We start from the raw sequence: 144,179 nt of genomic DNA, 5'->3' as shown, positions 1-144,179 counted from the left end.
ATGCTCGTGCAAATGTATATTTTAAAATTGATTCATGACTTTCGTAATCCTTTAGGCAAGATTTCTGAGTTGACCCGATTGCTGTAAAGGAGGGTTTGCCAAGTTCTTATCATTGTAGCTTACCAAAACATTTTAGAAAGAAAGATAGGTCATGGCCTTCTTATAAATAGAAGTCATTCATACAATGATTACAAAACAGGGCGTTATACATTGTTACCCTTTAAAAGGCGTTTCCCCTATTAGCTAAGTCCCCAATAAAACATGTGATGGCTGCCATGTATTCCCGATACTTTGAAGCATCATTTCCAACTTGGGTAGCTTGTCGTTGCAACCTTTCCGCATAACGGGCTACTTGCTCGACCTGCTTCGTTATATGCCTTATCTTATCATGGAACACAGTGTTATCTGCAATTATCACTTCGTTGCTGGCTCCTAGGGCTTCATTACTTCTTTCCAACACTCGAACCATATCATCTGACCGGGCCAACTTATCCCTTACCCTCTGCAGTTCTTCCTTTTCGATATCCAGTTCGGCTATTTTGGAGTTAATTTGGACTGTAAAGCTGTCCATGTAGCCTTGACATTCTTGACGCTCTTGCTTAGCCTTACTAAGCTCCTCCTCCATCTCGAAGTAATGGCTTCTCAACTCCCTCAACTCTTCTACTTGTATCTCGATCTCAGATTGTAAAGTCATCATTCTTCCTTTCGAAGACTCAGCTCTTTTCTGGTAATCTCTCATATCAGACTCGGCGGCCTTTCTTGCACTTCTCTCTTCCTCAAGCTGCACCATATATTGAGCTCTAATCCTTCTTTCCTCTTCTATGTCGAGCTGGGCTAGCCGATTCTTCTCCTTTTCAACTTCTATTTTCTTTGAAAGAATGCTCTTTCCCTTCTTCAAGGAATCCATCACTTCTTTGTCAACATTCATCTTGCCTTTTGTTGATCTTTTAACCTTTGCCAACTCTTTTTCTGCGAGCACATTCTTCTTAACCAGCTCATCATATTCGGTCATTCGTTTCTTTAGCTCAGCCTGGACCCCTTTTGCTATTTCTTCCGCTACCTTGGCCCTTTTCTGCCATTCCTTTAAAGATGTCAATTGTTTATCCTGTTTTTCCAACTGCTGATTCAAGTAAACCCTCATCGTGTTTTCTTCCTCTAATTGATTTTCTAACAGTCGCAACTGCCCTTTGCTCTTGCTAAGATCAATTCTACATTGTTCTAGCTGCTTTCTCAGCTCTTCCTCAATATCAGTCCTTTTCCTTTTTGGTTGCTCTATTGCGGATTCTGGATGTTTTGGTATGGAGAAACCCCTTTCTTCAGCAAGCTCTTCATTCCTCCAAACTGCATAATTCTGGCTGAATGATGTTTCAAATGTGCTCCCTTCTTCCCTTTTTACCATCAGGGGTCTTTCCCAATCTTGTCGGATAAGCTCCATTTCTTCGAGGAAGGGTTGGTGCTTGAATAAACCGATGAAATCAGCTAAACCCAGAGTTCTTGGCGCGTACTGCATTCCACCCAACTGTCTTGTTACTAGGGCGGGCGCGTAACTGATGTACCCGGTTATACCAATCAAAGGAACCCATATCTTATTTCCACAGCTCATTGTGCAGATGGCATTGTTCATCCATGGTGCTTTCCATTTGAAGTTGCTCCTTGGCAATGCTGCATATTTATCTATCCATGCTTTCTCATCCCAATTCTTCCAAGTCTCATCCATGGTAACCTTTAACGGTCGTAGGTCAAACCACCAAAAGTTGTTAAAAATGTCCCTTGGTGTTTCGATATGACTGATAATCCATAAATACAACATAGGGGTGCAACATCTCATGGCTCCTTTTCCATGCATTCTGCAGTGATTGAGTGATAACATGGTTTCTCCCAAAATAGCTGATGAAGGATTGATCTGGTCACGCTCGTATTCTATGAAGACACTTGCTGCTTCCAAACTGATGACTCCGATTTCGGAAGGGAACAATACTAGCCCAAAAATGGCGAAGGCCACCAACCTGTATCGTTCCTCTCCTAACTTCCCTTCTTCAGCATTTTTCTTCATTCGGGCCTCAATGACTTTCCATTTGAAACCCCCATCGGCGACTCTACATTGACTGATTTTTCCCAAGCCTAATAAATTGATTACCTCCGAAGCTGTATCTTCAAATCTTCGCCTTAGGTAGATCCTGTGGCTGTCGTTTGGAAAATCTAGAATCCTTTCATATTCCTCCAAAGTCGGTGTCATATCAATGTTCCCAAAGGTAAAACTCCGATAACTAGGATCCCAAAAATTCAGTAGGGCTTTGATTGCTGCTGCTTGTACGGGTAACCTCATTAGTTGTGCAATTCTCCCATATCGCCTTTCAAAAATAGTCTCATCAATGTATTCCATAATAGACACTAACTTCCCCAAGTCATTTACCATGTGATTTATCTTAGTAATGCAAGGCAACCTACTAGCATCGATTCTTGGGCATTTTCCTTCAGCTACTTGAGTCAACTCAGATTCTTGCCCAAACTCTTGGAAAGATAGGTACTTAGTCATGATTTGGTTCAAAACCTGGATTGATGAATTTAACATTGTTAATCATGATGCAAATGAACATAAGATAGATATCCTAAGGACAAGTTCTAATTATTAGGTGAGAATGGGTAGGTTTTCTATCTGGTCTTTAAAAGGGTCTCATATCTGCCCAGTGACGTTCTTCGTAAAGACAGTATGGGGGCGTTGCAAGGAACAGTTAAGGTAAGTATACCCACCATTACCAAGCAGGCACTCAGATATGAGTTGGGTGTTTCACGCATCTGAACCCTGACCGATAGTCATAGGGCAAATCGCTAATCCCCCACCTAACTTAAAGCTTGTGTGTGCTTCTCAAAATCAAAGTATGTGATGCATGTGACAGTTCTATAAGATGCATGAGACAGTTCTATACAAATGCATGAAAAATATGCGTAAAAATATTTAAAGCATATAAGCAGATAACAAAAGGAAAGTATATTAAAAAACACACGAAAACAAAAACAATTCAGACAAAAACAAAGCTTAGTCCACAAGGTCCCCAGTGGAGTCGCCATTCTGTCGCGGGTGCGCGGCGTTGCGGCGAAAATTCCACTTTTTAGAATCTAGGAAGTGTGTATGGTATCTATCTGGCAAATGTGGGGAGACAAGAAAATAGTCTTTTGTTGGTAGGAAAATGGAATGGGAGTCGCCACCTAGTATTTCGGTCACTAGGAACCCTAACTGGTCTCAGAGATTAGGTACGGGGACTGGTTGCGTAAAGGGAAGGTATTAGCACCCCAAATACGCCCTACCTAAGGTAAGCTGCATTGTTTATTTGTCTGATAAAATTCAAGGTCTTGTTGTGTTTCCTAGTTGTTGGTCCGTCTATGGTTCAAGAAAAGTCCTCCTCAATAAGGAGGTCCTTATCTTATCGGGTAAAACCTAATCCTTCTAATGTATATGTATGTTGGTCCGTCTATGGTCCAAGAAAAGTTCTCCTCAATAAGGAGGTCCTTATCTTAAGGGGTAAAACCTAATCCTTCTAACTGTCTATGTATGTTGGTCCGTCTATGGTTCAAGAAAAGTCCTCCTCAATAAGGAGGTCCTTATCTTATCGGGTAAAACCTAACTATTCTAACGTCTATGAAAAACCATATTTTTTATATCAGGAATACGTCTTACGTATAAATTCGTAATCCCAAATACTAAAAGAGGACAAAAAGATTTTTTTAGAATTTTTGAAATATTGGCCTAGTTCTCATGGCTTGAATAAACTGGTTATTAAAGCCAAAATGCATGCTAATACATATATTGTTTTGAAATTTTCTTTGTTGTGTGAAAAATATGATGTTATAATATTTATATATATATATTGGAGAGACTAGGCCGTATGCATGAAAACAAAACATTTATTTTGTAATTATGTATTTTTTATGTTTTGACGAAAACCGGGTATTTTAATACCGGATTTGTATCTTTACAGTATAAAAATACAAACCGATATTGATCAAAATACAGTAATAAAATTACAATAAACTCACATATTTTTGAAATAATTTTCGAGGAAATTAATTAATTTTTCTATATATATATCAGATATAAATAATACAACCACAATATAATATACATAACATTTAATATATAATTGGGCCGGGCTGGGCCGATCTCGGGCCAAAGGATATTGGGTCAATCTCGGCCCCAAACAAAGTCTGTTTTATCATGGGCCGGAACCAGCCCAGCCAGTAGGGCTGGGCTGGTATCAGTCCGGCCCACAGGAGGAAACCACATTGCTGGGCCAGAACCAATCTGGCCCAGCCTAATTAAAAAACAAACGGGGGGAATTATTTTCCCCCCTTCCTGCATGCAGAACGCTGCTCGTTCTGCATGCAGAACGCTGCTCGTTCTGCATGCAGGAGATGAAACCAAACAATGTGCGAAGAGGGGGGAGAAGAGCACCTGGCGTGGAGGCGGCGGTGCGTCGCTGGTATGTCGGCGGTGCTGCGGTGGAGGCTGGTGGTTTCACTGGCGTGCACTGGTCCCGGCTAGAAGATGAAGGAGCCGATTCCTGCAGAGGAGAAGGAAAGCTCTCGGCTGGAGCTGTCGGTGTAACTGAGGAAGGAGCTGCTACTCCGGTTGCTGCTGGGCGTCGCTGGAGGAAGGAAGACTGCTGTTGGCCGGCGAAGAAGCTGGAAGGCGGAGGCTTGCTCCTGTGGAGGCTGTCACTGCTGAGGAGGCCGCGGGAGGCGTTGCTGGGGCTGTTGAAGCTGCGGTGAAGGAGAAGCTGAGGTGAAGCTCTGTTGCTGGCGTTGTGTTGATGGGAGGGAGAGGGGACAGTGTTTCTTTGTGACTGCTGGAAGAGAATGAGAGGAAATGGAGGGGGCTGCCCCGATTTGGTTTTGCAAGAGAGAAGGGTGTCCCTTGTTGCTGGTTGCTGAGGGGAAGAAGAAAATCAAGGGGAGTGGCGCTAGAAGAAGGGCTGTTCGGGTGTGTGTGGGTCTGTGGGGGAGCTGGACTACGGTGGAGAGAGAGAAAAAAAAAAAGAAAGGGAAGGCTGTTTGCAGGAAAAACCGGGCAGAAAAGCTTATTTTGTGCCAACTTTGAGCTCCTCTTTTGCCAACCCTTTGAGCATGAAAATTGATCCTATTTATAGGGCCGGACAGAGGGTAATCTCGTCTTCAATAGGAAAAACATCCCAGCCCTTGATTCGCCTTGAGTAATTCAAACCGTTGGTTCAAAGTGTGCACCTCGAACTGCCAAATTTGCAGACTGCCCGAGGTGCACGATTTGGGCCACAAAACGGAGCTGTTCCAAACTTTTTTGACCCGACCGGACCACTCCCCATGATAAATGGGTTCCAGGTGGACATGTCGGTGCATGCTTTGTCGGATTTGGGGGCCAAACGAGGCAGCAAACACGCCTGGAAGTCGGCCACTCGGGCAGCTCGGCGGGGAAGACAGTGAACAGTACCGGGCGATGCGTCGCCTGGTTCCTGCCTCTCTTTTTTTTTTTTTTTTTTTTTTTAAAGTGCAAAACGGTGCCGTTTTGATAAAAATAGGGATTTCTTTGCCAATTTTCAATTTAGTCCTCCGACTTTCAATTTCGTTCAATATTATTCCCTAATTGACCCTAAAACTTCTGATTTGATGCAATTTAGTCCCGACATAACTTCACCTTCGGCCCCAAAGTTACGCGCCTTTTGCAATATGGTCCTTGGTCTCGGATTTATGCAATTTCATCCCTAATTGGCCATTAAACTTCAATATTTATGCAATTAGGCCCCTGATTTGACCTAATAAATTCCTAAAAAATATATTTTGGCCCCAGAACTTAAATTTCTTCTAATTAAAGCCCAAATTGACTTAAAAATCAATTTTTCTTACAATCAAATCTCCTATAAATTCATTTAAAAATCCAATTAAGTCCATAAACATCCAAATTTGGGCTTTTCTCCTCAAATTTCAAATTTCCCTTCTCAACAGGGCTCTCCTCCTTCAAGAATATACTGTCAAAAATCCAATCTTTGTATTTTTAACCTCATTGACCAATTTTCCAACCATTTTCTGAGCGCTTCTGCCTCCTGTGATTTTTCTAACCTCCTTTGACTATATATTTATATATATATTTTGTGGGGACCCAAAAATGGGTTACAACAAAACCATTGGTAAAACACCCCAATAAAAAACCTAGAATCCTTAATTTCACAACAGACGGAGCTCCTTTCTTCTTCTTCTTCTTCTTCTTCTTCTTCATTTCTTTCTCTCCTCTTCTCTCCTCAACTCTTTCTCTTCTCCTCCATGCTTAGGTATGTATTCTTCTCCTTTCTTCTTCTTTCTTTATATTTTTTTTTAATTAATATACTTTACGAATTTGTTTTTGTTTTTCTCTTCTTAGCTTCACTTGCAACCACATTAAGGTACAATTTTTTTTTTCTTTTTTTTTGTGTTTTTTTCAGGTATCATTAGGAATTGCTTCTAGGAGGAAAAAGTATAAGGTTAGGTTTCTTATTGTTGGATGCATGGACTTATTTTGGGTTGGTGGAAACTGGAGACCAAGTTCGTTTCGGATATATTGGAACTTTTGTACTGTCGTGTTGACCTCTGGGCTGGTGCTATGGTACTGTTGTCAATATTTATTCAACCATCCAGTTATAATATTTCCTGGTGTCTTCAAACTTGCCATTTGTTTTCTAGGCTGTCTATACTTTGTTGGCTGCTACCATGCAACAAATACTCAAAGTTTCTAATGTCAACTGAATATATGAAAATATCCATCATATGGAGTGGATTTGAGTCTCTGCTATATCATAAACTAATGGCTCATGATTAGTTCCATTTATGTGAGTCCACCTTTTTTGAAAATGATACTATGTGAACGCTAATGGCTGCTATGTTCAGTATTAGCCTCTTGCGTGACTGACTGGGAGGGGTTCATTGTTGGAAGGAATTAAATTTGAAGACTTGGCCTTGAACCAATATGATTGCTATAACTGGAAAATATAGATATTAGTTCTTTCTATGCCTGATGAAACTTGGATTCGAAAACCAACTTTTCAATTATGAAACCTTCTGATTGCAATTGCTCTGTAGAAGATTTAAACTGCTTCGTAACAATCAAGCCTATCCTCTAAACACTATTGAATATGGCCATGTTCTCATGTTGAAAATGTAATTGATTGGGATAGAGGCTTTAGAATTTATGGTCGGTTTAATGGTTTATCAATATGCTGCAATTGTGTATTTTTATTTTTGAATCAATTGGAGGATTGGAATGTTGGGGAATCCGGCTCCCCCATGCGCGGACCGGGGGTGTACTGATACTTGCTCATAGGAGGCTTAAGCACACTGACACAATATTTAACGTGGTTCGGCAAAACCGCCTACATCCACGGGAGAGTCCATATTAATTAGAGATAGAGAAAGGATTACAACAAATACATGGAGGAGGATCACTCAACTCCCAGCTCACTTTGGTGCTCTTACAGCTGCTGCAATGGCAGCAGCCATTGCAGCTCTCTCTTTCTCTCCACTCTCTTGCACACACTCACGTTCTCTCACTCTCATTTTTCTCTCAAATATAAGCCTCCTTTATAGGCATTTCATGGTCAACATGGAGGGGCCAATAGCCTTAAAGCATTGCATGAATTGTGGCACAATTCATGCTTCCACTTGCTTAGTGGTGGGGTATTGCCACAAATGGCAATATCCTAACAATCACCCCCTTTGCCATTTGTGTGGGCAATTGTCCTCTTGCTTCTTCAGCACAGGCTTGCATCTTGCAGCTCTTCCAAGCTTACCATTCTGAGAGCGTCTTTAACACAACATTCCCTTTCGAGTGTATCAATCATGCTCGGTCCGGAATGATTTTTCAAGCCTTACACCAAGGCTTATGACATCCCCTCAAACGAATATTCCTAAGTGCGACAGTCATTGAGTATTTCAATGTGATCACAAGCTCACCACTCTTCCAAGAGTCTACTCATCCAGGAGTTGCGCCTGCCCTCTGTTCCACCCTAGGAACCACGCCTTACTTCTCCGTGAGTCTCTCGCTCTTAGTCGTAAGAGTCCAGGTAGCTCTCCACCTTTCACCATGGGGGCAGCCCATTAAAGGTTGATCCATATATGTCTTGATACTGAGTATTACAATGCCTTCTCCAAGCTCACCACCTTGACAAGAGTCAACTTGTTCCCGGAACCTGCGCATGCCCTCTGCTCCTTCATAGCAGCCGCGTCTTAATGCTCCACAAGTCACACACTTATTGTCCAAGGCAAATGTCTTCTAGCTCATTGATCTTTAGCATGGGGGCAATATCCATGAAAGTCAATCCTGCATTTGTCTTCATACTCATCATAGCCACTTCATTGGCTATCCATACACCTGTCCACTCATATCTAGCTATTACATTGGCTCTGGGATTGTTCTGAACTTGGGCTCCTATCGTGGCCCATACACCTTCTTTAAGGTGTCTTCGCCTGTTGTCATGGGGCGGTCTGAACTGGGGCTCCTATCATGGCCCTCACACCTTCTCTAAGGTGTCTTCGCCTTTCATAGGCGGTCGCATCCTCTTTCAGCTGAGATGCTTCAAAGTGGCTCCAAAAAAGTTCTCTACCACCATGTGCACTATGGGAGAGATAATTGCCACTGATTACATAGAAAGAGAAACTTGCGGTATACTCCTCGCAATCCTCCACCTCGATTTCTATGTTTGGAGCTTCTGTGCCTTTCTGCTTGACAGCTCCACCTACACCAACTCTCTTTGGTGTCTTCGCCTTTCATCATAGGCGGTCGCCTTTTATCACAGCCGTTTGCACCCCCTCAATTAGGTGCCTCTGCAACAGCTCTTTTTCCATCCTTGCATGCATTGGAAAGGTCTTCGCCTGTTGTCTTCATCAAGAGCATAAGAGACTTCCTATTGTACAAACTTTAACAGTCTCTGCTCTGAGCTTCATCTGGGAACACTTCTTCTCCTTGCACCTGTTGTCTCATTACAGTACCTCGTTGGATCCTACGAGTACTCCTGCACAATCTCCATGTGCACTCGTGCAATTTCTGTTCTCCAGATTTCTCCCTATTCCTTGCTTATGTTTGACAGCAGCTCATCCTATCACAACACATGTCCAAGTCAAAATAGGGTGCCAATCTTTATCCCCTTACTGTATTCCTTTTCCATTATCAGGGTCTTCATCAATTCTTCCCTCGAGAAATCACAGTCACCGAATCTAACTTCTTTGAAGAAATCACCACTCCATCAGATCCTTGAACATACGGAACCCAACTGTTCCCTTGTGCCGTCGTCTTGCTAGTCTTCAACCGTTTCATTACAAACTGCTATATATACAAAAATAGTACCGTATGGATAATCCTTCCACTAAGCAAGTTCCCAGGAAAGATTGGAGGGGTCACACTGGTCCCGCTTAAAACCCAATCTCCTAGACAGAACTTCTTAGGCCATATCTATCCATCGTACTGTCTTTCCGTATATACAACCATTTGCTAGCTTTGTTGCGGCTTTCCTTTACAAGTGATCTGGAATACATTGGTTTAATACATGATTTCTAAACATCTAGCGAGACTACCAATTCTTAGATTCGTCAAGATTGGTCTTCATTAATTTCCACTCTTCACCTCAAATTATCCACATGATCGGGTGTCCAGAGTGTCCCAATTTTGCCTTCCTTCAAGGCAGTTAAAATTCTCCCCACTTAGTAGTTCAGCACATGTAATTGGGTAAACATGTGTGACATGTTCTTCTTCATCTCCATCGACCACCATGATGACCTTCAGATGCCTCCTGATCGGGCAATCTCTTTTGTTAATTAACCACCACCACTTTCGGTCTCAAATCTCAACGATCGGATCGTACCATTGCATCCGGAACGATCAAATTAGCTGGAAACAAGTCTGAAATCGTCCAAATCGTACTTCAGACGGCTACGATTTGATCAAAATAATTCTGGCCTGATCAACGGCTCAAATTCAATCTCAGATCAGGTTGCACGTAGGATCCGCTACATTGGATCCTATCCCTCGGCTCGAGGCTCGGCTCGGCTCCACTTCGGCTCGGCTCGCGGCTGATGATGTGGCATGTGGATCCCAGTGTGATGACGTGTCTGATGACTGGTCGATGATGTGGCTGCTGACATGGCATGCCTACTGTGCATGATGACATCACACTTACATCAGGCTGATGTCATCCCTGGCATGCCTACTGTGCATGCTGACATAACAATTATGTCATGCTGACGTCTTCCATATCCGGGTCAGTCACATGGGTCGGGTCAACTGGTATTCTGGTCGGGTCAGCCCATCCGGGCGAAGAAGACGCGTGGGGCGCGTCTGCGCGCGTGGGCAGACGCCTTGCCGGAGAGTGATGGAGAGTGCGGTCATGTCCGACGTCCGATTTTGACGCCGTTTTCACCAGTGGCTTCGTCTCTTCCTCCTCTACACAGTGGTATGGTCAAAACACAATTTTGACAACTTTCATTTTTTGAGCAAAAATCAAACACCACTTTAAACCATCAGCTCTGATACCAATTGTTGGGGAATCCGGCTCCCCCATGCGCGGACCGGGGGTGTACTGATACTTGCTCATAGGAGGCTTAAGCACACTGACACAATATTTAACGTGGTTCGGCAAAACCGCCTACATCCACGGGAGAGTCCATATTAATTAGAGATAGAGAAAGGATTACAACAAATACATGGAGGAGGATCACTCAACTCCCAGCTCACTTTGGTGCTCTTACAGCTGCTGCAATGGCAGCAGCCATTGCAGCTCTCTCTTTCTCTCCACTCTCTTGCACACACTCACGTTCTCTCACTCTCATTTTTCTCTCAAATATAAGCCTCCTTTATAGGCATTTCATGGTCAACATGGAGGGGCCAATAGCCTTAAAGCATGGCATGAATTGTGGCACAATTCATGCTTCTACTTGCTTAGTGGTGGGGTATTGCCACAAATGGCAATATCCTAACATGGAATCTATCAAGCAAGCTTTGTATGAACTGGTGATTCTTCCTCTGCGGAAATATGAGCTCTTCTCATACGGGAAACTTCTTTGTCCACAAAAAGGGGTATTGATATATGGACCTCCAGGCACAGGGAAGACCATGCTTGCAAAAGCTATTGTCAGAGACTCTGGAGCTGTTTTTATAAATGTGAGGGTCTCTAATCTGATGAGCAAGTGGTTTGGCGATGCACAAAAGCTCGGTGAGTATAGATCGCATTTGAATTGCCTCTCTTGTGCTTGAGCTTTATCTTGCATTAGCAAAACAATGATGGTTTAAAATTATTGCATTGTTTTTCTAAAACTTGCTGTCACCCACCGATTATGTTGAGTGAAATTTAGTTTCACTCTCATAATGAAAGCAAGGTAGTACTATTAACTTTAAAAAACAGGGCACCGTAGCAAATGCTTATCTAATGGATCTTACTCCGATGAATGAGACTGTGAAATGATCAAAATATTGGTATTTTTGTTGCTGTGTGGTATTTCTATATATCCTGCATCAGGGATTTAACAAAAGTAATTGAATGGCATACATTCTTGCAATTGTGAAAGTGGTCATTACTGTATTTTGCAACTAAATCGTTGTGTTGAAACCATCCCTCATTAGTCATTACATTCTTTTCTGCATCTGAATCCATTCAAGTGCTGACTAGAAACAGACTTAGAAGTAATTAACTAAGTTTGCGTAGTTACTTAGACGTAGATGGTTTTGTAGCAAATTGTCAACATTTGCAAATTGTCAACATTTTTCTCAACCACCCTCTCCACCATCAACCACCCTCTCCTTCTCAACTACAATATTTATTGTAGTAGTTAGTAGTTGGTATTTATTGGTTGCTGCAAATGCTTCCATTTCTCCTATAAATGGAGACATAGAGAGTGCAGAGAGAGGTGTGTGCAGAGGAAGTGTGTGAGAGTGAAAAAGAGCAGATTTGAGAGAAACACCGAGTGTAAGAGTGAAACACTGGGTTTTCTAGGATTGTACCGGGTTGAGTTGAGTGTTTGTATCATTCCTCCAATAATATACAATCTGCTGCCTCCGTGGACGTACCTGGTTTTGGAGAACCACATAAATCTGCTTGTTTGTGTTTGCTTTCGGTCCAGTATGCACAACAGGTTTTATCACACTTTTTAATAGTATTGTTGTTGTTGTGATAACATTGTTTGTACCTGTTGAGATGGTCTTACAAGTTACCAGAATTACTCTATTTTACTTGCAAGTATTGCTGCTGTTGTGATAACAGAATCTGTCAGTCAAGTGTTCTTTTAAATTTACAAGAATTGCTTCAATATCTTTATAACTTTCAAAATACTCCCAGAAACAGAGATTGATTTAAGAGATCACGAATAAAAAAAGGACCCAAAACATAAATGATTTTATAGTTAACACAAACTTGTTACATGCATGAATTCTTTTTCATAGAAGTAATGTACATTTAACCTTGAATTATGTAAACTACAAAAAAAAAAAAAAATCCAATACTATGAATTTGCCACCCTATTGTTGATCCACTTGATATCTTGTTTGTACTGCAAAATTAGAAAGGTAAGACTGATCAAATGAAATAGTAAAGAAAAGATAGCCTAACATAAACTGTGAACATAAAATTTGAAAACTCAAATGCTTGCAAAACTTACTTGAAAATATCAATTGTATTATTTAGTTTCTTCTAGCACCATATCTGCCAGCATTCTTCTTTGTTTTTTTGCTCTGGAGATTCCATTTATCTTCAACCATCCTAAGAAACCATGAAGGCTTTTTTGTTCTAAACACAACGTATCCCGTTGCAACTCCAAACACAAACCCGCATCCATACCCCACTGTCACAGCTTTCCATCCAAATCCTTCTCCAAACAATGTTGAATCATCTCCTTCATCAAAGCTTGATGGCGGTAATGATCGTGCCTCATCACCGTAACATTTTTTTAGTACTTGAGATCCACATAAACCCAAGTTTCCTTCAAATGAGCTTGCATCAAAGGTGTTGAATTGCTCTCCACTTGGTATGGGCCCCTCGAGTTGGTTATATGAAAGGTTTAGGATTGCAAGAAATGTTAGACCCCCCAGCTGCGTTGGAATCCTTCCGGTAAGCAAATTTGAAGATAGATCTAATGATTCCAAATTGGTCAAATTTCCTAATGATGATTGAATATGACCGTTAAGGGAATTATGAGAAAGGTTGAGCTGTTGGAGTGCTTTAAGCTTTCCTATCACTTTTGGAATCTCTCCGGTGAAATTGTTATTTGACAAATCAAGTACTCTGATAGTACTTCGGATCTTCGTAAACTCAATTTCTACACCTTTCCATGTCATTTCTATGGAATAGACATAGCTAGTGTAATTTGTTGCCCCCATGTAAATCATGTTTTGATCCGAGGTCATCATTGTTCCAAGACTATTGAAATACCTTGTTGGCAACGACCCACTAAAATTATTGTCAGAGACATCAAAAATCCGTAATTTTGAGAAGGAATTATATGCATTCAGATCCTTCACTAAACCTTGGAGTTTATTGGATTTTAGAATTAGAATTTGCAGCTTTGGAAGTATTTCTAGAAAATAGGGAAATGTATCCTCAATCTTATTGTTGCCAAGATCAAGAACTTGCAACATTGTGCAGTTGATGATAGACGATGATATTTTCCCTTCTATTTCATTTCCATTGAGGTTGAGATATTCCAAGCTATTATCCTTTGAAAATGTTGAAGGGATAGTGCCTTGAAGATTGTTCATGCCTAGATGCAATACTGAGAGCATGCTGCTGAAGTTCCCCAAACACTGTGGCATAGAACCACTCAAGCTGTTGGTGGACAAGTCCAGGACCCGAAGGTATCTCAGCTTGCAAATAGAAGAAGAAATCTCACCTGTCAAATTACTATTGGACGCAAGAATAAGAACTTCCAAGTTCTCTTGTTTGAAAATCGAATTTGGGATTGGACCTTGCAAGTGGTTATTGCTCAAATCAAGGTAAGTTAATGAATTGTGTTGGAGTTCACTTATATTGCCTATCAGATTATTGTTATGAAGGTCAAGAGATTGTAAAGAAGGAAGAGCAAACAAAAAGGATGGTATTGTTCCATTGAACAAGTTATTGGACAAATATAGATATTGTAGATTTGAAAGGGTATTTAATTGAGAATGGATAGTACCTACTAGCTGATTATTTGATAAATCTAAATATGAAAGATGGACTAGCCTACCCAAAGAATCTGGAACTTGACCCACAAATTTATTGGAATCGAGATACAAGGAACGGAGGTGTACAAGGTTTCCAAATGATGATGGGATCGGACCGCTCAAATTGTTACGTGAGAGATCTAAATAGGTGAGCCGTGTGAGATTACCAAGCGGGGCTAGATCTGACCTTATAATGTTACTATTAAAAATAACATATATTCTAATGACTTTAGATTATTTATTAAGTGGTTTTCTAAATAAACTGAAATTCTTGTATTAGAAAGACCCAACCCCAAGAGGACATTACTCAAATTGGACGAAGGAAAAGAGCCAGTGAGGCCCTTGTTGTATGACAAATAGAGTGATTCAAGGTTTGGGAGGAGAAAGATGTTACCCGGGAATTTCCCCTGCAATCCACAATTACTGAGGGAGAGAGATGACAAAGAAGAGGACAGGTTCGTCAAGGAATTAGGTGCAACCAAAGACATATTTACAGAACCCAAAGCGAGATCTCTTAGCTTGGTTAGGTTTTGAACAATCTTGTCAAAAGAAATTGGTTCTAGACTTAGATATTGGTTGAAAGAGAGATGAAGGGAAACCAACTCACTGAGTTGCTCAAAATCATATGGAATTGGACCAGTAAGATTGTTCCATCCAAGATCCAAGTACTGCAGGTGCTTAAATTTCCCCATTGAGGATGGGAGTTTTCCTTGCAATCTACAGTCACTGAGTTTGAGTGATGACAGAGAAGAAGACAGATTCATCAAGGAATCGGGAACAACTAGTGACATGTTTACCCCACTCAAATCGAGTTCTCTAAGCTTGGTTAGGTTTCGAACAAGCTTGTCAAATGAAATTGGTTCTAGATTCAAATAGTTGTTCCAAGAGAGATCAAATGAAACCAACTCATCAAAATCATATGGAATTGGACCAGTAAGATTGTTCCATCCAAGATGCAAGTACTGTAGGTGCTTAAATTTCCCCATTGAGGATGGGAGTTTTCCTTGCAATCTACAGTAATTGAGTTTGAGCGATGACAGAGAAATAGACAGATTCATCAAGGAATCAGGAACAACTAGTGACATGTTTACCCCACTCAAATCGAGTTCTCTAAGCTTGGTTAGGTTTCGAACAAGCTTGTCAAAAGAAAGCTTGTCAAAAGAAATTGGTTCTACACTCACATAGTCGTTCCAAGAGAGATCAAGAGAAACCATTTTGGAGAGGTGAGAGATTTCCGACGGAACTTGGCCTGCAAGATCTGAACCACTTAGGTTAAGATGTGTTAGATTGGAGAACTGGCCAAATCGAGAAGAAATATGGGAGGAGTTGAAATCATTGAAAGAGAGGTCGAGCTGTTGAAGATGATGGAGAGAGAAGAGAGAATTATTGGGAAGGAGGGTGCCGTAAAGCATGCTGCAAGAGAGGTCCAGTGCAGTGACATGCCCGGTTTTCAGGTCACAAGTGACTCCATCCCACAAGCAGCAGTCTGTATCCACTTTCCATGACTCTGTCTTGGGATATTGGCAATCCTCCCAGGAAGCAGAACTATTAATGGAAAATGATTGTTTGAATTGAAGGAGAGAAAGAGATTGGTGATGAGCACACAAATGAGAAGAAGAAGAAGAAGAGTAATTTGAGGAGAGTGGAGATGAAATTGTTGAGTGGAAATGGAAGAGAAGCAGAAAGAAAGAGAGAGATTGAGAGAGGCACGGTAGTGAAAACCCCATGTTGGCTGGCCTTACAGGATTCAAAGTATAATTAACTGGGAATGGAAGATGAGAAGTAAAGAAAGGCATTATTAGTAGTATTTATAGACGAAATCAAAGTGACTGGTTGAAGCATTAAACAAGTTTCCTTAGCTGAAAGAGAATCGGAGCAAAGAAAGACTAATTTGTTCATGAGCACATATTAATTGTTAGTATTTAAATACCTTTTTCAGGATTTAATAATTAAAAAAATAAAGTAAGAATAAAAACCGATGGAAATATGCAATATTTAAGGTTCCTATCAACTTGATTCCCTGTTGACTTCAAATTGTTGTTTCTTGGCACCAATGACTTCGCACTAATATATATATATATATATATATATATAACGTTTCTCATGATCCAAAAGTCTTTTCATTCCTTCAATTGATATTCTTTGATTTTTCCTTTTTCTATTCTAAATAAAAAATAATTTAAACTATGGAATTATGTATACATAATTGAAAAAAAAATGATAATCAAAGTCAGTGAATATTTCACGCGAGGAGAAGTCCCTTAATTCACTCATACAAGTGTTAATAAATTAAGTCCCACACATTCATGTTAATTAAAAAAATAAAATAGTTAATTATGAAATATTTATAATAAGATAAAAAAAAAAAAGATTTATGCGAAGATTGCTTTGCCGACTAAAATATAATTTCCTAGAAATTCAAGCCACAAAATCAGAAGAAAACTTGTTAATAATTTACGATCGTAGTTTACTCACAGCTTAAGCAAGTGGGGATGCAGAGTTAAAGAGTCATCCTCACCTTCTTATGTCCACTTCAATCCAGTCTCCAGTCAACACGTTCTGGCAATAGCTTTATTGAACAGTCAACCCACTCAATTAGATGCTATGGGATTGGTCGTCAACACTTTATTTTGTGATCTGTCCGTTGCCTCCAAGTCGTCGATCGGAACTTGGATGTATGGATAATGTCCAATCTTCACGTGGTGCTGAATATGGAACTGAGGGTTGAATTTTTCAATTGCGAATATTTCCTCGCAAGGCAATATCTGCACCACGTGAATCACGGCAATATTACATAATTTCCAAAATTAACTTATTTTTGTTGAGATCAAGTCTATGTGAGTGATGTGCAGCAAGTCTATGAAAATTTGCTAAAAGAACAGCCATTCATATGGAGTTTAGACCCACTCAAGAAATCAGCAAGGAATCAACAATTTAGTCTACATTTCTAGTTGCACATCAGCTTTAAAGGCTATTAATTATAAAAAACTAGGTAGGTTAGTCAAATAAATAAATAAAATAAAATAAAAATGGTTTGAAACTAGATGGGATGAATAAGAAAGAACTATTGATTAATAGAGAGGATAAATAGCATCATTAGACTCTTCCTCTGAATCACCTACTAACTTGCTTCCACATGAAGAATATAATGCAATGCCATCAGGCTTTCAAAGTATAAGTTACAGAATCCCACTGGATGCCACACCCTTGCAAAACAAATTGAATACAAAACAGTAATCGATTCATTACACGGTGCTTAAGACACGTAAACTGGGAAATGTCCGCATTCAAAATATATGGTCCAAGAAAGAAACTCGGTTAGGTAGCCTGTGATATTGCCAATATTCCAGTTAATTTCAAAGAGAGTGCTGCGCGCATTCAGCAAAGTTTGAGAGTTATCATCCCTTGTTTCCCATCCCATATATATATAATATAGTTTCATCAAGGAGCTGCTAGTAGGGTACCCATCAAGGATATTCACAAGCATTCCTCATTAGGTACAAAAGATATTACATTTAAAATCACAACGATTAGCTTCTTCTCAGAAAAAAAAAGAAGAAAAAACTCATAGGTGTCTGAACTTAGAATAGGATTTTATTTGACCAATTTTGATCATGCTTATATCAGTAATATTTTTTTAAAAAAAATTATTTTCTTGCTTATCAATCTTTCAATTTATATACTTTGATTTTTCCTTTTTTCTTTTTCTATTTTAAATAAAAATAATAATTTAACTATGAGATTAAATAAATAATTAAAAAATATGTATGCATTAAAGAATGAAAATTATAAACTTTTTACATGAATGATTCAAGAAGTATTAATTTATAACCCTTGAACCTTGTTATTTTACTGGAATGGAGGGCTTGAAGAGTCATTTTCTTCTTATAACAATAATAAATGATTGATATACTTTGTCAAATATTTAGAAAGAATTTTATACATCTAGGGACAAGATATCACTTACACAATACCTTACCCTTTTATATTAAAATTAATAAGAATAAATAAATAAAACCTTGTAGCTCAACATATGGCTTATAATACTAATTAGAACTTCTTTTTTTGCTCATCTAACGGTAATCGTAAATGCATTAAATTAATATTTTTTTTATATGGTTTTCAATGCTTTTAATATGTTGATGTTAATTTTTTTTTTTTTGAAAACATGTTATTTCGATATATTTTTAATTGAAGAATATTTTTTAAGATTTAATAATTAAAAATAAAGTAAGAATAAAAACCTTGGAAATATGTAAGGTTCCTATCAAATTGACTTCAAATTGCGCAAACTAAATTGTTGTTTATTAGAAAATAATTAATTACGCAAAGCAATGGGGGCACTAACGACTTTGCACTTATGGATCATACTTTTTGTGTGCGCTCGGTAATGTATAGCAGTTTAATTATTTTTCATGTGTTATTTATTTGAAAATATATTAATATGATGTTTTTTAAAATTTTATTTTTAATTTTTAATATCAGAATATTAAAATTATAAAAAAAACATAAAAAAAATATTGATTTTCTAAATGGATTAAATAGTGTTTTAGAGGTTGCTAGTATTTATTAAATTAATTAATCCTTTTAGTAGTAAAAATAACTAAATAGTTATTTGACAAATCTTGATTAGTAATATTTTTTTTTTGAAATACTTTTCTTGCTTATCATTCCTTGAATTGATATACTTTGATTTTTCCTTTTTCTATTTTAAATAAAAAATAATTAAACTATGGGATTATGTATACGTAATTGAAATAAAAATTTGATAAGCAAAGTCAGCTTCACCTTTATAATTAAACAAGCAATGGAGCACTAATTATGACTTTGCACATATATCGTTTCTCATGACCTAAAAGTCTTTCTGTGTGATTCATAATGTTGTGCAATATATTTTTCAAATGTATTTTTTAATTGAAAATATATTAAATTCTTTTTAACTTTAATATAAACACATATAAAATATTTAATTTAATGCTTTTTTAGACAATGTGTTTTTATAAAAAAAAAAAACAAAAGATACCACAACAGACATTTCATTAATGAGAATAAGAAATATCTTATGTTAATTAAATATTGATTTTCTGAATGGATTAAATATCATTTCAGGGGTTGTTAATTTTCTTAAAATTAATTAATCCTTTTACTATTAAAAATTAATCTTGTGGGGGGATAGAAAGTTGTTGGAAGAAAAAGGATAATTATTTTCAGCTGAAATCAGTTGTGCCCTTCTGTGTCCTTTTTCTTCCCTCTTTCCCTTCCTTTTAGGCTCCCCTTTGCCTGTCATGCAGTTGGTGTGGGAATAATCCCCTTTGCATGGGACAGGCTGACTCATCAGTCCTCATGCATGTATCTATATATATATAGGCCTCCTTTCTTTTGGGAATAATGAATGAAGCTTGACAAAGTTTTAAACCAAAACCTTTTTATTACTATGGAGAATTTTGCCTAGGATTGTTTTTTCATGTGATTGTTCATTCTTAAATGCAAAACTAAGAGTCCGTCGCTGAAGTTTCCTAAATATGCCGTGCCGGAAATTAAAACAATATTTTGTGAAAGTTTAGGAAAACAGAGCATCAACAAGGGAAAACCAATCTTCATTTGGTCTGTCCTTTTCCTCCTTGACCTCCAAGTCTTCGCAATATTGATTTCTTGTTAAAAATAAATTTTATAAAATAAAAAAATATAAAATATTATTTTGATATATTTTCAAATAAAAAATACTTTAAAAAAATAATCTTCACCACACTAACATGCTCTAAAAATAAAAACATGAAAATATTGATTTCCTAAATGAATTAAATAGTGATTTAGGGGTTACTAATTTTTCTTAAATTAACTAATCCTTTTAGTATTAAAAGTAATTAAATAGTTATTTGACAAATTTTGATCACGCTTAATTCAATAATATTTTTTAGAGAAACACTTTTCTTACTTATCAATCTTTCAATTTATATACTTTGATTTTTCCTTTATCTATTTTAAATAAAAAATAATTTAACAATGAGATTATGTAAACAAATAATTAAAAAAAATATGTATATAATAAAAAATAAATATTGTAAAGCTTTTATTACCTATATGGTTTCAGAGAATATTTATAATTCTTAAATCTTGTCATTTTGATGGAGTTGAGGGGTTCAAAAGTCATTTTTTTATAGCATTAATAAAATATAAATATCTCTTACAAAATATTAAGTTATGAACAAATACCCTTTGCACAATATTAATAAGGGATATATATCCATGGCCATGGAAATATGATAAGTTTTTAGAAAACTTTTAAATACCTAGAAATATAAAAAAATAAATATCTTTAACTTTAATATTCTATATTAAAAATTACAAAAATAAACAAACGAAATCTTATAGCCTATCAAGTACCTCGGTCCCTTAGTTGACTAAGAGTGTGTTTGGTATTGCGGTAGCTGTTGTGGTTGTGGTTTGAAAAAAGTTGTTTTATCAAAAGTACTTTTAGTTGAGGTTGGTTTCAAAAAATAGATGTTTGGTTAAAACTGTGGTTCAAATTGAGGTTGAAGAAAAAATAGTTTTAATGTGTTTGGTTAAGAATGCTTTTGAAATTGAGGTTATAAAATAATTTTAAAAAATATATATTAATATTGATGGTTTTTAATTTAAATATTATAGATTTAATATTGCTATTACATCATGAAATAAATCACACTTTATATATAAAAAAATTACTTTAACAAAAAATTATCTACAATTCCATTACGTACAAAATTCATCCGACATGAACTATAAAATTAGATAAAATATAATAAAAAATAAAATTAAGATTACAGTACGAGTAAATTTAATTCACATTAAACTAATTTAAAAAAAACAAAAACAATTGTTGTTCACATTCAAGTGAACAGTGCAAGTGAAATCAATTAACTACACTAATTTTAAAAAAAAAACCTATTCAGCGAACAGTGGAGGCATGCCTCCATTGTTTTCAAAAAAAACAAAAACTGTTCAGTGAACAGTAGAGGCATGCTCCATTGTTCACTGAATAGTAGCATGAATTAGATTTTGGCCGCGCAGGAAGGTAGCTGCTTCCCCTTTTTATGTGTTTCAAACGCAGCAGTATATGAGACCCAATAAACAGTAACACGCGTTCATTATTAACCAAACAGCTTGTTGCATGAAATTGCATGAAACGTGGACGCAACCACATTGCCAAACAATTTCTAAGACAGTGTTCGGTATTCTGATCGGAAAATACTCTTCCGATAAATTCAAGAAATGACTTTGCTTTATTTTTACTATTCAAGATGAATATCCCCACTCGCTAATTAACTGTTGTGTCTAGACGGATGGAAACCAAGGCAAAGTAATAATTACGCCAAGCAATGACTTTGCACACATATATAATTGTTTTTCACGACCCAAAAAGTCTTTTTTTAATTATCCAAAAGTTCCTATCAACTTTTACTGTGTACTTCGTTGGTAATGTTAATGATCAGTGTATTTTTCTTAAATATTTTTTTATTATAAATATATCAAACAATATTACTTTTTTACAATTATAAAAAATCATTTAAAAAAAAAAGAAGATTGGAGTTTCTTTCTCAGCATCAACCAATCTTCATATGGTCTTCATCACCCTGCCTTTGAACCTTCTTAAAAAACATACTTAGGCTCAAAATTAATTTTTCAAAATGTGATGTGCAGCTAGTCTATGAGTTTCTAGATACAGTTTGTGCTGCTTCTTTGCAGCTCGTCTGATGGGAACTGTATGTTCTTGGGGACTTTTATCCTTCTATGCCTTGTTGGCTTATAATCTTAATACCAATAAGAATCTTTAATTATGCTCCAGAAATCATTATAGAAATTCAGTAAATTTTTAAATGTCAAATTATAATTTTATCAAATTAAAGTATCAAAATAAACATATTCTAAATTCATAACTGCACTAAATTTTTGCTCATAATTCATCTTTAATTTTGTTTGTAATCTTCGATTATGTTTTAGGGATTAATCTGTAATTTTTTTTAAATTCTGGAACTAAACTGTATTTAAAGAAGCTTAAAAAAACTGACTTTTTTAATTATTCTCACTGCTGAGGGGAGCATTAAGGAAGCTTTATGCATGGAGTGTGAAACATCCATATATAGCTGAGTGCTGACTGACCACATTTTAAACATAAGACCATCAAATAGGTACTTTGGTTTACTAAGTCTCTTTGATTTTTAAAATATTTTTTATTTAAAATATATTAAATAATATATTTTTTTATTTTTAAAATTTTTTCACATCAATATTTCAAAATCATCTAAAAACATTAAAAAAAATTTAATTTAAAACAAAAAAAATATTTCAAGTTTAAAAAAAACATGGTTGGACGTAATATCAAATATACCTATCAATAAGAGTTAGTGTTGAAAATATAGCAATATTAATTTATGGAAATCATTGATATACTGATAAATTGAGTGAGAATAATACCTCTTTTAGGATTTAAAAATAAAAACAAAAAAGCAAAAATAAAAAACTTCAATATGTATTCCCATCACTATTTACAGAAAGTAAGGCTCCATGACCCGAAAGTCTTCATTGACGAGACTATGTATAGGAACGACAGTATTTGATTTCCTAATTACTGTTTACGGCTTGCTGATTTTTCTTAAATTAATTCATTCTTGTAGTGTTAAAAATAATTAAATAGTTATTTGACAAATCTTGATCATGTTTAATTTAGTAATATTTTGTTTTTTTTTAAATACTTCTCTTTCTTATCAATCTTTCAATTTATATACTTTGATTTTCTCTTTTTTCTATTTTAAATAAAAAAATAGATAAAAATTATAGTATGAAATAGATAAAAATTATAAGTTATAAATCCAATTAAAAATATAGCAATTAAATGTTTAGTTTATAAAACCACTAGCACTAAGTTATCATTAACCCAAAATAAAAATAAATTTATGTAAATGTCAATTGCAACTCGCATATCGAAGATAATATCTACGACTTCTCTAACACAGACAAACTTTTTTGTGGTTCTAGCTTAAGCTAAATATAAAAAAAAATTCAATTCGCATAATCACAAATAACTAGTTTTTCAGCATCAAAACACAATTCACATAAGCAACATATAATATATTCAATCGTAAATAAAAAATTTAAACTAACGATTAACACAACATAACATTTTATTAAAAAAATTAAACTAACTATAAATCTATTTATATTTTTCATAACATATAATAACATGTAATTATATCTAATAATTTATCTAGCTCATAGAAGGGTATGGAGCACTCGTGTATGAATCTGGAGTATCACCTCAACTCTTAAGGACATGTTTGTCATCATCCTCATCTTCCCCATCAACCACAACTCTATCAATATGATGCTCATCTTCATCATCACTTGGTTCAGATCGTCTATAGCAATATGTAGTAGATGTCATGCCCAACAGAAGTTCTATATTAATGATTTTCTGCATCGAAACTTGTCTACTAACATTACCACCTAACCTAGATGGACCAGTTATTTATGATGCCTATATGGTTCTCTCAGAGTTATTTGAAAATCATGTCAACTCCATACTAGAAGAGCTTCCTCGTCTATGTCTACTATTCAAGTAGAGCTCTAGCATATTAATCCCATTGATCCTTGCAAAACCAAACATTGAGTTCACACTTTTGTCACTACAGATTGGTATACCGACATAACGAGCTTGACTAACCCTGATTTGGAACATTCTCAAAGTAATTTCAACTTTATTTCAAACATATTCTAGACAAGTCGATCACATAACATTCTTGATAATTCGTTTAGGGACCTGTTTAATGTAGAGTGTGGTAGTTAGGTATTCATGGCTTCCTCTATTATAAGTGATATAATTGTGAGTGTTGACAATCATACTATCATGGAAATATAATATTTTTAAATTATAAATATTCTTTCAAACAACACAACTCAACAAAATACAATTATAATTTATTAATATCTTAGGATTAATTAAAATTTATCAATTATCAATTAAAAATATAATAAAAAAATAAAAGAGATGAGTGATGTAGAGAGAGATACGGGTGGGTGGTGAGGGGGACGGGGGTGGTTTTGAGAACTTAAAATTCAAAATGAGTCGAGGCTAGTTTTTTAATTATTTTTTTAGCCGTGTTACTTTACCCTTTATTTTAATGTGTCAAAAAACAAAAAAGCTCCAATAATTGAACTTTAGTTTTCGTATAATGACCGGCTGTAATTTGGTCAAAAGAATATTTAAAGAAAACAGCCTTTTCCTCGACGTTTGAATTGGAGCCGAGAAGGATCGATGATATTAAATTGTTGGATTGAAGTGAAAGGGAAACATAATGGAAATGAGAAATTGAGTGAGGGATAATGAATAAAAAATAAAGTAGTTCGTAGACTTAGCTTTCTTGACTCAAAACTCGCAAGACCACAGATTATATGTATGCAAAATAATGCAGCCCTAATGACTTTGCCTATTATATCTATATTTTCATGATCCAAAAGTCTTCATTGACGAGACTAGGAATTAATGGGAACACCACTGTATTGATTTACATCATAGTTAATTGGTGTTTCTTACCATGAAGAAAATTAATTAATCATATAAAAAATAATTATATATATAGTCATTTGACAAGTGTTGATTAATTAATCAAATAATCGAGAATATATAATTAAGTCATAAATACAATTAAAATTATAGAGAAACAAATAGTAAGATTTTAGAAGAAAGAGTGAATTAAAAGAGAAGAATTAAATGCCAATAACAGTTCAATCCTTGGAACTAGGAGAGGATAATGCATTAATTGAGATTAAGCCTCGTCCTTGGATGATCTGAGGATGCAAAACCCGTATTGGTCTGGTGTGTTTAGAGAAATTCAGACCGATAATGAATCTAATCAAATTAGAATTTGAAGATATAATTTACAAAAGGGTCTAAAACAAGAACTCTAATCATATTTTATTACTAATAAGTTACTCTACATTGTTTAAAAAGGATTACAATCCTTTTTTTAGAATCTATTAGCAAAACTTGAGTGTTATCCAGCTATCAGATCAAAAAATATCTCCTTTTCCATCAGATAATCGGTTTGGCAAGAATATAAATATATTTATTAGGCCTTTTACATGATTTAGTTATAATAAATCAGTATCCCATTGATCATAATCACTATCTGATTTATCAGAATCTCCGGCATTAGAAATTTAACGAGTTCTCCTAGATGTTGACCCCAATATTTAAACCCTTAAAGTTAATATTGAAACATTGTGATATGAGCAGTAGAGTTCATTTCATCAAATTATAATGAACGGTGAAAATAATTGATTTAGGTTTTGTTATACATGGATTTATACTCCTAGATGTTGCCTTTTATTTTATGCTTATATGTCTGCAATGGTTTTACAGTCTCCAACTTAGTGAACTTCCTTGTCCGTTTATATCTCTGATTTACCTCTATCATTTCGAAATTTGTTCTATGTTTCTAGAGGCATATCATAAAGAAGAAATTTTAATTTTTTTCAATTTTTTTTTTATTTTCTAAACTTCAAAGCCTTATGTTCTGGAAAACCTTGATGGGGTGTGTATTTTCGGGCCTTTTCCTGATAGAACATGATCAACAAATACAATGATCTATTTGGCTTTCCTAATTACTTGGCGTTTGCTGGCTGGCTACCTCTTTGTATTAATTTTGGAGCAATCATGGAGGTTAGATACATCCATTTATTGATAAATCTTTTCCAAAAGATGCAGACGCTAACACTTTTTCAGAAACTAGTTCCTCCCAGTCAAAGTACTTTGTGTGAACAGCCTGAAAATGGTGTAGATAATGAGTTTATGGCAGACAAGAATAATATGTCCAGGTGGGCAATGGTTTACCTAGCCAAAAGCAAAAGCATGCATCAAACTTAAAGGTAATAAAAAATATCTTTTACATTGACACCAGATGTAAAGAAGAATTTTGAGCGCCAAGCCATGATTTGGAAAGATGAAGATGGTAATACATTTTCCTTGTGCAACAGTCCATAAGTATCTAGCTAAGAGAATCAACATGGTATTCGCAATAGTTCACAAGTTATAATGCTAAAAAATTATATGCAAATTACATGTGCCGTAGTAATCACGAAATGGTGCAATGGGGAAAGCCCTTGTTGGGAGTAGAACTATTCATGACAACTCTATATCAATTAACTCACAAGAATACATAAGACTTTACATTTGATGATATGAAGCTACGGATACTAACTAAATCCACATGAAACAACTAAGACAGCATAAATAATATACTGCAACGACAATTTGGTAAAACAAAAATGTTAAAGATCCATACCTCATCAAGATAGTCATCATCTTCTTTCCGTGAAACTGCATCTGCATCATCCCTAATCTTCAACCTATTAAGCCCTTTCATGTGTCTACCATGATCAGACTCCTCCTTCATCTTCCTCAACTTACTTTGAATAATTGACAACACCAAATCAATAGTTGCATAGATTGTCTCAGAATCTTCCTCTGCCCTCACCACTCCATGCCTCTTAGTAAACAAAGTAACCTCAAATAAAAACACCCCATCCAAAAATTGACAAATTTAAAGCAAACCCAAATAAAAAATATACTAAAATCCAATTCATAATTTGAAGGATACCTACATTTTCTAATCCTTGGACCTTTCCCCAACTCTCCACCTCTAACTGACAACCTTGCATCAACTTCCCTTACAAGATGACTAAATTTTTGAACTGCCTTTCCTACTTTGTCCTCCACATGCTCTTTTACAGTATCAGTCAACTGCTACATCCTAACATTTGTTACAATCACAAATTAGACAGCAAAATAAATAAATGTTGTGTGGTCCCGCACCATGTGATGGGGGACCACCACATTAATTAAGGAGGCAGCTGGCTGCCTCTTTGGTTTAAATTAAATGTCCGGCTACTGTAGATGGCAGTAGCAAATTTGAACAAGAGAGCAGAGAAAAACCGAGAGAAAGAAAGAAGAGGAAGCAGCAGAGCAGTCTGTCTTCTTCCTTCGATTTCCAGCTTGTTCACCGTTGGATCGGGCTGAGATTTTGACAGTAGCTTCTAGACACGTTCCTCTTCATTCTGAACGGTTGGATTGAAGATTGGTGGTGTGGAAGCTGGTCGTTTTGACAGAAAACGGGGCTGTCAGTGTTGTGAGCTTTTCTCTATCATTACTCTCTTTAATCTTGTTGTAATCCGAGAATAAGTTGTTCTTGATGATATATATGTTGTAGCCCTTAGTTGAATGTGAGGAAGAACAATTGTGAACCCATTATTTGTGATAGTGGAAGCTTTTAGGTGGACTCCGGTCCCGTGGTTTTTCCCGTATCGGGTTTTCCACGTAAAAATCTTGGTGTTAATTTGTGTGATTGTTGCATTATATTTGTTCATTATTTGATTCTATTTTTTACTGCACAAAGAGGGAGAAATGATTGGGACTTGTGAATTGTGAATTGTATTTCGCTGAATTGATCCGGTTAGTTGTCCCTAGTTTTCCCAACAAAGTGGTATCAGAGCATTTGGTTGTGTAGATTGAATTTCTTGTGCAGTTAAAATGGAAAAGGAAGATTCGGGTATGATAAAGCTCACTTCCTCAAATTATTTTCTATGGAAAACAATGATGGAGGATCACTTATATTGCAATGATTTGGCTTTGCCAATTGAATGTAAAGGAATAAAGCCTGATGATATGGATGATGCAAAATGGAATGGACTTAATAGAAAGGCTACCGCTAATGTTAGAAAATGGGTATCTTCTAAGTCCATTAATCATATTGCTCAAGAACATGACTGCTATACAGTGTGGAAGCTGTTGGAAGAAACCTTTGCCAAGGAGAGTGCACAAAACAAGGTTTTTGTAATTAGAGACCTTGTGAATTTGAAGTATAGAGATGGTGAAGATGCTTCGGTGCATATAAATGTATTCCAAGGGTTCTTGAATCAGCTGTCATTGATGAACCTTGAGTTAGCCGATGAAATGCAAGCATTAATCCTATTGAGTTCATTGCCGGATAGTTGGGAGACTTTGGTAGTGTCACTTAGCAATTCTACTCCGAATGGAAAGCTCACTTTGAAAACAGTGAAGGATTGTATCCTCAATGAAGAGAAGAGGAGGAAAGGGACAAGCATTTCCGAGTCTCATGCACTTGTTACAGAAAGTCGAGGGAGAAGTCAAAGCAGGTTCTCTCACGGCAAGCAAGATGGAGAATTCAGCAATAGAAAAGGCAAATGGAAGCCAAGAGGAAGATCTCAGTCAAGGAAGGGTTTTAAGTGCTATTATTGTGACAAGCCTGGGCATATGCAAAAGGATTGCAGAAAGTATAAAAGAGATAAAAAGGGTAGAGATGAAGACAAGAATGAAGATAATGGTACAGCTGCAGTTGTGTTTGATGGTGATGTTGCCATTGTTTGTGATGATGGTTGTGTTAATCTTGCATGTCAAGATACCACCTGGGTTGCAGATTCAGCAGCTTCTTACCATGTTACACCCCGACGTGATTTTTACACATCCTACACTGCTGGTGACTTTGGTCAAGTTAGGATGGGAAATCAAGGGATGGCCAGTGTTGTGGGTATTGGAGATATTTGGTTGGAAACCAATACTGGGTGCAAGTTGCTACTCAAAGATGTTAGGCATGTGCCTGATATGCGCCTACATTTGATCTCTACAGTTACTCTTGATGAAGAAGGCTATCACAGTTACTTTGGAGATGGTAAATGGAAGCTCTCCAGAAATTCCCTAATTGTTGCTAAAGGGAAGAAGATGGGTCTCTACATGTCACAAGCCAAGGTGATCAAAGGGGAGGTGAATGCAATTGAAGATTGCTCTACTGATCTATGGCATAAGCGGCTTGGACATTTGAGTGAGAAAGGTCTTGGCATCCTTGCCAAGAAGAACTACCTTCCATTGAAAGTTATGAACTTGAACATATGTACTCATTGTTTAGTTGGTAAACAACATAGAGTTGCATTTCAAAGATCACCTTCACATAGAAGGTCACATGTTCTTGATTTAGTTCATACTGATGTTTGCTCTATGATTGATAAGTCTCTTGGAGGTGCATTGTACTTTGTTAGTTTTATTGATGATCACTCCAGGAAGATTTGGGCCACTTGTTTGAAATCCAAAGATCAGGTGCTTGATGTTTTCAAGGATTTCCATGCCAGAGTTGAAAGAGAAACTGGTAGAAAGCTAAAATGTATTCGAGCAGACAATGGTGGTGAATACAGGGGTCCTTTTGAAAAGTACTGCAGGGAACATGGTATCAAGTTGGAGAAGACAGTTCCTAAGACTCCACAGCAGAATGGAGTGGCTGAGAGAATGAACAGAACTATTGTTGAAAGAATTAGATGTATGCTCTCTCATGCAAAGCTGCCTAAGTCCTTTTGGGGTGAGGCAATGAAGACTGCAGTTGCCATGATCAACCTTTCTCCATCAGTTCCTCTTGAGTTTGATGTTCCAGATAGAGTTTGGAAAGGAAAGGATGTTTCCTATGCACACTTGAGAGTGTTTGGATGCAGAGCATTTATACATGTTCCAAGGGATGAAAGGTCCAAGCTTGACAGCAAGACAAAGTAGTGTATTTTCTTGGGATCTGAAGATGATGAGTTTGGCTATAGGTTGTGGGATCCAAAAGAGAAGAAAATTGTGAGAAGTAGAGATGTTATCTTCTTTGAAGATCAAACCATTGAAGACTTTGAACTGAAGGAGAAAACAGAGTCTACAACTTTTATTCCATCTAATTCCAATCCAAGACCTACTCCACAGTTACCTTTGATGCCTGCTAATCATGGGGGAGATTTGCAAAATGATGATAATGGTGGTTTTCTTGTTGAGCCATTAGTTGGTGATCATGAATCAACTAATGATGATATTGATGTTATTCCTGAACAGGTTATGCAGGAAGCTCCAGATGAGCCACAATTGAGGAGGTCAACTAGACCTCGCCAACCTTCCACCAAATATTCTCCTCATGAGTATGTGCTAGTTACTGATGGGGGAGAGCCAGAATGCTTTGATGAAGCTATGTCACATGAGAAGAAAAGTGAGTGGTTTAAAGCAATGCAAGAAGAGATGAAATCCTTGCATGAAAACCATACCTTTGAGTTAGTGAAGCTTCCTAAAGGTAAGAGAGCACTCAACAACAAATGGGTGTTCAGGTTGAAAATTGATGAACATTGCTCACAGCCAAGGTACAAGGCAAGATTGGTTGTGAAAGGTTTCGGTCAGAAGAAGGGTATTGATTTTGAAGAAATCTTTTCACCAGTGGTCAAGATGTCTTCAATCCGAGTTGTGCTTGGCTTAGCTGCTAGTTTGAATCTTGAAGTTGAGCAACTTGATGTGAAAACTGCCTTTCTCCATGGTGATTTAGATGAAGAAATCTACATGGAGCAGCCTGAAGGGTTTGAAGCAAAAGGTAAAGAGCAGTTAGTTTGCAAGTTGAAAAAGAGCCTATATAGGTTAAAGCAAGCTCCAAGACAATGGTATAAGAAGTTTGATTCTTTCATGGTGGACCATGGTTATGACAGGACCACTTCTGATCATTGTGTATTTATGAAAAGGTTTCCAGATGGAAACTTTATTATTCTCTTGTTGTATGTGGATGATATGTTGATTGTTGGCCATGATGCTAAGAAGATTCAGATTTTGAAGGAAGAGTTAAGCAAGTCTTTTGCAATGAAAGACTTAGGACCGACAAAACAGATTCTTGGCATGAAGATCACACGTGACAGGAAGAAGGAGAAACTTTGGCTATCTTAGGAGAGATATGTCCAAAAGGTACTTGAGAGATTCAACATGAGCAACTCCAAACCGGTTTGTTCTCCACTTGCAAGCCACTTTAAACTAAGTTCTAAGTAGTGTCCTTCAAGTGATGAAGAAAGAGATGAGATGAAAAAGGTTCCTTATGCATCCGCAGTTGGTAGCTTGATGTATGCTATGGTTTGCACAAGGCCGGATATAGCTCATGCAGTTGGTGTGGTTAGTCGGTTCCTCTCAAATCCTGGTAAAGAACACTGGTCAGCAGTGAAATGGATACTCAGGTATCTCAAAGGTTCTTCTAGTTTCAGCTTATGTTTTGGTAATGATAAACCTGTGTTGGATGGATACACAGATGCAGATATGGCTGGTGATGTTGATTCTAGAAAGTCCACATCAGGATACTTGATGAAGTTTGCAGGGGGAGCAGTCTCATGGCAATCAAGGTTGCAAAAATGTGTGGCATTATCCACTACTGAGGCTGAATATATTGCTCTTACTGAAGGGGGCAAAGAGTTGTTATGGATGAAGAAGTTCCTACATGAACTTGGCCTAGTTCAAGAGAACTTTGTGTTGCACTGTGATAGTCAAAGTGCAATCCATCTCAGTAAGCATCCTACTTTTCACTCTCGATCAAAGCACATTGAGGTTAGATATCAATGGATTCGAGATGCTATGGAGATGAAGTCATTTGTTGTTGAAAAGATCCATACCGATGACAACGTGTCAGACATGATGACCAAACCTCTATCGAGAGAGAAGTTTGAGTTTTGCAGAAGGGAAGCAGGCTTGTCAGAGCCTCCTAAATTGAAGCTTACATGTTGATCGCCAGTATGGCGAATTCCTCACATGGTGCGTGAGGGGGAGATTTGTTGTGTGGTCCCGCACCATGTGATGGGGGGACCACCACATTAATTAAGGAGGCAGCTGGCTGCCTCTTTGGTTTAAATTAAATGTCTGGCTACTGTAGATGGCAGTAGCAAATTTGAACAAGAGAGCAGAGAAAAACCGAGAGAAAGAAAGAAGAGGAGGCAGCAGAGCAGTCTGTCTTCTTCCTTCGATTTCCAGCTTGTTCACCGTTGGATCGGGCTGAGATTTTGACAGTAGCTTCTAGACACGTTCCTTTTCATTCTGAACGGTTGGATTGAAGATTGGTGTGTGGAAGCTGGTCGTTTTGACAGAAAACGGGGCTGTCAGTGTTGTGAGCTTTTCTCTATCATTACTCTCTTTAATCTTGTTGTAATCCGAGAATAAGTTGTTCTTGATGATATATATGTTGTAGCCCTTAGTTGAATCTGAGAAAGAACAATTGTGAACCCATTATTTGTGATAGTGGAAGTTTTTAGGTGGACTCCGGTCCCGTGGTTTTTCCCGCATCGGGTTTTCCACGTAAAAATCTTGGTGTTAATTTGTGTGATTGTTGCATTATATTTGTTCATTGTTTGATTCTGTTTTTTACTGCACAAAGAGGGAGAAAGGATTAGACTTGTGAATTGTGAATTGTATTCCGCTGAATTGATCCGGTTAGTTGTCCCTAGTTTTCCCAACAATAAATAAATAAAATCCAAACATTATATTACGTTTACAATTCTGACAATAAGAAAAAAAAGAAGATAAAAACTGTATCTTTAAAGAGTTTAAAGACAGCAAAAACCAGAAATGCAAATGTAAAAGAAAAACCGCCAAGTTTTTGCCTTGAATGATTAATTTAATAGAACAGAGAGGACCATTCCATGACATCTTCATTGAATAGCCACCATGGCTCAAAAGGGTTTTTGTTTTCCTTCTAGTTTCAATAAAGTTCACATTTTTGCATAAAAAATGGGACTTGAGGGACACTGTTGGGGTGGGTCTTTACGGGATTCACCAAAGAAGAAGCCAGTGAAGTAGTAGGAATTGTTGATGATAATGGGACAAGTGGGTTTTCTAATCTATTTCATGAAAGGATCCTCTTTTGCATGGCCTGGTTATTCTGCTAGTGATAATTCTCTAGCTGGTTCCACCACCAACAGCTCTAATTGTCCTGCACTGCCATTTTCTTTAGGTATAATGAGACCATACCTCCAGCTTGTTTTTAGTAGACAATATTAATATCATCTCAAATTAAGCATCCACCAGTTTAGCGCCTACATAACAGAACATAGAGGATCAGTGCAAAGAAATTGACGCAAGAACCATAAATTCGTACCAGTTTCTTCATTCCTGAAACCATAGAAGGCATGATCTACATTTTCCAGCTGCTCAATTACTTCATCTACAGTCAGAGGTGGCATGTCAAAGTAACCTGTTCGAACAACCTGAAGATGGTGGAGATAAAGAGTCTATGGCAGACAACGACAATATGTCCGAGTGGCCAATGGTTTAACTAGCCAAAAAGCATGCATCAAACTTAAACGTAATAGAAAATATCCTTTCTCTAGTTTCATTTTACATTGACACCCAGATGTAGAGAAGAACTTTGAGTGCCAAGCCATGATTTGGAAAGATGAAGACGGTAATGCGGTTTCCTTTTGCAACAGTCCATAAATATCTAGCTAAGAGAACCGATAAGGTATTCGCTACAGTTCACAAGTTATGATGCTAAATCATCTACAAATTACATGTGCCGTAGTAATCGCCAAATGGTGCAATGGGGAAAGCCCTTGTTGGATATTAATGAACTATTCACTACAAGTCTATATTAATGAACTCACAAGAATACATAAGACTTACATTAGATGATATGAAGCTATGGATAGTAACTAAATGCATATAAAACAACTAAGACAACATAAATAATAAACCGCGAACAAAAATGTTAAAGAGCCCTACCTCATCAAGATTGTCGTCATCTTTTCGCTGTGAAACTGTATCTGCATCATTCTCCACCACTTGTGACATTGGCTCCCTAACCTTCAACTTATTAAATCCTTTCATGTGTCTACCATGATCGGACTCCTTGTCCTTAATCTTCCTCAACTTGTTGAATAGTTGACGACACCAAATCAATACTTGCTTAGATTTCTCAGCATCTTCCTCTGCTCTCACCACCCCATTACTTTTAGTAAACACAGTAACCCAAAATCACAAAAAATCTAAAATGGAATTCATAATTTGAAGGATAACTTTCTCATCCTTGGGCCTTTCCCCATGTCTCCACCTCTAAAACACAACCTTACATCAACTGCCCGTCCAAGATGACAATGTTTCTGAATTGCCTGTCCTACTTTGATCTTTGTGGAATTCACCAAAGAAGAAGCTAGTGAAGTAGCAGGAGTTGTTGATGATAATGGCTTGTTTGCAACGAACCTAAGAGAGAAGCCGTTGGCAAATTTTCTTACGAGGGTTGTTTGGATTGCTGGAACATGAAGGAAAATAAGGGGGTTTAAAAGAGGTTTCTATTAACAATACAAATGGACAAGGACACGTCAGCTAATTGAATTAGTTGGGCCCCACTTTATGTGGGATGAATCTTTATCTGCCAAGTCCACATTCAATTTGTGGGAAACATAAGACATTAGCCAAAAATCTATAAGATAATTATAAATTAAGTTTAAGAACAAATAATTTCATCAATTATATCCAAAGTATTCCGGAGGTTTCTCAATTGGATCCTTCTATCCATTTTCTCTCAATTTTAATGTTAAGTTTTCCTTTAATAGACCAGTTTCATTGCATAAATGATAAAACAGTAAAATTATATGGAAATAATTTTAAGAAAAATACCCAATTGAGAAATATATGGCATAGTTTGGATCTAATTGATAAAATACATTGTTCAAGGTCTTGATTGAGATGCATATATAGTTTAAGGACCAGAATGAGGTTTACCCTTTAATTTACATGTAGAGTCTTTAAAGTGGGGGCCACCTTCTCATTGATCTTACTTGAGCGACAACAATTATTACTATTAATTAATTATTAACTTTTCTAGCGCAATACATCTGCTGGGTTACCTTTGGCCTGGCTGCTTAACTATTCATTTCTACAGTGAAGTATTTTATATATATATAAAGGGTGGATGATATATTATTTATTTATTTATTTTGGAAAAAAGAAAAGAAAAGATATTGCATGTTGTTTGTCGCATAAAAATTAATAATGTTATCAGTGTAGCTCTCACCTGCAACCTTCAACTAAACCAATATGCTGACCAATTCAACTACGAAACAAAGATATTATTAATTGTTTAATTAATAATATATATCATTTTTATTTTTATTTTAATAATTTTTTTGTTGTTTTTTTCCCGAAAAGAATGTACCGAAATGGTGGGGATATTCCCAATCTATAATTTGTTAATATCACTCCTCATTTATTATAAGTCTTTTTAACACTCTATATTATCCTTTATCTTTAATATAACATGGAGTTTTCTATTTTGATAAAATCAAATTTATTGAAATAATATAACTTGAAATTGCTAGAAATCAAACTCTCTTTTTTTAATTCAAACCTTATATTTCAATGCCAGATAGGTATGATATTTTAATATAAGATCTGCAATGAATTTAAAAAATTAAATCGATAATAAAATCTCAAGATTTTAGAAATCATATTTAAAACATATACATTTAATATAAATATGTATGTTAAATAATAAAAATATAAAACCTTGTCAATTTTCAATTTATTATTATTTTAAAAAAAGTAGAAATAGAGGTTGCAATAAGGAATTAAAAAAATATTTGAAAGAAACAAATGCTTTAATTGAACTTCTAGCAAAGATAGTATTATTCCTAATTTTTATTATAATTACATTTCATTAAAAAAAAATGCTTCATTGTTTCTTCTTTGAATATAGAGCCACTCACTCACACTTTTGATCCCTATAACTTATAATGTTTACATAATTGGTCCCTATAATTTTCAATATTTATAAATTCTATTTTTGTTTATGTTATTGGTCATAAACATTTTATACAAAATTAAATACTATAAAATAACACTTGGTATCACTTGAGGCACAACCTTTATAGAAATAATACTACAATATACAACTGTAGTTATGATTACTTATAGTTCTATACTTACAAAATCTGAAAGGAAACAGCTTACAGAACGAACTTTGAAGATACTGACTGCATTGTTTATTTTCTTCTTGCACCATTTCTACTAGCATTCTTCTTTGTTCTGCTTGCATTAAGACTCCATTGATCTTCAACCATTTTCAGAAACCATGCAGGTCTTCTTGTTTTAAACACAACATATCCCATTATGACTCCAAACATAAACCCAAATCCATACCCAATTGCCACAGCTTTCCATCCAAACCCATCTTCAAGCAATGTTGAATCATCTCCTACAATAAAGTTTGATGATGGTAATGGTGGTGCCTCGCCATTGCTACATTCTTCTGGCATTGGAAATCCACACAAACCAGAGTTTCCTTCGAATGAGCGATGATCAAACGTGTTGAACTGCTTTCCTTTGGGTATGGGTCCTTCAAGCCGGTTATGTGAAAGGTCTAAGACTTGGAGAAATGTTAGATCTACCAACTGTATAGGAATCCTTCCGGTTAACAAATTTGAAGATAGATCTAATGATTCTAGATTGGTCAAAATTCCCAATGATGATTGGATATGACCAGTAAAGTAATTGTGAGAGAGGTTAAGTTGTTGGAGTCCTTTAAGCTTTCCGATCAATTTTGGAATCTCACCGGTGAAACTATTACTTGACAAATCAAGTACTCTGAGGATACTTTGAATTTTTACAAACTCAAATTCCAATCCTTTCCACTTCATTTCTACGGAATAGGCATAAATATCGGCAAAACCATAGTAATTGTTTGATGTCATGTAAATCATATTTTGATTCGAGGTCATCATTGCTTCAAGACTATTGAAAAACCCTGTTGGTAATGGTCCACTCAAATTATTGCTGGAGATGTCAAAAATCTGTAATTTAGAGAATGAATTATAAGTAGTCGGATCCTTCACAGAACCCTGGAGTTTATTGGATTTTAGAACAAGAACCTGCAACTTTGGAAGCCTTTCTAGGAAATGGGGGAATGTATCCTTAATCTTATTGTTGCCAAGATCAAGAACTTCCAACATTGTGCAATTGATGATAGATGATGGTATTTCCCCTTCCAATTCGTTGTCATTGAGGCTGAGATATCCCAAGCTATTCCCCTCTGAGAATGCTAAAGAGATAGTGCCTTGAAGATTGTTCATGCCTAAATGCAAAATTGAGAGAGTGTTGCTGAAGTTGCTCAAACATTGTGGAATAGAACCACTCAGACTGTTGTTGGACAGGTCAAGGATTTCAAGGTATTTCAGCTTGCATATAGAATAAGAAATCTCACCTGTCAGTTTATTGTTGGACGCAAGAATAAGGACTTCCAAATACTCTTGTTTGAAAATTGAGCTTGGGACTGGACCATGGAAGTGATTATTGCTCAGATCAAGGTATTCCAACGAATTATGTTGGAATTCACTTATATGGCCTATGAAATGATTGTTATGAAGGTCCAAATAACCTAAAGAAGGAAGAGCAAACAAAAAGGATGGTATTGTCCCATTGAATAAGTTACTAAATAAATATAGACTCTCTAGATTTGAAAGGTTTTCAAATGATGATGGGATTTCACCGCTCAAATTATTATGTGAGAGATCTAACATTCTAAGCTGTGTGAGATTACCAAGCAGAGCTACATTTGTCCTTCGAATGTCACAATTGCGAAGCCATATGTATTCTAACGACTTGAGCTTACTGATGAAGTCATTTTCTAAATAAACTGAAATTCTTGTATCAGAAAGCTCCAACTGCCAGAGGACATTACTCACATTGGATGAAGGAAAAGAGCCAGTGAGGCCTTTGTTGTCTGCCAAAATGAGGGAGTCTAGGTTTGGTAGAAGAAAGATGTTACGTGGGAACTCCCCTTGCAATCCACAACCCACAAGTGAAAGCAATGTCAAGGAAGAGGACAAATTTGTTAAGGAATTAGGTGCAACCAAAGACATATCTATATAATCCAAATAGAGTACTCTTAGCTTGGTAAGGTTTTGAACAATCTTGGCAAAAGAGACTGTTTCTAGACTTAGATGTTTGTTTGAGATATCAAGTGAAACCAATTTGGAGAGATGAGAGATTTCCGATGGAACTTGGCCTGCAAAATTTGAATGAGTTAGGTTAAGATGCATCAAATTGGAAAACTGGCCAAATTGAGAAGAGATATTGGAGAAGTTGAAATCGTTGTAAGAGAGGACGAGCTTTTGAAGATGATGCAGAGAGAAGAGAGAATTATTGGAATGCAGGGTTCCGTGAAGCATGCTGAAAGAGAGGTCCAGTTTAGTCACTTGCCCGGTTTTCAGGTCACAAGTGACGCCATCCCACAAGCAGCAGTCTGTACCCTCTTTCCATGACTCTGTCTTGGGATATTGATCATATTGATAATTTCTAGCAAACCAAAAAGGAGACCTCTGAATGGAAAAAGATTGTTTGAATTGAAGCAGAGAAAGAGCTTGGTGATGACTACACAACTGAGTAGAAGAGGAAAAATTTGAGGAGAAGGATGATGAAATTGTTGTAAGAAAATACAAGAGAAACAAAATGGAACAGGGAAATTGAGCGAGGGATAATGAATAATTCTTCATGTTGGCTTTTCAGGATTCAAAGTAAATGTGGGATATTGAAGGAAGGAAATGTGGAAGTCGGGGAAAGATGAGAAACAAAGAAAGGCAATATTAGTAGTATATATAGACAAACCAATCTGAGGACTTAGATTGTGCTATTCATTCAGTTTCTGTAGTACAAAAAAAACGAAAGAGACTTACTATACGCAGCAGCGGAGCAGATACCGACAGGATGGTGAATGTGGAACACATTTAAAGACGAAATCAAATTCATTATTACATGTTTGATCTTTCTCATTGGGAGAAGCATTAGAGAAGCATACATGAGAGTGTGAAACATCCTTAACTGGGTGCTGACCAAATTTTAAATATAAGACTATCAAAGTAGGTCCCTTAGTTTGAAGTTTGAAGTTTCAGAATCAAATTTTCAGATAAAACCTTAACTAATGAAATTAAGTTTGATCTTCGCTAACAATTGAACTTTTGTTTTCGTCGGATGTCATTTTCTCAACTTTTTTTTTTTATTGTTGCTAATGAACTCATCTTTGTTGCTTCTCGATAGGTTGCTTTAAGATCAGTAAACAGTCGCAAAAGATTTTTTTTCCCTTAGTATCGTGATCAAGGATACTACAAATGATTCCAAAGCTTTTTTTTGTCGAAGATTCAATTTAGATCTTCTCCTCCTTAAATTAGGTAGCTAAAAAATGAACTTTTGTTTCCATGTAATTTGGTAAAATAATGTTGTCCTTTTTCCTCAACTTTTGTTCATGAGCACATAATCTAGTTGAAGAGGTGATATTTGAGTAGAAGGACGATGAAATTGTTGTTTTAAAATGCAAGAGAAACATAATCAATATTCAATTGAGGTCAACTTGAGATCATCAGTGATCACATACTAGCATGTAAATTGAGATTAACAGTGATTCCTAGTATGACGTCACCAAGCATTGCCTTATGGGAACACGACAGTATTGGTTTTTCCTACAGGGACATCCTAGGTGTTTTTTTAATCAAAGACGAGAACTTCATTAATACATGTTATAGCCAATAAGATAATAGCTATACAAACAATAAACATATTCTTGCAACTATAATGCCTTACAAACAAAATAGGAACTAATAAAAACTTGAAAAAACACCCACAAAATCAAAAACAAAACTAAATTCATGCAACTAAATATGTTTTTGATTGAACTCCTGTTTTGGCCAAATGATCTGTAACCTTATTCTTTTCTCCAAGAACATGTGTGTAAAGTTCATAGAAGAAAGGATACTACAAGCATTTGAAATGTCATTGAAATATAAATCAGGCTCTACAATCTACCACAATTCAGCCTTTATAGAGTGCATAGAAACAATTAATATTCAATTAAAAAGTTTTTGAATTGTCAAAATCCTATTACTGGAAAACAGAGCAGCGTACTTAATAAAACTGAAAAAAGATTGAAGTTTCAAGGTATTTGCACTCAAGATTCATAAGTTACTGTTGGATTCTCAAGACCTTTCCTTTCCACTATCAAAAAGGAATTATTAGTTATTACATAGCCCCGATCCGAAAGACCAAAGAGAAGTCTATAATATTAGATTGTGCATCGGAGCAGATACTGACAGGATGGGTGAATGTGTAACACATTTAAAGACGAAATCAAAGTCATTATAATATGTTTGATCTTCCTCACTGCTGGGAGAAGCACGAAAACAACTTTCATACAACATGGATATATATAGACTGGGAGTGTGAAACATCCTAAGCTGGGTGAAGACCAAATTTGGAATTCAAGATTATCAAGTAGCAAATTAATTTATGGAGCGAGTGTTGGAAACGCGGCTATATTAATTTATGGAAAACCATTTATATATATAGACAAAAGATAGATTTTATGGGCCATTTTTCTTTCCATTGATACATCTAGAATGTAACAAAAAGGTGGGGATATTCCCAATCTATAATTTGTTAATATCACTCCTCATTTATTATAAGTTTTGTTAATACTCTATATTATCCTTTATCTTTAATATAATGTGGAGTATTCTATTTTGATAAAATCAAATTTATTGAAATAATATAACTTTAAGAATGTTAGAAAACAAACTCTTCCCCCCCTATATATCCAGGATAAGTTTACAAGATTTGTGATTAGATAAGTGCATCAGATTAGATTCCATGCAAGCACTTCAGCATTGGCAATAACAGCCACTAATTACTATCAGTCCTAGTATGAGAAAATTGAAGATATATAGCTAGGAATATCCTCTATTAAAAGGAGCCTAGCAGGATCAAACCTTATATTTCAATGCCAGATAGGTAATGCTATGTCTATTCTTCCTTGTATATGTTCATAAACAAGAGGATGAGAGAAGGGAAGAGGTTCATAAACAAATGCCAGAGGATCTTAGCTAAGTTCCCAAAAGGAGGCAAGTACACTTGCAAGCCTTGTGCTGCTTCTCATAAATTCTCACATTGCTCGATGCTTGAATTCACATGAGAGATGCATTTTTCTCTCTCTGAATGCGTTGCTGGTTTCATTTTTCCAGATCACCCGAGAAATCTAAAAAGAGTGGCTCATCTGTTATTCTTATAATAGTTATACATAGTAGCAACAAAAGTGGGAAGAATATTACCAAAAATGGATTTGTTCTAAACTCCTGAATTAATGCCTGCAAGTTGTCTGCAAGATCAAATCCCTTACATTTGTCTACAATGCTTCCAGCACATGAATTCGTTTGTCACTTCCTCCCCTTTGGAAAGAGGTAACAGAATTTGGTGTTTGGAATTCAAGCTCCCAATTACCAGCTCAAACCCTGATTCTAACCCTTGATTGATTGAACATGGAGCATGATCATTATTAATTGTATTAGTAAAATCCTGCCCCAGTGGTGTTTATCCATTGTTGAACCTCTTGTTGACACAACCACACCCATGAGACCTCATGTACTGGTCTTCATCATGCCTTTCAACATTCTCCAGATGATGGAATATAAAGTGCATTATCTGATATAAACATGAGATTTTTATCCTGAAAAATGTAGTTTTCGCAAATGAAAAGTTTAGGCAGCTACTGATTTGTTTTTTAAGATTTTTGATGGTTGGGGTTTCGATTTAGTCACTCATTTACTCACAGATTATGATGGTAGCCATCTCAGCTCAATATCTCTTGCAGCTTCTTTCAGTCTCTCATGAGTTCTTGAGTTTTGCCAAATCTTAAACCATGTTGTCAGCTCCGTGGGTCCTATTTCACTAAACCTTAATCTGAGCTATAGATAAAGTTAGATGCAGGGAAGTTTAATCCTAATCACACGAAAGAAAGTGTCAGGTGTGCAGTAAGAGCGAGACACCTTTTCTACAAATTTTCTGAATTCTAATGAAATCTACGGCAATTTGGAAAAAAACCAACTCTCAGGCAGGAGGGAGAAGAAACAAGCGTGGAAAACAGGATCGTTCTCAGGTATCATTAAGAATTGTTTCTAGGAGGAAAAAGTATAAGGTTTGGTTTCTTATTGCCAGAGGCAGTTTGACAGAGATAAAAGGAGGTTAGTGACAACTCTATGGACTCCACTATTGCCAACGTCAATGGAAGGTTGGAAAAACTGGCAGCTGATGCTGAACCCACAAAAGTCTATAGCTCTGAACGTGAGGTGGCAGCTACACATCACCTTGGCAAGGTTTTAGGGATTCATAGAGATACTAATGATGGTTTGGTTGCTGAACATATTCGGAGGCAGATTGATATGAAATATATAGAAGGAATGGTTGGACTCCCTCTGAGTTCTTGCTCTGGTGCCCAGGTTATGAGTTTTATTCTAATCTTAAGCAGATGCTACCATAGAATTACAGAGATTTAGGCAGTCTTTGTAGAAGGGGGGCTGCCTGCACAAAAGTATGTTAGCTCCAATGATATTGAAGTTTTTTGTTTCTTGGAAACTAAAATTTCTAAGTATTTGGAGTGGGTCTAATGTTAATTAGAATGGTATAATTTCTAAGCAATTTTAACTATGTTATTGTATGTGTGTTAAGCATTATTGCATGCATCATTTATAAAGTATTTTTATTTTTGAACAGGATGTCATAGCATGTGATGTTAGAAATCCTGATCACATAGATGTGGAATTTGAATCAATTGGAGGATTGGAATCTATCACGCAAGCTTTGTATGAACTCGTGATTCTTCATCTGCAGAAACTATATTAGCAGCAAGATTTTGTTGGATGCTCTATTTACTTTAAAAATCACGGCACTGTAGCTTCCTTATCTGATGGATCTTACTCCGGTGAATGAGATTGTGAAATGAACACAATATTGGTATTTTTGTGGCTGTGTAGTATTTCTATTTATCCTGCATCAGGAATATAACAAAAGCAACTGAATGGCATACATTCTGGAAATTGTGAAAGCGGTCATTACTGTTTTTTGCATGTACATCTTTATGTTGAAACCATCCCTCGTTGCATTCTTTTATGCATCTAAATCCATGCAAATCTTGTTGGTCTGTGCTGACTAGAAACAGATTTAGAAGTAATTAACTAAGTTTGCGTAGTTGCTGTTTTGCTCCTATCGAAGTTTTTTTGTTGGTTCTGTGCTGACTAGAATTTTTATAGTAATGGTTTTAGCATTCGGGGGTTGTGGTGATGCATATATCCCTCAAATAGTACATCTTAATATTAATAAAAAATTCAAACTTTCTTTTCACATACCTTTTGTTCCAAATGGGGTTAAAGAAATATTCAATTATGCATATTAATTCACTTTCAAAACAGACATTTTTGTTGAGAGTAGATAATAGGTAGGGAATTCCGACCGGTGATGTTATGATATTTGCTCATAGGAGAAAAAACACACTGACACAATATTTAACGTGGTTCGGCAAACTGCCTACATCCACAGGAGAAGCCATTGCATTATATAGGGAGAGAACAAGATTTACAACAATAGAGGAGGAGGAATCATCCCCTCTTTGGCAACTCTCAACCTCACTCTATTTCTCTCTTTTCAGTGCTGCAATGGCAGCTACTGCTGGCTGCCTTGGCAGCCCACTCTCTCCTACATTTCTCACATCTTTGGCTCTACACACTCTCTCTTAACTCTCTCATTTTGCTCTCAACCGTATGCCTCTATTTATAGGCATCCATGGTGCTGCTCCATTTGTTCTTTGGTCAATAATGATGGCTGCCAACTCCAGCTCTTCTTCAACAAAGGTGATTGCCAACTCTAGCTCTTCTTCAACAATGGTGGCTGCACCTAGCAGCCCTCTTTGACAATGGCAATGGCAGCCATCCTCTTCTAGAAGATAGGCTGTAAATGCTCTATGATTGCTGCACGTAATGGCAATAATCCTAACAATCACCCCCTTTGCCATTCATGTGGGCAATTATCCTCTTGCTTCTTCAGCACATGCTTGCATTCTGCAGCTCTTCCAAGCTTACCATTCAGAGAGCGTCTTTGGCCAAGTTTCCAGGTACTTGCCAAACCTTTCAATCACCAGAGTCATCCAAACACCCCTTTGCTCACTCCAAAGGATCACTTCAACCAGATGGTTTGTCATATCTCATCTGAAGAGTGTTTAACGCTTGTCTCTGGAACAACATCCCCCTTCAAGCATATCAACCATGCTTGGCCCGGAATGATTTATCAAGCCTTACACCAAGGCTTACAACACCCCCTCAAACGGATATTTCCAAGTGCGACAGTCATTGAGTATTTCAATATGATCACGAGCTCACCACTCTTCCAAGAGTCTACTCATCCCGGAGTTGCGTCTGCCCTCTGTTCCTCCCTAGGAACCACGCCTTACTTCTCCGTGAGTCTCCCGCTCTTAGTCTTAAGAGTCCAGGTAGCTCTCTACCTTAAACCATGGGGGCAACCCATTAAAGGTTGATCCATATATGTCTTGATACTCTGAGTATTACAATGCCTTCACCGAGCTCACCACCTTGACAAGAGTCAACTTGTTCCCGGAACCTGCGCATGCCCTCTGCTTCTTCATAGCAGCCGCGTCTTAATGCTCCACAAGTCACCCACTTATTGTCCAAGGCAAATGTCTTCTAGCTCATTGATCTTTAGCATGGGGGCAATATCCATGAAAGTCAATCCTGCATCTGTCTCCATACTCATCATAGCCTCTTCATTGGCTATACACTTGTCCACTTATATCCAGCCATCACATTGGCTCTGGGACATTCTGTAATTGGGCTCCTATCAAGGCCCTCACACCTTCTCCTGAGGTGTCTCCGCCTGTCGTCATGAGATGGTCTAAACATGGACTCATATCATGGTCCTCACACCTTCTATCTGAGGTGTCTTCGTCTGTCGTCATGAGACGGTCTGATCTTGGACTCATATCATGGTCCTCACACCTTCCATCTGAGGTGTCTCCGCCTGTCGTCATGAGACGATTTGAACTTAGACTCATATCATGGTCCTCACACCTTCTCCTGAGGTGTCTCCGCCTGTCGTCATGAGACGGTCTGAACATGGACTCATATCATGGTCCTCACACCTTCCATCCGAGGTGTCTCCGCTTGTCGTCATGAGACGGTCTAAACTTGAGCTAGTTTCATGGCCCACACACCTTCTGCCTGAGGTGTCTCCGCTCATCGTCATGTGGCGGTCTGTATTTGGGCTCCTTTCATGGCCCACACACCTTCTTTCCTGAGGTGTCTCGGCTCGTCGTCATGCGGCGGTTTGTACTTGGGCTCCTTTCATGGCCCACACACCTTCTTGTCTGAGGTGTCTCCGTCCGTCATGAAGCGGTCACATCCTCCTTCATCGGGGATGTCTCCAGTGACTCTAAGATTCTTTACCACCATGTGGACTTGGGAGAGATCACTGCCACTGATCACATAGAAAGAGAGAGTTGCGGTGCACTCTTCGCAATCTTCCATCTTATTTTCTATGTTTGGAGCTTCTATGCCTTTCTGCTTGATAGCTCCACCCACACCAACTCTCTTTGGTGTTTTCGCCTTTCATCGGCAGTCGCACCCCCTTAATTAGATGCTTCTGCAACAGCTCATCTTTCCATCATTGCATGCATTGGAAAGGTCTTCGCTTGTTGCCTTTATCAAGAGCACAAGAGACTTCCTGTTGTACAACTTTTTCACACAGTCTCTGCTCTGAGCTTCATCTAGGAACTCTTCTTCTCCTTGCACCTATCGTCTCATTACAGTACCTCGTTGGATCCTACGGGTACTCCTGCACAATCTCCATGTGCTCTCGTGCAATTTCGGTTCTCCAGATTTCTCCCTATTCTTTGCTTTTATGTTTAACAGCAGCTCATCCTGTCATAACATTTATCCAAGTCAAAATAGGGTGCCAATCTTTATCCCTTGTTGTATTTCTCTTCCATTATAAGGGTCTTCATTAATTATCCCTTCGAGAAATTACAGTCACCGAATCTAACTTCTTTGGAGAAATCACCACTCCATCAGATCCTTGAACATACAGAACCCAACTGTTCCTTTGTGTCGTCATCTTGCTAGTCTTCAACAGTTTCATTACAAACTATTACATATACAAAAATAGTACTGTGTGGATGATCCTTCAACTAAGCAAGTTCCCAGGAAAGATTTGGAGGGGTCACACTGGTCCCGCTTAAAACTCAATCTCCTAGACAGAACTTCTTAGAACATATCTATCCACCGTACTGCCTTTTCGTATATACAACCATTTGCTAGCTTTGTTGCGGCTTTCCTTTACAAGTGATCTGGGGTATCCCGGTTTTATACCTGATTTCTCAACATCTGGCGAGACTACCAGTTCTTAGATTCGTCAAGATTGGTCTTCATCAATTTCCACTCTCCACCTCAAATTGTCCACTTGATTGGGTGTCTAGAGTGTCCCAATTTTGCCTTCCCTCAAGGCAATTAAAATTCTCTCCACTTAGCAGTTCAGCACATGTAATTGGGTAAACATGTGTGACATGTTCTTCTTCATCTCCATCGACCACCATGATGACCTTCAGATGCCTCCTGATCGGGCAATCTCTTTTGTTAATTCACCACCACCACTTTCGGTCTCAATTCTCAACGATCGGACCGTACCATTGCATCCGGAACGATCAAATTAGCTGGAAACAAGTCTGAAATCGTCCAAATCGTACTTCAGACGGCTACGATTTGATCAAAACAATTCTGGCCTGATCAACGACTCAGATTCAATCTCAGATCCGGTTGCACATAGGATCAGCTACACTGGATCCTGTCCCTCGGCTCGCGGCTCGGCTCGGCTCAACTCGGCTCGGCTCGCGGCTGATGATGTGGCAGGTGGGCCCCACTGTGCTGACGTGTCTCCTGACTGGTCGATGATGTGGCTGCTGACATGGCATACCTACTGTGCATGCTGACATCACACTTACATCAGGCTGATGTCATCCCTGGCATGCCTACTGTGCATGCTGACATCACAATTATGTCATGCTGACGTCATTCATATCCGGGTCAGCCATGTGGGTCAGGTCAACTAGTATTCGGGTCGGGTCAGCCCATCCGGGCGAAGAAGACGCGTGGCACGCGTGGAGCGCGTGGGCAGACGCCTTGCTGGAGAGTGATGGAGAGTGCGGCCATGTCCGACGTCCGATTTTGACGCCGTTTTCACCAGTGGCTTCGTCTCTTCCTCCTCTACACGGTGGTATGGTCAAAACACAATTTTGACAACTTTCATTTTTGAGCAAAAATCAAACACCACTTCAAACCATATGCTCTGATACCAATTGTAGGGAATTCCGACCGGTGATGTTATGATATTTGCTCATAGGAGGTAAAGCACACTGACACAATATTTAACGTGGTTCGGCAAACTGCCTACATCCACATGAGAAGCCATTGCATTATATAGGGAGAGAACAAGATTTACAACAATAGAGGAGGAGGAATCATCCCCTCTTTGGCAACTCTCAACCTCACTCTATTTCTCTCTTTTCAGTGCTGCAATGGCAGCTACTGCTGGCTGCCTTGGCAGCCCACTCTCTCCTACATTTCTCACATCTTTGGCTCTACACACTCTCTCTTAACTCTCTCATTTTGCTCTCAACCGTATGCCTCTATTTATAGGCATCCATGGTGCTGCTCCATTTGTTCTTTGGTCAATAATGATGGCTGCCAACTCCAGCTCTTTTTCAACAAAGGTGATTGCCAACTCCAGCTCTTCTTCAACAATGGTGGCTGCACCTAGCAGCCCTCTTTGACAATGGCAATGGCAGCCATCCTCTTCTAGAAGATAGGCTGTAAATGCTCTATGATTGCTGCACATAATGGCAATAATCCTAACATAATATCCTCAAGGCAAGTTTATGTGCAGCAAGTCTATGTGCTTATAGATACAGCCTGTGCTCTTCCTTTGCAGCTCGTCTGATGGGAACTGTACATTCTCAAAAACTGGTTTGTACAGGTTAATAATTAAAGAATGCCATAGAGCAGAGAGCCCGGAGAAGAAAGTCTCCATATCCATTTAAATAACAGAGCCCTGTTTTTTGATATTAGGAAGCCTATACCAAGACCTCCTTGCTTCTTATCACGCATTACCACATCATAAGAAACGTCTGATGGGTTCGTTACACTTTTTAATAGTCATTTATGACTTACAAGTTATTAGAATTACTCTATTTTTCTTGCAAATATTTCTGTTATTGTGGGAACAGAATCTGTCAGTCAAGTGTTGTTTTTTTAGATTTATAAAAATTGTTTTAATTCTTATAAATTTTCTTGCACACTCGTAGGTTTGTAGAGCAATTTGTTCATAACTCTATAAATATCAAAATACTCCCAGAAATGGAGATTAATTTAAGTGATCAAGAATAAGGAGATGGAAAACATAAATGATTTTATAATTAACACAAACCATTGCATGCTTGACCTTTTACATACATGGAATAAAAAAAAAACTAGAGGGAATCTAATACCATGAACCTGCCCCTCTAGTGTTGTTTTAATGTCAAATCCACTTGATATCTTGTTTGTACTACAAAATTAGAATTAGAAACGTAACGCTGATCAAATAAAATAGTAGACAAAATATAGCCTAACATAAACTGTGAACATACAATTTAAAAACTCAAATGCTTGCAAAATACACTTGAAAATTGTATTGCAGCTGGGAACAGAATTTATCAGTCAAGTGTTGTCTTTTTATAAATTTATAAAAATTGTTTTAATTCTTGTAAATGATTTTATAAGAAATATTGGAATTGATTCATCAAGAAAATTGAAGAAAACATATTACCTTTCGCAGAGGAACTAGAGCAAGTAGCCCAACAAAGCTGCTTACAAAAAGGAAACCAGTCATCCAACCATTCCCAGGTTCCCCAGTGCTCCCAGGAGTATTCCCCTCTGTATCAACCCCAGCTTGCTCATATGTCTTCCTATTCAAAACCAGTAGATAAGATCCAAAACCACCTGCAATTCAATAAACAAATCATAATTTGGCACACATATGAAAAAGATTAGCAAAAATTGTTCAAAATTTAAACAACACATGAGTTTAAAGTCTCAATCCTCCAACAGCAATGCTATAACAAGCAACAGCACAAGTTTGAACTATGGTATTCTCTTGTCGGGTAAAGGGACTGGTTACAATTCCAGCCTTTGAGAGGAGCTTAGTCCATGTTCTGAGGAACACAAATGCAAGAAGAGCAGCAGAGACATTGAGATTTGGGACTAGACCAGTGGTGAGATTCAGCTTCATGACTATAACACTGTATATGATTCCAATTGCTATGCTAGCAACAATTCCCCTAACTGTGATCTGTTTAGTCCATGGAGCAATCCTCTTGATATCCTCTGGCTCATCTCTAACTTCTTCCATGCCCTCTCCCCCAACTCTCTCAATCTCTTTCATTTCTTCCATGTTCATATTCATCACAATCTTCTCACTAATACAATCAACAAACCAAACTCATCATCTTGAATCCAATAGAATGATTTATAGAAGCTAAACACACATCAAGAAAATCTGATAAAACTACAAAAAATAAAAAATTGAATAAAAACAAAACGTCATGAATTATATTACCTTATAAGCCGCCTCCTTTTTCTTGCTCCTCTTCTTCTTTCGACCACAGCTTCAAAAAGCACCCGAAGAATCCAACTTCCTCAGTCAACTAACAAGTCTCCATCAATCAATACAAGTAGATGCAAGAGCATATAGTTTCCTTCAGAAAGACAACAAAACATTCAAATCAACACATGGGCAAGGGCCAGCCTCTAAGTTGACTTAAGGAAACTCTCCAAGAAAAACAGACGACAGCAGACGAACTTGATTCGAGGCTTTCAAGAAAAGCCCAAAAACCATAAATATTGCTTCTTCCAAAGCAATAATCAAGAGCATTAAATGCCAGGCCGAGAGAACAAAAACCCAAGCTTCTTATATGGCAAAAAAACACAGCAATTGTTTTTCTTATTTATACTAAATTCAAGCACCACCAGCCCACCCACCAGCATTTTCTATGTACTGCAAAGAAGTACAAGGCAAGGCTGCGTTGTAGTACAACACCTATCAGAGCTCCAACGACGGCTGCTATACATTTGAACAGATGTCAGGTTCATAATTTTGATCCTCGTCTCGTTGACTTATCATCACCACTTTTCACTCTCTCTTCATCCTTGTAGTACAGATATAGAGAGAAGAAAAGTGGGCAATCGTAAGCATAAAATTGCTTAAAGTGAAAAGCAAGAAATGGAACTGCTAACTGGCTTGAACTGGCTACTTCACTTGAAAGTGCCTTCCCTTTACAGTCATAACATGTGTGTGGCAAGTTAAGAGTGCATTTTGGTCCCTCTACTCTTATTTCCCTTATTTTATCACCTTTTGTCTTCATATTATATTCTTTATTTTAGTCAACTTTTAGCCTAGCAGTTAGACACCTCAATCCCAACCTAACTTGTTTGGATTAGAACCCAAAGACTGCTTCGTTAAAGATTGAGATTTATTTAATCAACTATTGTACTATACTAGGGAATGACGTCGTTTAATACTAAACATTTTCAATAGGATGTTCTCTTATCCCACGCATAAGAAAAAAAAATGTGACGAGGGATTAATTGTTAGGGGGTTATATTGAAGAATAAAATAGTATAAGGATCAAATTAAGATAGAATGTATAGTGGAAGGATAAAAAAGACAACATCAGCAAGGCGGGTGGCCAAAACATGTCAAAGTCAGTTAACCAGAGGAGAAAGGCCAGTTTTGAAGCGAATAATATAGAAATCATGTATTGATATAAAAATATGTCACTTAACATGTCAAATTTTTGAAGTGTTAATATAAAAATAAATTTTAAAAACAAAAAATATATTATTTTAATATATTTTTAAATAAAAAATATTTTTTAAAATAACTTTTAAAATAATTCTTTTCATGCTACTTGGAATTTATGCAGGCTTGCCATCATAAAAAATAATTTTTTTAAAAAAAATAATTTTTAAAAATAATTATTATTATAATATTAAACATGTATTGATATTTATCAAGATGACATTATTTCAAGATTTTTTTATAGAAAAAAGTTAAAATTTATCAACTTATTTACTTTATTCAGACTTTGTCTGAGCTAAATCCTATATTAATAAACCACTAGATTAATTATCTAACCGGACTGAGTTTAATATTTATAAAAATATTTTTTTAGTAAATTAGAGTAGGTCATGAAAAATTAGTCTATTGGTAGATGGAATAAACTACACAAGAATTTATAATATGATTGATTTACTTCATGTAATTTAAATTAAAGAAAAAAAACACACATTTCCTCTGCCTCAAAATAAATGAAAACAAAAATACAGACGAATTATTGAATTTTCAAGTGATTTTATTATTCCTATTTTCAAACTTGGAATGTAATAATTCCTCATCTAATTTTTTTAATTTTTTTAATCGGGTGCAATAATTTATTATTTATCTCTTAGTTTACAAAATAAAATAAAACATTTATTTCAAAGCGTAGATTTACTAATTAATTCAATTGTTTTCTACTGTGATCACTTTGTTTCTGGGATTGAGATTGAAAAATTATCATCGAATTTATCTAGAAGAAGCATGCTAAAAAGGGAATCACTTAGCGTGAGTATATCTCTTAATGGGAGGCGATCCAGTCAAGACTGATAGTTACGTGCAAAAGCGTAGGGAACCCTCCCTTTCGTCATACTCATAGCAGCACAATCGTCCTTGGAATCCCTTTTGCACCAAAAAAGTCATCGAGAAATTATTCCAAGACAAACACCACAGACACCCACCCTCCCACCCTCCAAGAAGCAAACAATTTTGCTGAGAGGAATAGGCAATAAATATCTTTCAGTGGAAAATTATGTGCGCATTATTTGTACATTAAGCTATGTGCATGCATCAAAGTGTGGTTAATTTGATTAACTACTTGACATAAATAAAATGAAGAGAGTTCTTTGGCATTTTCTAGAGAACAAAAATTACTTTGTTATGGGCCAGAAATGTTTAATGCGCGCATTATTTGATTAACTAGTTGATTTGTTTTTCTCTGACACAAGTTTTGCAGATATAAAATAAAGAACATGTTGAAGTTACATCTAGATAGCAAAATCCAACTCCTTGGTTATTGAAACTTGTTGCAAAATCTAGATCATGGGTTAATTTATATTAATTAAAATAATATTATTTTAATTTTTTTAAAATCAACTCAAATTTTAACTAGATTAACTAGATCATGAACTAATTTATTAGGTCATTTAAATTACATTGCTTCAACTTTCACTTTATTTTTTTAAAAAAACAACGTGAACTAATTAATCATCCTTGACCTTTACATTTATGCCATTTTACATTTACTTATTTTTTTGGGAGTAAGAACTCTATTTTGAAAGGGACGGTGAGTTTCAATTTCGCACTTTCTTTTCATCCGTTGCACTTTCTTTTTACCTTTTAATGGAACTCAATTTTGAAAGGGACGGTGAGCTTTAGTTTTAATTCTAGGTGGGCTCGATTGGATTCCTTTGTTAAAAAAAATAATAACATGATCAATTTCTTCAAATCAACTTTAGTGATGTTGATCTAACATTTTTTTGTACAATATTAGGAATGTTTGGATAAGCTTTTGATTGTACTAAATAAACTATATTCATGTTCGGACTGATATATTTTTCAAGAAATTAATTATTTTTATCGGGAGGATTCGAGCATTAAAATATAAAAAAATAGAGGATACTTAATATTTACCAACAAAACTGAAATATATACGAATATATATATATATATATATCTATGTTGACAAATTATATATTTGCCACTTGCATTATAAGCTAATTATGTGGATTCTAACTCATAATTAGTTTCATGTTAAGAGCATGATTTCATGTTTTACTTAAGAAACATTGATTAGCACTTAGCAGCCTATTTTTTTAAAAAAAACAAATAATATGAAGGGCTGATATGTATTTTTTCATAGTATGAATTTTTTCATGGCCAGCACGTAATATGAGAAAGAAAAAGAAAGAAAAAGAAAGAAGAAAAATAAAAGTAATTTCAAGCTAAATCACATTGAACCACCATACATGTATCATCCAGAGAGGAAAATGACGTTGAGATAAATTAAATAATGCGGCAGAATCACGATTATAACTGTCTGAGCCAACCGCACGCGCCGCCAGAAGGTGGTGGAGCGGCTGACTTATGCGAGGCACGTGTCAATTGTTGTTTTGTTTTATATTTTTTTGTGAAAGAAAAAGAAAATATCTTTTGGACTAAACAATATTAACAAACAAACTATGGTGAAACTACAACCAAGCCCCTAAAGCTAAGGTTAAAAAACTCAAATTGTAAGGGCAATGTAGTAATTTAATTGTGTTTATAAAATATGAAAATACAAAAATGCCTTTGTGCAGAAAGCATTGAATAATTTTTTTCAAGAGTTACATTAGTAATTTTTCTATGAATTTAAAAATGCAATTACCAAAATAACCCTATACAATCGTTAAAAGACATTTATGTCATGAAAAAAAAAGATTACCTTACCCTTGAAGTAAAAACAAAAGATAAAATGATCAAGGAACAAAATAATAATTATACTATTGTAATGAATAATAATTTACATCTCGAGATATAATAATGTCGCTAAGGGGATTAATGTTTTGGATAATTCTATAAATATTCAAGTATGCATATTATGCTTGTAAAAAAAATAGGGATAGCAGGGCTGAATGATATATGTCTACATATACCCTTGTATTTTAAAAATATATAAATTCATTCTAGAATTATTCAGATTGATTTATTTTATATCTTTTTTTTTATCCCTCCAACGAAACAAGTTTTAATCCCTTCTAAAAAACTATAAAACAAATACTAACCAAACATTACCTTGTTTCCTTGTGTGAATATTAATAAAAAAATGATAAATGAATGATAAATGCATAGTTTTTAAACCCGACCCGGTGATCGACCCCGTATAATGATCGGGTTACGGGTCAGATGGGTTGATCCAGGTCAATTCGGGTCAACCCAAAAAAAATCTAATGCAAGTTGCATTAGTTGCTAGTTGTTGCTGCAGCAACAACAGCAAACCCAGTATTCAATACTTCTAAACTTTCACTTCCATCCTTTAAAATATCAACCACCATCTTCTGCCCATCACTGGACCGAAACATTTCAGTACTTTGAAGTTTGAACATCTGCAAATTACAAGGACACAAACATTTCATTCACAATAGGAATGTTAGAACAAACCAACTCCAGCCCACCATTCCTAGATCCTTCAACACCAATAAACAATCCAACCAACTCATCAAGCAACCCAACCATTTCATCCAAATCATCATCTGGGTTTAAGAAAAAATCGATGCCAGATCAACCGATCAAGAATTGCAAGTTCAAAAAAGAGGCAGAGAATAAAGAAGAGAGAAAGTGAAAGAAGGAGAGTCGTGAAGAGAAACAAGCAACATCAACTTCATCTAACCTTATTCGCAGATTTGAACTGGTATGTCTTGCCTTGACGTCTTCTGCTCCTCTATTCTTCTTCGCGAATCGCAACTGAAATGGCTTTGAAGATTTATGAGATTAGGTAATTTAGGTTTTCTCATTTCTGTCCTTTTATTGTCAAACCGCAGACATCCCATCTACTAGAAGACTATGAATGTTGGTTTGGACATTTTGTTCACTGTGATCCATATTTCAATTTTGATGATCGTTGAAACAAAGTAACAACAATTCTGGAGAAATTGTTCAAGATGCAATTGTTGGAAAAATTGAGAGATTTTATGAATTTCTCGAGAATTAATGAATAAGGCAAAAACGACGTTGTTTTACATGTGTGTAAAAGCCGGGTCTCAGCTGGGTTTACCCGGGTCGGCCGGGTTCCGGGTCGAACCGCCGGGTCGACCAGGTTTCGCCGGGTCAACTCCCCACCGGGTTTTTACTTAGACCCGGACCGGTCCCAGGCCCTGGTCGGCTGGGTCCCCGATCAACCCGCCGGGCCGGTCTGGGTTTCAAAACTATGGATAAATGGGTCCAATATTTTTTTTGTCCTTGAGATCAAGTTGTTCAAAGAAAATAGAAAAGTGTGGGTTGAATCCCAAGACCTCTTGGAAAGTGCATTGTAATTTTTATTTATTTTTATTATTTATAATCTGATTTCTATGAAATTTTAGAAAATTTTATAGTTCCATAAATAATATACATTTAATTGGATTTGGATAATATAGCCTCTTTTATTAAAATTAAATCTGTCCTTATATTATTTCTTTACATAAAAGTATTATTATTATTATTATTATTGCTATTGTTATTTCATTACAGAGCTTTTAAGAAAACTTGTAGAAGTAGAAAGAGAATTTGAAGGATATTTGAGGGTGTGGTGGTGATTGTTTTTTAAAGTATTTTTTATTTTAAAACATATTAAAATAATATATATTTTTTATTTTTAAAAAATTATTTTTAACATCAGCACATAAAAATAATCTGAAAAAATAAAAAATATATTAATTTAAAATAAAAAAAATTAAAATTTTTAAAAATACTTCCAAAAAACAATATCAAATATAATCTTATAATGCTTTACTCCAAAATCTAGAGTGTCCTTTCCCACCCCAACCCCCACCACCCATTACAGCCCAAACCCTGACCACCACCACCACATAAATTTGCAAAACCCCAACACGCCACCCAAAAAGAGCACCAACCAAAGGATATTATTGTACTTTAAACACAAATACAAAATCAATGGGGGGGGGGGGGGGGGGGGGGGGGGGTTCGTCAGAGACAGTTTTTGCAAGAACCAGTGCAACTTTAAGTTGTTTGTTATTGTTTGCTGGGCTCTGGAAACCTAACCTGAATCGCGAAGCATCAAAGAAAGCCCTTGAACATAAGAAGGAAATCGATAAGCGTTTGGGTCGTCCCTTTATCCAAACAAACCCTTATGAGGGGTGTGTGTGTGTGTGTGTCAAAGTTTCTGTTTTTGTTGAAAAGTTTGGATTTGTTTTTTGCATTTTTTTATTTGGGTTTTTTTTTTTGGGGGAGGGGTTGGAATCTTGGTTATAGGGATAATTAATGGAATATACGGTTTGTTTTGGTTTATTGTTTTTTGGAGGATTTTGTGAATTTTGGTTATATGGTCAGATAATGAAACGAAGAATTTTGTGACTTTGGATTATAGGGTTAGTTAATGGCATATAGGTTTTTATTTTATTTTATTACGTGTTATTGTTATATGCTTAAATTGTCATTTACCTACAAAAGTTTGAATTTTGTGTATGATAGTGGGGTTGAAGTTGATATTGCAATGAGGGATGTGGGTGGTTTATTGTAGGGAATAGGGATTGGGGGGGGGGGGGGTTGTTTAAGTGCTTTAGTGTAGATAGGTGCTTTAATCGGTGTTTGGGATATGGGGGAGTGATTGCTTGTGCCGAATGAGATGAGATTAAGTTTCCAGTTTTGCTGTGATGAATGGAGTTGCTTTGTGGTAGTTGAAACTAAGTTCATCTCAGATTGAGTTATTTGTTGAACTTTTGAACTGGTGGGTTGGAGTTTAGGCCTCTGGGTTATTGAAAAGTTCAAATTCTTGTGTGACAATAGAGATGGGGGCTATGAGATTAAGATTGCGATGAGGGATCTTGGTGGTTTAGTGGGTTATTGTAGGGAATAGGGATTGGGGGATTTGAGCGTTTTAGTGAAGATAGGTAATTTAATCAGTTTTTGGAACGTGGGGCAGTGACTCCTTGTGCTGAATAGGGTGTGTTTAAGTTTCCAGTTCTGTTGGGATGAATGAAGTTGTTTTGTGCTGGTAGAAACTAAGTTCATTTCTGATTGAGTTGTATATTAAGCTTTTGTACTGGAGCGCCGGAGTTTAGGCCTTTAGGTCGATGTTATAGCATGCTTGAATTGTCATTTATTTGCAAGAAGTTTGAATTTTGTGTGATAATGGGATGAGGACCATGAGGTTAAGACTGCAATGAGGGATGTGTGTGGTTTGGTGGGTTATTGTAGGGAGTCAGGGTGTTTTGGTGAAGATAGGTGCTTCGATCAGTTTTGGGGATGTTGGGGAGTGATTGCTCATACTGAATGGGATATGATTAAATTTCAAGTTTTGTTAGATGGATGGAGTTATTTTGGGTTGGTGGAAACTGGAGACCAAGTTCGTTTCTGATATATTGGAACTTTTGTACTGCTTCGTTGACCTCTGGGTTGGTGCTATAGTACTGTTGTTACAACCATAGACAGTTATAATATTTCATGGTGTCTTCAAACGTGCCATTTTTTTTCCAGGCAGTCTATACTTTGTTGGCTGCTACTATGCAACAAATACTCAGAGTTTATAATGTCAACTGAATACATGAAAATATCCATCATATGGAGTAGATTTGAGTCTCTGCGATATCATAAACTAATGGCACATGATTATTAGTTGCATTTATGTGAGTCCACCTTTTTTGAAAATGATACTATGTGAACGCTGATGGCTGCTATGTTCAGTAATAGCCTCCTGCGTGCCTGACTGGGACAAGTTCATAGTTGGAAGAAGTTAAATTTGAAGACTTGGCCTTGAACCAATATGATGGCTATAACTGGAAAATGTAGATATTAGTTCTTTCTATGCCAGATGAAATTTCAATCGAAAACCAACTTTTCAATTATGAAGCCTTCTGATTGTAATTGCTTTGTGGAAGATCTAAACTGCTTTGTAACAATCAAGACTATCCTCTAAACACTATCCAATGTGCCCATGTTCTCATGTTGAAAATATAATTGATTGGAATAGAGGCTTTAGAATTTATGGTCGGTTTAATGGTTTATCAATATGCTGCAATTGTGTATTTTTATTTTTGAATCAATTGGAGGATTGGAATCTAACAAGCAAGCTTTGTATGAACCGGTGATTCTTCCTCTGCGGAAACCTGAGCTCTTCTCACATAGGAAACTTCTTGGTCCACAAAAGGGGGTATTGTTATATGGACCTCCAGGCACCGGGAAGACCATGCTTGCAAAAGCTATTGTCAGAGAGTCTGGAGCTGTTTTTATAAATGTGAGGATCTCTAATCTGAAGAGCAAGTGGTTCGGCGATGCACAAAAGCTCTGTGAGTATAGATCGCATTGGAATTGCCTCTCTTGTGCTGGAGCTTTGTCTTTGCATTTAGCAAAACAATGATGATTTAAAATTATTGCCTTGTTATTCTAAAACTTGCTGTCACCCACCGATTATGTTGAGTGAAATTTAGTTTAACTCTGATAATGGAAGCAAAGTAGTACTTTGTGAACATTCTTAACTAAAATTGAACATTCCTAACTTGTCCTTATTGAAGATCTTTATTAGCAGCAAGATTTTGTTGGATGCTCTATTAACTTTAAAAAACAGGGCACTGTAGCTTGCTTATCTAATGGATCTTATTCCGATGAATGAGATTGCGAAATGATCATAATTTTGGTATTTTTGTTGCTGCGTGGTATTTCTATGTATCCTGCATCAGGGATATAACAAAAGTAACTGAATGGCAGGCATGCATTCTGGCAATTGTGAAAGTGGTCATAACTGTATTTAGCAACTACATCTTTGTGTTGAAACCATCCCTCATTATATTCTTTTCTGCATCTGAATCCATGCAAATCTTGTTGGTTCTGTGCTGGCTAGAAACAGATTTAGAAGTAATTAACTAAGTTTTCATAATCTGATTGTTGTTGATTCTCTTCTATGCTATTGTAGTTGCTGCTGTTTTTAGCCTGGCTTATAAACTACAGATCATGAGGCATGAAGCTTGAGTTCATGGCATTATGGGATGTATTTACTACAGATCGTGAGTTCTTACTCTTGAAACAAGTGCTGCATTTGTGTAGTCTTTCAATGCAGTGACTTGCTAGAATGCCTTTCATGTAAGATTTGTGAAAGTGTGATTTATTCATGGCCTGGCCTGACCAGACTCATTGATAATATTCTTATAGAGAATGCACAAGTGATGGTACTTGCTGCAACCAACTGACCTTCAGAACTCGATGAAGCAATCCTCCAACGTCTTCCTGAGGCCTTTGAAATTGGGATACCTGATCAAAGAGAGAGGGTTGAGATCCTGAAGGTTGTTTTGAAAGGGGAGAAGATCAAAAGCAAAATTGACTTTGACTGCATAACAAGTTTGTGTGAGGGCTACACTGGTTCTCATCTGTGATTTGTTATAATCCCAGCTAATTCTTCAAGGTATTTTTATTGATTTGTAATATTTGCATAGAAATCCCATGCATGCCTGAGGGTGTCATGGAAAAGTTTTGGTAATTGTTGCTTGTTGTGCTCTATCCAAAACCAATGACTTCCATTGCAATGGATAGAAGATAGTATGGTTCCTCATGAGAACTAGAAGAAATTAAACAATGTGTTGTTATGAACTACAAGGGATAGCTATTGGTGTTAAAAATATTAACCAGAGGATTTTATCTTTCCATTGTTTGAGCTTGCTGTGGATATTTTAACCCTTTATTGAGTTTCTTCATTGGGATTCTTTCTTAGGCACCAAGGCCATTGTCCCAGTCAGACTTGCAGAGAGTTCTTGGCACATCAACTAAGACTAGGGTTGCTGCAAATGAGTACAGGAGGTCAAGCTCACATTCACCTAGGTGGCCAGGTAGTCAGATGACTATCAGGTTCAAGCCATAACTAACGAGCTCTCTATACTCGTAGTATCTCAAATCTTGAATCTTCAGTCGGATAATCAGGACCCTTGAAATATTGATTTGTTTTTTCTTGATACGAGGCCAAGAGAAATTGTATTTTAAATTATTTTAATGTTTTTCCTACTCTGAAATGCTCTAAGTAGAATATGTTGTTTTTAGGCGACTCAAAATTGCAGATTTGCTGTAGCATAGAGCTCTTAACGTGGTATTAATACCTATCTTGCTTTTCTTTTGCTTTAGATATAAACTTGCCAATCACCAATGTTGACTGATTTTGTTGATGATTTTGGCTCTGTGTCAGAGTTGTGGAACATTGTTTGTCCATGTTGATATGGGTTTCTTACATTTTTTAATAGTCATTTATGACATACAAGTTATAGAATTACTTTATTTTGCTTGCAAATATTGCTGCTGTTGTGAGAACAGAATTGCTTTAATTCTTATAAAATTTAAAATACTCCAAGAAAGGGAGATTGATTTAAGTGATTAAGAATAAGGAAATGAACACATCAAAAGGACCTAAAACATAAATGATTTTATAGTTTACACAAACTATTGCTTGCATACATGGAATCTTTTTCATAGAAGTAACACCCAATTAACCTTGATGGAAAAAAAAGAGAGTAAAGGGAATCCAATACTATGAATCTGCCACCCAATTAACCTTGATGTTGTTTCCGTGTGAAATCAACATAATATCTTGTTTGTACTGCAAAATTAGAATGGTAACACTGATCAAATAAATTGTAGAGAAAAGATAGCCTAACAAGAACTGTGAATATAAAATTTGAAAACTCAATGCTTGCAAAACTTACTTGAAAATATCAATTGCATTATTTAGTTTCTTCTAGCACCATATCTGCCAGCATTCTTCTTTGTTTTTTTGCTCTGGAGATTCCATTTATCTTCAACCATCCTAAGAAACCATAAAGGCTTTTTTGTTCTAAACACAACGTATCCCGTTGCAACTCCAAACACAAACCCGCATCCATACCCCACTGTCACAGCTTTCCATCCAAATCCTTCTCCAAACAATGTTGAATCATCTCCTTCGTCAAAGCTTGATGGCGGTAATGATGGTGCCTCATCACCGTAACATTGTTTTAGTACTTGAGATCCACATAAACCCAAGTTTCCTTCAAATGAGCTTGCATCAAAGGTGTTGAACTGCTCTCCACTTGGTATGGGCCCCTCGAGTTGGTTATGTGAAAGGTTTAGGATTGCAAGAAATGTTAGATCCCCCAGCTGCGTTGGAATCCTTCCGGTAAGCAAATTTGAAGATAGATCTAATGATTCCAAATTAGTCAATTTTTCTAATGATGATTGGATATGACCTATAAGGGAATTATGAGAAAGGTTGAGCTGTTGGAGTGCTTTAAGCTTTCCTATCACTTTTGGAATCTCTCCGGTGAAATTGTTATTTGACAAATCAAGCACTCTGATAGTACTTCGGATCTTCATAAACTCAATTTCTACACCTTTCCATGTCATTTTTATGGAATAGACATAGCCAGTGTAATTTGTTGCCCTCATATAAATCATGTTCTGATCCGAGGCCATCATCGCTTCAAGACTATTGAAATACCCAGTTGGCAATGGCCCACTAAAATTGTTGTCAGAGATGTCAAGAATCCGTAATTTAGAGAAGGAATTATATGCAGTCGGACCCTTCACAAAACCTTGGAGTTTATTGGATTTTAGGACAAGAATTTGGAGCTTTGGAAGCGTTTCTAGAAAGTAGGGAAATGTATCCTCAATCTTATTGTTGCCAAGATCAAGAACTTCCAACATTGCACAGTTGTTGATAGACGATGGTATTTTCCCTTCGAATTCATTTCCATTGAGGTTGAGATATTTCAAGCTATTGTCCTTTGTAAATGTTGAAGGGATAGTGCCTTGAAGATTGTTCATGCCTAGATGCAATACCGAGAGCATGCTGCTGAAGTTCCCCAAACATTGTGGCATAGAACCACTCAAGCTGGTGGTGGACAAGTCTAGGACCCGAAGGAATCTCAGCTTGCAAATATAAGAAGAAATCTCACCTGTCAAATTACTATTGGACGCAAGAATAAGGGTTGTCAAGTTCTCTTGTTTGAAAATCGAACTTGGGATTGGACCACGCAAGTGGTTGCTGCTCAAATCAAGGAATCTTAATGAATCGTGTTGGAGTTCACTTATATTACCTATGAAATTATTGTTATGAAGGTCAAGATCATCTAAAGAAGGAAGAGCAAACAAAAAGGATGGTATTGTTCCATTGAACAAGTTATTGGATAAATATAGAGATCGTAGATTTGAAAGGGTATTTAATTGAGAATGGATAACGCCTACTAGTTGATTATTTGATAAATCTAAATATGAAAGATTGACCAAGCTACTCAAAGAATCTGGAACTTGACCCATAAATTTATTGGAACCGAGAAACAAGCTACGAAGCTGTACAAGGTTTCCAAGTAATGACGGGATCTGACCACTAAAATTGTTACTTGAGAGATCTAAATAGGTGAGCTGTGTGAGATTACCAAGCAGAGCCAGATCTGACCTTATAATGTTACAATTACGAAGAGACATATATTCTAATGACTTTAGATTACTGATTAAGTCGTTTTCTAAATAAACTGAAATTCTTGTATCAGAAAGATCCAACCAAGAGAGGACATTACTCAAACTGGACGAAGGAAAAGAGCCAGTGAGGCCTTCGTTGTATGACAGATCCAGTGATTCAAGGTTTGGGAGGAGAAAGTTGTTACCCGGGAACTTCCCCTGCAATCCACAACCACTGAGGGAAAGAGATGACAAAGAAGAGAACAGATTCGTCAAGGAATTTGGTGCAACCAAAGAAATATTTACAGAACCCAAATTGAGATCTCTTAGCTTGGTTAGGTTTTGAACAGACAACGTGTTTTTCTTTGCTGAGAAAGATAATATGGTAATGAATTCGTGTTTTATTAAGTTCATGAGTAGGCAGTAGCAATGAAAAAATAATGGAATCTAGATTAATATACGGTGAGTCTTAATTTGGAATTCAGGATGCAATACATTTTTTTTTTTTATAGCATTGACATACTTTATATTACCCACAAAATAGATGATAGCTCTCAGAAACCAAACCATAAAAGAGAGCTGGTTAATTCAAGATTTCGAGTCGATAGAACATTTATAATTTTATATGTATATATTATGAAATACAAGTAATATGATTTGAAAATAAATATTATCTTTCTCCCCCTAATTTACTCTTAGTCTCTTACCAGTTGATGCAATAATTAACACTCTTTTTTTTGTCCACCAGAGATCCAATTAATAAATCTTAGGCTTCTTAACAGCTTGTAGTCCTTACCCACTTGTAAAATGTTATTGTCCCGACATTTCACTTGTAAAATTGCATCTGTGATTAATTTACCAACAATGTTTTGGTTGTATTTTGTGATTTTTTTATGCATTAAAAAATCTGTGATTAATATTTTGGTTGTATTTTGTGGATTCTGGGAATATGGATTCTGTGATTAATATTTTGGCTGTATTTTGCAGATCAATATTTTGGTTGTATTCTGTATATTCTGTGGATTCTGGGAATATGGATTAATATTTTGATTATATTCTGTATAATCTTGCCGGCACTTGCTGTCAAATTTTGAATGACCTCCTTTCTAGGGGCTTACAATTAACATGGTAACAGGACTATTATCATGCCAAAAGGTTACTTTAATGAGGTGTCTAAGCTTAGTTAGTGGCTTAGTGCCTTTCATTGTTGTGTTTGATCTGTAAGAGGAAGCAACGTGATGTCTGTAATTTATCGATTCTGAAAACTGAATTTTTTTTTTATTTTATGAAAAGAGAACAGTGCCTTGAGTCAGGTAATTCTTTTTTATAAACTTGTAACTTTTATTTTGTGATTTATTAATTAAATCGTTTGCAATCATCTAACATGTCTAATTTTTTATTTTGTAGAATTTGATGGAAAGTTACATCTAACAATGAATGATAATTAGTTTAAAAGTGACTTTGATGGTAAAATACTAATTTTTATTTTTGCATATAATTTATTTTATCATGTTATAATTTTAGATTTTGATTTCCAGGTTTTGATATCAATGGTATTAAGGAATCAAAGTGCAATGTTCTTGTCATCTTATTTTTTACAGCAAAGTTATTTGTTGTTTCTTTTTAAGCCTTTTTGAAAGCAATGCTTTGTAATTTAAATTTTAACTTGGTGTGTGTGTTATTTAAACATGATGTAAGAGGAGTCTAAAACACAAATATTAGAAAGACTTGCAACATATTAAACACAATATTAACACTAATAATTTAATATAAATGAATATTCAATGACAAAAAATATTAAATATATTATAGAATCTTGTAACAAAATTAGATAATATTAACATTAATTATAAGCCTAATTAGAAAGCCCAAAAAAGCCCAAAAAAATTATACAGGTTTTCTGGTTTTTCTATTAAAAAACCGAATTAAAGCCGGTCGGTTTGATCTGGTTCCGGTTTGAATTTTTGAGTTTTTTTAAATTTTATTTTGGTTACTTTTTTAGATAAAAACTGAACCGAAAATGCTCACCCCTGCTAAGTCCAAACCCTAACCACCGCCATCTGGTCTCCAGCACATAAATTTACAACACAACCCCAACAGACCACCCAAAAGGAACTCCAAACCAAGGACATTATTGTACTTTAAAACACAAATACAAAATTCAGAAACCCCTCTCTCTCACTCCTCCTTCCTTACTCCCCAAGAACTCCCAAAACTCAAAAACAATAAAAAGACTACTAAACACAACATTACTTCAATAAATCTTACTCCTTTTTCCTTTATTAATTTTTACATAAAAAAACCTTAATATCATCTATTGGGGGCTCTTCAGAAACCAAGTTTTTTGCAAGAACTAGTGTTAAATGCAGCAAGTGCAGCTTTAAGTTATTTGGTATTGTTTGCTGGGCTCAGGAAACTTGACCCGAATCGTGGAGCATCATAGAAAGCCCTTGAACAGAAGAAGGAAATTACCAAGCGTTTGGGTCGTCACCTTATCTAAACAAACCCTTATGAAGTGTGTGTCAAGGTCTCTGTTTTTGTTGAAAAGTTTGGATTTTTTTGCATTTTTTGATTTGTTTTTCTTTTTTGTTTCTTGAAGGATTCTGTGAATCTTGGTTCTAGGGGTAATTTATCGGAATTTAGGGTTTGTTTTGGTTCATTGTTTTCTGGAGGATTTTGTGAATTTTGGTTATATGGTCAGATAATGGAACGAAGAATTTTGTGAATTTGGATAATAGGGTTAGTTAATGGCATAAAGGCTTTGTTTTTATTATGTGCTATTGGTTTTATTAGATGCTTGAATTGTCATTTATCTGTAAAAGTTTGAGTTTTGTGTGTGATAGGTGGGGTTGAGGTTGATATTGCAATGAGGGATGTGGGTGGTTTATTGTAGGGAATAAGGATTGGGGGGGATTTGGTTGTTTTAGTGTAGATAGGTGCTTTAACCGATGTTTGGGATATAGGGGAGTGATTGCTTGTGCTGAATGGGATGGGATTAAATTTCCAGTTTTTCTGGGATGAATGGAGTTGCTTTGTGGTCGCTGAAACTAAGTTTATTTCAAATTGAGTTGTTTGTTGAACTTTTGAACTGGTGGGTTGGAGCTTAGGCCTCTGGGTTGTGATATAGCATGCTTGAGTTGTCATTTATCTGCAAGAAGTTTGAAATTTGTGTGATAATGGGATGAGGTTAAGACTGCAATGAGGGATGTGTGTGGTTTAGTGGGTTATTGCAGGGAATCAGGGTGTTTTGGTGAAGATAGGTGCTTCGATCAGTTTTGGGGATGTTGGGGAGTGATTGCTCATGCTGAATGGGATATGATTGAATTTCAAGTTTTGTTGGGTAGATGGAGTTGTTTTGGGTTGGTGGAAACTGGAGACCTCTGGGTTGGTGTTATAGTACTATTGTCATTGTTTATACAACCATAGATAGTTATAATATTTCTTGGCGTCTTCAAATGTGCCACTTGTTTTCTAGGTTGTCCATACTTTGTTGGCTGCTACCATGCAACAAATACTCGGAGTTTCTAATGTCAACTGAATACATGAAAATATCCATCATATGGAGTAGATTCGAGTCTCTGCTATATCATAAACTAATGGCACATGATTAGTTACAATTATGCGAGTCCACCTTTTTTGAAAATGATACTATGAGAATGCTGATGGCTGCTACATTCAGTAATAGCCTTTTGCGTGACTGACTTGGACAGGTTCATAGTTGGAAGAAATTAAATTTGAAGACGGGGCCTTGAACCAATATGATGGCTGTAACTGGCAAATATAGATATTATTTCTTTCTATACCCGATGAAATTGGATTCGAAAACCAACTTTGCAATTATGAAATCTTCTGATTACAATTACTTTGTGGAAGATTTAAACTGCTTTGTAACAATCAAGCCTATCCTCTAAACACTATCCAATGTGGCCATGTTCTCATGTTGAAAATATAATTGATTGGAATAGAGGCTTTAGGATTTATGGCTGGTTTAATGGTTTATTAATATGCTGCAATTTATTTCACATAGATGTGGAATTTGAATCAATTGGAGGATTGGAATCTATCAAGCAAGCTTTGTATGAACTCGTGATTCGTCCTCTGCGGAAAACCTGAGCTCTTCTCACACGGGAAGCTTCTTGGTCCACAAAGGGGGTATTGTTATATGGACCTCTCTGATAATGGAAGCAAGGTAGTACTTTGTGAACATTCTTAACTAAGATTGAACATTCCTAGATTGTCCTTATTGAAGATCTTTATTAGCGGCAAGATTTTGTTGGATGCTCTATTAACTTTAAAAACAGGGCACTGTAGCTTGCTTATCTAATGAATCTTACTCCAATGACTGACTGGGGCAGGTCCATTGTTGGAAGAAATTAAATTTGAAGACTTGGCCTTGAACCAATATGATGACAATAACCGGCAAATATAGATATTAGTTCTTTCTATGCATGATGAAATTTGGATAAAAAACCAACTTCTTAATTATGAAACCTTCTGATTGCCATTGCTTTGTGGAAGATTTGAACTGCTTTGTAATAATCAAGCCTAACTCCTAAACACTATCCAATGTGGCCATGTTCTCATGTTGAAAATATAATTGATTGGAATAGAGGGTTTAGAATTTATGGTTGGTTTAGAATCAATTGGAGGATTGAAATCTATCAAGCAAGGTTTGTATGAACTGGTGATTCTTCCTCTGCAGAAACCTGAGCTCTTCTCACATGGGAAACTTCTTGGTCCACAAAAAGGGATATTGTTATATGGACCTCCAGGCACCGGGAAGACCATGCTTTACATCAGCTATTGCCAAAGAGTCTGGAGTTGTTTGTATAAATGTGAGGATCTCTAATCTGATGAGCAAGTGGGCAATGCACAAAATCTTGGTGAGTATAGATCGCATTTGAATTGCCTCATGTGCTTGAGCTTTGTCTTGCATTTAGCAAAATAATGATTTAAAATTATTGCCTTGTTATTCTAGAACTTGCTGTCACCCACCGATCATGTTGAGGAAAATTTAGTTTCACTCTGATAATGAAAGCAAGGTAGCACTTTGTGAACATTCCTAACTAAGATTGAACATTCCTAACTTGTCCTTATTGAAGATCTTTATTAGCAGCAAGATTTTGTTTGATGCTCTATTAACTTAAAAAAATTAGGCAATGTAGCTTGCTTATCTAATGGATCTTACTCCGATGAATGAGATTGCAAAATGATCGCAATATTGGTATTTTTGTTGTTGTGTGGTATTTTTATGTATCCCTCATGAGAACTCTGAGAAATTAAACAAAGTGTTTTTATGGACTACAAGGGATAGCTATTGGTGTCAAAAATATTACCATGAGGATTTTATCTTTCCATTGTTTGAGCTTGTTGTCGATTTTTTAACCCTTTATTGAGTTTCTACATCGTGATTCTTTCTCAGGCACCTCAGATGACTATCAGGTTCAAGGCCATTGTCGTAGTCAGACTTGCAGAGAGTTCTTGGCACATCAACTAAGACTAGGGTTGCTGGAAATGAGTGGCCAAGGCAGTCAGATGACTATCAGGTTCAAGCCGCAACTAATAAGCTCTCTAAACTCGCAGTATCTCAAATCTTGAATCTTCAGTTGGATAATCAAGACCCTTGAAATATTCATCTGTTTTTTCTTAATGTCAGGCCATGAGAAATTGTATTTTAAATTATTTTAATGTTTTTCCTATTCTGAAATGTTCTAAGTAGAATATGTTGTTTTTAGGCGACTTAGGATTGTAGATTTGCTGTAGCCTAGAGCTCTTAACATGGTATCAATACCTATCTTGATTTTCTAAATCATCAATGTTGACTGATTTTGGCTCTGTGTAAGAGTTGTGCCTGTTGAGATGGGCTTGTTACACTTTTTAATAGTTATTTATGACTTACAAGTTATCAGAATTGCTCTATTTTGCTTGTAAATATTGCTGCTGTTATAAGAACTAAATCCATCAGTCAGTCGAGTGTTGTTCTTTTAACTTTATAACAATTGTTTTAATTTGCTTGCACTCGTAGGTTTGTAAAGCAATCTGTTCATAACTCTCTAAATCTCAAAATACCCCCAGAAAGGGAGATTTATTTAAGTGACCAAGAATAAGGAAATGTTCATAACTCAATAAAACATAAATGATTTTATAGTTAACACAAACTATTGCTTGCTTGACCTATTTACATACATGGAATCTTTTTCGTAAAAGTAACCTTGAAAGTAAAAAAAAGAAAAAGGGAAAGGGAATCCAATACGATGAATCTGCCACCTTAGTGTTGTTTTAATGTCAAATCCACTTGATATCTTGTTTGTACTGCAAAATTAGAAAGGTAAGACTGATCAAATAAATTGTAGAGAAAATATAGCCTAACATAAACTGTGAACATTAAATCCGAAAACTCAAATGCTTGCAAAACTTACTTGAAAATATCAATTGAATTATTTAGTTTCTTCTAGCACCATATCTGCTAACATTCTTCTTTTTTTTTTTCTTGATCTTGAGATTCCATATATCTTCAACCATCCTAAAAAACCATGAAGGTTTTTTCGTTCTAAACACGATGTATCCCGTTGCAACTCCAAACACAAACCCACATCCATACCCCATTGTCACAGCTTTCCATCTAAATCCATCTTCAAACAATGTTGAACCATCTCCTTCATCAAAGCTTGATGGCAGCAATGATGGTGCCTCGTCACCGTAGCATTCTTTTAGTACTTGAAATCCACATAAACCCAAGTTTCCTTCAAATGAGCTTGGATTAAAGGTGTTGAACTGCTCTCCACTTGGTATACGCCCCTCGAGCTGGTTATGTGAAAGGTTTAGGATTGCAAGAAATGTTAGACCCCCCAGCTGCGTTGGAATCCTTCCGGTAAGCAAATTTGAAGATAGATCTAATGATTCCAAATTGGTCAAATTTCCTAATGATGATTGGATATGACCTGTAAGGGAATTATGAGAAAGGTTGAGTTGTTGGAGTGCTTTAAGCTTTCCGATCACCTTTGGAATCTCTCCAGTGAAATTGTTTTTTGACAAATCAAGTATTCTGATGGTACTTTGTATCTTTGGAAACTCAATTTCTACACCTTTCCATGTCATTTCTATGGAATAGACATAGCTAGAGTAATTTGTTGCTTTCATGTAAATCATGTTTTGATCTGAGGCCATCATTGCTTCAAGACTATTGAAATACCCAATTGGCAATGACCCACTAAAACCATTGTCAGAGATGTCAAGAATCTGTAATTTAGAGAAGGAATTATGTGCAGTTGGACCCTTCACAAAACCTTGGAGTTTATTCGATTTTAGGACAAGAATTTGCAGCTTTGGAAGCGTTTCTAGAAAGTAGGGAAATGCATCCTCAATCTTGTTGTTGCCAAGATCAAGCACTTCCAACATTGTGCAGTTGATGATAGACGGTGATATTTTCCCTTCTAATTCATTTCCATTGAGGTTGAGATATTCCAAGCTATTATCCTTTGAAAATGTTGAAGGGATGGTGCCTTGAAGATTGTTCATGCCTAGATGCAATACCGAGAGCATGTTGCTGAAGTTCCCCAAACATAGTGGCATAGAACCACTAAAGCTGCTGTTGGACAAGTCCATGACCCGAAGGTATCTCAGCTTGCAAATAGAAGAAGAAATCTCACCTGTCAATTTACTATTGGACGCAAGAATAAGGACTCGCAAGTTCTCTTGTTTGAAAATCGAACTTGGGATTGGACCATGCAAGTGGTTATTACTCAAATCAAGGTATTCCAAAGAATCGTGTTGGAGTTCACTTATATTGCCTATGAGATTATTGTTATGAAGGTCAAGATATTGTAAAGAAGGAAGAGCAAACAAAAAGGATGGTATTGTTCCATTGAACAAGTTATTGGATAAATATAGATATTGTAGATTTGAAAGGGTATTTAATTGAGAATGGATACGGCCTACTAGTTGATTATTTGATAAAACTAAATATGAAAGATTGACTAGGCTACCCAAAGAATCTGGAATTTGACCGCTAAAATTGTTACTTGCGAGATCTAAATAGGTGAGCTGTGTGAGATTACCAAATGATGATGGGATCTGACCGCTAAAATTGTTACTTGAGAGGTCTAAATTGATGAGCTGTGTGAGATTACTAAGCAGGGCTATATCTGACATTATAATGTTACAATTACGAAGAGACATATATTCTAATGACTTTAGATTACTGATTAAGTCGTTTTCTAAATAAACTGAAATTCTTGTATTAGAAAGATCCAACCGAGAGAGGACATTACTCAAATTGGTCGAAGGAAACAAGCCAGTGAGGCCATCGTTGTATGATAGATCCAGTGATTCAAGGTTTGGGAGGAGAAAGATGTAACCCGGGAATTTCCCCTGCAATCCACAACCCCAAAGGGAAAGAGATGACAAAGAAGAGGACAGATTCGTCAAGGAACTAGGTGCAACCAAAGACATATTTACATAACCCAAAATGAGATCTCTTAGCCTGGTTAGGTTTTGAACAATCTTGTCAAAAAAAATTGGTTCTAGACTTAGATAGAAGTTTATAGAGAGATCAAGTGAAACCAACTCAGTGAGTTGCTCAAAATCATATGGAATTGAACCAGTAAGATTGTTCCCTCCAAGATCCAAGTACTGCAGGTGCTTAAATTTCCCCATTGAGGATAGGAGTTTTCCTTGCAATCCACAGTAATTGAGTTTCAGTGATGACAGAGAAGAGGACAGATTCATCAAGGAACTGGGCACAAGTAGTGGCATGTTTACATCACTCAAATCGAGTTCTCTAAGATTGGTTAGGTTTCGAACAAGCTTGTCAAAAGAAATTGGTTCTAGACTCAGATCGTCATTCTGAGAGAGATCAAGTGAAACCAATTTGGAGAGGTGAGTTATTTCCGACGGAACTTGACCTGCAAAGATTGAGTAATTTAGGTTAAGAAGTGTCAGATTGGAAAACTGGCCAAATCGAGAAGAAATATGGGAGCTATTGAAATCATTGTCAGAGAGGTCGAGCTGTTGAAGATGATGCAGGGAGAAGAGGGTGCTATTGGGATGGAGGGTGCCGTAAAGCATGCTGCAAGCAAGGTCCAGTCCAGTGACATGCCCAGTTTTCATGTCACAAGTGACCCCATCCCACGAGCAGCAGTCTGTGCCCTCTTTCCACGACTCTGTCTTGGGATGCTGGCAACGATCTGAAGCAGAGCTACGAATGGAAAAGGACTCTTTGAATTGGAGCAAAGAAAGACTTTGGTCATGAGCACAGAAATGAGATGAAGAAATTGTTGAATGGAAGTGGAAGAGAAACAGAAAGAAAGAGAGAGATGAAATAGGTGAAAACCCCATGTTTGGCTGGCCTTACAGGGTTCGTAGTATATTTGGGAGAGATGAGGAATGAAGAAAGACATTATTTATAGACAAAGTAATCTTAGATTGTATACTGACTGACATAGGATGTGTAAAACATGTAAAGACGAAATCAAATCTCAAGTACGTACATGAGAGAGAGTGAGTGTTGGAAACGCGGCAAAGTATATTAAACAAGATATATATTCCTTGTTGACTTCAAATTGTGCAAACTGAATTGTTGTTTCTTGGCAAAGTAATAATTACGCAAAGCAATGGGGGCGCTAATATCTCGTTTCTCCTGGCCCAAAAGTACTCCTTGTGTGTAACAATTAAGGTGTTTTTTAATTAAAAATATATTTAATATTAATTTTTTTTTTTAACATTAGTATACTAAAAATATAAAAAAATAAATATTTAGGAAATATGAAATATTTAATTAATTATGAAATATTTATAACAAGATCGGAACTTGGATGAAATGTGGGATTGGTCTTCAACACTTCATTTTGTGATCTGTCCGTTACCTCCAAGTCGTCGATCGGAACTTGGATATTGTCTGATCTTCATGTGGTGCTGAATATGGAACTGAGGGTTGAATTATTCAATTGCGAATATTTCCTCGCAAGGCAATATCTGCTCCCTTAATTACTTGATGACTAAACAACGGTGTTGGAATCACGGCAATATTAATTAATTTCCGAAATTAACATTTTTGTTGAGATCAAGTCTATGCGAGTTATGTGCAGCAAGTCAATGAAAAAAAACAAAACCTACCACAATATCAAATATATATTTTATTAATTGTCGCACGTCAAAAATCAATCCGCGCGGCATCGACTGGCGATTGTATCTTTATGTTCGTTTGATTTGATTGATTCGTTGGAGTCACCACCTAGTATTTAATTGAGGGTTACTAGGAAACCCGGATGTACTGGTCTTGTCAGAGATTCGCGAGTAAGGGACTGGTTGTGGTTAGGGAAGGTATTAGCACCCCTAACGCACCCTACCTGAGGTAAGCTGCTTCGTGACTTTGATGTGTTAAAGAAGTTTTAATAATTGTCTTTTCATCGGATATTAGAAATACAACTTACATGTAAGTTAATAATTCTTGACCGTGATCCAATCAAAATATTAAATTCTTCTTTAATCTTTACAATTTTATCTTAAATAAAAATAAAACATCCATAAAACAAATACAAACACACCCATACACTTTCACTATATTTTCTTTTTCTTTTCCTTTCCTTTTCCTTTTTTGTTTTTTACATCCACAATACAAATTACAAAAATTCAAAACTAAATAAAAATTATATTAAATAATCCAAATTTACAAAATAGTCCCCCAAAACTCCAGGAATTTGCGGAGGAACACTTCTGGAATCGCAGCAACAGTGCTGGAACAGTGGCGGCGCGTGGAGCAACGCGCCACCGTCACTGACAGCGCGCCGCCGCGATTTGCCAGAAAAATGGTGGGTTCGGCTCAGCTTCTGCTCCTCTTCTCTGCCGGTGGTGCCAATCACTGTCACCTGCAAAAAGAAACACAAAACGCAACAACAATCCAATTTTATTTTGTTCTGTTTTTAGATCTGTTTCCTCCGGTCAGTTCTCTTCAACTTTGGGTCTGTAATCGGCTTCCTCCTAGTGGCTGCTCCTTCTGCCGACGACAGATCTGGTGGTGGAGCTGAGGAACGGCTGGGTCTGTGGGTTGCTGCTGTTGGAGGAGAAGCTGTCGAGGCTGGTGGCGCGTCGGTGGTGTTTGCTCCTGTTGTTGGCAGAGGTGGTTGGCCTTGTTGCTGAGTGCTGCTGCCGCTGCTCTTGGTGGAGGAGATGGAGCGCCGGCTGGAATGGGGCAGTGGCTGTGTAGAGGGGAAGAAAATTGATGAAGAAGGAGATGAAGCTGTGAATCTCTTCGGGTTGGGTCTTTTGGCCGAAGGAGATGGTGAAGAAAACGGGTTGAAATGGCTGGTCAGCGGCTGAAAAAAAGGGACGATGATGGCGCCGTTGAGGGGAGAAGATCGGGCTATGGGAGAAGGAAAATCTGTCGTGGCCGAGAGGGAGGAAGTGGTGTTGGGCAGCTGTGGAGAGGGGAAGGAAATGGTGAAACGGCGTGGAGAAGGGAGTGGCTGCTCCGTTTGGTTTTGAAAGAGAGGGAGCTGTGGGTTTGTTGCTGCTTATGCAGGGGAGATGCTGGAGAGCCGAAAATGGCAGGGGCTATAGGAGAAAAAAAATTCAAGCCGTGGGAAGGGGGGCGGAGAGAGGCTGTACAGTTGGGGGAGAAGAGAAAAAAAATCAAAAGGGGCTGTTTGGTTTGATTTTGGCTGGGAGGAGGACCAACGAACCGGAGGGGGGAGCAGCTGGTGGAACCAGCTGGGAGAGAAGAAAAAAATTAGGGCTGGGGGCGGCGGCGACCCCCTTGGAGAAGATAAGCTTAGGTCATTTTTAGGGTTTTTTCTCTTTTGTGTTGTCTCCTCCTAATTTCAAAATCCCCCCCTGAAAATTCAGTGTAACATGGTATTTATAGGAAAAGTTTTGCTAAGTTTTCAAACTAGTCCCTCAACTTTTCCTTTCCTTCTCTTTTCCTCTTTTTTTTGTAAATTTTGATTTTTCTTATTTTTTGTATTTTTGAAAGCGAGCAAATATCAACATCGACTCAATGCGGAAAATCAATGATTTTAAAAATGACGCGTGAAAAGTTGAACGCGTTCCAAATGTCTTTGAAAATTTAAATTCTTTTGAGACGATGCTAAAAATGCTAAAAACGATACAAATGTATAAAAAATGTATTTTTGGGATTTTCAATGTTTTTTTCGCTATTTTTGGATTTTTCTGAAAATTTATCAAAACATGGGTCAAAAATTGGGTAGCAACATTAATGATAATAAAAATAGAAACATGAAAATATTAATTTTCTAAATGGATTAAATATCTTTTTAGGGGTTGTTAATTTTTTTTAAATTAATTAATCCTTTTACTATTAAAAATCATGTGGGGGATAGAAAGTTGTTGGAAGAAAAAGGATAATTATTTTCAGCTGAAATCAGTTGTGCCCTTCTGTCCTTTTTCTTCCCTCTTCCCTTCCTTTTAGGCTCCCCTTTGCATGTCATGCAGTTGGTGTGGGAATAATCCCCTTTGCATGGGACGACAGGCTGACTCATCTCCTTTCTCTTGGGAATAATGAATGAAGCTTGAGAAAGTTTTAAACCAAAACCTTTTTATTACCATGGAGAATTTTTGTTTTTCATGCGATTGTTCATTCTAAAATGCAAAACTAAGAGTCTGTCGCTGAAGTTTCCTAAATATGCATGGTGGTGTAGAACCGCTCAAACTATTATTTTACAAGTTAGACTTGAAGGAATTTCAGAGCAGCGTACCGGAATATTTAGTGAATGTTTAGGAATAACATTATACTGAACCATTACAGGAAAACAGAGTACAACGATGAACCAAGGAATGGAGTTCCAAGGTTCTTGCCCACAAGATGCTGTGGGATTGGTCGTCCTCAAAGGTCTTTCTCTTTCAGCATCAACAAGGGAGAACCAATCTTCATTTGTTCTGTCCTTGACCTCCAAGTCTTCGGAACTTGGATGTATAGATATTATCCACTCTTCTTGTGGTGCTGAATATATATGGAACTGAAGGTTCACTTGCAAATATTTCCACACAAGAGTGAGCGTTGGAAACACGGCAGTATTAATTTCCAAATTTGACATTTCTGCAGCAAGTCTTTGAGCTAACAGATACAGTTCATGCTCTAATTAGAACTTCCTTTGTAGCTCGTCTGATGGGAACCGTACGTTGCTGGGGACTTTACCACTCGTCCTCGTCATCTATAAAACTCCATGCCAACAAAAGACAACAATGCAACCCTTGGTACAGATTTTTGCTGGATAAATCTGCGGTCACGTGCAACATCCACCTTCGTTTTGTTTTTTGTGTTAGTACGAAGAAAAATCTGAAGGAGTGCAGTGCTTAGCTGTTGTAGTGTACTAACCGATCTTGCAGTAAAAATGGGACTCTCCAGTTCAAGTTAGAGGTGGTGAAGTACTGTCAATTTTATATCAAGGTCAGAAAGCAATAGGCAATGGTCCAGAAAAGTCTTCGGAACTTGGATATATAGATATTGTCTGATCTTCATGTGGTGCTGAGTATGTAACTGAGGGTTGAATTATTCAATTGCGAATATTTCCTTTAACATTTTTGTTGAGATCTTTCTTTGTAGCTAGTCCGGCGTTAACTGAGTGTTATTTACTTCAACACATCAAAATGTTATTTGATTTTCAAAAACATATTAGGAACATGAGAATATTGAAATTTTTTAAAAAATAAATTTAAAAAAACACAAAAATATTATTTTGATATATATATTTTCAAACAAAAAAGCATTTTCAAAAATATTACGATAATATTGATTTCCTAAATGGATTAAATAGTGTTTTAGGGTTTGCTAATTTTTATTAAATTAACCAATCCTTTTAGTATTAAAAGTAATTAAATAGTTATTTGACCAATTTTAATCATGCTTATTTCAGTAGTACTTTTTTGAAAAAAAAAAAACTTTTCTTGCTTATGAATCTTTCAATTTATATACTTTGATTTTTCATTTTTCCTTATTCTATTTTAAATAAAAAAAAATAACTATTACATTATATAAACAAATAATTAAAAAATATGTATACAATAAAGAATGAAGATTGTAAATCTTTTACCTGGATGGTTTAATGAGTATTTATAGCTTCTAGATCTTATCATTTTGCTGGAGTGAATGAGCTAAAGAGTCATTTCTTTTTTATATCAATAATAAAGGATAAATAATTCTTACATAACATTAAGCAATGAACAAATATCTCTTGTATGATATTAATAAGTGATATATATTTATTATAAAATATTATTGGTGATGAAAACATGTAAGCCTTTAGAAGATTTTTATACTCCTAGAAATATTGGAAGATGTTACTTGAAACTGATGAATTAATCCCATCTATTGAACAAGATGGTATATTGAAGTTACGAGGGATTAATTGTTAAGGGGTTATATTGAAGTATAAAATAATATAAGGATCAAATTAAGATAGAATGTATAGTGGAAGGATAAAAAAAGACAACATTAGCAAAAGGTGTGTGGCAAAAACATGTCAAGTTCAGCTAACCAGAGGAGAAAGGCAAGTTTTGAGGCCAATACTATTATTATTATAAATCCAAAAAAAAAAATAGATTGATGTAAGAGAGAAAGAGATCATGTGGATGGTGGGGTGTGCCCAAGAAATGGTGGGGATGGTATTTGATGAATACTGATCTTATCATACTTTAGGTGGGACCGCTATTTTTTTCCATTAATTTCTGGTTTATAGGATGATGCGATAAGAATCATAAGGATGTCGTTTGTTGCGTGGAAACCATGCCCGCATGAAACAGATTTGGAGAGAGACGTGAATATGATTCTTTTCATGCCACTTGGAATTTATGGAGGCTTGCCATCAATGTTATAACCCGGTCAAGTTGAAAGATATACGGGTTAATTTAGATTGATATTGATAAATTTAAAACAATATTATTTGAATATGTTTTATAAAATATAGTTAAAACATTGTTATTTTAAGTATTTTAAAAAGTTTAAATAGTTTTTGACATCATAATAGATTTAATTAGATGAACTTACTTACTTTATTTAAGACTTAACCTTAGTTAAGTTCTAAGTTGATTAATATCACATACTCTATAATATAGAAAAAAAATTAGTAAATTAGAGTGGGTCACAAAAAATTACTTTATTGGTAAATAAAACGAACTATACAATAATTTATAATATGATTGATTTGCTTCATATAATTTAAATTAAAAATTAAACATATATTTCCTCTGCCTCAAAATAAATGAAAAAAAATACAAATTAATTATTGAATTTCTAAGTAATTTTGTTTTTCCTATTTTCAAACTTCAAACATAATAATTCCTCATCTAATTTTTTTAATCGGATGCAATAATTTATTATTCGTATGAAAATAAAAAAAAATCACTATACTTATCTCTTAATTTATTAAAAAATAAAGCATTTATTTCAAAGCATAGATTTTGTAATTAATTCCTTTGTTTTCTACTATGATCACTTTGTTTTTGGGATTGAGAGTGATAGATTATCATCTAATTAATTTTAAAAATTGAAATCATAATAATCACATATTAATTTCCTCCGCCTCAAAATAAATGAAAAAAAATGAATTATTGAATTCCTAAGTAATTTTATTTTTTTCTATTTTCAGACTTCGAATATAATAATTCCTCATCTAATTTTTTTAATCGGATGCAATAATTTATTATCCCTACGAAAATGAAAAAAAAAAATCACTATTATTTATATATCTATTATCTATACGAAGCATGTTAAGAAGGGTGACATAATGGGAATATTCATGTACTAGTAAGAAGGGTGACATCTCTTTTTAGCAAATTATATATCTCTTAATGGGAGCCAATATGAAGCCGATCGAATCAAAATTGGTTGTTTCGTGCAAAGGGGAATCCCACGATCACCTTTCGTTCTTTTGCACCGAAAAGTCATCAAAAATAATTCCAAAAGAAACACCACATACACCCTCCAAGAAGGAAACGATTTTGCTGAAAGGAATAGGCAATAAATATCTCCGTTTAAATCACTTTCAGTGGAAAATTATGGGCGCATTATTTGTAGATTAAACTATGTGCATGCATCAAAGTGTGGTTCGATTTGATTAACTAGTTGATATAAATAAAAAATGAAGAGAGTGTTGACAAGAATTAATTTAACAATATTACAAATAAAAAAAATTAGAAATCAAGAATAAGTTTAGGAAAGATTTTATGTATATTTCTATTTTTAGTTTTTCATTTATAAATAGGATCCTGTACATGTATATATAAACCTTCTATGCAATAAAAAAAAGGAAAGAATTATTTTGATACAAACAATTACTTCTTATTATTGATATGGTATCAGAGCAACCGATCCAAATCTATTTTTTTTTCTTAAATTATAGGCCATCAAATATGACAGAAGTAAATTCATAAAACCATGCCCAGATTACAACCATAAATTCTAGAACTCTTCACTCTCAAATCAACGCAACTCAAAACCTATTAATTTATTTTTTCAATCAACTATGACTATTAATTATATTTGGTGATAATGAATGAAATGACATCATGGTTATATAAACAATATGTCAAGAGCTATTTTTAATATGGTTTTTGGAATTAATTTTCTACTATAATTGAATTGTGTTTAATTTGAAATTAATTGGTATTGCTAAATATATTGAATTAACATGTTTAGAATATATAGAATTTAATTTAATTTATTTTTTATATTACCATCATAACTTTTATTTTATTCCTTCAAATGTCTTTTAAAAAAAGGGTAAAATTTCTAAACATGTTTGGCTGGCCTTACAGGATTCAGAGTATATTTGGGAGAGATGAGGAATGAAGAAAGACATTATGAGTAGTATTTATAGGCAAAGTAATCTTAGATTGTATACTGACTGACATAGGATGTGTAAAACATGTAAAGACGAAATCAAATCTCAAGTACGTACATGAGAGAGAGTGAGTGTTGGAAACACGGCGTGTTTGTTTTGCTTTTATATTTATGGCAACAAACATGGTAAATATGTTATTTTAAAAAAATAATTTTCTTGCTTATCATTCTTTCAATTTTAATTTAAATATAGTTAATTTTAATATTAGCATGCATGCTAAGTTTTTAATTTTATATCAATTATAAATTTAAATATATACTTAGTATGCATGTTATTTTATTATTTTTTATGTTGAAAGCAGAACTACTAATGGAAAATTACGATTGTTTGAATCAAAGGAGAAAAAGACTTCGGTATTTTAGTATCTAATAATATTTTAATTCTGGACACTTGATTGGATCTAATACAACTTACAATAATACCTTTTCCAGGATTTAATGAAGGCATTGCTAGCAATTAGTATTAAAAACGCTTTCATTAGAAACATAATATGAATATTACCTTTTCCAGGATTTAATAATTAAAAAAAAATAAAGTAAGAATAAAAACCGATGGAAATATGAAAGGTTCCTATCAAATTGCGCAAACTAAATTGTTGTTTATTGGCAAAGTAATAATTACCCAAAGCAATGGGGGCACTATTGACTTTGTACTTGTATATCATGATCTTTGTGTGCGCTCCGTAATGTATAGCAGTTTAATTATTTTTTGGGTCTTTTATAATTAAAAATATATTAAAATAATATTTTTAATTTTTGATAAAAGTACATCAAAATTATATATATAAAAAATAAATATTGATTTCCTAAATGGATTAAATATATAGTGTTTTAGAGGTTGCAAATATTTCTTAAATTAATTAATCATTTTAGTATTAAAAATAACTAAATAGTTATTTAACAAATTTGATTAGTAATATTTTGTTTTTTTTTTGAAAAATACTTTTCTTGGTTATCATTCCTTCAATTGATATACTTTGATTTTTTCTTTTTCTATTTTAAATAAAAAATAATTAAACTATAGGTTTATGTATACATAATTAAAATAAAAAATTGATAAACAAAGTCATCTTCACCTTTATATGTCCAATCCAATCCAAGCAATGGAGCACTAATGACTTTGCACATATATCATTTCTCATGAGCCGAAAGTCTTTGTGTGTGATTCATAATATGCAATATATTTTTTAAGTATGTTTTTTAATTGAAAATATATATATATTTTTTTTATTTTTTTAATTTTTAATATCAGCACATCAAAATCATAAAAAAAAACATAAAAAAATTTAATTTAATGTTTTTTAAGTAATTAATTGAAAAAAAAAACAAAAGCTACCATGATATCAAATAGGCACTTCATCTAGGAGAATAAGAATAGGAACATGGCAATACTGATTTCTATCTTTTTAGGGGTGCTAATTTTTTTAAAATTAATTAATCCTTTTACTATTAAAAATAATTGAAGAGTTATTTGACAAATTTTGATCATGCTTAATTTAGTAATATTTTGTTTTTAAAAAATAATTTTCTTGCTTATCAATCTTTTTATATACTTTGATTTTTCCTTTTTTTATTTTAAATAAAAAATAATTTAAACTATGGGATTATATATACATAATTGAAATAAAAGATTGATATACAAAGTCATCTTCACCTTCTTATGTCCAATCCATTCCACAGTTGTACAGCAAGATTAATTTCGTTCAGCGAATATTTCCACACGAGGAGAGGTCCCTTAATTCACTGCCACAAGTGCTAATAAATAACACGAGGAGGATAGCTTAATTGACAAGGTTTTAGGTTTGATTTTTAAAGATTATTAATTTAAATTTTATAAATTTTAGGGTTACTAGAGATTTATATGATCGTTAACTTCAGGACCTATAAGATTAGTTGAGGTGCATCCAAACTGGTCCAAACATCTATATTTATATATAAAAAAATAATGTAGATAATTATGAATGCTGAATTTTACATGAAATATTTATAGCAAGATACAAAAAAATATTAAAAATCATGACTGCTTAATTTGAATGTTCAGAGATGTTTTTCCAAATTGTATTTATCAATGAAATTTATGCGAAGATTGCTTTGCCCACTAAAATGTAATTTCCAAGAAAACATCGGAAGAAAACTTCTTAATAATTTACGATCGTAGTTTACTCACAGCTTAAGCAAGTGGGCATGCAGAGTTAAAGAGTCATCCTCACCTTCTTATGTCCACTTCAATCCAATCCAGTCTACACGTTCTGGCAATAGCTTTATTGAACAGTTGCTAGAAAACTGACAAACAATGGAGAATTAATGGAGTTTGAAGGTTAACCTTGCACTCAAATATTAGATGCTGTGGGATTAATGCAAAGTAATAATTACGCAAAGCAATGGAGCACTAATTAATGCCTATGCGTATATATATATCCTTTTCCATGACCCTAAAGTCTTCATTGATGAGACTAAGTATAGGAACACGACTGTATTTGATTTCCTAACAGTTTACAGGTTGCTTATTTTTCTTAAATTAATTCATTCTTTTATTGTTAAAAAATAATTACGCAAAGCATTAAACAAGTTTCCTTAGCTGGGTTCTGACGACCAAATTTCAAATACAAGACTATCAAGTAGCTCGGTCCCTTTGTTGACTTAAAATCAAGAGTGAGGGAGTGTTGGAAACGCTGCAATATTAATTTATGGAAAACATGGATATATATAGACTATGAAGTTAGAGAATCAAATTTTCAGATAAAGCCTTAATTAATGAAATTAAGTTTGATCTTCTCCGATGTGCCTTTTAATCGGAGCAAAGAAAGACTAATTTGTTCATGAGCGCACATAATTGTTAATTAGTATTAAAAATGCAACAGAAACATAATATGAATAATAAAAAATAAAGTAAAAATAAAATTGTGCAGAATAATGTCCCACTAATTAATTGTTGTTTCTAGACGGATGGAAACCAAGGCAAAGTAATAATTACGCCAAGCAATGACTTTGCACACATATATATAATATGTTTTTCACGACCCAAAAAGTCTTTTTTAATTATCCAATAGCTTTATTGAACAGTTACTATAAAACTGACAAACAATGGAGAATTAATGGAGTTTGAAGGTTCTTGCACTCAATTAGATACTGTGGGATTGGTCGTCCTAAAAGGTCTTTCTCTTTCAGCATCAACAAGGGAGAACCACTCTTCATTTTGTGATCTGTCCGTTACCTCCAAGTCGTCGATCGGAACTTGGATGTAACGATATTGTCCACTCTTCGTGTGGTGCTGAATATGGAAGTGAAGGTTCACTTGCAAATATCTAACAAACGCATGTCTTGGATTATAAAACTAAGATAACCTTATAGAATACAAACCAAAATAAATTATGAAGTCTAATTTTTAATTAAGATAATATTAAAAAAATTCAATTAAAAAAATTCAAGTCAACCAGTTGAATCCACGATCTAGATCAAAAACCTTAATAACCTCATAAAAAATAAAATATTTTTTTATTATAAACCTCAATTCTTAATTAAAAAATTACTTTCCCTACTAAAAGATAATTTCAAGAAATTCAAGCCTCAATATATAGGAAGAAAACTTCTTAATAATTTACACTCGTAGTTTATTCACAGCTTAAGCAAGTGGGCATGCAGAGTTAAAGAGTCATCCTCACCTTCTTATGTCCACTTCAATCCAGTCTACAGTCAACACGTCCTGGCAATAGCTTTATTGAACAGTTGCTAGAAAACTGACAAACAATGGAGAATTAATGGAGTTTGAAGGTTCTTGCACTCAATTAGATGCTGTGGGATTGGTCGTCCTAAAAGGTCTTTCTCTCTCAGCATCAACAAGGGAGAACCAATCTTCATTTGGTCTGTCCTTTACCTCCAAGTCTTCGATCGGAACTTGGACGGAAACCAAGGCAAAGTAATAATTACGCCAAGCAATGGAGCAGCACTAATGACTTTGCACACATATATAATGTTTTTCACGACCCAAAAAGTCTTTTTTTTATTATCCAAAAGTTCCTATCAACTTTTCCTGTGTACTTGGTTGGTAATGTAAATTATCAGTGTATTTTTTAAAAAATATTTTTTTTTATTATAAATATAATAAACAATATTACTTTTTTACATTAACACATCACAATTATAAAAAATCATTTTAAAAAATTAAGTTAATATTTTTTAGATAAAAAAAAAGAAGATTAAGTAACCAATAAATTCGTTCAGTGAATATATTGCAATGACATTACTACTGGAAATTAAACAGACAAATTAAGAAGATTGGAGTTTCTTTCTCAGCATCAACCAATCTTCATTGGGTCTTTACTTTTCCAGCATGTGGACATGCAGAGTTTTAAGCACCAAAACCATCGTTGATAAAAAATATAAACAAATTAATGACTTTCTGAGGACTATAATTTGTATAGCAGTAAGTAAAATGACAACGTGCAGGATATATATATACACTTGGACTCTGTTCTTAACCATGTTCAAAGGCATTATTGAGCCTGTAAATATAAGCCTCATCCATCTATCATTTGATTATCGTCTTACCTTTAAACCTTTTTAAAAAAATACTTAATCTCAAAATTAAATTTTCAAAATGCGCATAAGCATGTGAACTCGCTAGGCTGTTTGAAAGACATCGTTTGAGTGGAAACATAAAATGAGCCCCCGATGTATTACCTAATAATCAATTGAATTCCAAGACAACACTTTCATCAATTAGATCCTAAGGGTTTATAAACCGGACCCCTTTATTTTGTATTAAATTTGCTGTAAAATTATGCCTTTTTCTTATTAAAATAGGCATAGTAGATAGAAATATTAAGGAAATTGATAAAAGAATCCAATTAAGAAATGTTTGAAACATTTAGGACCTAATTAATAAAAGATATTGTATCGAGCTTAATTGAGTATTGAGATATAAGTTGAACCACAATGGTTAATTTGCATACGTCTAGAAGTTAACCTTTGTTTTTGAAAGCTTATTAGAAGATATCCAGACTCATAAATAAAAAAATTACAATGAATTATTTCTAAATCTTGCTTTAGGGGCTAAATGGATAAAATAAAAAGATCGTTGCTGTCTCTTTTGGGATGCTAAGGAATCGTGATGGGGTGCTTGAAAGTGGAAACGATGAACGAAGTTTATGCTCGAAACCAAACTTGAATAAATATGTTTATAACTTTGAATGTTTAGACATGCTCCTTCATGGTATGACTGCTCTTTCAGAATAACTTGTTTAGAATTAATAGCTTGAGAAATCTTTTTGAAAAATATTAATTTTTTTATTTTTTTTACTTCAAATTGATTTTTTTATGTTTTTTTTATTGTTTTGATGTGTTGGTATTGTCAAAAATAAATCTTGAAACATTGTGACATAATTGATTTAGGTTTTGTTATACATGGATTTATACTCCTGTCTTGTAATTGATTCTAAGATTCCTCGACGTTTGAATTGGAGCCGAGAAGGATCGATGATATTAAATTGTTGGATTGAAGTGCAAGGGAAACATAATGGAAATGAGAAATTGAGTGAGGGATAATGAATAAAAAATAAAGTAGTTCGTAGACTTAGCTTTCTTGACTCAAAACTCAGCAAGACCACAGATTATATGTATGCAAAATAATGCAGCCCTAATGACTTTGCCTATTATATCTATATTTTCATGATCCAAAAGTCTTCATTGACTAGGATTGGGAACACCACTGTATTGATTTACATCATAGTTAATTGGTGTTTCTTATCATGAAGAAAATTAATTAATCATATTAAAAATAATTATATATATAGTCATTTGACAAGTGTTGATTAATTAATCAAATAATCGAGAATATATAATTAAGTCATGAATACAATTAAAATTATAGAGAAACAAAATATTAAGATTTTAGAAGAAAGAGTGAATTAAAAGAGAAGAATTAAATGCCAATAACAGTTCAATCCTTGGAACTAGGAGAGAATAATGCATTAATTGAGATTAAGTCTCGTCCTTGGATGATCTGAGGATGCAAAACCCGTATTGGTCTGGTGTGTTTAGAGAAATTCAGACCGATAATGAATCTAATCAAATTAGAATTTGAAGATATAATTTACAAAAGGGTCTAAAACAAGAACTCTAATCATATTTTATTACTAATAAGTTACTCTACATTGTTTAAAAAGGATTACAATCCTTTTTCTAGAATCTATTAGCAAAACTTGAGTGTTATCCAGCTATCAGATCAAAATATATATCTTTTTCCATCAGATAATCGGTTTGGCAAGAATATAAATATATTTATTAGGCCTTTTACTTGATTTAGTTATAATAAATCTGTATCCCATTGATCATAATCACTATCTGATTTATCAGAATCTCCGGCATTAGAAATTTAACGAGTTCTCCTAGATGTTGACCCCAATATTTAAACCCTTATTGTTTAATATTGAAACATTGTGATGTGAGCAGTAGAGTTCATTTCATCAAATTATAAAGAACGGTGAAAATAATTGATTTAGGTTTTGTTATACATGGATTTATACTCCTAGATGTTGCCTTTTATTTTATTCTTATATTTTCTGCAATGGTTTTACAGTCTCCAGCTTAGTGAACTTCCTTGTCCGTTTATATCTCTGATTTACCCCTAAACTTCAAAGCCTTATGTTCTGGAAAACCTTGATGGGGTGTGTATTTTCGGGCCTTTGCCTGATAGAACATGATCAACAAATACAATGATCTATTTGGCTTTCCTAATTAGTTGGCGTTTGCTGGCTGGCTACCTCTTTGTATTAATTTTGGAGCAATCATGTAGGTTAGATACATCCATTTATTGATAAATCTTTTCCAAAAGATGCAGACGCTAACAATCTTTCAGTACCGAATCTCAAATACAAGAGTGAGTGAGTGTTGGAAACGCGGCAATATTAATTAATGTATGGAAAACATGGATATATATAGACTATGAAGTTAGGGAATCAAATTTTCAGATAAAGCCTTAATTAAGTTAGATCTTCTCCGATGTGCCTTTAATTTAATCGGAGCAAAGAAAGACTAATTTGTTCAAGAGCACATAATTGTTAGTATTAAAAAATGCAACAGAAACATAATATGAATAATAAAAAATAAAGTAAAAATAAAAATGTGCAAAATAATGTCCCACTAATTAATTGTTGTGTCTAGACGGATGGAAACCAAGGCAAAGTAATAATTACGCCAAGCAATGACTTTGCACACATATATAATTGTTTTTCACGACCCAAAAAGTCTTTTTTAATTATCCAAAAGTTCCTATCAACTTTTCCTATGTACCTGGTTGGTAATGTGAATGATCAGTGTAATTTTTTAAAATTTTTCTTTATGCAAAATGATGATAATAGTGGTTTTTTTATTGAGCCTTGGTGATCTGAATCAACTAATGATGATATTGATATTATTCCTGAACAAGTTATGCAAGAAGCTCCAAATAAGCAACAATTAAGGAGGTCAACCAGACCTCGCCAACCTTCCACCAAATATTCTCCTCGTGAGTATGTATTGGTTACTGATGGAGGAGAGCCAGAATGCTTTAATGAAGCTATGTCACATGAGAAGAAAAGTGAGTGGTTGAAAGCAATACAAGAAGAGATGAAATCCTTGCATGAAAACCATACTTTTGAATTAGTGAAGCTTCCTAAAGGTAAGAGAGCACTCAAGAACAAATGGATGTTCAGGTTGAAAATTGATGAACATTGCTTGCAGCCAAGATACAAGGCAAGGTTGGTTGTGAAAGGTTTCGATCAGAAGAAGGGTATTGATTTTGAAGAAATTTTTTCACCAATGGTACTCAAGATGTCTTTAATCCGAGTTGTGCTTGGCTTAACTGCTAGTTTGAATCTTGAAGTTGAACAATTTGATGTGAAAACTGCCTTTCTCTATGGTGATTTAGATGAGGATAGATCTACATGGAGCAGCCTGAAAGGTTTGAAGCAAAAGGTAAAGAGTAGTTAGTTTGCAAGTTGAAAAAGAGTCTATATGGGTTAAAGCAAGCTCCAAGACAGTGGTACAAGAAGTTTGATTCTTTCATGGTGGATCATGGTTATGACAGGACCACTTCTGATCATTGTGTATTTATGAAAAGGTTTCCAGATGGAAACTTTATTATTCTCTTGTTGTATGTGGATGATATGTTGATTGTTGGTCATGATGCTAAGAAGATTCAGATTTTGAAGGAAGAGTTAAGCAAGTCTTTTGCAATGAAAGACTTAGGACCGACAAAACAGATTCTTGGCATGAAGATCACACGTGACAGGAAGAATGAGAAACTTTGGCTATCTCAGGAGAGATATGTTTAAAAGGTACTTGAGAGATTCAACATGAACAACTCCAAACCTGTTTGTTCTCCACTTGCAAGCCACTTTAAACTAAGTTCTAAGTAGTGTCCTTCAAGTGATGAAGAAAGAGATGAGATGAAAAAGGTTCCTTATGCATCCGCAGTTGGTAACTTGATGTATGTTATGGTGTGGTTAGTCGGTTTCTCTCCAATCCTGGTAAAGAACACTGATCAGCAGTGAAATGGATACTCAGGTATCTCAAAAGTACTTATAGTTTCAGCTTATGTTTTGGTAATAAAAAACCTGTGTTGGATGGATACACAGATGCAGATATGGCTTGTGATGTTGATTCTAGAAAGTCCACATCAGGATACTTGATGCAGTTTGTAGGAGGAGCAGTCTCATGGAAATCAAGGTTGCAAAAATGTGTTGCATTATCCACTACAGAGGCTGAATATATTGCTCTTACTGAAGGGGGCAAAGAGTTGTTATGGATGAAGAAGTTCTTACATGAACTTGGCCTAGTTCAAGAGAACTTTGTGTTGCACTGTGATAGTCAAAGTGCAATCCATCTCAATAAGCATCCTACTTTTCACTCTCGATCAAAGCACATTGAGGTTAGATATTAATGGATTCGAGATGCTATAGAGATGAAGTCATTTGTTGTTGAGAAGATTCATATCGATAACAACGTGTTAGATATGATGACCAAACCACTACCTAGAGAGAAGTTTGAGTTTTGCAGAAGGGAAGCAGGCTTGGTAGAGCCTCTTAAATTGAAGCTTACATGTTGATCGCCAGTATGGCAAATTCCTTATGTGGTGTGTTAGGGGGAGATTTGTTGTGTGTGGTCCCGCACCATGTGATGGTGGGACCACCACATTAATTAGTAAGAGGCAGTCGGCTGCCTCTTTGAATTAATATATGGTCTGCCACTGTAGAAGGCAGAGAGAGCGTAGAACAGAATTGAAAGAGAGCAAAAACAGAGGAGAAAAACGTGAGAAAGAAAGAAGAAGAGGCAGCAGAGCAGTCTGTCTTCTTTCTTTGATTTCCAGCACGTTCACCGTTGGATCGGGCTGAGATTTTCACAGTAGCTTCTAGACACATTACTCTTCATTCTAAACAGTTAGATCGAAAATTGATGGTGTGGAAGCTGGTCGTTTTGATAGAAAACAGGGCTGTCAGTGTTGTGAGCTTTTCTCAAAAATTTCTCTCTTTAATCTTATTGTATTCCAAGAAAAGGTTATTCTTGATGATATATATATTGTAGCCCTTAGTTGAATCTGAGGAAGAACAATTATGAACCCATTATTTGTTGATAGGGAAAGTTTTTAGGTGGATTACGGTCCTATGGTTTTTCCCGTATCGGGTTTTTCACGTAAAAATCTTAGTGTTGATTTGTGTGATTGTTGCATTATATTTGTTGATTGTTTGATCCTGATTTTGATTGCACAAAGAGGGAAAAGAATTGGAACTTGTGAATTGTGAATTGGTCCGGCTAGATTGGTGTCCGGTTATTTGTTCCTAGTTTTCCTAACAACTATAAATCTGGTTGGATATTCATGTTATCTTCTTGCCTGATGTTCGTTGCATTTGTGAAGGAACTGTATTTGATTCTGCTACAATTGTTTAAGAAAGAAGGATTTTGAAGTACTCTCCTCTATTTATCTTAACGATGATTAAGAATGTGTTTTATTTCCTCATTCTCGAGACTACGAATGGGAACTCTGCAGTATTGATTTCCTAAACGGACATGTTAGTTAATTGGTAATTTTTCTTATTCTGCAAAAAATTAATTGATCTTTGTAATATTAAAACTAATTAAACAGTCATTTGATAAGTGTTAATCATGTTTAATTTCATAATAATTTGTTTTGAAAATACTTGTTTTTCCCTACCAAATCTCTTTCTTGCTGCCTTCAAAGACCTATGGGAGGTAATGCAGTGTTACTTACTTTTGATTCTATTGAACTGATGCATAGTATGATTAAAGAAAATTAGGACAATGGTTTGATACTATAAAACTGTGAGAACCAAGTCATATTACTACTAAAAGATTTGTTTGGCTTCGGGTGGAAGGGGTGCCTTTACATGTTTGGGACGAGGACTTCTTTCAACACATCAGTATTCTATCTGGGAGATTCATTACTCGTGATAAATCCTGCGGGGAGGAGAGAAAGAAAACAACAGAATCATGGGAGAAAAAATGCAAGACTTCTGAAACAGAGGAATGGAATTCTGTGGATGAGGAGGTGATGAATTCGGATGATATTAATGTTAAGAATGTATGCTCTTTGGAATCTATGAAAACAAAACAGAATGAAGAGAATTCGGATGGGAAATGCAGAGAATAGGCTCTTCTGACGATGAAAGATCAGGTACAAGAACGAATATCGTACAGGAAATGGAGGAATGCTATACAGAAAATCAACATTCTGTTTCTGGAGGCAGATATCAGTTTTCAGCTGATAGGAAATGTCACAATGTCAACATACTAAAGAGCCTTTTAGTTATAGGGTTTTTTTTTTTTTTTTGGGTTGCTTTTTCTTTGGTTTTTCTTGTTAATTAATTTTTTTTGTTTAATTTTGTTTGTTAATATTAAATTATTTTCTATTTAGTTATTAGACTCTCATGACATGGATCCCAGATTTAACGGGTTAACTTGGTTTGGCAGGGGTTAATCCAATTGATTCAAATTTTTTTTTCTTAATTAGTTTTTTTTCCTTCCTGTTGTTACCTAATTTTTGACCCATGTTTTGATAAATTTTCAGAAAAAATCCAAAAATAGCGAAAAATATTGAAAATCCAAAAAAATATGTTTTTAATACATTTGCATCGTTTTTAGCATTTTTAGCATCGTCTCAAAAGAATTTAAATTTTCAAAGATATTTGGAACGCGTTCAACTTTTAATGTGTTATTTTTAAAAATCACCGATTTTCCTCACTCAAGACGATGTTGATAAGAAAAATCCAAAAAAATAAGAAAAAATCAAAATTTACTAAAAAAAAAAGTTAAGGGACCAATTTTAAAAACTTAGCAATATTTTTACCTATAAATACTGGCTTTCAACACACAAGAAAGAGAGGGGTTAATTTTGGACATTTAAAAACAAAACACAAAAAAACCTAAACCTAAACCTATCTTTTTTTCAAAAAAAAAACCAAGGCCGCCGCCTCCCCCGGCTTGGAATTTTTCTCCACACCGTCACCCGGGGTCCTTGGTGGTTGCTCTCCCAGAATAGAGCCAAGGACCCCCGGCCATCTTCATCTGCTCCACTCAGCCTCCACACCGTTCCCCCATCTTCTTTTCCTTTGCCAGCCAATAACACAGAGCCCCTCTCTTTTGATTTTCATCTTCCCCGTTCACAGCCTCTCATCTCCAAACCACAGCCGTTACCCTCTGCACACAGACCTTCCTCTCGACCGACCCAGCCTTCTCTCCTCCAGCCAACCTCCAGCAGCGTCAGCTTCTGCCCACAGCTGACAAACCCAGCTCTCTCATCTTCAACCGACCACAAGCAGCACCACAGAACAGCCTCATCTCCACCGACCAGAGAACGGGCAGAGACGTTCCCCATCTCCTCAGACCCACGGTCTCCTTTTTGGCCAGCAGGTCTTTCCTTCCTCAGCCGCCGTGCACATTGACCAACAGCAGCCGTTCCTCCAGCACCCACAGACCCATCAACACCGAAGCCCCTTCTCGGCAGCATCTTCTTCTTCGGTCTTCTCAACAGCAAACGGCCAAATCAGCAGCACCCACAGAGCCATCAGCACCGTCCACAACGTCAGCCACGGCAGCATCGCCCGATCTGCCACCCGAAGCAGAGGAGAAGAAGATGAAACCCATAACAAACTGACCCGTAGTGAAGCAGATCCGAAGAAGGAGAAGAGAGAAATGCAGATCTAAAAAAAACAGAAAACAAAGTAAAATCAACTGTCGTGTGCGTTCTTTTGGTTTGTTGCAGGTCACTGCCGGCGAGGAAAGGAAGGAGGGAGGAAGCCGTTCCAGATCCCCATGTTTTCCGGCTTTCCTGGCGGCGGCGCGTGAACCCACGCGCCGCCAGTAGCGGTGGCACGTGGGAAGACGCGCCGCCACTGTTCATGCTGTCACAGAAATGGTCCCAGCACTGTTATGGATTTTTGAATGGCTGTTTTGTAATTTTAAAATTGTTTAATGTAATATTTGTTTATTTTTGAGTTTTTGTAAACATGGAAGCAAAAAAAAGATAAGGAAAAGAAAAGAAAAAATATAAGGAAAATGGATGTGTGTGTTTGTATTTTTTTTATGGATGTTTTTTTTGTTTATGATAAAATTGCAAAGATTAAAGAAGAATTTAATATTTTGATTTGCTCACGGTCTAAAATTATTAACTTATACATAAGTTGTATTTCTAATATCCGATAAAAAGATAAAATTTTTAAAATTTCTTTAACACATCAAACCACGAAGCAGCTTACCTCATGTAGTGTTAGGGGTGCTAATATCTTTCCTAACCACAACTAGTCCTTTACTCGCGAATCTTTGACAAGACCAGTACATTCGGTTTCCTAGTTGCCCTCAATCAATTACTAGGTGGCGACTCCCAACGAATCAATTCAAGCAAGAAACACACAATGATAAAATCGTCAGCTGACGCCGCGCGGATTCTGACGTGCGACACTTCCGATAGGATTTTCTTTGTTTTTTTTTAATCTAATTCGTTAATATTAATTTTTTTTCTATTTTTTATCACATTCTTATGACACGGATCACAAATTTGACTAGTTAACCTAGTTGATTCAATTTTTTTTCTTTTTTTTCATTAGTTTTTTCCTTCCAATTTTATCTTTTAATATCGTAACTATAATTAAAAAAAGTCAACCTTTCAATGTGGATTGCACTGTGCAAGTCCATAGTGAAAGGTAGATGCCTTTTAGTTATAGGTTGTTTTTTTGTTTTTGGTTTTTTTAATTAATCTTTTTTTTTGTATAATTTAGTTCATTAATATTAAAAAAAATTTCTATTTAGTTATCACATGATTCAGATCCCAGGTTTGACAGGTTAACCTGGTTTGACAAGTTAACCTAGTTGATTCAAATTTTTTTTAATTAGTTTTTTCTTTCAATTTCATCTTTTAATATCAATTTAATTGAGAATTAAACTTCATGATTTATTTTATTTACTTTTTATTAGATTATTATGACCTCGTAAAAGAATTTTATTATACCCCTCATCATAAAGCATTATTTATTAAAATAATACTTTGTTTAATTTGTTGTTTTTTTTCTTTCAATTAATCTTTTTCCAGATATAGAGGGCGTTCGACAATGCATTCCAAAAGCGCTTATGAAAAAATTTGGTAGTGTTCTTAGGCCTAAGTCCTAGGGGTGAGCAAAAAAATCGAGAAATCGATTAAACAGAGAAAACCGAGAAAAAAAACTCGAAAAAACCAAACCGAAAAAAAACCAATTAAACCGATTAAAATTTTTGTAAAAATTTTTGGTTCGGTTTGGTTTCGGTTTCAGAAACCTGAAACCGGAAAAACCCTAACCGAACCGAACCGGTTCGGTTTAAGGGGGTACTATAAATACAAAAAAAAAAACGCGTTATCTTTCTTAACCCTAGCCGTCCTTCTCCTTGCTCCTGAGCCGCTCGCTCAACTCACAATTCACAATTTCACATCTGTAACGAAATCAATCCATCTTCATCTACAGGACCACAACCAGCCACATCCCTCTCTCACCATCTTCATCTTCAAACGCCAGTCAGCCACATCCCTCTCTCACACGGTCACACCCGACCTTGAATCGTAGGACACACACCACACCGGCACACCGAACCTCCAGAGTCTAACTCTAGATTTAGCAAACTAGTCAGGCAGTAACCTCCCTCTCTCACACAAGGTATGATTTTTTTTTCTATCAATCTCTGTTTTTTTTTTTTTAAAATATGCTCCGTGATTCTGTTTATTTTTTAATAAACTTCTTTTACAAGAAATTTATGATAGAGACAACGTGTTTTTCTTAGCTGAGAAAGATAATATGGTAATGAATTCGTGTTTTATTAAAGTCATGAGTAGGCAGTAGCAATGAAAAAATAATGGAATCTAGATTAATATCGGAATTTTGAAGCAAAAGATCTTCTACGGTGAGTCTTAATTTGGAATTCAGGATGCAATACATTTTTTTTTTATAGCATTGACATACTTTATATTACCCACAAAATAGATGATAGCTCTCAGAAACCAAACCATAAAAGAGAGCTGGTTAATTCAAGATTTCGAGTCGATAGAACATTTATAATTTTATATGTATATATTATGAAATACAAGTAATATGATTTGAAAATAAATATTATCTTTCTCCCCCTAATTTACTCTTAGTCTCTTACCAGTTGATGCAATAATTAACACTCTTTTTTTTGTCCACCAGAGATCCAATTAATAAATCTTAGGCTTCTTAACAGCTTGTAGTCCTTACCCACTTGTAAAATGTTGTTGTCCCGACATTTCACTTGTAAAATTGCATCTGTGATTAATTTACCAACAATGTTTTGGTTGTATTTTGTGATTTTTTTATGCATTAAAAAATCTGTGATTAATATTTTGGTTGTATTTTGTGGATTCTGGGAATATGGATTCTGTGATTAATATTTTGGTTGTATTTTGCAGATCAATATTTTGGTTGTATTCTGTATATTCTGTGGATTCTGGGAATATGGATTAATATTTTGATTATATTCTGTATAATCTTGCCGGCACTTGCTGTCAAATTTTGAATGACCTCCTTTCTAGGGGCTTACAATTAACATGGTAACAGGACTATTATCATGCCAAAAGGTTACTTTAATGAGGTGTCTAAGCTTAGTTAGTGGCTTAGTGCCTTTCATTGTTGTGTTTGATCTGTAAGAGGAAGCAACGTGATGTCTGTAATTTATCGATTCTGAAAACTGAATTTTTTTTTTATTTTATGAAAAGAGAACAGTGCCTTGAGTCAGGTAATTCTTTTTTATAAACTTGTAACTTTTATTTTGTGATTTATTAATTAAATCGTTTGCAATCATCTAACATGTCTAATTTTTTATTTTGTAGAATTTGGTGGAAAGTTACATCTAACAATGAATGATAATTAGTTTAAAAGTGACTTTGATGGTAAAATACTACTTTTTATTTTTACATATAATTTATTTTATCATGTTATAATTTTAGATCTTGATTTCCAGGTTTTGATATCAATGGTATTAAGGAATCAAAGTGCAATGTTCTTGTCATCTTATTTTTTATGGCAAGGTTATTTGTTGTTTCTTTTTAAGCCTTTTTGAAGGCAATGCTTTGTAATTTAAATTTTAACTTGGTGTGTGTGTTATTTAAACATGATGTAAGAGGAGTCTAAAACACAAATATTAGAAAGACTTGTAACATATTAAACACAATATTAGCACTAATAATTTAATATAAATGAATATTCAATGACAAAAAATATTAAATATATTATAGAATCTTGTAACAAAATTAGATAATATTAACATTAATTATAAGCCTAATTAGAAAGCCCAAAAAAGCCCAAAAACAATTATACAGGTTTTCTGGTTTTTCTATTAAAAAACCGAATTAAAACCGGTCGGTTTGATCTGGTTCCGGTTTGAATTTTTGAGTTTTTTAAAATTTTATTTTGGTTACTTTTTTAGATAAAAACTGAACCGAAAATACTCACCCCTACTACGTCCAAACCCTAACCACCGCCATCTGGTCTCCAGCACATAAATTTACAACACAACCCCAACAGACCACCCAAAAGGAACTCCAAACCAAGAACATTATTGTACTTTAAAACACAAATACAAAATTCAGAAACCCCTCTCTCTCACTCCTCCTTCCTTACTCCCCAAGAACTCCCAAAACTCAAAAACAATAAAAAGACTACTAAACACAACATTACTTCAATAAATCTTACTCCTTTTTCCTTTATTAATTTTTACATAAAAAAACCTTAATATCATCTATTGGGGGCTCTTCAGAAACCAAGTTTTTTGCAAGAACTAGTGTTAAATGCAGCAAGTGCAGCTTTAAGTTGTTTGGTATTGTTTGCTGGGCTCAGGAAACTTGACCCGAATCGTGGAGCATCATAGAAAGCCCTTGAACAGAAGAAGGAAATTACCAAGCGTTTGGGTCGTCACCTTATCTAAACAAACCCTTATGAAGTGTGTGTCAAGGTTTCTGTTTTTGTTGAAAAGTTTGGATTTTTTTGCATTTTTTGATTTGTTTTTCTTTTTTGTTTCTTGAAGGATTCTGTGAATCTTGGTTCTAGGGGTAATTTATCGGAATTTAGAGTTTGTTTGGTTCATTGTTTTCTGGAGGATTTTGTGAATTTTGGTTATATGGTCAGATAATGGAACGAAGAATTTTGTGAATTTGGATAATAGGGTTAGTTAATGGCATAAAGGCTTTGTTTTTATTATGTGCTATTGGTTTTATTAGATGCTTGAATTGTCATTTATCTGTAAAAGTTTGAGTTTTGTGTGTGATAGGTGGGGTTGAGGTTGATATTGCAATGAGGGATGTGGGTGGTTTATTGTAGGGAATAAGGATTGGGGGGGATTTGGTTGTTTTAGTGTAGATAGGTGCTTTAACCGATGTTTGGGATATAGGGGAGTGATTGCTTGTGCTGAATGGGATGGGATTAAATTTCCAGTTTTTCTGGGATGAATGGAGTTGCTTTGTGGTCGCTGAAACTAAGTTTATTTCAAATTGAGTTGTTTGTTGAACTTTTGAACTGGTGGGTTGGAGCTTAGGCCTCTGGGTTGTGATATAGCATGCTTGAGTTGTCATTTATCTGCAAGAAGTTTGAAATTTGTGTGATAATGGGATGAGGTTAAGACTGCAATGAGGGATGTGTGTGGTTTAGTGGGTTATTGCAGGGAATCAGGGTGTTTTGGTGAAGATAGGTGCTTCGATCAGTTTTGGGGATGTTGGGGAGTGATTGCTCATGCTGAATGGGATATGATTGAATTTCAAGTTTTGTTGGGTAGATGGAGTTGTTTTGGGTTGGTGGAAACTGGAGACCTCTGGGTTGGTGTTATAGTACTATTGTCATTGTTTATACAACCATAGATAGTTATAATATTTCTTGGCGTCTTCAAATGTGCCACTTGTTTTCTAGGTTGTCCATACTTTGTTGGCTGCTACCATGCAACAAATACTCGGAGTTTCTAATGTCAACTGAATACATGAAAATATCCATCATATGGAGTAGATTCGAGTCTCTGCTATATCATAAACTAATGGCACATGATTAGTTACAATTATGCGAGTCCACCTTTTTTGAAAATGATACTATGAGAATGCTGATGGCTGCTACATTCAGTAATAGCCTTTTGCGTGACTGACTTGGACAGGTTCATAGTTGGAAGAAATTAAATTTGAAGACGGGGCCTTGAACCAATATGATGGCTGTAACTGGCAAATATAGATATTATTTCTTTCTATACCCGATGAAATTGGATTCGAAAACCAACTTTGCAATTATGAAATCTTCTGATTACAATTACTTTGTGGAAGATTTAAACTGCTTTGTAACAATCAAGCCTATCCTCTAAACACTATCCAATGTGGCCATGTTCTCATGTTGAAAATATAATTGATTGGAATAGAGGCTTTAGGATTTATGGCTGGTTTAATGGTTTATTAATATGCTGCAATTTATTCCACATAGATGTGGAATTTGAATCAATTGGAGGATTGGAATCTATCAAGCAAGCTTTGTATGAACTCGTGATTCGTCCTCTGCGGAAAACCTGAGCTCTTCTCACACGGGAAGCTTCTTGGTCCACAAAGGGGGTATTGTTATATGGACCTCTCTGATAATGGAAGCAAGGTAGTACTTTGTGAACATTCTTAACTAAGATTGAACATTCCTAGATTGTCCTTATTGAAGATCTTTATTAGCGGCAAGATTTTGTTGGATGCTCTATTAACTTTAAAAACAGGGCACTGTAGCTTGCTTATCTAATGAATCTTACTCCAATGACTGACTGGGGCAGGTCCATTGTTGGAAGAAATTAAATTTGAAGACTTGGCCTTGAACCAATACGATGACAATAACCGGCAAATATAGATATTAGTTCTTTCTATGCATGATGAAATTTGGATAAAAAACCAACTTCTTAATTATGAAACCTTCTGATTGCCATTGCTTTGTGGAAGATTTGAACTGCTTTGTAATAATCAAGCCTAACTCCTAAACACTATCCAATGTGGCCATGTTCTCATGTTGAAAATATAATTGATTGGAATAGAGGGTTTAGAATTTATGGTTGGTTTAGAATCAATTGGAGGATTGAAATCTATCAAGCAAGGTTTGTATGAACTGGTGATTCTTCCTCTGCAGAAACCTGAGCTCTTCTCACATGGGAAACTTCTTGGTCCACAAAAAGGGGTATTGTTATATGGACCTCCAGGCACCGGGAAGACCATGCTTTACATCAGCTATTGCCAAAGAGTCTGGAGTTGTTTGTATAAATGTGAGGATCTCTAATCTGATGAGCAAGTGGGCAATGCACAAAATCTTGGTGAGTATAGATCGCATTTGAATTGCCTCATGTGCTTGAGCTTTGTCTTGCATTTAGCAAAATAATGATTTAAAATTATTGCCTTGTTATTCTAGAACTTGCTGTCACCCACCGATCATGTTGAGGAAAATTTAGTTTCACTCTGATAATGAAAGCAAGGTAGCACTTTGTGAACATTCCTAACTAAGATTGAACATTCCTAACTTGTCCTTGTTGAAGATCTTTATTAGCAGCAAGATTTTGTTTGATGCTCTATTAACTTAAAAAAATTAGGCAATGTAGCTTGCTTATCTAATGGATCTTACTCCGATGAATGAGATTGCAAAATGATCGCAATATTGGTATTTTTGTTGTTGTGTGGTATTTTTATGTATCCCTCATGAGAACTCTGAGAAATTAAACAAAGTGTTTTTATGGACTACAAGGGATAGCTATTGGTGTAAAAAATATTACCATGAGGATTTTATCTTTCCATTGTTTGAGCTTGTTGTCGATTTTTTAACCCTTTATTGAGTTTCTACAGCGTGATTCTTTCTCAGGCACCTCAGATGACTATCAGGTTCAAGGCCATTGTCGTAGTCAGACTTGCAGAGAGTTCTTGGCACATCAACTAAGACTAGGGTTGCTGGAAATGAGTGGCCAAGGCAGTCAGATGACTATCAGGTTCAAGCCGCAACTAATAAGCTCTCTAAACTCGCAGTATCTCAAATCTTGAATCTTCAGTTGGATAATCAAGACCCTTGAAATATTCATCTGTTTTTTCTTAATGTCAGGCCATGAGAAATTGTATTTTAAATTATTTTAATGTTTTTCCTATTCTGAAATGTTCTAAGTAGAATATGTTGTTTTTAGGCGACTTAGGATTGTAGATTTGCTGTAGCCTAGAGCTCTTAACATGGTATCAATACCTATCTTGATTTTCTAAATCATCAATGTTGACTGATTTTGGCTCTGTGTAAGAGTTGTGCCTGTTGAGATGGGCTTGTTACACTTTTTAATAGTTATTTATGACTTACAAGTTATCAGAATTGCTCTATTTTGCTTGTAAATATTGCTGCTGTTATAAGAACTAAATCCATCAGTCAGTCGAGTGTTGTTCTTTTAACTTTATAACAATTGTTTTAATTTGCTTGCACTCGTAGGTTTGTAAAGCAATCTGTTCATAACTCTCTAAATCTCAAAATACCCCCAGAAAGGGAGATTTATTTAAGTGACCAAGAATAAGGAAATGTTCATAACTCAATAAAACATAAATGATTTTATAGTTAACACAAACTATTGCTTGCTTGACCTATTACATACATGGAATCTTTTTCGTAAAAGTAACCTTGAAAGTAAAAAAAAGAAAAAGGGAAAGGGAATCCAATACGATGAATCTGCCACCTTAGTGTTGTTTTAATGTCAAATCCACTTGATATCTTGTTTGTACTGCAAAATTAGAAAGGTAAGACTGATCAAATAAATTGTAGAGAAAATATAGCCTAACATAAACTGTGAACATTAAATCCGAAAACTCAAATGCTTGCAAAACTTACTTGAAAATATCAATTGAATTATTTAGTTTCTTCTAGCACCATATCTGCTAACATTCTTCTTTTTTTTTTCTTGATCTTGAGATTCCATATATCTTCAACCATCCTAAAAAACCATGAAGGTTTTTTCGTTCTAAACACGATGTATCCCGTTGCAACTCCAAACACAAACCCACATCCATACCCCATTGTCACAGCTTTCCATCTAAATCCATCTTCAAACAATGTTGAACCATCTCCTTCATCAAAGCTTGATGGCAGCAATGATGGTGCCTCGTCACCGTAGCATTCTTTTAGTACTTGAAATCCACATAAACCCAAGTTTCCTTCAAATGAGCTTGGATTAAAGGTGTTGAACTGCTCTCCACTTGGTATACGCCCTCGAGCTGGTTATGTGAAAGGTTTAGGATTGCAAGAAATGTTAGACCCCCCAGCTGCGTTGGAATCCTTCCGGTAAGCAAATTTGAAGATAGATCTAGTGATTCCAAATTGGTCAAATTTCCTAATGATGATTGGATATGACCTGTAAGGGAATTATGAGAAAGGTTGAGTTGTTGGAGTGCTTTAAGCTTTCCGATCACCTTTGGAATCTCTCCAATGAAATTGTTTTTTGACAAATCAAGTATTCTGATGGTACTTTGTATCTTTGGAAACTCAATTTCTACACCTTTCCATGTCATTTCTATGGAATAGACATAGCTAGAGTAATTTGTTGCTTTCATGTAAATCATGTTTTGATCTGAGGCCATCATTGCTTCAAGACTATTGAAATACCCAATTGGCAATGACCCACTAAAACCATTGTCAGAGATGTCAAGAATCTGTAATTTAGAGAAGGAATTATGTGCAGTTGGACCCTTCACAAAACCTTGGAGTTTATTCGATTTTAGGACAAGAATTTGCAGCTTTGGAAGCGTTTCTAGAAAGTAGGGAAATGCATCCTCAATCTTGTTGTTGCCAAGATCAAGCACTTCCAACATTGTGCAGTTGATGATAGACGGTGATATTTTCCCTTCTAATTCATTTCCATTGAGGTTGAGATATTCCAAGCTATTATCCTTTGAAAATGTTGAAGGGATGGTGCCTTGAAGATTGTTCATGCCTAGATGCAATACCGAGAGCATGTTGCTGAAGTTCCCCAAACATAGTGGCATAGAACCACTAAAGCTGCTGTTGGACAAGTCCATGACCCGAAGGTATCTCAGCTTGCAAATAGAAGAAGAAATCTCACCTGTCAATTTACTATTGGACGCAAGAATAAGGACTCGCAAGTTCTCTTGTTTGAAAATCGAACTTGGGATTGTACCATGCAAGTGGTTATTGCTCAAATCAAGGTAAATCAATGAATAGTGTTGGAGTTCACTTATATTCCCTATGAGATTGTTGTCATGAAGGTCAAGATAATACAAAGAAGGAAGAGCAAACAAAAAGGATGGTATTGTTCCATTGAACAAGTTACCATATAAACTTAGACCCAATAGATTTGAAAGGGTTTTTAATTGAGAATGGATAGGTCCTCTTAGTTGATTATTTGATAAAACTAAATATGAAAGATTGACTAGGCTACCCAAAGAATCTGGAATTTGACCGCTAAAATTGTTACTTGAGAGATCTAAATAGGTGAGCTGTGTGAGATTACCAAATGATGATGGGATCTGACCGCTAAAATTGTTACTTGAGAGGTCTAAATTGATGAGCTGTGTGAGATTACTAAGCAGGGCTATATCTGACATTATAATGTTACAATTACGAAGAGACATATATTCTAATGACTTTAGATTACTGATTAAGTCGTTTTCTAAATAAACTGAAATTCTTGTATTAGAAAGATCCAACCGAGAGAGGACATTACTCAAATTGGTCGAAGGAAACGAGCCAGTGAGGCCATCGTTGTATGATAGATCCAGTGATTCAAGGTTTGGGAGGAGAAAGATGTAACCCGGGAATTTCCCCTGCAATCCACAACCCCAAAGAGAAAGAGATGACAAAGAAGAGGACAGATTCGTCAAGGAACTAGGTGCAACCAAAGACATATTTACATAACCCAAAATGAGATCTCTTAGCCTGGTTAGGTTTTGAACAATCTTGTCAAAAAAAATTGGTTCTAGACTTAGATAGAAGTTTATAGAGAGATCAAGTGAAACCAACTCAGTGAGTTGCTCAAAATCATATGGAATTGAACCAGTAAGATTGTTCCCTCCAAGATCCAAGTACTGCAGGTGCTTAAATTTCCCCATTGAGGATAGGAGTTTTCCTTGCAATCCACAGTAATTGAGTTTCAGTGATGACAGAGAAGAGGACAGATTCATCAAGGAACTGGGCACAAGTAGTGGCATGTTTACATCACTCAAATCGAGTTCTCTAAGATTGGTTAGGTTTCGAACAAGCTTGTCAAAAGAAATTGGTTCTAGACTCAGATCGTCATTCTGAGAGAGATCAAGTGAAACCAATTTGGAGAGGTGAATTATTTCCGACGGAACTTGACCTGCAAAGATTGAGTAATTTAGGTTAAGAAGTGTCAGATTGGAAAACTGGCCAAATCGAGAAGAAATATGGGAGCTATTGAAATCATTGTCAGAGAGGTCGAGCTGTTGAAGATGATGCAGGGAGAAGAGGGTGCTATTGGGATGGAGGGTGCCGTAAAGCATGCTGCAAGCAAGGTCCAGTCCAGTGACATGCCCAGTTTTCAGGTCACAAGTGACCCCATCCCACAAGCAGCAGTCTGTACCCTCTTTCCACGACTCTGTCTTGGGATGGTGGCAACGAATTGAAGCAGAGCTATTAATGGAAAAGGATTCTTTGAATTGGAGCAAAGAAAGACTTTGGTCAAGAGCACAGAAATGAGATGAAGAAATAGTTGAATGGAAATGGAAGAGAAACAGAAAGAAAGAGAGAGATTGGGAGAGGGACAGTGGTGAAAACTGTTAAAGTAATTGAGATCAAATACAAAAAGGAGGCTACAATTCTGAATAATCTGTTTATTATGAATGCATTGTGTTAACCTAAATACAAATAAAGTATATATAGGTCAAACTGAAAGTACTATTCTACCCTTAATAAATAAGACTACATAAATATTATTTAACATCTCCCCTCAAACTCACGATGCGGCAGCTACAAGCATCGAGAGTTTGCCAACCAGAAAACGAAAACGAGAGATGGAATGCGCCTTGGTAAAGAAATCTGCAATCTGCAAGGAAGAAGGAACAAAAGGCAAAGCAATGGTGCCATGTTTGAGATGATGACGAGTAAGATGACAATCGATCTCAATGTGCTTAGTGCGCTCATGAAAAACCGAGTTATGAGCAATCTGAATAGAACTCTGGTTGTCACAATACATAGGAGTAGGATGAGAAAAGGAAATTCCCATATCAGCAAGTAACCAACGTAGCCAAACAATCTCTTTGGTAGTAGATGCCATGGCACGATATTCTGCTTCGGTGGATGATTGAGAAACAATAGATTGTTTCTTGCTCTTCCAAGAAATAAGAGAATCACCTAAAAAGATACAGAACCCGGTAACAGACTTGCGATCTGTGGGATCACTACCATGATCAGCATCAGAATATGCACGCAACTCCAAGGAAGAGGTGGATGAAAGTAACAGACTTTGAAAAACTGTACCCCGAAGATATCGCAAAATACGAAGAACAGCTGCCCAGTGAACAGTAGTAGGAGAAGCAACAAACTGACTAACAACATGAACAACATATGCAATATCTGGACGAGTAATTGTGAGATATACCAAACTCCCAACAATAGTACGGTATAAAGTAGGATCTATCAAAGGTAAACCATCAGAAGAAGAGTACCTCGCGTTGACCTCAATAGGAGTATCTACAGTCTTGTTATCAGTAAGTCTAGCTCGCTCAAGAATATCTGTAACATATTTTGACTGAGAAAGAAGGTAACCTCTAGGTGAGTATGCTACCTCAATACCTAGGAAATATCGAAGATAACCCAAATCCTTCATTTCAAATCGTCTAGCCAACTCTGTCTTCAAAACTGAAATACCATCAATATCATCACCAGTAATAATCATGTCATCAACATATAAAGACAAAATGATACGACCTGCATCAGTGCACTTAATAAAAAGAGCAGAATCATGACTGCTAGAAACAAAGCCAAGAGACGAGATCACAATAGAGAATTTCTCAAACCAAGCACGAGGTGCTTGTTTGAGACCATATAATGCTTTCTTAAGCTTACAAACATATCCAGAGTCATGTGAAATACCAGGAGGGGGTGCCATATAAACTTCTTCTTGAAGATCTCCATTCAAGAATGCATTTTTAACATCAAGCTGAGAAATATGCCACTGACGAATCGAAGCTACGGCAATAAGAGTACGAATAGTAGTCATTTTGGCAACCGGGGCAAATGTCTCCTCATAGTCCATACCATACTGTTGAGAGTATCCTTTTGCAACCAGCCTAGCTTTGTATCGCTCAATAGACCCATCAGAATTAGTCTTGATCTTATACACCCAACGACAACCAACAACACTCTTACCAGGAGGTAGAGGAACCAGATCCCAAGTATCTGTCTTATGCAAAGCAGAAAGTTCCTCATCCATAGCTTGCTGCCAAAGCGGATCAAGAATTGCCTCTTTATAGGAAGAGGGCTCAAAGAGACAATGAATAGAAGCTAAAAAGGAAGTAAATGATGAAGAATAACAAGAATAAGCAAAATCTGGTAGTTTTGTGGACTTACGAATGCGGCTGGACTGACGTGGAGGTGGATCCACAATCTCAGATGAAGCTTGAGGGGCTGTAGATGAGAATGGAGCTTCAGATGTGCCAGAGAGTAAAGTACCAGTACCTGCAGAGTTATGAGTACAAATTGATCGAACATAGGGAGAGGTATCATTACCAGAATCCTCAGAAAAATGATCTATATGAATAAGATCAGATTTTGTCAGGCTATGAGTAGTGGATGGAATAGAAAAGAAAGGTATATGCTCAAGGAAGACAACATGACGAGACACATAAAGTTTCTGAGTTATTGGATCAAAACAACGATACCCCTTTTTACCTTCACCATAACCCAGAAAGACGAGTATGATCATCAATAAAAGAGACATAATATCGAGACCCTCCTTTTGTGGAAACAGGAGAAGGTCCCCATACATCAGAATGAATCAAATCAAATGGTGAAGATGAAACAGAAATACTTCGATTAAAAGGTAAAGCAGAAAATTTTGCCAGTTTACATCCACTACAATCAGAAATGTCACAAGTTTTCAAATTTCCTAAAGCTCCTGTGGATGCCAAAAATCTCAAACGAGAAGACGAAACATGACCTAGACGGGAATGCCATAAATAAAAACTAGAAGATGAAAGACTCAAACGAAAGGAAGACAAATCAGCAGTAGCAGCAGCAGCAGCAGCAGCAGCAGCAACTGGCACTTTTAACTCATCCAAAATATATAGCCCATTCTCCCTACGGCCTGTCCCAATCAGCTTCTGAGACTGCAGATCCTGTACACAACAAAAAGAACCAGAAAACATGACTAAATAATCACCAGAATCACATATTTGACCAACAGACGCAAGATTCAATTTGAGTTTTGGAATAAGATAAACATTAGGGAGAGACAAGTGAGGTGTGACAACAGAACCAACACCTGCTAAGGGCATAGGAGTGCCATCAGCAGTCATAACAGGAATGGAGGACAAAGGGGACACTGAGGTAAAAGATGAGGAATCTGGAGACATATGATGTGAAGCACCAGAATCCAAGACCCATTCAGAGTGTGACATACCTGAGGAACTATGAGGCAACTGACCTATGGAAGAAGCGGACATTGCTTGTGGCTGCAAGGAGAGAAACTTCTGAAATTGCTCAGCTAAAGTATTAGGATCGGTAATAGAGCCTGGGGAAGCTACTGCTGCAGTATTGTGGTGTGGTGGTTTATAACCCTGAGGTGATCGATGAGCATTAGATTGTGACTGACTGCCAGACTTCCAAGCTTGATTCTGTTGTCTCAACTTAGGACACTGAGCCTTCCAATGACCTTTCTGCTTACAGAAACTGCACTCATCGAAGCCAACCCTTGTGTAAGGCTTGTTCTGATGATTAGAGAATGGCTTAGAAGGTACTGCTAGTACAGAAGGATTCGAAGCAGAAAGAATTCCCTTTTCAGAATAAGACTGAAGACGTATTTCTTCAGCCAATAACTCACTGACAACAGAGTCAACAGAGGGCAGTGGAGAACGATGCAGAATTGAACCTCTAAGTCCTTCGAAATCACTGCGAAGTGCTGTTAAAAATTGTACCAATCGTTGCTGCTCTCTACGTTCAATATAAGCACCACATGCTTTTAATTCTGCCGATTCTGTAAGAGCCAATTGATCCCAAAGATCTGTCATGGCAGAATAGAACTCCTGAATACTCATATTCTTCTGGTGAAGAGCTCGTATGTCATTCTCTAACTGATACTGTTTTGCAAAATTTGATTGCGTGAATAACCGTTGCAGATGATCCCAAACCTCCTTTGCTGTCTCATACTTTGCCAACTGTGTACCTATAGAATGCTCAACAGAATTGTTGATCCAAGTAATGATCTTTGCATTGTTTGCTTCCCATGTATCTATCGAGACAGTATCTCCTTCTTCAGTATTCTTAGGTACCACATAAGTTCCACTAACATATCCCCACATCTTCTTACCCTTAAGAAAATTTCTCATTACATAGCTCCAATACGAATAGTTCTTCCCATCCAACCTCACACTCACAGACTGAAGCGAATCATCTCTTTCAGTAGCCATAATCAACAATCACAAAGAACCAGAATGCAAAAGCAGCGGAAAACAAAATACCAAATTGCAAAAACTGAACAGAGATTGCAGAAACTAAACAAATATCTTCTCAAACTTATACGATTACTCCAAAACACAAAACAAATTTGCAGAAACTGAACGGAATTACCAAATTGCAAAAGCTGAAGGGAAGACGAAATACCAAAATAATTGCAGAAACTGACGAAATACCAAATTTTGCAGAAGCGGAAGACAAAATCTCACTCCAAAAAATTTATAGACAAAATAATTGCGAAGCTGTGTTCGGGATTAAACCTCGTTCCATAAAACCAGCTCTGATACCATGTTAAAGTAATTGAGATCAAATACAAAAAGGAGGCTACAATTCTGAATAATCTGTTTATTATGAATGCATTGTGTTAACCTAAATACAAATAAAGTATATATAGGTCAAACTGAAAGTACTATTCTACCCTTAATAAATAAGACTACATAAATATTATTTAACAAAAACCCCATGTTTGGCTGGCCTTACAGTATATTTGGGAGAGATGAGGAATGAAGAAAGACATTATTTATAGACAAAGTAATCTTAGATTGTATACTGACTGACATAGGATGTGTAAAACATGTAAAGACGAAATCAAATCTCAAGAAACAACAAGAGTGAGTGAGTGAGTGTTGGAAACGCGGCGTGTTTGTTTTGCTTTTATATTTATGGTGCAACAAACATGGTAAATAGGTTATTTTTAAAAATTAATTTTCTTGCTTATCATTCTTTCAATTTTAATTTAAATATAGTTAATTTTAATATTAGCATGTATGCTAAGTTTTTTGATTTTATATCAATTATAAATTTAAATATATACTTAGTATGCATGCTTTTTTTTTTTTTTATGTTGAAAGCAGAACTACTTAATTTAAATTTTCTTGCTTATCCTTTGATTGTTTGAATCAAAGGAGAAAAAGACTTCGGTTTTTTAGTATCTAATAATATTTTAATTCTGGACAATCTAATACAATTTACAATACTTTATGAATAATACCTTTTCCAGGATTTAATGAAGGCATTGCTAGCAATTAGTATTAAAAACGTTTTCATTAGAAACATAATTACCTTTTCCAGGATTTAATAATTAAAAAAACATAATATGAATAAAAACCGATGGAAATGTGGAAGGTTCCTATCAAATTGCGCAAACTAAATTGTTGTTTATTGCACTAATGACTTTGTACTTGTATATCATGATCTTTGTGTGCGCTCCGTAATGTATAGCAGTTTAATTATTTTTTTGGGTCTTTTATAATTAAAAATGTATTAAAATAGTATTTTTAATTTTTGATAAAAATAAATCAAAATTATAAAAAAATAAAATAAATAAATATTTATTTCCTAAATGGATTAAATATACAGTGTTTTAGAGGTTGCAAATATTTCTTAAATTAATTAATCATTTTAGTATTAAAAATAACTAAATAGTTATTTAACAAATTTGATTAGTAATATTTTGTTTTTTTTTAAATACTTTTCTTGCTTATCATTCCTTCAATTGATATACTTTGATTTTTTCTTTTTCTATTTTAAATAAAAAAATAATTAAACTATAGGATTATGTATACATAATTAAAATAAAAAATTGATAAACAAAGTCATCTTCACCTTTATATGTCCAATCCAATCCAAGCAATGGAGCACTAATGACTTTGCACATGTATCATTTCTCATGACCCGAAAGTCTTTGTGTGTGATTCATATATGCAATATATTTTTTAAATATGTTTTTTAATCAAAAATATATTTAATTTTTTTTAAATTTTTTAATTTTTAATATCAGCACATCAAAATAAAAAAAAGCACATAAAAAAATTTAATTTAATGTTTTTTAAGCAATTAATTAAAAAAAAAAAGCTACCATGATATCAAATAAGCACTTCATCGACGAGAATAAGAATAGGAACATGACAATATTGATTTCTATCTATTTAGGGGTTGCTAATTGTTTTTAAATTAATTAATCCTTTTACTATTAAAAATAATTAAAGAGTTATTTGACAAATTTTGATCATGCTTAATTTAGTAATATTTTGTTTTTTAAAAATACTTTTTCTTGCTTATCAATCTTTTTATATACTTTGATTTTTCCTTTTTCTATTTTAAATAAAAAATAATTTAAATTATGGGATTATATATACATAATTGAAATAAAAGATTGATAAACAAAGTCATTTTCACCTTCTTTATGTCCAATCCATTCCACAGTTGTACAGCAAGATTAATTTCATTCAGCGAATATTTCCACACGAGGAGAGGTCCCTTAATTCACTACCACATATGCTAAAATTCACTACCACATGTGCTAATAAATAACACGAGGAGTATAGTTTAGCTGGTAAGATTTTAAATTTGTTTTTTAGAAATTATTAATTTGAATATTATAAATTTTAGGGTCATTAGAGATTTACATGGTTGTTAACTTCATGGTCTATAAAATTAGTAAAGGTGCATCTAAACTGACCCAGACACCTATATTTATAAAAAATAATAATAATATAGATAATTAAGAATGCTAATTTTACATGAAATATTTATAATAAAATACAAAAAAATATTAAAAATCGTGACTGCTTAATTTGAATGTTCAGAGATGTTTTTCCAAATTGTATTTATCAATGAAATTTATGCGAAGATTGATTTGCCCACTAAAATGTAATTTCCAAGAAAACATCGGAAGAAAACTTCTTAATAATTTACGATCGTAGTTTACTCACAGCTTAAGCAAGTGGGCATGCAGAGTTAAAGAGTCATCCTCACCCTCTTATGTCCACTTCAATCCAATCCAGTCTACACGTTCTGGCCATAGCTTTATTGAAAAGTTGCTAGAAAACTGATAAACAATGGAGAATTAATGGAGTTTGAAGGTTCTTGCACTCAATTAGATGCTGTGGGATTGGTCGTCCTAAAAGTTCTCTCTTTCAGCATCAACAAGCGATGATTATAAAAAAAAAACAAGGGAGAACCACTCTTCATTTGGTCTGTCCTTTACCTCCATGTCTTCGATCGGAACTTGGATGGAAACCAAGGCAAAGTAATAATTAGGCAGCTATTGATTTGTTTTTTAAGATTTTTGATGGTTGGGGTTTTGATTTAGTCACTCATTTACTCACAGATTATGATGGTAGCCATCTCAGCTCAATATCTCTTGCAGCTTCTTTCAGTCTCTCATGAGTTCTTGAGTTTTTGCCAAATCTTAAACCATGTTGTCAGCTCCTTAATCTGAGCTATAGATAAAGTTAGACGCAGGGTAGTTTAATCCTAATCACACGAAAGAAAGTGTCAGGTGTGCAGTAAGAGCGAGATACCTTTTCTACAAATTTTCTGAACTCCAATGAAATCTACGGCAGTTTGGAAAAAAACCAACTCTCTGGCAGGAGGGAGAAGAAAGAAGCGTGGAAAACAGGATCGTTCTCAGGTATCATTAGGAATTGTTTCTAGGAGGAAGAAGTATAAGGTTAGGTTTCTTAATGCCAGAGGCAGTTTGACAGAGATGGATAAGGAGGTTAGTGACAACTCTATGGACTCAACTATTGCCAAAGTCAATGGAAGGTTGGAAAAACTGGCAGCTGATACTGAACCCACCATAGTCTATAGCTCTGAACGTGAGGTGGCAGCTACACATCACCTTGGCAAGGTTTTAGGGATTCATAGAGATACTAATGATGGTTTGGATGCTGAACATATTCGGAGGCAGATTGATATGAAATATATAGAAGGAATGGTTGGACTCCCTCTGAGTTCTTGCTCTGGTGCCCAGGTTATGAGTTTTGTTCTAATCTTAAGCAGATGCTACCATGGAATTATAGAGATTTAGCCAGTCTTTGTAGAAGGGGGGCTGTCTGCACAAAAGTATGTTAGTTCCAATGATATTGAAGTTTTTTGTTTCTGGGAAACTAAAATTTATAATTATACGAACACCTTAGTCAAAAGTATTTGGAGTGGGTCTAATGTTAACTAGAATGGTATAGTTTCTTAGCAATTTTAACTGATTCTGTTATTGTAAGCATTATTGCATGCATCATATATAAACTGATTCTGTTTTGCTTTGCGATCGAATTCCGTTGAAATATACCTGAGAACGCGGGAGGCTGCTAGCGCGTGGGAGACGCCAGTGGACTTTGTTCAGACGCCTGCAACGTGGTGCTCATTGTGTTCTCTGACAAATGGAAGACAAACTAATAAAGTTGTTTAATATATCAAAATTACTTTGAATACATCAAATCGATTGTAATGGGGTTATTATGATGAAATTAGGATTCGAAACCAAACTTTTCAAGTTCACTTATAAAGTCACTCTACAAATTGATTTATTTTATGTTTTTTATCCCTCCAATGAAAAAAACATTTTCATCCAGACACTAATGAATAGTTAAATGAATGATAAATGGGGGAGTGATTGCTGCTTTCAGTTCTTCGATTTCAGTGCATGAATGGACATGACGCTTGCTTTCAGTTCTTCGATTTCAGTGCATGAATCGAAAGCTTTTCTTTTGCTTTAGATATAAACTTGCCTATCACCAATGTTGACTGATTTTGTTGATGATTTTGGCTCTGTGTAAGAGTTGTGGAACATTGTTTGTACCTGTTGAGATGGGTTTGTTACACTTTTAATAGTTATTTATGAGTTAAAAGTTATCAGAATTACTTTATTTTGCTTGCAAATATTGCTGTTGTTATGAGAACTGAATTTGTCAAGTTACTCGCTGGTTTGTAGAGCAATTTGTTCATAACACTATAAATCTCAAAATACTCCCAGAAAGGGAGACTCAATTAAGTGATCAAGAATAAGGAAATGTTCATAACTCAATAAAACATAAATGATTTTATAGTTAACACAAGCTATTGCTTGCTTGACCTATTACATACATGGAATCTTTTTCGCAGAAGCAACACCCAAACCATTTGATATCTTGTTTGTAAAGGGAATCCAATACCATGAATCTGCCACTCTAGTGTTGTTTAAATGTCAAATCCACTTGATATCTTGTTTGTACTGTAAAATTAGAAAGGTAAGACTGATCAAATAAATTGTAGAGAAAAGATAGCCTCCATAAACTGTGAACATAAAATTTGAAAACTCAAATGCTCGCAAAACTTACTTGAAAATATTAATTGCATTATCTAGTTTCTTCCAGCACCACATCTGCCAACATTCTTCTTTGTTTTCTTGCTCTTGAGATTCCATATATCTTCAACCATCCTAAAAAACCATGAAGGTTTTCTTGTTCTAAACACGATGTATCCCGTTGCAACTCCAAACACAAACCCGCATCCATACCCCATTGTCACAGATTTCCATCCAAATCCTTCTCCAAACAGTGTTGAATCATCTCCTTCATCAAAGCTTGATGGCGGCAATGATGGTGCCTCATCACCGTAGCATTCTTTTAGTACTTGAAATCCACATAAACCCAAGTTTCCTTCAAATGAGGTTGCAGTAAAGGTGTTGAACTGCTCTCCACTTGGTATACGCCCCTCTAGCTGGTTATGTGAAAGGTTTAGGATTGCAAGAAATGTTAGACCCCCCAGCTGCGTTGGAATCCTTCCGGTAAGCAAATTTGAAGATAGATCTAATGATTCCAAATTGGTCAAATTTCCTAATGATGATTGGATTTGACCTGTAAGGGAATTATGAGAGAGGTTGAGCTGTTGGAGTGCTTTAAGCTTTCCGATCATTTTTGGAATCTCTCCGGTGAAATTGTTATTTGACAAATCAAGTACTCTGATAGTACTTCGGATCTTCGTAAACTCAATTTCTACACCTTTCCATGTCATTTCTATGGAATAGACATAGCCAGTGTAATTTGTTGTCATGTAAATCATGATTTGATCCGAGGCCATCATTGCTTCAAGACTATTGAAATACCCAGTTGGCAATGGCCCACTAAAATTGTTGTCAGAGATGTCAAGAATCCGTAATTTAGAGAAGGAATTATATGCAGTCGGACCCTTCCCAAAACCTTGGAGTTTATTGGATTTTAGGACAAGAATTTGGAGCTTTGGAAGCGTTTCTAGAAAGTAAGGAAATGTATCCTCAATCTTATTGTTGCCAAGATCAAGAACTTGCAACATTGTGCAGTTGATGATAGACGATGATATTTTCCCTTCTATTTCATTTCCATTGAGGCTGAGATATTCCAAGCTATTATCCTTTGAAAATGTTGAAGGGATGGTGCCTTGAAGATTGTTCATGCCTAGATGCAATACTGAGAGCATGCTGCTGAAGTTCCCCAAACATTGTGGCATAGAACCACTCAAGCTGTTGGTGGACAAGTCCAGGACCCGAAGGAATCTCAGCTTGCAAATAGAAGAAGAAATCTCACCTGTCAATTTACTATTGGACGCAAGAATAAGGACTTGCAAGTTCTCTTGTTTGAAAATCGAACTTGGGATTGTACCGTGTAAGTAGTTATTGCTCAAATCAAGGATTCTCAATGAATAGTATTGGAGTTCACTTATATTGCCTATGAAATTATTGTTATGAAGGTAAAGATAATATAAAGAAGGAAGAGCAAACAAAAAGGATGGTATTGTTCCATTGAACAAGTTACCATATAAAAATAGATATTGTAGATTTGAAAGAGTATTTAATTGAGAATGGATAGCGCCTACTAGTTGATTATTTGATAAATCTAAATCTGAAAGATTGACTAGGCTACCTAAAGAATCTGGAACTTGACCCATCAATTTATTGGAACTGAGATACAAGGAACGAAGCTGTACAAGGTTTCCAAGTGATGATGGGATCTGACCGTTAAAATTGTTACTTGAGAGGTCTAAAAATGTGAGCTGTGTGAGATTACGAAGTGATTGTGGGATCTGACCGCTAAAATTGTTACTTGAGAGGACTAAATATATGAGCTGTGTGAGATTACTAAGTGATGGTGGGATCTGACCACTAAAATTGTTACTTGAAAGGTCTAAAATGATGAGCTGAGTGAGATTACCGAGCAGGGGTAGATCTGACCTTATAATGTTACAATTACGAAGAGACATATATTCTAATGACTTTAGATTACTGATTAAGTCGTTTTCTAAATAAACTGAAATTCTTGTATTAGAAAGACGCAACTGAGAGAGGACATTACTCAAATTGGACGAAGGAAAAGAGCCAGTGAGGCCTTCGTTGTATGACAGATCCAGTGATTCAAGGTTTGGGAGGAGAAAGTTGTTACCCGGGAACTTCCCCTGCAATCCACAACCACTGAGGGAAAGAGATGACAAAGAAGAGGACAGATTCGTCAAGGAATTAGGTGCAACCAAAGACATATTTACAGAAGTCAGATCGAGATCTCTTAGCTTGGTTAGGTTTTGAACAATCTTGTGAAAAGAAATTGGTTCTGGACTTAGATAGAAGTTTTCAGAGAGATAAAGTGAAACCAACTCAGTGAGTTGATCAAAATCATATGGAATTGGACCAGTAAGATTGTTCCCTCCAAGATCCAAGTACTGCAGGTGCTTAAATTTCCCCATTGAGGATGGGAGTTTCCGTTGCAATCCACAGTCATTGAGTTTGAGTGATGACAGAGAAGAAGACAGATTCATCAAGGAATCGGGAACAAGCAGTGACATGTCTACTGAACTCAAATCAAGTTCTCTAAGTTTGGTTAGGTTTCGAACAAGCTTGTCAAAAGAAATTGGTTCTAGACTTAGATCGTAGAAGTTTCTAGAGAGATCAAGTGAAACCAATTTAGAGAGAAGAGAGATTTCCGACGGAACTTGACCTGCAAAGACTGAGTAATTTAGGTTAAGAAGTGTCAGATTGGAGAACTGGCCAAATCGAGAAGAAATATGGGAGCTATTGAAATGATTGTCAGAGAGGTCGAGCTTTTGAAGATCATGCAGGGAGAAGAGGGTGCTATTGGAATGGAGGGTGCCGTAAAGCATGCTGCAAGAGAGGTCCAGTGCAGTGACATGCCCGGTATTCAGGTCACAAGTGACCCCATTCCACAAGCAGCAGTCTGTACCCTCTTTCCATGACTCTGTCTTTGGATGCTGGCAAAGCACTGAAGCAGAGCTATTAATGGAAAAGGATTCTTTGAATTGGAGCAAAGAAAAACTTTGGTGAAGAGCACAGAAATGAGAAGAAGAAATTGTTGAATGGAAATGGAAGAGAAACAGAATGAAAGAGAGAGATTGGGAGAGGGACAGTGGTGAAAACCCCATGTTTGGCTGGCCTTACAGGATTTAGCAGTATATTTGGGAGAGATGAGGAATGAAGAAAGACATTATTTATAGACAAAGTAATCTTAGATTGTATACTGACTGACATAGGATGTGTAAAGCATGTAAAGACGAAATCAAATCTCAAGAAACAACAAGAGTGAGTGAGTGAGTGTTGGAAACGCGGCAAAGTATATCAAACAAGATATATATTCCTTGTTGACTTCAAATTGTGCAAACTGAATTGTTATTTCTTGGCAAAGTAATAATTAGGCAAAGCAATGGGTACTAATGACTTTGCACTTATATATCATAGAAAAAACTCATATAGAAGAAAATAAAAAAAATAACAATACGTGGGTGGATAAAATTAAAAAAAAAATAAACTTAAAAAAATCATTATAATTTCCTAAACAGATTAAATAGAGTTTTAGGGGTTGCTAATATTTTTTAAATTAAATAATCCTTTTAGTATTAAAAATAACAAAATAGTTATTTAACAAATTTTAAATTACAAAAGTTATAACAGTTCCAAACAAACACTTCAGTGATGAGAATAAAAATAGGAACACAACAATATTGATTTTCTAAAAAGATTAAATATTTTTCAGGGGTTGCTAATTGTTTTTAAAATTAATTAATCCTTTACTATTAAAAATAGTTAAAGAGATATTTGACAAATTTCGATCATGCTTAATTTAGTAATATGTTGTTTTTTTAAAATGAAAACAAAAAAGCAATATGTATTCCCATCACTACTTACAGAAAGTAAGGTTCCTATCAACTTTCCTTGTTGACTCAAAATAAAAGCAAGAAAGCACTAATGACTTTGCACTTATATATCGTTTTTCACGACCCAAAAAAGAGTAAAGAGTACACGGCAATATTAATTAATTTCCGAAATTAACATATATGTTGAGATCAAGTCTATGTGAGTGATGTGCAGCAAGTCTATGTGTAATTCGAACTTCCTTTGTAGCTTGTTTTGTGGTAACTATACTTTTTAAATTATCACGTCAAAAAAAATGCTAAATGTTACCAAATTCGCCGAGTACAGGACATAATGGCATAACAATAAATGACAGAGAATGTATTTCAGAATTGATATGGGCAAGGTTGAACTTGTTATTTGGTTTCCAAACACCCGGGTAAGATTTAGTAGTTGAAAGTTGAAACCTTTATTAAGGATTATCAGGGGCCTTGCATTTCCCCTGGACTAATTGATTAAGGACCTGTTTTGCGTTGTTGTTTTGTGATGTGATGCGCTGTGCTTTGGCTTCCATGCTGTGTCATTTTTAATTGTTGGGCTATGGTGAAAAACAAAGCATATTTAAAGTGTTTGGACGGTCATATTGTTCTGGTAATAAATTTGTGCTCTTTGAATTATAATAACTTGAAGACATGAACTTATTACAAAACCTTTAGTAGCTAAATTAGCTAATAAAACTTAAGATTTTGATATTAAACAATTTTATTAATTTAATTTAATTTTTGAACTTTATGATTTAAAGCTCCATTGAAAACTCATGCACAAATTTTATAGCATGAACAGTGCATAAACAAGTTACAGTGTTGAAAATATTGCGATAAACATGAAGGTAAATATGCACTAATGGTAATTCTGTGAAATTATTCTTATCTTCCCTCTAAAATAAATAAATAGCATTCTATCTTATAGCATATCAAGTAGCTCGGTCCCTTAGTTGACTAAGGCAGTGTTCGGTATTCTGATCGGAAAGTACTTTTCCGAGAAATTTAAGAAATGACTTTGCTTTATTTTTACTATTCAAGATGAATATCCCCACTCGCTAATTAACTGTTGTGTCTAGACGGATGGAAACCAAGGCAAAGTAATAATTACGCCATGCAATGACTTTGCACACATATATATAATTGTTTTTCACGACCCAAAAAGTCTTTTTTAATTATCCAAAAGTTCCTATCAACTTTTCCTGTGAACTTGGTTGGTGAATCAGTGTATTTTTCTTAAATATTTTTTTATTATATATATATCAAACAATATTACTTTTTTACAATTATAAAAAATCATTTAAAAAAAAAAAAGAAGATTGGAGTTTCTTTCTCAGCATCAACCAATCTTCATTTGGTCTTCATCACCCTACCTTTGAACCTTCTAAAAAAACATAGTTAGGCTCAAAATTAATTTTTCAAAATGTGATGTGCAGCTAGTCTATCAGTTTCTAGATACAGTCTGTGCTGCAACTCGCATGTTGAAGATAATATCTACGACTTCTCTAACATAGACAGACTTTTTTTGTGGTTCCAGCTTAAGCCAAATAAAAAAAAAATTCAATTCGCACAATCACAAATAACTAGTTTTTCAGCATCAAAACACAATTCACATAAGCAACATATAACATATTCAATCGTAAATAAAAAATTTAGACTAACGATTAACACAACATAACATTTTATTAAAAAAAATTAAACTAACTATACATGTATTTATATTTTTCATAACATATAATAACATGTAACTACATCTAATAATCTATCTAACTCATAAAAGGGTATGGAGCACTCGTGTATGGATATGGAGTATCACCTCAACTCTTCTAACTTAAGGACATGTTTGTCATCATCCTCATCTTCCCTATCAACCACAACTCTATCAATATGATGCTCATCTTCATCATCACTTGGTTCAGATCATCCATAGTAATATGTAGTAGATGTCATGCCCAACAGAGGTTCCATATTAATGATTTTCTACATCGAAACTTGTCTATTAACATTACCACCTAACCTAGATGGACCAGTTGTTTGTGATGCATGTGTGGTTCTCTCAAAGTTATTTGAAAATCATGTCAACTCCATACTAGAAGAGCTTCCTTGTCTATGTCTACTATTCAAGTAGAGCTCTAGCATATTAATCTCATTGATCATCGCAAAACCAAACATTGAGTTCACACTTTTGTCACTACTGATTGGTATACCGACATAACAAGCTTGACTAACCCTAATTTGCAACGTCCTCCAAGTAATTTCAACTCTATATCAAACATATTCTAGACAAATTGATCACATAATATTCTTGATAATTCATTAAGGGACCTGTTTAATGTAGAGTGTAGTAGTTAGAAATTCATGACTTCCTCTATTATAAGTGATACAATTGTCAGTGTTGACAATAATACCATCATGAAAGTATAATATTGTTAAATTATAAATATTTTTTCAAACAATACAACAAAATACAATTATAATTTATTAATATCTTAGGGTTAATCATAGCATCAATTATTAACTAAAAATATAACAAAAAGGAGAAAGAGATGGGTGATGTAGAGAGAGATGCGGGTTGGGGGGGGTTTAGAACTTAAAATTCAAAATGAGTCGAGGCTAGTTTTTTAATTATTTTTTTAGCCGTGTTTACTTTACCCTTTATTTTAATGTGTCAAAAAACAAAAAATCTCCAATAATTGAACTTTAGTTTTCGTATAATGACCGGCTGTAATTTGGTCAAAAGAATATTTAAAGAAAACAGCCTTTTCCTCGACGTTTGAATTGGAGCCGAGAAGGACCGATGATTAAATTGTTGGATAGAAAAATAAAATGGAAATGAGAAATTGAGTGAGGGATAATGAATAAAAAATATAGTTCGTAGACTTAGTTTTCTTGACTCAAAACTCAGCAAGACCACAGATTATATGTATGCAAAATAATGCAGCCCTAACGACTTTGCCTATTATATCTATATTTTCATGATCCACGAGATTTCACAGTTTTATTAATAGAAATATTCTGTTGGTCAGTGATTCAGTGTTTATCAGTAATTTTTTTACCAACGACATTGTCGATACACGACGTCGGGCGACGGCTCCCGCTTTTTTTGTTTATTTAACAAAAAGGGTTTTTTTCTCAATTGGGGGAAACAAAGATTTTATTGGAGTCGCCATCTAGTAATTTGAGGGAACTAGAAATCCCAAATTAGACACTGGTCCCAGAGATTCGGGTACGGGGTTAGTTATGATTAAGGAAAGGTAGACACCACCCTTAAAACATCCTTTCAAAAGAAAGGTTACCCTTACTTGTGTGTTTTTATTTGATTCAAATGCGATTATATTTTGGGCTTATTTGTAAATTTTTGTAAATGATTAACGTCGGTCCCTAAAAATAGGAGACACGTTAAAAATGACATCAGTCCCTAAAAATTGGAGACTCGTCTGAGTTACCAAAAGAAATAATGGATATAATCCATTATATTTTGGGTTTATTGGTAATTGGTTTTTTTTAAATGGTTAACGTCGGTCCCTAAAAATAGGAGACACGTTAAAAATGACATCAGTCCCTAAAAATTAGGAGACTCGTCTAAAATATTGACGTTTGTCCTAAAAAGGAGAGTTACGTTTGGGTTACCAAAAGAAATAATGGACATAATCCATATTTGGTATTTACATTTTTGACATCGGTCCTTTTAAAAAAAGAGACGTGTCGACTTTGGTTTTTGTATTTTTTACAACATGCAAGAAAATTTACAAGCATTTATATATAAAAAATATCAAAAATACCAGTAGAAACCCAAAAAATTACTTGAGTGTCAATGTATAGGTAAAATACTGAAATACCCTCGAATTTCTCTGAAAATTACGAAAATGCCACTGGCGGCGCGTGTGGCACACGCGCGGCTACTGTTGGCGCGGGGAGATTTTCCGGCGCGATTTCTGGCCAACCGATGGTCGATCCTGGTAGATCTGAGGGTGAGGATTCTGATGGTGGTGGTCTTGACGGCCGTCGATGGCTGACGAGGGAGAATCGTCGGTTTGAAGCTTCGGTGGCAGCCGACGATCGCGGCCCTTTTCCGGCTAAATGGAGCGGCGAAAACGCTGAAACCGGCGGGGGTTTTGCTTTATATGAGGAAGGCGACCTTTCTGTGGTGGTTTTCAAGCTTGTAGTGGCCGGATATGGGAGATCGGAGGAGAGAGAGGGAGTCGCCGGCGAGAGGAGAGAGATGCTCTGGGCTTTGCTACGGTGAGAACACTAGCACGGTACACCGGTGCAGTTGATGCTTGTGCTCCGTTGGATCTCTGATGGAAAGATCGTGCGGCTGTGATTGGCCCGATCTGCAGGTTGATCGGACGGTCCGGATGAACAGAGGTGTGATCCGGTGTGCCGCGGTGCACCTAAGTCTCGGTACACCGGGTGACGTGGCGCAACGGGATCAAAGCTCAGATATTTTCAAGGGCTGAGATGTGTTGGGGTTTTAATCTGGTGTGGTAAGCCCTATTGTATACTCTTAAATCAACGGTTCAGATCTAAACACTATTAGATCTAACGGTTAGGATATATTTGGTATTTTTTATATTGTTTTTAATAAAAATTAATATCCTACTCTCGTGAAGAAATAGTAACAAAACTGAATAGTATGTATGTAATCTCTCTTTTTTTTCTTTTCTTTTTTTTTTTTCCTCTTCCCTCCCTTTTTCCTCTCGCACTGTCACTGGCTATTTATAGCCAATGACAGGTACGTCCAAATCACCACCGAATTGATTTGAAGAAAAAATGCATCATCTGCTTTCGGTGCACCTGCTCCTTTGATAAATTTTTTTATTTTATTTTATTTTATTTTTTATTATGTATAATAATATATATTTATATAGGTAAAATTAAAAACTCAATTCTGTATTAGAAAAACCCGATTCAACCGTTAAAAATCAATTTTAATGACCGAAAATAACAGTTTTGACCCAAAATGACCTGGAACTTATTTTTTACCCTGGTCGACATGGTTTGACCCGTATTGACCCGGTGAACTCGGTTTTGACCAGAAATGACGGTTTTGACCCGAAAACGGCCTGAAACTCATTTTTTACCCTGGTCGACATGGTTTGACCCGTATTGACTCGGTGGACTCGGTTTTGACCCGAAACGGCTTGAAACTCATTTTTTACCCTGGTCGACATGTTTTGACCCGTATTGACTCGGTGGACTCGGTTTTGACCGAAAATGACGGTTTTGACCCGAAAACTCATTTTTTACTTGGCCGACATGGTTTGACCTGTATTGACCCGGTGGAATCGGTTCTTATGGAAAGATGCGGTTGACTCGAGAAAAATATATTTTTGAATTTTTCTTTTTCTTAATTTTTTTGGATTTTTATAAATAATAATAGAAATAAAATAACATTTGAGAAAATCTTGGTGGATCCAAAATTGGGTTACAACAGTTGCCCCCTCTTTACAATGCTTACGGTGCAAAGGCATTGGAAAATTCATTTTCTTTTGACTTTGCATAGTAAGTTTTGTAAAGAAAAACGATGGAAGTGTTGAAAAATACACAGATTTTTTCAGTTGGTCTAATTCTTATGGGCGACCTGCCCAAATGAAAAACATGAAAGTGTTTTCAATATTGATCTTGTGAAATACATGAAAGTGATTTCAGATTAATGTTGTGAAATACATGAAAGTGATTTCAACATTTGTTTTTTTTTTTTTTTTTTTTTGTGAAATACATGAAAGTGATTTCAACATTTGTTTTCTGAAACACATGAAAGTGATTTCAGATTAGCATTGTGAAATACATGAAAGTGATTTCAACAATGGTTTTGTGAAATACATGAAAGTGATTTCAACATTTGTTTTCTGAAACACATGAAAGTGATTTCAGATTAGCATTGTGAAATACATGAAAGTGATTTCAACAATGGTTTTGTGAAATACATGAAAGTGATTTCAACATTGGTTTTTTTTTTGTGAAATACATGAAAGTGATTTCAACAATGTTTTTGTGAAATACATGAAAGTGATTTCAGCAATGGTTTTGTGAACCGACCCGTCTGTGAAATACATGAAAGTGATTTCAACATTTTTGTGAAATACATGAAAGTGATTTCAACAATGAGCTTCAGGGTTGATGAAAAATTCTAAAGGAAGTCATACCTGTATGGTTGAGATCTGATTTGTAAATCGATCTTAGAGATGATGAAATCTTCTCAAGAAAGTCTTGTATGCACGGTTGGGATTTGATTTGTAATTGGATCCCAAAGATGAGGAAAGCTTTTCAAGGAAGTCTTGTATGTACGGTTGGGATTCGATTTGTGGATCCCAAAAAATGAGGAAAGCTTCTCAAGGAAGTCTTGTATGTACGGTTGGGATTTGATTTGTGGATCCCAAAAATGAGGAAAGCTTCTCAAGGAAGTCTTGTATGTACGGTTGGGATTTGATTTGTGGATCCCAAAAATGAGGAAAGCTTCTCAAGGAAGTCTTGTATGTACGGTTGGGATTTGATTTGTGGATCCCAAAAAAATGAGGAAAACTTCTCAAGGAAGTCTTGTATGTACGGTTGGGATTTGATTTGTGGATCCCAAAAAATGAGGAAAGCCTCGCAAGGAAGTCTTGTATGTACGGCTGAGATTTCTGCCGTTCAAAGTGATGGTAGAAGTAAATTTCTTATAAATCACGCAGTATTTGGCAAAAGACATCATCAACTTCTTGCATTTTCAATACTCTCAAAGTTCTCAACTTTTGAAGCTTTAACCATGTCTTCCTCTTCTTCCAATGCTAACCCAAACCCTGTTCCTGCAGTAGAGCCTGCAGTTTGGCGTACTACCTTTGAAGTGAATGGTCGTCCAATTACAATAGAGGATACTGTAATGGACAATGAAGATATTGCTGTAGCTGTGGCTAGAGACATGATCCTTCCTCGTGATGAAATAATGTTGGCAGCCAGGACCGATATTGAAGCAGTGAATCAGTCACTTGCTCTTAGTATCAGAGCTACTTCGTCTTTGGTGAACGTTGCAGAGCGTCTTCATGCCAGAAGACTTGAGTTGAATACTCAGGTTCTTGATCTCCAACATCAGATTGAGAATTTAAGGAATAGACTTCGTGATGAGAGACGTCACAGAAACAACTTGGAGAGGAGAAATCAAGAGCTGAATACACGTGTGGACTTTTGGCGGGACTATGTTAACACACGACACCTCGAGTTCGAGGAAGAGATGGAGCGTATGCATAAGCAATTTGAGGAATTCCGAGGCATGATTAATCATCAAGATGAAAATATCCCTGATCGTCCTCGCACTGTTTAACATTTGTACTTGTAAACCCCTTTTCCATGAATAAAAATCCATCTTTCTTGTCTTCATTTATGAATTTTGCTTTTGTGGAATTGCCATCTTTGATGTGATTTAAAAGAACTTCAATTCATGTGAGTCTCGTTGGATCCCAGTGGGAATTTTGTTTCTTGGAATATCTGCAAAACAAATATGTAATGCTCGTGAAGTTAGATGATATGCAATGCATCTTACCTGTTTTTGAAATATAGGTCCCCCCCTTTGATGCTTCATCGTCATGGGGTGGCTTTGTTTGCATTCCAAAGCCTTCTTTGTTCTTTCGATGCATTGGCTCATTCATGTGCTAGCCATCCACTCAGCTGTAAATGCAGTGCCCATCTTGGGCTGTCCGTGATGATTACTACTCTCGCTGTTTATCAAGCTTGACAATGCCCCCAAGTGTAGTGTTGCTTGATTCATCATTAAGAAGTTTAACAAATCATTCATCTCCTGGATTCTTTCAAGAATTGTTCTTTGATTGATTGTGCGCATCGTGCCCACACCCATCAAGATTGTCAATCAGTTATGAACTCACCTCCAGTTGAAACATACCCTTCAAGTATATGCGGTCATCCACTTTCATGGAACTGTCATGTCATTCAGACCTGCATTTCATACTTTGCAGTAAAAAGCTCATCGTTGTATGCTCAGTTTCTTTCTCAATAAGTTCTTCTCAACTCATCTAACCAGATTGTGAAAAGAAGTGTCTCGGCCTTGTTGTAACCCATTTTTGGGTCCCCACAAAAAATAAAAATAAAAAGCCAAAGGAGATTAGAAAAATAATAAGAGGTGGGAGCGCTCAGGAAGAATCAGAAAAAAATTAATTGAGGAGGTTCAGAAATGCAAGGAGTGAAATTTTACAGTATATATTTGACTGAGGAGAGCCCTGTTGGAAGAGAAAATTTAATTTGAAGAGAAAAGGGCCAAAATTGGATGTTTATGGACTCAATTGGATTTTATTGAAGGTTTATTTGGATTTATAGAGGTTTTGATTGCAAGGAAAATTGAGTTTTAAGTCAATTTAGGCTTTAATTGGAAGAAATTAAAGTTCTGGGGTCAAATTATAATTTTTGAGAGTTTATTAGGTCCAATCAGGGGCTTAATTGCATACATGTTGAAGTTTAATGACCAATTAGGGACTTATTTGACACGATCCAAAACCAAGGACCAAACCATAAGATGCGCTAAAATCAAGGGATCCAATTACAATTCGGCTTGATTACAATATTAATTTTTTTGAAATTTTGAAACGGCGTCAAGCATTATTTGTTGTCTCCTTAAAAGAAAGCCATTTTCAGCATCAAAACAGGGATATGGTTTGCAGTAAATGGCTGAAATTATGGGGCATGTTTTATGGCTTGTCCCGGATACCATTATCACCGCAAGGCTTTCCTTGCCTATAAAAGGAGGACGGAGACGAAAAAAAGAGGAGAAAAGACACAGGGGACGAAAAAAACACAAGGAGAGAGACCCGACCACAGCACCAACAGTCCCTTCTCCCCGAGTCCAGCTTTTTCCCTTCGTTTTTCTTCTTCCCCTCAGCCGACCAAAGAACACACCAGCCCCTCTGCCTTTCCATCTCTTTTTCATCCCTTCATCTTCAAGTCTAAGCCAGCCACCAGCGGTTTCCCTGTTTTTGGAGATTTCGGTCACAGAACCCCCAAGCCTCCAACAGCCTTTCCCTCTCATCAACAGCCCACCATTTTTCCCTACGCCACCACCCTCCTTCCTCAGCTCATCATCTTTCTCCCACACGCCGCGCCACCATTGAGTGAAACCGTTGTACATTGAGGAGGGCGAACAACTGACAGAAGGCAACACCCGCGATCAAGAGAAGAAGAACCAAACAGAAGCAAAGGAGGAAGGAAAACAGAGGCGGGCGCATCTGCATATAGGAGAAGAAATACTGCAGAAAAGCAGTTGTTGACATTGAGCTTCTCAGCCACTGCCACCGTCAGAACCACCGGGAGACCTCGTCGGCTGCCTCTCCACCGCCACCAGCATCACAGGGATTGTTCGCCATCGTCTTCAACATCGTTGCTGCCACCAGGTTTGTCTCTTTCTCGTCGCTGTGCATGCACCTTTTCCTTGCATTTTCACTGTTCAAGTGAAATATAATTCACTTGAACAGTGAAATGCTATTTCACTGTTCGTAAAATATAATTCACTTGTCACTTACTGTGCATATGCATAGTAACCCGGTTACTGTGCTGGTGCACAGTAACCAGTCCATACTTGTTTTGGGCTGGACCCCAGCCCAGCCCATGCTGCTGGGCTGAGTCCAGCCCCTGTAGAAAGTAGGCCCATTTTATTTTGGGGCTGATTTCGGCCCATTTTCCTTTTGGGCCGGGTCTGGCCCATTCAAAAAGTTTTCTTCAAAGATGTATTTAAAAAATCTGTGATTTTCTGCAAGTTTGTATTTTTGTACTATAAAGATACAAATCCGGTATGAAAATACCCGATTTTCGTCAAGACATCAGAAAAATAAAAATAAAAAAAAATGTTTTGTTTTCATGCATACGGCCAATACCCTAACATTGTTTTTACGTTTTTTTATATATAAAAAAACAAATATTTGAAGTTTTTTTTTAAAATGTGTTTTCGCATGGATTTCTTAAACACAACAAAAATCATTTTTCTTGCATTTCTGGATTTTACAACATGTTTGTAAAACTCCAAAGGGTATTGGCCAATATTCCAAAAAAATATAAAAATTTTATTTTTTTGGTGAATTCATCTATTATTCACCACTAATGTTTGGATAAAGAAATCCCTAAGGACGAATATCCAAAATATTATTGGGGATAATTTGTTATTATTCACCACTAATGTTTGGATAAAGAAATCCTTAAAGGACGAATATCCAAAATATTATTTGGGAGTAATTTGTTATTATTCACTGTTAATATTTGGATAAAGAAACCCGGAGTGGTAAATATCCAAAATAATTTTCTAGGAATAATAAATCCGCACACATCCTAGGAAACTGATGGGATTAGAGAACATCAACACCATTAATAATTGAAGGAAAATCAAACACCAAGCAGCTTACCTTAGGTAGGGCGTACTAGGGGTGCTAAAACCTTCCCTTTACGCAACCAGTCCCTTGCCTTAGAATCTCTGAAAGACCAGTTAGGTTTCCTAGTGACCATAATACTAGGTGGCGACTCCCTTTTTCACAACAGAAAGACCCCAACAATCAATCCCCGCTACGAAGGACGGGTCGCCGCGACGTCGAGCTCTCGGGAGGGTGCGACAGGATGGCGACTCCACTGGGGAACCTAGGACTAGGCTTGGTATTTTGTTTGTGTTTTGCCATGTGTTGTTGTTTTCTTATATGAATGATACTTTGTTTAAAAGCTTTAGCATGCATCTTTACATTCTGTCATACATGATATAGTCATTCATCACTTTATGATTATTATCTTTTTTGAGGGCACACACATTAAACTTTAAGTTAGGTGGGGGACTAGCAGCTTGCCTTATGACTTGAGTCAAGGTTTAAGTTTGTGTAAACCCCAACTCTTTGCTGAGTGTTTAGACTGATAGTGATTGGTACATGTGCCATCCCACTATCTACTGAACCCCCATATTGCCTTTACGAGGGCGATCACTGGGACAGCAAGAGACCCCTTTTTAGAGACCAAGTAGTAAACCTACCCTATGTCTCACGTAAAGGAACTAGAACCTATCCTTAGGGTGTATGATCCATAATGTCTTTTGCATCAAAACAAGTCTAACCTCCAGCATTTTGAATTGCAGGACTTGTGAACGAAATGGCCACCATTGCTAAATTTTCCATCATAGAATATGGGAAAAATTCTGAACTGTCACAATTGACTGAAGGAGACTGCCTTAGAAGCGATGCTAAGAAACTGTCACCAATCAAGAACTTGAATTGCATTATGAATGAGGTGAACAAGTTGACGACTCATTTTCAGAATGTGGATAAGGATGCATTTTTTAATAAATACGGACGTTTGATGGAAATTGCAAGGGTAGAAGTTTTAAGCCCAGCTGTGCGAGCCATAGTTCATTTTTGGGATCCAGACTACCGTTGTTTTTCTTTTGGAAGCATAGACTTATGTCCCACTATGGAGGAATATGGGATGTTGACTGAGTTTCCAAACAATCTGTATCAGATTTATTTGCCTTTGAGGTCTGACAAGATCATCCCCGAACTGTCAAAACTGCTCAGAATCTCCAACTTGGAAAAGTTTTTGGAAAAGAATGCTACCGGTCTGAAATGGAGGATGCTAGAAATTGAACTGGAAAAGAAGTCAGGATTAGAAAAAGAGAGATTAATTGCCTTGGGCATATTTGGCCTTGTGTTGTTCCCAAGTCAGACGGGCTTAGTGAGTTTGGAGGCCGCTGCTGCTTATGTAGAGTATGAGAATACACAAATCAATCCAGTGGCTGCTATTTTAGCTGAAACCATCTTGACGCTTAATCATTGTAGGAGGACCGGAAAAGGAGCAATGAGATGTTGCACGCAGTTGTTGTATATCTGGATGGTTAGCCATATCGAAACAAAAAAACCTGTCTTCAATAATTTTTGGTGGTTCACCCAAAAACCCCTGAAGTTAGTAGAAGAAGAAGAATGGGGAGATCTAGACAACCAAGGTTGGGTTGACAAATTAGAAGGTTTGCCTAATAGTGATTTCAAGTGGAGAGCCCCATGGGTAACGACAGTGAAAGTCCTAATGAGTTGTGGACAGAGACGTTGGGTGCCATTGGTGGGGATTACAGGCTATGTGAGTTATGCTCCTGCCCTGGTGGTAAGGCAACTTGGGGGCATGCAGTTTGTTCCAAGGACTATGGGAATGGCTCAATTCTTTGGTTTGTTCAAAGATCCCATTGCACAAGAAGTTTTGGAGACCATCAAACAAGATTGGAAGCATCTGGTTTTGGTTGAGATAGAAGGTTTAAAGGATCCAAGTGCAAGTGAAGGATATACAAGATGGAGAGATTTAGCAGCTTCAACCATGCCTTGTGTAGGAGTCAAATCTTCCCAAACTGTAGAAGAGCCTATTAAGAGGAAAAGGGTCAATAATGAAGAGGAGTTGAGAAGACAAGTGGAAAAACTTCAAACAGAGTTGAGCAAAAGCAGAAAAGACAAGGCAATGTTGGAAGAAATGATGCTAAAAGAAGATAAAATGAGAGCATTTCTAGATGAGCAGATACAATCTAGAGATGCGCGAATAACAAAGCTTGAGTTAAAGCTAGGTGAGGAGAAGACTGCTAGGGAAAGGAGTGAGAAGGAGCTTCAACCATCACTTTCATGTTTGGATTGGATGCAAAGTTGCTCTGAACTTGAAGCAATGGAGATTGACTTTAACGATTGCCAAGGAAGTGCAGAATATTTCCAAGAAAAATTTGCACAAGTCCAGTTTGAATTGATGGATAGGATTGGGAAGTATGAGGATTTGAGCAAGAAATTTATGGAGTTGGAAAGCCATTCGATGGGGATTGCAAAAGAAAATAAAAGGAAAGGTTTTGAGGCTGTTGAAATAGAATTAGCGGTTAAGAAGAATGAGATAAAAGTTATGAGGATAAAGCTTGACAAGGAACGTGAAAAGGTGAAGTATTTGGACGAGAAGCTAGCAGCAATGGGAAAACACAAAGATCAAATCGACGCCAACAACACTGCTTTGAACAGAACCAATATGTTGCTCATAGAAAAGATGACCAAGACAGATGAGCAAATGGACGAAGCTGCTGCACATGCTCGAATTATTAGAATTAATGCGCGGAATGTGGGAGGGGACATCATTCGCTATCGCCGAAGCCTAGCTGAAACCGATGCCTTTCTAGGGAAGATTGAGAATCGTGGTTTTGCCTTCCTACCTTTGGCTAGAGAGTTTATGGAGGAAAGGGATTAATATGTTGTATTTCCTTTTTCATTTATAAATGTAATAAACTTATCAAGCATTAATGAAAAGGGCGTTGACCCATCTTCTTATGCAAAATCTGTCTCTTGGTGAATATGATTCAAGCAAACGACTTGAAAGGCAGTACTCCTAGCAATGTGACAAAAGAACCTATGTTTATAAGGTGGTGGCTATTATTCGTTCACAAGAAAGTTGCATCCATACCCAATATACAAAGCATTCTCAATCATGCATTTTTCTCATACATCTATGCACGCATCTGCAGATTAAGAAACATAGGTCCCCCTTCTAGAATCCACAACACTCGACAAAGAAAAAGAATGGAAAACGAAGAAAGGTCACAACCAGAAGCTCAGTACCAAAGAGAACTTGAAGGAGTTCGAAATGATGTGGCACACCTAACCAGTATGTTAGAGCAAATGTTAAGAGCCAGAGATGGAGAGGGAACGTCTACTCAACCTGATGAAGCACCAGCAGCAGCTCAAATTCCTGTCGCACCTATAAACGTGGGGGCAAATACACCAAATAAGCAGCATCCTAATCCCACTCGGCCCATCCAAATCCCTATTACAATGGATTTAACAAATGAGGACCCACATGATGTCAAACTCTCTAATCATGAAGGGTATGATAAGTGGACTGCACTAGAAGAGAGGCTAAGGGCAGTTGAAGGAAATGATTTATTTGACCCAGTTAGGGCTGCTGAAGTATGTTTGGTGCCTAACATTGTTATTCCAAAGAAGTTTAGAGTGCCAGAGTTTGTTAAGTATACCGGGATGGAATGCCCAAAGACCCATCTTCGTTCCTACTATAACAAAATGGCAGAAGTTATCCACGATGATAAAATGTTAATTTACTTCTTCCAGGATAGCCTGACAGGATCGGCCCTTAGTTGGTATATGAGGCTGGACAATATTAGGATCAAGAAGTGGACAGACTTGGCAGATGCTTTCTTAAAGCAATACAAGTTTAATCTTGAGATTGCTCCTGATAGGACCAGTCTAATTACCATGGAGAAAGGAAATCAAGAGTCCGTAAGGGTTTATGCTCAAAGGTGGCGTGACCAAGCTATCAATGTACAACCTCCACTAATAGAGACGGAGATGGTGACACTGTTTGCTAATACTTTTAGGGCTCCATACTATGAACACCTTATGGGTAGTTCAGCACAACATTTCTATGATGTTGTTCGGATTGCTGAGAGGATTGAACAAGGAATCCGAAGTGGGAGAATTGCAGAACCTATAGAGAAGAGAGGTTTCATTGGAAAAAAGAAAGAAAATGAGGTGCATAACCTAGAAGGCGGATACAAAGGGAGAATAAAAAACTACCAAACACCTACCACCCAAGTCACCAGTATCAATTTTGCCAAACCCTCCATCCCAAACCAACCCCATCAAACAAAATTCCCAGCAAATAACCAAAGCAATTACCAAAGAAGAGACAACCGACCATCGGAAGAACAATTACCACCTTTACCAATAACCTTAAAAGAGTTGTATGCCAAGCTGTTGAGTATTGGGCAGATAGCTCCCCTACCCATACCACCTATGCAACCACCTTTCCCTACCTGGTACAACCCCGAGGTGACTTGTGAATACCATGCTGGTCACGCAGGTCATAGCATTGAGGCTTGCTTTGCTTTTAAAAGAAAGGTGTTGCAACTGATCAAAGTTGGATGGGTCACTTTCGAGGATTCACCTAATGTGAATTCAAACCCTCTACCCAAACATGCTGTAGGTGGTAGTGGAGTGAATACTTTGGAGGTCGGTAGCAAAGAGAAGGTGCTAAAAGTGACCATGGCGAGGCTGTACGAGATGTTGGTACAATCTGGACATATAGAGAAACCATCTGAACATTACGTGAGGGAAAATGATTTTTGCCCATTCCATAAAAAGAAAGGGCATCACATTGATGAATGCATTGAGTTTCATCAAAAGGTTGCGAGAATGCTGACTTTAGGAGAACTAAGGATTGAGGCTGCAAGAGATAATGAAGAGATCGAGATGATAGAAAATCAGGGGAAATGTAGAGTCCAATCAACAGCTAATGGGCTCTCAAAATTGGTATTAACTAAACCCTCATATGCAAACAAAGTAGACTATGGAGTGATGCCTGGAGATTATGGTTATACCTCGAATATTGAAACTCCTTTACCGCTGTTCCGAACTGAGATAAGTGGACTAACTCGGAGTGGTCGTTGTTTCACACCTGAAGAACTAGAGAAACAAAGAAAGGCTAAGGGCAAGGAGGTGTTGGACCTCGATAAAGAGTTTGAGGTGAATAAACCTGTGACTGAGGAAGAAACAAACGAGTTCTTGAAATTGATGAAGCATAGTGAGTATTGTATAGTGGATCAGTTGAAGAAGACCCCTGCCAAGATCTCCATCATGTCATTAATACTCAGTTCCGAGCCGCATCGTAATGCTTTGCAAAAAGTACTGAATGAGGCCTACGTACCCCAAGATATTGAACAAAAGACTATGGAGCATCTAGTAGGGAGGATCCATGCTGCCAATTACTTATATTTCACGGAAGATGAACTTGACGCTGAAGGAACTGGACATAACAAGCCCTTATATGTCACGGTCCGATGCAAAGATTGTCTCATTGGTAAAGTTCTCATCGATAACGGCTCAGCCCTTAATGTGTTACCAAGGCATATGCTGGATGAAATGCCAGTGGATCCCTCACACATGCAACCCAGTGTGATGACGGCTAGAGCGTACGATGGCTCACCGAGGCAAGTGATAGGGACAATTGAGGTCGAACTAGCTGTGGGTCCACAAGTCTTTCTAGTAACCCTTCAAGTGATGGATATCCACCCTTCCTATAGTATGTTGTTAGGAAGGCCATGGATACATTCTGCAGGAGCTGTCACCTCCTCGTTGCATCAATGTTTGAAGTACATTGCCAATGGCGTTCTGGTTACTGTTAAGGCTGAGGAGACTATATCAATGGTAAGAAATGTGGCGGTTCCATTCATTGAAGCTGAAGATTGTAAGGATGGAAACCTTCATGCATTTGAAGTTGTGAATACCGAGTGGGTACCCGAGAACACTGTGGTGAGGAAACCAGAACTCTCAGAGGCCACCAAAATGGCCGCTAAAAGCTTTTTGAAACACAAGATTCCTTGCCCCTATGTCATCAAGAAAGGAAAACTTGAAAGACAGCTTCAATGATATAATCAAGCTGAAAGCTGCAGAACAGAGGTTTGGGCTTGGATATAAGCCCAAGAAAGAGGATTACAAGCGAGTTGCTGGTGCAAGAAGGGAGACAAGAATGGCTAGGATTGAAGGAAGGAAGCCTGAAGAAGAAAGCCTAGTCATCCCTCCAATCAGGATTTCTTTTCCAAAGGCCGCATATGTGATGCAACCTGATAAGGGACACGGAAACCTCTTTCAGAAGTTTTTTTCAATGAACATAAACACTCTGGAGGAAGACCAAGTCAAGAACATTGCTGAGAAAATTGAATCTGGAAGAAAGGATGAAGAGCTGCCACAATTAACGATCCGCCCTCGGGAAGAAGTCACCGACATGACTTTCATTCGAAAGCTAGCCGAAGGAGAGAAGTTCCAGAATTGGGAGACCCAAGAAGCTCCATTGGTTTTCAAAATGTAATCAACAATGATTTGTTGGATTATTATTTTATCTATGTTGTTTGCCTTTTTTCTGTTTTGTTTTTATTCATTGACAATCGAGGCTCAAGATGTTAATTGGATTTTATTGTTGTTTTTGAGCCAATCGTTTCCTCTTAATGAGATCATGCGTTTTCAAAATTCATCTTCATGTCTTACTATGCATTTACACATCACTTGCCGCTTTCAGGAACCCTGAAAGCGGATCCTCCACAACAACACCTGCACTTTACATTGAGAATGAATGGCCAAACTTTAAAGAACACATAGTAGCTGTAGAAGATGAGGAATGGGGGGAGAAAAACATAGGGGAATTCACGAAGTTAATAGAACAGCATGAACAGGCTTGGAGGCCCGCTAAAGAGGAACTTGAAACCATAAATGTGGGTAATGAAGAAATCAAGAGAGAGCTGAAAATAGGGACTTTGATCACCCCTGAAGAAAAGGAAGAATTGATTGCACTGCTCCGAGTTTACGTAGATATCTTTGCGTGGTCCTACGAGGATATGCCTGGTTTGGATACGGATATCGTAGTACATAGGATACCACTGGTGGAAGGATGTAAACCGATTAAGCAGAAGTTGAGGAGAACTCATCCGGAGGTCTTAATCAAAGTAAAAGCAGAAATTGAAAAACAATGGAACGCTGGTTTTTTGGAGGTAGTCAAGTATCCGCAATGGGTGTCAAACATAGTGGTGGTACCCAAAAAGGAAGGTAAAATCAGAGTTTGTGTGGACTTTAGGGACGTAAACCGGGCTAGCCCTAAAGATAATTTCCCTCTACCACACATAGATATGTTAGTTGATAATGCAGCACGCAGCTCCACATATTCCTTTATGGATGGATTTTCGGGCTACAATCAGATAAAAATGGCGCAAGAGGATAAAGAGAAGACAACCTTTATAACACCATGGGGAACATTTTGCTACAAAGTCATGCCATTTGGTTTAAAGAATGCTGGGGCCACCTACCAAAGGGCTATGGTGACTTTGTTTCATGACATGATGCACAAAGAGATTGAAGTATATGTCGATGACATGATTGCTAAATCTAGAGAGGGAGAGAATCATGTCCAAATATTGAAGAAATTGTTTGAAAGACTAAGGAAATATAAGTTGAGACTTAATCCGGCGAAGTGTTCGTTCGGGGTGAAATCTGGGAAGTTGTTAGGATTTGTGGTGAGTGACAAAGGGATAGAAGTGGATCCCGACAAAGTAAAGGCTATTCAATCTATGCCACCTCCCAAGACTGAGAAGGATGTGAGAGGTTTCTTAGGAAGGTTGAATTACATTGCTCGGTTTATATCCCAATTAACCACGACTTGTGACCCGATCTTTCGTTTGTTAAGAAAGAAGAACCCTGGAATTTGGAATAAAGAGTGCGAAGAGGCTTTTGAGAAAATCAAGCAGTACTTGTTGAATCCACCCCTGCTTGTTCCTCCTGTACCAGAAAGGCCATTGATATTGTACCTAACAGTAACAGAAACAGCAATGGGATGTGTGCTTGGGCAACACGATAAAACCAGAAGGAAGGAAAGGGCCATTTATTACTTAAGCAAGAAGTTCACGGAATGTGAGTCTAGGTATACTGTGATTGAGAAGCTGTGTTGCGCACTGTCATGGGCTGCAAAGAGATTACGTCAGTATATGTTGTATCACACTACGTGGTTAATTTCCAAATTAGACCCGTTGAGGTACATTTGTGAAAAGCCCTACTTATCAAGCCGAATTGCAAGATGGCAAGTTCTATTGGCTGAGTATGACATAGTATATATGACAAGGAAAGCTGTAAAAGGGAGTATTATTGCCGATCACCTGGCTGACCATGCTATGGAAGATTATGAATCATTAGACTTTGAATTTCCCGATGAAGATGTGCTTTCAATCGAGGAAGAGAAATCAAATTGGTGGATTATGTACTTTGATGGTGCTGTAAATGTATGTGGTAACGGAGCGGGTGCGGTGATAATCTCTCCTGATAAGAAGCAGTATCCGGTTTCAGTTAAGCTACAGTTCGGGTGCACCAACAACACGGCTGAGTATGAAGCTTGCATTCTCGGTTTAGAGGCTGCATTGGAGCTAAACATCAGAAAGATAGATGTGTATGGAGACTCAATGTTGATCATTTGCCAAGTAAAAGGAGAATGGCAAACCAAGGAAGAGAAGTTAAGGCCTTACCAAGAATATTTGTCTAAACTGGCTGGAGAATTTGAGGAAATAGAGTTCACCCATCTAGGAAGGGAAGGAAACCAGTTTGCAGATGCTTTGGCTACACTAGCATCTATGGCCAAAATAGACTTTGGGCACAAGGTACAACCAGTACACATCAATATCAGAAATAACCCAGCTCATTGTTGCTCAGTCGAAAGAGAAGTGGATGGAAACCCTTGGTACTATGATGTCAAGAATTTCATCCAAAACCAGACATATCCCATGGGGGCATCCAAAATCGACAAGAAGACCTTGAGGAGGTTGGCAATGGATTTTTATCTTGATGGGGAGATTTTGTATAAGAAATCATTCGACGGGACTTTGTTGAGATGTTTGGATGAATTTGAGGCAAAAAGCGCGTTGCGAGAAGTCCATGAAGGGATTTGCTCAACCCATGCTAATGGACATGTGATGGCTAGGAAGATACAAAGAGCCGGCTACTTCTGGATGACATTAGAAAAGGATTGCATCGACTATGTCCGAAAATGTCATAAGTGCCAAGTATACAGTGACAAAATCAACGCCCCTCCAACTCCTCTATTTAACTTGACATCTCCATGGCCCTTCGCGATGTGGGGAATTGATGTGATTGGACCTGTAAACCCAAAAGCCAGCAATGGTCATAGGTTTATTCTCGTGGCTATCGACTACTTTACAAAATGGGTAGAAGCCGGATCATTTGCTCATGTGACGCAAAAAGTAGTGAAGAAATTTATTGAGAGAGATTTGATTTGTCGATATGGTCCACCAGAAAAGATTATCACTGATAATGCCCAGAATTTCAATGGCAAGATGATAATAGAACTTTGCGCTAAATGGAAAATCAAGCATTCCAACTCTTCGCCGTATAGACCAAAGATGAATGGTGCGGTAGAAGCTGCTAACAAGAATGTCAAAAAGATTATTCAGAAGATGGTAGTCACCTATAAGGATTGGCATGAGATGTTGCCATTTGCCCTTCATGCGTATCGCACTGCAGTCCGAACCTCAACAGGAGCCACCCCGTACACGTTGGTATATGGAATGGAGGCGGTTATGCCTTTAGAAGTGGAAATCCCCTCATTGAGAGTACTGGTAGACTCTGGGCTGGAAGAGGTAGAATGGGTAAAAGTTAGATATGAACAGCTGAATCTGATCAGTGAAAAGAGGATAGCCGCAATCTGTCATCATCAACTTTACCAAAGAAGGATGGCCAAATCATACGACAAAAAGGTTCGACCTCGAGGATTCCACGAAGGAGATCTTGTACTGAAGAAAATATTGCCGTTACCAGGAGAAGATCAGAGTAAATGGGCGCCGAACTATGAGGGCCCTTACGTGGTGAAGAAAGCATTCTCGGGAGGAGCTTTGCTGTTGTCTAGAATGGACGGAGAAGATCTAGTTAGGCCAGTGAATTCTGACTCTGTAAGGAAATATTACGCTTGATGTATTCCGTAATCTCCCAATCAATAAAATAAAGTTTGGCCATGAATTTTCTCTGTAAAAAAAAACCTTTCTTCATAAAAAGCATGATCTCATAGCATTTGAAATCTTTTACTTAAACAAACTCTTTTCTTACACATGACTAAGGAAACGACTCCATCAATTGGAGGGAACCAAATCAAATCTAAAACTTGGCATATTTATGCACACCACACTGGGGGCAAGAAGTGTACGAGGTGCACATAGGGGTTCATAGTGAACCAAAGCCCAAAGGGGTATACCATAAAACTTCTAAAAAGCATCTTTTATGAGAATTGCCAATTGCATTGAAAGTTTCAGTTTTCATGAACAAAACCAAATCTTTTGAGTTTTCCTTTTGAAATAATAATAAAGCGCAATACTCAATGGAGCAAGAAAGGGCCCCATAAGGAACCAGAGATCTCTTCACTAAGAGGATATGGTATATTTCGGTTCATGAGAAAAGGTTGAAACAAGAGCTCGAAGAAGTTTACGACGAAAGGGGGACCTATGTTTCTAAGATAGGTAACAAAAACATACATGCATATTAACCATAATGCATTGCTTTCAACATGTGTCAGATCGGTGTTTCATCACCATTTCTCAGGTAGTGCGTTTTCTAACCCTACCTCATTTTGAACGTGCCTTTGAGCCCTCACTTCTTAGGTAGTGCGTTTTCTAACCCTACCTCATTCCAAGTGTGCCTTTGAGCCACCACCATTCAGGTAGTGTGTTTTCTAACCCTACCTCCTTTTGAGCGCGCTTTTGAGTCCTCACTTCTTAGGTAGTGTTTTTTTTTCTAACCCTACCTCCTTTCAAGTGCGCCTTTGAGCCATTGTCAACTTTTTTCTGGGTAGGTCACCCTTTACAATGCGACCAATTCTCTATGTTTTTTTTTTTTTTTTTTTGGGTGGGTCACCCATTACAATGAGACCATTCTTCCACTTGGGTAGATCACCCATTACAATGAGGCCGTTCTTTTCTTTATCTTGGGTAGGTCACCCATTACAATGAGACCGCTCTTTCCTTTATTTTGGGTAGGTCACCTATTACAATGAGACCGCTCTTTCCTTTTCCACTTGGGTAGGTCACCCATCACAATGAGACCATCATTTTGTTTCTGGGTAGGTCACCCATTAGAATGAGACCATTCTCCATCTTTTTTTTACTTGGGTAGGTCACCCATAATAATGAGGCCATTCTTCCCCCTGGGTAGGTCACCCATAAGAATGAGACCACTCTTTCCTTTTCCACTCGGGTAGGTCACCCATCACAATGAGACCATCATTTTGTTTCTGGGTAGGTCACCCATTAGAATGAGACCATTCTCCATCTTTTTTTACTTGGGTAGGTCACCCATAATAATGAGGCCATTCTTCCCCCTGGGTAGGTCACCCATAAGAATGAGACCACTCTTTCCTTTTCCACTCGGGTAGGTCACCCATCACAATGAGACCATCATTTTTTTCTGGGTAGGTCACCCATTAGAATGAGACCATTCTCCATTTTTTTTTTACTTGGGTAGGTCACCCATAATAATGAGGCCATTCTTCCCCTTTGGGTAGGTCACCCATAAGAATGAGACCACTCTTCCCCTTCTCCACTCGGGTAGGTCACCCATCATAATGAGACCACACACATTTTTTTGTTTTGGTTGTGGTTAAAAGAGATCGCTAGATGGGATCTCAGGTTAACCCAACCCCACAGAGTTTAGTTTTGAATCACCGGATGGGATTCCAAAGTGAGTAAGCTACAAATATAGGTTTTGGCTAAGGAGGTCGCCAGAAGGGATCTCAGGTTAACCCAACCGTAATACCGATTTTAGCTTTGGCTAAGGGAAATCGCCAGATGGGATTTCAGTTTGGACAAACTACAGATATGACTTTTTAGAGACCGCCAGAAGGGATCTCGGATGGAATTCCATGTTGATCAAACTGAAGTGAGAATTCAAAGGAGATGGCCAGAAGGGATCTCAAGATGACTAAATTTTGATCATAGTTTTTGGGGGCTAAGGAGGATTGCTGTAAAAGACAAGTTTCAGATCAATCAAACTTCGACCAGATCAGTTTCGGGAGTTCCGTTTTGGGTTTATCTTTATAAAACTTACTGCGCAAAACCCTTGCTCCGTAAGCATTATAAAGAGGGGGCATCTGTTGTAACCCATTTTTGGGTCCCCACAAAAAATAAAAATAAAAAGCCAAAGGAGATTAGAAAAATAATAAGAGGTGGGAGCGCTCAGGAAGAATCAGAAAAAAATTAATTGAGGAGGTTCAGAAATGCAAGGAGTGAAATTTTACAGTATATATTTGACTGAGGAGAGCCCTGTTGGAAGAGAAAATTTAATTTGAAGAGAAAAGGGCCAAAATTGGATGTTTATAGACTCAATTGGATTTTATTGAAGGTTTATTTGGATTTATAGAGGTTTTGATTGCAAGGAAAATTGAGTTTTAAGTCAATTTAGGCTTTAATTGGAAGAAATTAAAGTTCTGGGGTCAAATTATAATTTTTGAGAGTTTATTAGGTCCAATCAGGGGCTTAATTGCATACATGTTGAAGTTTAATGACCAATTAGGGACTTATTTGACACGATCCAAAACCAAGGACCAAACCATAAGATGCGCTAAAATCAAGGGATCCAATTACAATTCGGCTTGATTACAATATTAATTTTTTTGAAATTTTGAAACGGCGTCAAGCATTATTTGTTGTCTCCTTAAAAGAAAGCCATTTTCAGCATCAAAACAGGGATATGGTTTGCAGTAAATGGCTGAAATTATGGGGCATGTTTTATGGCTTGTCCCGGATACCATTATCACCGCAAGGCTTTCCTTGCCTATAAAAGGAGGACGGAGACGAAAAAAAGAGGAGAAAAGACACAGGGGACGAAAAAAACACAAGGAGAGAGACCCGACCACAGCACCAACAGTCCCTTCTCCCCGAGTCCAGCTTTTTCCCTTCGTTTTTCTTCTTCCCCTCAGCCGACCAAAGAACACACCAGCCCCTCTGCCTTTCCATCTCTTTTTCATCCCTTCATCTTCAAGTCTAAGCCAGCCACCAGCGGTTTCCCTGTTTTTGGAGATTTCGGTCACAGAACCCCCAAGCCTCCAACAGCCTTTCCCTCTCATCAACAGCCCACCATTTTTCCCTACGCCACCACCCTCCTTCCTCAGCTCATCATCTTTCTCCCACACGCCGCGCCACCATTGAGTGAAACCGTTGTACATTGAGGAGGGCGAACAACTGACAGAAGGCAACACCCGCGATCAAGAGAAGAAGAACCAAACAGAAGCAAAGGAGGAAGGAAAACAGAGGCGGGCGCATCTGCATATAGGAGAAGAAATACTGCAGAAAAGCAGTTGTTGACATTGAGCTTCTCAGCCACTGCCACCGTCAGAACCACCGGGAGACCTCGTCGGCTGCCTCTCCACCGCCACCAGCATCACAGGGATTGTTCGCCATCGTCTTCAACATCGTTGCTGCCACCAGGTTTGTCTCTTTCTCGTCGCTGTGCATGCACCTTTTCCTTGCATTTTCACTGTTCAAGTGAAATATAATTCACTTGAACAGTGAAATGCTATTTCACTGTTCGTAAAATATAATTCACTTGTCACTTACTGTGCATATGCATAGTAACCCGGTTACTGTGCTGGTGCACAGTAACCAGTCCATACTTGTTTTGGGCTGGACCCCAGCCCAGCCCATGCTGCTGGGCTGAGTCCAGCCCCTGTAGAAAGTAGGCCCATTTTATTTTGGGGCTGATTTCGGCCCATTTTCCTTTTGGGCCGGGTCTGGCCCATTCAAAAAGTTTTCTTCAAAGATGTATTTAAAAAATCTGTGATTTTCTGCAAGTTTGTATTTTTGTACTATAAAGATACAAATCCGGTATGAAAATACCCGATTTTCGTCAAGACATCAGAAAAATAAAAATAAAAAAAAATGTTTTGTTTTCATGCATACGGCCAATACCCTAACATTGTTTTTACGTTTTTTTATATATAAAAAAACAAATATTTGAAGTTTTTTTTTAAAATGTGTTTTCGCATGGATTTCTTAAACACAACAAAAATCATTTTTCTTGCATTTCTGGATTTTACAACATGTTTGTAAAACTCCAAAGGGTATTGGCCAATATTCCAAAAAAATATAAAAATTTTATTTTTTTGGTGAATTCATCTATTATTCACCACTAATGTTTGGATAAAGAAATCCCTAAGGACGAATATCCAAAATATTATTGGGGATAATTTGTTATTATTCACCACTAATGTTTGGATAAAGAAATCCTTAAAGGACGAATATCCAAAATATTATTTGGGAGTAATTTGTTATTATTCACTGTTAATATTTGGATAAAGAAACCCGGAGTGGTAAATATCCAAAATAATTTTCTAGGAATAATAAATCCGCACACATCCTAGGAAACTGATGGGATTAGAGAACATCAACACCATTAATAATTGAAGGAAAATCAAACACCAAGCAGCTTACCTTAGGTAGGGCGTACTAGGGGTGCTAAAACCTTCCCTTTACGCAACCAGTCCCTTGCCTTAGAATCTCTGAAAGACCAGTTAGGTTTCCTAGTGACCATAATACTAGGTGGCGACTCCCTTTTTCACAACAGAAAGACCCCAACAATCAATCCCCGCTACGAAGGACGGGTCGCCGCGACGTCGAGCTCTCGGGAGGGTGCGACAGGATGGCGACTCCACTGGGGAACCTAGGACTAGGCTTGGTATTTTGTTTGTGTTTTGCCATGTGTTGTTGTTTTCTTATATGAATGATACTTTGTTTAAAAGCTTTAGCATGCATCTTTACATTCTGTCATACATGATATAGTCATTCATCACTTTATGATTATTATCTTTTTTGAGGGCACACACATTAAACTTTAAGTTAGGTGGGGGACTAGCAGCTTGCCTTATGACTTGAGTCAAGGTTTAAGTTTGTGTAAACCCCAACTCTTTGCTGAGTGTTTAGACTGATAGTGATTGGTACATGTGCCATCCCACTATCTACTGAACCCCCATATTGCCTTTACGAGGGCGATCACTGGGACAGCAAGAGACCCCTTTTTAGAGACCAAGTAGTAAACCTACCCTATGTCTCACGTAAAGGAACTAGAACCTATCCTTAGGGTGTATGATCCATAATGTCTTTTGCATCAAAACAAGTCTAACCTCCAGCATTTTGAATTGCAGGACTTGTGAACGAAATGGCCACCATTGCTAAATTTTCCATCATAGAATATGGGAAAAATTCTGAACTGTCACAATTGACTGAAGGAGACTGCCTTAGAAGCGATGCTAAGAAACTGTCACCAATCAAGAACTTGAATTGCATTATGAATGAGGTGAACAAGTTGACGACTCATTTTCAGAATGTGGATAAGGATGCATTTTTTAATAAATACGGACGTTTGATGGAAATTGCAAGGGTAGAAGTTTTAAGCCCAGCTGTGCGAGCCATAGTTCATTTTTGGGATCCAGACTACCGTTGTTTTTCTTTTGGAAGCATAGACTTATGTCCCACTATGGAGGAATATGGGATGTTGACTGAGTTTCCAAACAATCTGTATCAGATTTATTTGCCTTTGAGGTCTGACAAGATCATCCCCGAACTGTCAAAACTGCTCAGAATCTCCAACTTGGAAAAGTTTTTGGAAAAGAATGCTACCGGTCTGAAATGGAGGATGCTAGAAATTGAACTGGAAAAGAAGTCAGGATTAGAAAAAGAGAGATTAATTGCCTTGGGCATATTTGGCCTTGTGTTGTTCCCAAGTCAGACGGGCTTAGTGAGTTTGGAGGCCGCTGCTGCTTATGTAGAGTATGAGAATACACAAATCAATCCAGTGGCTGCTATTTTAGCTGAAACCATCTTGACGCTTAATCATTGTAGGAGGACCGGAAAAGGAGCAATGAGATGTTGCACGCAGTTGTTGTATATCTGGATGGTTAGCCATATCGAAACAAAAAAACCTGTCTTCAATAATTTTTGGTGGTTCACCCAAAAACCCCTGAAGTTAGTAGAAGAAGAAGAATGGGGAGATCTAGACAACCAAGGTTGGGTTGACAAATTAGAAGGTTTGCCTAATAGTGATTTCAAGTGGAGAGCCCCATGGGTAACGACAGTGAAAGTCCTAATGAGTTGTGGACAGAGACGTTGGGTGCCATTGGTGGGGATTACAGGCTATGTGAGTTATGCTCCTGCCCTGGTGGTAAGGCAACTTGGGGGCATGCAGTTTGTTCCAAGGACTATGGGAATGGCTCAATTCTTTGGTTTGTTCAAAGATCCCATTGCACAAGAAGTTTTGGAGACCATCAAACAAGATTGGAAGCATCTGGTTTTGGTTGAGATAGAAGGTTTAAAGGATCCAAGTGCAAGTGAAGGATATACAAGATGGAGAGATTTAGCAGCTTCAACCATGCCTTGTGTAGGAGTCAAATCTTCCCAAACTGTAGAAGAGCCTATTAAGAGGAAAAGGGTCAATAATGAAGAGGAGTTGAGAAGACAAGTGGAAAAACTTCAAACAGAGTTGAGCAAAAGCAGAAAAGACAAGGCAATGTTGGAAGAAATGATGCTAAAAGAAGATAAAATGAGAGCATTTCTAGATGAGCAGATACAATCTAGAGATGCGCGAATAACAAAGCTTGAGTTAAAGCTAGGTGAGGAGAAGACTGCTAGGGAAAGGAGTGAGAAGGAGCTTCAACCATCACTTTCATGTTTGGATTGGATGCAAAGTTGCTCTGAACTTGAAGCAATGGAGATTGACTTTAACGATTGCCAAGGAAGTGCAGAATATTTCCAAGAAAAATTTGCACAAGTCCAGTTTGAATTGATGGATAGGATTGGGAAGTATGAGGATTTGAGCAAGAAATTTATGGAGTTGGAAAGCCATTCGATGGGGATTGCAAAAGAAAATAAAAGGAAAGGTTTTGAGGCTGTTGAAATAGAATTAGCGGTTAAGAAGAATGAGATAAAAGTTATGAGGATAAAGCTTGACAAGGAACGTGAAAAGGTGAAGTATTTGGACGAGAAGCTAGCAGCAATGGGAAAACACAAAGATCAAATCGACGCCAACAACACTGCTTTGAACAGAACCAATATGTTGCTCATAGAAAAGATGACCAAGACAGATGAGCAAATGGACGAAGCTGCTGCACATGCTCGAATTATTAGAATTAATGCGCGGAATGTGGGAGGGGACATCATTCGCTATCGCCGAAGCCTAGCTGAAACCGATGCCTTTCTAGGGAAGATTGAGAATCGTGGTTTTGCCTTCCTACCTTTGGCTAGAGAGTTTATGGAGGAAAGGGATTAATATGTTGTATTTCCTTTTTCATTTATAAATGTAATAAACTTATCAAGCATTAATGAAAAGGGCGTTGACCCATCTTCTTATGCAAAATCTGTCTCTTGGTGAATATGATTCAAGCAAACGACTTGAAAGGCAGTACTCCTAGCAATGTGACAAAAGAACCTATGTTTATAAGGTGGTGGCTATTATTCGTTCACAAGAAAGTTGCATCCATACCCAATATACAAAGCATTCTCAATCATGCATTTTTCTCATACATCTATGCACGCATCTGCAGATTAAGAAACATAGGTCCCCCTTCTAGAATCCACAACACTCGACAAAGAAAAAGAATGGAAAACGAAGAAAGGTCACAACCAGAAGCTCAGTACCAAAGAGAACTTGAAGGAGTTCGAAATGATGTGGCACACCTAACCAGTATGTTAGAGCAAATGTTAAGAGCCAGAGATGGAGAGGGAACGTCTACTCAACCTGATGAAGCACCAGCAGCAGCTCAAATTCCTGTCGCACCTATAAACGTGGGGGCAAATACACCAAATAAGCAGCATCCTAATCCCACTCGGCCCATCCAAATCCCTATTACAATGGATTTAACAAATGAGGACCCACATGATGTCAAACTCTCTAATCATGAAGGGTATGATAAGTGGACTGCACTAGAAGAGAGGCTAAGGGCAGTTGAAGGAAATGATTTATTTGACCCAGTTAGGGCTGCTGAAGTATGTTTGGTGCCTAACATTGTTATTCCAAAGAAGTTTAGAGTGCCAGAGTTTGTTAAGTATACCGGGATGGAATGCCCAAAGACCCATCTTCGTTCCTACTATAACAAAATGGCAGAAGTTATCCACGATGATAAAATGTTAATTTACTTCTTCCAGGATAGCCTGACAGGATCGGCCCTTAGTTGGTATATGAGGCTGGACAATATTAGGATCAAGAAGTGGACAGACTTGGCAGATGCTTTCTTAAAGCAATACAAGTTTAATCTTGAGATTGCTCCTGATAGGACCAGTCTAATTACCATGGAGAAAGGAAATCAAGAGTCCGTAAGGGTTTATGCTCAAAGGTGGCGTGACCAAGCTATCAATGTACAACCTCCACTAATAGAGACGGAGATGGTGACACTGTTTGCTAATACTTTTAGGGCTCCATACTATGAACACCTTATGGGTAGTTCAGCACAACATTTCTATGATGTTGTTCGGATTGCTGAGAGGATTGAACAAGGAATCCGAAGTGGGAGAATTGCAGAACCTATAGAGAA

At 36.4% G+C, this 144,179-nt stretch overlaps 9 protein-coding genes and 1 pseudogene across 18 annotated transcripts in view; 3 read left to right on the top strand and 7 right to left on the bottom strand.

The window, feature by feature from the left end:
• Positions 1 to 12,355: 12,355 nt before the first annotated feature.
• On the bottom strand, positions 12,356 to 15,936 carry LOC18110771 (receptor-like protein Cf-9 homolog). 2 transcript variants are annotated; one of them, XR_008056959.1, is made up of 2 exons: positions 12,640 to 15,936; positions 12,356 to 12,531 (listed from the first exon to the last, which is right to left on the bottom strand). XR_008056959.1 is itself a non-coding variant. In XM_024592971.2 (2 exons), the coding sequence occupies exon 1, from the start codon at positions 13,787 to 13,789 to the stop codon at positions 12,662 to 12,664; it is 1,128 nt and encodes a 375-aa protein (XP_024448739.1). In that variant the 5' UTR covers positions 13,790 to 14,356; the 3' UTR covers positions 12,356 to 12,531; positions 12,640 to 12,661. The 2 variants fall into 2 exon arrangements, 1 of the variants encoding a protein (XP_024448739.1); XM_024592971.2 differs by having other exon boundaries at positions 12,640 to 14,356.
• Positions 15,937 to 23,474: 7,538 nt separating this feature from the next.
• On the bottom strand, positions 23,475 to 32,871 carry LOC18110773 (ribosome-binding factor PSRP1, chloroplastic; the record flags this gene model as incomplete). Its single annotated transcript, XM_052446049.1, is given in 7 exon segments — positions 23,475 to 23,574; positions 25,925 to 25,980; positions 26,105 to 26,206; positions 26,500 to 26,725; positions 26,818 to 26,957; positions 32,628 to 32,796; positions 32,798 to 32,871. Coding segments are annotated over 7 exon segments (867 nt in total), but the record flags the coding sequence as incomplete, so codon positions are not given.
• Positions 32,872 to 40,730: 7,859 nt separating this feature from the next.
• LOC127904095 (metal-nicotianamine transporter YSL3-like) lies at positions 40,731 to 50,274 on the bottom strand. 6 transcript variants are annotated; one of them, XR_008056964.1, is made up of 4 exons: positions 49,503 to 50,263; positions 48,714 to 49,362; positions 41,126 to 41,495; positions 40,731 to 41,052 (listed from the first exon to the last, which is right to left on the bottom strand). XR_008056964.1 is itself a non-coding variant. In XM_052445979.1 (4 exons), the coding sequence occupies exons 2-4, from the start codon at positions 49,347 to 49,349 to the stop codon at positions 48,426 to 48,428; spliced, it is 459 nt and encodes a 152-aa protein (XP_052301939.1). In that variant the 5' UTR covers positions 49,350 to 49,362; positions 49,503 to 50,265; the 3' UTR covers positions 48,298 to 48,425. The 6 variants fall into 6 exon arrangements, 1 of the variants encoding a protein (XP_052301939.1); XR_008056961.1 differs by lacking the exons at positions 40,731 to 41,052; positions 41,126 to 41,495 and adding exons at positions 43,148 to 44,782; positions 44,927 to 47,869 and having other exon boundaries at positions 49,503 to 50,273; XM_052445979.1 differs by lacking the exons at positions 40,731 to 41,052; positions 41,126 to 41,495 and adding an exon at positions 48,298 to 48,452 and having other exon boundaries at positions 48,714 to 48,886; positions 49,091 to 49,362; positions 49,503 to 50,265.
• A 5,260-nt stretch (positions 50,275 to 55,534) lies between these two features.
• Positions 55,535 to 59,884, top strand: LOC18110776 (uncharacterized; annotated as a pseudogene).
• A 553-nt stretch (positions 59,885 to 60,437) lies between these two features.
• Positions 60,438 to 62,171, bottom strand: LOC18110777 (receptor-like protein 9DC3). Its single transcript, XM_024592974.2, has one exon. The coding sequence runs from the start codon at positions 62,169 to 62,171 to the stop codon at positions 60,438 to 60,440; it is 1,734 nt and encodes a 577-aa protein (XP_024448742.1).
• Positions 62,172 to 68,202: 6,031 nt separating this feature from the next.
• LOC18110779 (receptor-like protein 9DC3) lies at positions 68,203 to 114,385 on the bottom strand. Of its 3 annotated transcripts, none has more exons than XM_052445970.1 (3): positions 113,883 to 114,385; positions 68,564 to 71,021; positions 68,203 to 68,456 (listed from the first exon to the last, which is right to left on the bottom strand). In XM_052445970.1, exons 1-2 carry the CDS (start codon positions 114,348 to 114,350, stop codon positions 68,586 to 68,588), a joined length of 2,904 nt encoding a protein of 967 aa, XP_052301930.1. In that variant the 5' UTR covers positions 114,351 to 114,385; the 3' UTR covers positions 68,203 to 68,456; positions 68,564 to 68,585. The 3 variants fall into 3 exon arrangements, with proteins under 3 accessions (XP_052301930.1, XP_052301931.1, XP_052301932.1); XM_052445971.1 differs by having other exon boundaries at positions 68,564 to 71,047; positions 113,909 to 114,385; XM_052445972.1 differs by lacking the exon at positions 113,883 to 114,385 and adding an exon at positions 111,825 to 113,771 and having other exon boundaries at positions 68,564 to 69,107.
• LOC127904093 (receptor-like protein 11) lies at positions 99,005 to 100,954 on the bottom strand. The gene is made up of 2 exons (XM_052445977.1): positions 99,369 to 100,954; positions 99,005 to 99,261 (listed from the first exon to the last, which is right to left on the bottom strand). Exon 1 carries the CDS (start codon positions 100,550 to 100,552, stop codon positions 99,659 to 99,661), a length of 894 nt encoding a protein of 297 aa, XP_052301937.1. The 5' UTR covers positions 100,553 to 100,954; the 3' UTR covers positions 99,005 to 99,261; positions 99,369 to 99,658.
• On the bottom strand, positions 104,734 to 106,192 carry LOC127904092 (uncharacterized). Of its 2 annotated transcripts, none has more exons than XM_052445976.1 (2): positions 105,157 to 106,192; positions 104,734 to 104,848 (listed from the first exon to the last, which is right to left on the bottom strand). In XM_052445976.1, exons 1-2 carry the CDS (start codon positions 106,136 to 106,138, stop codon positions 104,811 to 104,813), a joined length of 1,020 nt encoding a protein of 339 aa, XP_052301936.1. In that variant the 5' UTR covers positions 106,139 to 106,192; the 3' UTR covers positions 104,734 to 104,810. The 2 variants fall into 2 exon arrangements, with proteins under 2 accessions (XP_052301936.1, XP_052301935.1); XM_052445975.1 differs by having other exon boundaries at positions 104,746 to 104,848; positions 105,133 to 106,192.
• Positions 114,386 to 128,632: 14,247 nt separating the features above from the next.
• LOC127904101 (uncharacterized) lies at positions 128,633 to 135,585 on the top strand. The gene is made up of 3 exons (XM_052446048.1): positions 128,633 to 131,413; positions 131,523 to 131,929; positions 132,141 to 135,585. Exons 1-3 carry the CDS (start codon positions 128,633 to 128,635, stop codon positions 135,583 to 135,585), a joined length of 6,633 nt encoding a protein of 2,210 aa, XP_052302008.1.
• Positions 135,586 to 143,247: 7,662 nt separating this feature from the next.
• LOC112326933 (uncharacterized) overlaps positions 143,248 to 144,179 on the top strand; it is a 1,435-nt gene continuing 503 nt past the window's right edge. Inside the window, exon 1 of the mRNA XM_024597492.2 lies at positions 143,248 to 144,179. This exon is cut by the window's right edge and continues 403 nt beyond it. Within this exon, the coding sequence (XP_024453260.2) occupies positions 143,248 to 144,179 (932 nt within the window).

The sequence above is a fragment of the Populus trichocarpa genome, chromosome 12, assembly GCF_000002775.5.
Source record: "Populus trichocarpa isolate Nisqually-1 chromosome 12, P.trichocarpa_v4.1, whole genome shotgun sequence".
Lineage (NCBI taxonomy): Eukaryota > Viridiplantae > Streptophyta > Magnoliopsida > Malpighiales > Salicaceae > Populus > Populus trichocarpa.
Note: the sequence above shows the minus strand (reverse complement) of the source record. Positions and strands in the feature narration are given on the sequence as shown.

What these genes read in the sequence shown, in the direction of transcription:
- LOC18110771 (XM_024592971.2), bottom strand. Translation starts at nt 13,789, where the DNA reads ATGCCACAGTGTTTGGGGAACTTCAGCAGCATGCTCTCAGTATTGCAT.
- LOC127904095 (XM_052445979.1), bottom strand. Translation starts at nt 49,349, where the DNA reads ATGAATATGAACATGGAAGAAATGAAAGAGATTGAGAGAGTTGGGGGA. An exon ending in TGTGTTCCTCAGAACATGGA is followed by an intron (nt 48,887 to 49,090) that starts CTAAGCTCCTCT and finishes ATTGAATTGCAG; the next exon opens with GTGGTTTTGGATCTTATCTA. An exon ending in CTCTAGTTCCTCTGCGAAAG is followed by an intron (nt 48,453 to 48,713) that starts GTAATATGTTTT and finishes CTAATTTTGTAG; the next exon opens with TACAAACAAGATATCAAGTG.
- LOC18110777 (XM_024592974.2), bottom strand. Translation starts at nt 62,171, where the DNA reads ATGTCTCTTCGTAATTGTAACATTATAAGGTCAGATCTGGCTCTGCTT.
- LOC127904093 (XM_052445977.1), bottom strand. Translation starts at nt 100,552, where the DNA reads ATGGACTTGTCCAACAGCAGCTTTAGTGGTTCTATGCCACTATGTTTG.
- LOC127904092 (XM_052445975.1), bottom strand. Translation starts at nt 106,138, where the DNA reads ATGGCTACTGAAAGAGATGATTCGCTTCAGTCTGTGAGTGTGAGGTTG. An exon ending in GTTGCCTCATAGTTCCTCAG is followed by an intron (nt 104,849 to 105,132) that starts GTATGTCACACT and finishes TGTTGTGTACAG; the next exon opens with GATCTGCAGTCTCAGAAGCT.
- LOC18110779 (XM_052445970.1), bottom strand. Translation starts at nt 114,350, where the DNA reads ATGGGGTTTTCACCACTGTCCCTCTCCCAATCTCTCTCTTTCATTCTG. An exon ending in TTCCGTCGGAAATCTCTCTT is followed by an intron (nt 71,022 to 113,882) that starts CTCTCTAAATTG and finishes GAAATAACTCAC; the next exon opens with CTCTCCAAATTGGTTTCACT.
- LOC127904101 (XM_052446048.1), top strand. Translation starts at nt 128,633, where the DNA reads ATGGAAAACGAAGAAAGGTCACAACCAGAAGCTCAGTACCAAAGAGAA. An exon ending in TCTCAGAGGCCACCAAAATG is followed by an intron (nt 131,414 to 131,522) that starts GCCGCTAAAAGC and finishes GCTGCAGAACAG; the next exon opens with AGGTTTGGGCTTGGATATAA. An exon ending in GCTCCATTGGTTTTCAAAAT is followed by an intron (nt 131,930 to 132,140) that starts GTAATCAACAAT and finishes TGCCGCTTTCAG; the next exon opens with GAACCCTGAAAGCGGATCCT.